The 118,990-nt window shown below is 39.5% G+C and overlaps 2 protein-coding genes across 3 annotated transcripts in view; one reads left to right on the top strand and one right to left on the bottom strand.

Annotated features, from left to right (window-relative positions):
* The window catches only part of LOC138852594 (uncharacterized), an 88,228-nt gene extending 85,187 nt beyond the window's left edge, over positions 1-3,041 (bottom strand). The window contains exon 1 of one of the 2 annotated variants that reach the window (XM_070084210.1): positions 2,612-3,041. The gene's annotated coding sequence lies outside the window, so the exon portion shown is untranslated. The remainder of the gene's footprint in view (positions 1-2,611) is intronic. The other variant, XM_070084205.1, reaches the window with a different exon arrangement.
* Positions 3,042-32,151: 29,110 nt separating this feature from the next.
* Positions 32,152-112,733, top strand: LOC128686536 (ovochymase-like). Its single transcript, XM_070084199.1, has 22 exons — positions 32,152-32,282; positions 32,577-32,797; positions 36,333-36,865; positions 41,358-41,553; positions 46,243-46,294; positions 46,598-46,818; positions 49,139-49,672; positions 61,119-61,170; positions 61,474-61,694; positions 64,738-65,271; positions 69,345-69,843; positions 70,078-70,286; positions 91,201-91,755; positions 98,855-99,067; positions 100,719-100,906; positions 102,033-102,100; positions 103,017-103,240; positions 104,976-105,511; positions 109,591-109,640; positions 110,787-110,879; positions 111,093-111,313; positions 112,197-112,733. The coding sequence occupies exons 1-22, from the start codon at positions 32,201-32,203 to the stop codon at positions 112,731-112,733; spliced, it is 6,039 nt and encodes a 2,012-aa protein (XP_069940300.1). The 5' UTR covers positions 32,152-32,200.
* The last annotated feature ends 6,257 nt before the right edge of the window (positions 112,734-118,990 follow it).

Below are 118,990 nucleotides of genomic sequence, written 5' to 3'. Positions count from 1 at the left end.
TCTGCTGGAAAATCACCGCGATTCAAGAGAGTTCATATAATTACTTTGTTTTTTAAAATTCCCGATTTAAAAGGCTAAAGAGCCTGTCCTTCAGAGAAGTCCATTTTGAATTAGTAAAGTTGACAAATTCTCTTTCGTACTAAAGTCCTTCTCAACCAGGAAGATGTACGCAGTATATTGTTAAATGTCAATCCGTCGTTCGTTCGTTATCTATTTATATTTATATTTCTATCTCTCTATCTCTCTATCTCTCTATCTCTCTATCTCTCTATCTCTCTATCTCTCTATCTCTCTATCTCTCTATCTCTCTATCTCTCTATCTCTCTATCTCTCTATCTCTCTATCTCTCTATCTCTCTATCTCTCTCTCTCAGTAATATAATAACGCCGTACAAAATAACGAGAGGAACTGACAAGGCAGACAGGGACAGATTGATAGGCAGGAAACATGAGCACATTGGCACAGCAGGGATGTTAGGAAGTATTTCTTCAGTCTTATAGCATTCAGGAAAGGAAACTACCTTCATAACGGAGTGGTAGAAGCAGGATCCATATACAGCTTAACTAAGAGGTACGAGAGGGCTCTATAAGCTAGGAGTGTCAGAACACAATTGCAGCCAGCGAAGAAACGGGGCCAAGAGAAGAGATCCAGCCTTTACAACCACACATTGGTGAGTACACGCACGCACGCACACACACACACACACACACACACACACACACACACACACACACACACACACACACACACACACACACACACACACAAAGTTTAAAATGACAAATTGTGCCTGTGATGTTTGGTTGTTAATGGGGGTTTCAAGCTTATCGGCTACAACAAGCAGACATGCACTTCCCGGTGTATAAATATCGTTTCTGATATTCATAAGATTTTAGAGAGGAAATTTTTATTAAAGAGCATTTTTACCCATAATCTTGTTTTTAGTTACAAGTATTTTAGTGAAGAGGACGAAGTTGCTTCTCTAACTTAAGTCTTACAACTGATAATTAAGTAACAAGAAAATTTAGCAAAGAAAACAGAGAATAATTGGCTTATATTCTTAATTAAAAGCTTGGCGAGTCTGCGTCGCATAAATATTTAAATACCTCTCATTTTGGGGCCTCAGTCTCACCAGCTTCAGACAACACAATTTTTGTGGTCAGTTTCGCCAGCTTCAGAAACAATTCAGCGTTCAGTTTCACCAGCTTCAGACAACTCAGTTTCAAAAAAAGTTACCTCAAATATTTTTCTCTAGAGTTTAGTTCGATCAAAAAAAAAAAAAAAAAAGGTGGATCCAATTTTTTTTCTACTCTTTACTATCTCCATTAACAATTACATTTGGTGTAACTATAAGTTCAATCAATGGACTTTGGTAGATGCAGAATCCACACGAAGCTTTAAGAATAGGTATGACAGGGCTTAAGCAGCTAGGAGAGTGAACCCAGTATCAGCTAGCAGAGGCACGCGCGGGGCCCAGGAGCCGAGACTCGACCCCTGCAACCACACTTAAGTGAGTACGAGGAACGTTCAGTAGCTTTTAACGTGATGGTGGGCTTTTGTTCCAAAGAAGTGGAGCTGCATTCACCCTCCTCGGATCAAATCTGATTGCCTACCATTTCCCAGGTGATGCATGACGGGTTTCTCGGTCCCTCGTAAATATATAATTTACATTAAAAATCAAATTAATATAAACAATGTATATTAGTTAAGATAATTATATTTATATTACTTTACGATTGAAGGAAGGAAAGGCAAAGGGGGGGGGACACCATCAATGGGAAACGCCAAACCCGTAGGGGTCCTACAGAGCCTGGGGAGTGGGAGGTAATCACGAATGATCCGAGGAAGGAGAGGATTGCTTCAGATATTTGAATCAAGAGCCCTTAACCCAGAATCAAGGTCCCCCCCAACTTCCTACTTAAAGGTTATTAAGGTGGAAAACAGAGTACATAGATGAAATAGTACAAGAGAGTACACGAGAGTACACGAGAGTATAAAAGTGAAATATCATACAGGAGTAATCTACAGAAATACTCTTAAAATACTAAGAAAAATTTTATAACACATAATTAGATTAATTCTCTTATGTAGGAGAGAAATTATGCAGCATTTTTGTATGGTCATCTACACAAAATTTTCATTACAGAGCATAATAACCACACTTGCACACACAGCTTATGATTTATATATAAGGATTGATAATTAATAGTGATTAATTACGATCCAGTTTGAAAAAGTATAAGTATTTTTATAATTTTACACGGGTCTATCATTATTTGATTAACTATTCAACACTGGTAATTCATTTATCGATTTATTAGTGTATTCGTCTGTATATTAACACAGGAACTGCAGAGGTTGGGATTTCTTGGTGCAAATATGGTACGAAGCTCATGTAAAAGCTTGTTTAAGGGAATAATGTATTCTTAACTGGTTGCGACTAGGTTACATACATCCTTAATGACCCTCGCGTAGTTGATCGACTCTGAGTCCACCATATCTGCATCAATAACTTACTAGATACGGGTATAAATAGTACATGGTTTTTAACATAAGTACAAAATGCTGAGATTTATCTGTAACAGATGTAAATAGTTTAATGTATACTTGCCTGTTCTGGATGTTTGGAGTATGACTGTTAACCTGACTCAGGCTTACTGAAGCGCTTAGTTCAGGTAAACACACAGTTGTAAACACAACTGTAAACAGTGTCTCGCGGAATACTGAATGTTTATATACACTAAATTTTGTTACAGTCTAGCAGGACAGAATTCTATTAGCCAAGTCACTTGTATCAGACTAAGACAACAAATTTATAGTATCACTAACACGAGGAGACAGACCGTAAAGATGCGACTGCAATTTGACTGATCACAGCATTATACATAACACCAATGCTTCTCGCGTGATGGCATGCGCCCTGGGAATTAGCGGTAATAAGCGCGATACCGCAACACTAGTCCTCCGTAATTCGCTGACCCTGGTCCATCCTGCGGAGGACAGACGGTACCACCCCGAGTAATTCCCTGACCTGTTCTCTCCGCTTGGGGTCAGACGTATACCACCTTGTTAGTAGGTTACTGAATAGCCACATTTCTTACCTATTTTTATATCTTTTCAAATATTCTTGAGTAATTTATATTAGATCTAAGTATATAGTAATCAATTTACCATTCAGCAAATACTTTTAACATAAGAATGGATTATCTGAATTTGGATATATACGAAAATACAAGCGACATTTATGACTTTGTAACCACTTGGTGCAACTCTTGGTTTACCAAAAAAAATAGTTTCCTCCGTAACTCTTTACTTCTGAAAGAAATAGTAATTCTGTGGGAAGAGTTTTCACCAGTGTAGTCATTAGCCATTTAGTCGCTGATCTGTATAGGTAAGTAAAACTTAAGCTTTTCCAGAGATTAATGCCGTCAGCTTTGCATAATCATGAATATGTTTCAAGTGCACCATCTCGTGGACGGGACTTACACATGTCTACTTCGTATATCTCTGGCCGTCCTATACGGAAAATTAAACCCATATGTGACCTTAGAATAATTTTGATTACCGGGAAATATGCTATGCGTAACAGCAGTATTAGATACCCGGGAGTTGGTCGACTGTCGCGGGTCGCATCCTGGGAAAGAACCTCGATGGAAATGACGCACAATGGTTATCGTTAGTGGATTATTCTAGCTTAATAACCCCTTTGGGGTTAATAGTTTAAATAAACCCCCGTCTTCATCTACTGATAAATAAATAAATAAACACAAGTGTCTCCTTGTCAGGAGCTTCTCGTTTTCTGTCGCCATCCTGAAGCAGAGAAAACTCACATATTTTCTATTACTTCAGTGAAGAATGGAAAACATTAATTTATATCCCTATTGTAATGTTTATCTTTATTCGCTAATTTCCTTTCAGTTAACGATAACAAGAGGAGCGAATTGCTAGAATGTGCGCAGACACACAACGGAAATAAGTCACATTGTTGGATTTTATTGGGTTATCATAAATTAAATCGACGTAATGTTCATTTTTATGAGCCCATCATATTGGTTTGCCCTGAAAACCATTGTAAACCAATGTCATGTACGCAATACAAGAATATACAATTCCTTACTCGAACGAGTTTGCAGGCATTTCTTCAGCCTTAGAGTTGTCGGGAAGTGGAACGATTTTGAGAGTGAAGTGGTGGAAGCGGAATCCATACATAGCTTTAAGAAGAGGTACGACTAGGCTCAAGTAGACATAAAAAGTGGACTTAGTAACGACAAGGTAAGAGGCGGGACCAGGAGCTGTAAATCGATCCCTGCAGCTATATATAGGCGAGTACATTAAACACACACACACACACCCACACTTAAAATGATTAACTAACTCACATTTAGGACTAAGAATGTTGCTGAGTTTCGGTCAACTCTTGCTGTTGAGAAATGGTTTACCAGCTAAGGTTAAAGATTAAATATAGGGGGAACTTAGCTTGGTAAGACAGCTCATCGCCTGCACAACCGCCCCTGCAGGCGAGGTCTTGAGAAGCTATTGAAGTTACTTCTCAACGGGCTGAAAGAGAGTATATTATGTATGATTATAAATTACCCCTAGGGGGTATTATGTCAGCATATATCAGACACTGATTGCTGACAACACTTACGTGTGTTGACTCAAAGGTTCGCTTCTCACAGGGGTTTTATGATAAGTTACTAATTTGTAACTTGTACTCAACTGCACAGGCAATCGTACTCATTACGAATCAGTACACTGACCTGGGTATATGTATCTGACCCGTAGTTACGCCCGGATATCCGATGTCTTGATTGAAGAAAAGTGTTCTTTGAAGAATGTCGCACTACACTCTGTTGGATCGCAACACTCGTTGTTACACTGTTCATCAGTAATTGTTCACACCATAATGTCACTAAAGAAGCTGATCACACTTCTCTGTTAGTGTTTATTGAGATTCTTTTATGTGAAACGCGCAGAACATTGTTCTTTGTTGGTTATCCTGGCACGTCAATGTCTCTCTCAGTAGAGTCAAAAGTAATCTGACCTCACAGCCTCCTACGCCGCTGCAATGCCCCTAGAACATAAAGGAAAAGCTGACCTAGCACTTTTTGCTTCCTTGCCAAACTTCCTCCATGAAGCAAAGCAGAATGCTTGATTCTTGCTGTCTTGAGCATAGACAACAATGTACACTATCTTTACCATGGTAATAAAGTGGGAGCAGGAGTTTCCTTAATTGTTCTGCTAAGGTAAGAGATGGACTGTCTCTTATTAAACTACACTTTGCAACACTGAACTCTTGCAAGGAGCGGCGGTCGCTTGATCACGTCACATACTTGTACTGCATCTGGGGTCAATTACTTGCTGTAGAAGTAAACAAGATGTTTGCCCCTTCTGAGAGGGCTGGGCCCCTCAGGGCTGAAAGGGGCTGAAAGGGGCTGAAAGGGGCTAAAGGGGGGCTGATACCTCCCTCCTGGAGAAAATTTCTCCACACATGCAGTACTCAGCCTTCCTCCCTAATACTCATCCAATATACAATATTCGACATGGAAACTTTTTTGGGGTGGAATTTTTAATTCCGCTGGTCTTTGATGCCCTCCTCTGCCGATTTTGCCGTCTCTGCCCACGACACGACCAGATGAAGAACCAACACTGCCACAGGTGGGAGGAGGAAGAGGAGGGGGGCATATGTTCCTCCGTTTCTTTTTTCTTTCTTTCTACTCTCTCTCTTTCTTTCTTTCTCTCTCTCTCTCTGTCTCTCTCTCTCTCTCTCTCTCTCTCTCTCTCTCTCTCTCTCTCTCTCTCTCTCTCTCTCTCTCTCTCTCTAATCTCTCAATCTCTCTCTCACTTTTACAGTGTTTGACAAGGTTAGGATCCCTAGCTTTATTGACAAGCTATTTACAGGTTAAGGATTCCTAACTTTATTGGCAAGCTAAGAGCTGTTACCTACATCAGCTCATTTGAAAGCATTTTTATTGTTATGAGACATACAAGTAGGGAACAGGATGAAGTTGGAGCCATCTCTCTCTCTTTTTTTACACAGGGTTTGAGAAGGTTAGGTTAAGGATCCTTAGCTTTATTGACAAGCTATTTACAGGTTAAGGATTCCTAACTTTATTGACAAGCTAAGAGCGCCCTCTCTCTCTCTCTGTCTCTCTCTCTCTCTCTGTCTCTCTCTCAGTCTTTCTCTCATATACACTTGAAGTCAGGTGGTGAACAAGTGGTGTGTACAGATCAGTGTTGTGTGTCATTCTTGCGTTACGAAATTTTCATCAACTCATTGAACATTAGAGGTATACTACTGCAAGAGAGGAAGAGATATGAGAGGCTAACCATTTTTCGGTCAAATGTTCAAGCAATGATGTCCGATTCAGTGGACATTAAGGCTACTTGTAACTCTTCACCACCAGTCAAGGATTGGTATCCACACTGAGAATATACACACTGAGTATATACAAAATTATTTACCTCTTCATGATTATTATAAAAGGACCCCAATGGAAATAAGTCACTTTGACTTTTTTGGGTTATCTGTACATATGCTGCTATGTATGATAATCTATGTAACTGTATTTGTGTGTACCTGAATAAACTTACTATCAGCTTTGATGTAACTGCTCCGACTTCTCCAAATCATGCAGTTCTAAGATTTCAATATAATTACTTAGTATTCATAGTATGGGAATGCCGACAAATTGTATGGGATAAACTTACGAAATCTTAAGAACACGACTGTAAACAATCCACGGAACGGGTGAGCTCTGAACCGAGGGCGAGTGAGTAGTGAAATTCCAGGTCAGCATGTAAGCCACTCGGCCAGCTGGCTACAGTAGTCATCCATCGGTTTAAACCCCACCCGTTCCGTGGTTTGTATTTGATAAGACACACAGACAGCCATTGGAAAACTGGTAAAGTAGGCTGCTCAGCCGTTTTGTTGAGGGGACGTTTCGCTCACCAGGGATTTTATAATAAATTCACAGAACTGATAAAGTCCCTGGTGGGCGAAACATCTTCTCAATAAAGCGCCATAAACACTATATTGTATCTCGTGAAAGGACACATGTCCAACTAATGTGACAATTTATTGTGGAAACGTTTCGCTCTCCGGGAACTCTGTAAAGCCTTACAAATATTACAGTAAGGACACAGAGGGTATACATAGGTAACAAAGTGTCCGTGTATTGTTTGTAACGGCTTGACAAAGCTCCTGGAGAGCGAAACGTTGCCACAATAAAATATCACATTAGTTGCACACGTGTACTTTTACCTAGCATATTGTTGGTAATTCTACCAACATTATTACAATACACAGTACTTTATTCACCTACAAAGTTTCCCGTTGCTGCCGTGCCGTGGCTCGGTTGACAAAGCAGTCGCCTGGTGTGGGTGGCATCCTGGGGAACAAGATTGAATGACCACAGTGGAAAGATAACAGACAGTCCCCTGTGATTCAGTGACTTTCTTGGGTTATCCTGGGTGTGTAACCCTCCTGGTACAAAAAGACATGATAACGTTTCGCTCAGCGTAGAGAGAAGCGCTGTCAACATCTCGCCCTTTTGAATTCTGAAAATATTATGTCAGAAATAAATAGTTATTATGACAGATAGTTATTATGACAGATGGTTATCGTATGCTTTCTAGTTTCACCAACAACAATGTTGATAAAATGGAAGTGAAGGGATCATGATCGACTTTCCTCACTTTCAGGGAACCCTAATTACCTCTTACTACTCAGGCGATGTATAATCCTTACCTATTTAGCGTTTCCGAGTTAAAATGATATTCATACTAACAATAATATTAATGATTATCACAGTAACAACACCAACAACAATAATAATTATAATGTCCACAATAATAATAATAATAATAATAATAATAATAATAATAATAATAATAATAATAATAATAATGAGATGCTCGGTGTGAAAACACTTTTAGCTTATATATTTTTCTAATAATTTAAGAAGCATTGTATAATCCTTACAGATTTAGCGCATTTCACGAATATCATGAAAATTATTAATCATTCAGCCTTTCTGGCTTCTTAGTTTACCTTGATTCCGGGCAAAAGTTACGTAAAAAAAAAAAAAACATACTCAGTGAGGGTCTCACGACACTGGTGGTCATGACGTAAAATACTCCAGCCTCTGACACAGTGGACAATGACACCGTGTTCCTCACGGTTTGAGGCTGCATACTATTACCTCCTCACGGTGTGAGGAAAATAAGGATGACACGGTGAGAGAATCAATGACACGGTGAGAGAAAATAAGATAAACACTGACACAGTGTGAGGACGACATCTAAAATATTTAAGCTGAATTAATAATGCATGATAAAATATTAGGCCTGTCAAAATGTATAATAATGATTATTATTCACATATTTTTAGGCCACAAGAGACGGTGGACGACAGTCAAACACAGACACAGGCAACCCATAATACACATTCGTTACCGTTGTGAGTGAAGATACATAAGCCATGTTTTTGTATTCGCATCGAACAGCCAGACATATGCTAACAGTCTCTAGTAACTTCGAGTGCCATGCACTGGAAAAAAAATGTGCAGGAGCAAAGGAGAATTTGTATTACTTCTTCGAGGACTTCCAATACAAAAGCAAATGAAAACTACCCCAAAATAAAGGCATAAAAACACAGCAAATCGGAGCTTTCAATTTCCAAGAAGACAGATATTGTACTTCCCAAATATTTTAGAGGCAGCGTTGTGGCAGTGTGGTCTAGCAAACATTAGCGTGGGGATGACGGGTGGCCATCAGGTGTAATGGGGAGTACCGCGATCCTGTGTGGCACTCAGAGTGTAGCACCTCTGAGGCTGTGCAGGGAAGAGGAGAGGTGCCTGAAGAGGGGATAGGTGGAAGGGGAGCGGAGGGAGGGGAGGAGATGGCCGACGAAGGGAGGGGAGGGAAGAGAAGGGAATGGATGGGAGGAGAAGGAAGGAAGGAGGAGTAGGGGAAGGGTGAGGGTACAGCAAACGTTCTCCCTGCCTGAGTAATCAAATAGAGTAGGCGAAAGTAGTTAGGTAGCGAGCAAGAGGGGGAGAGAGAGAGAGAGAGAGAGAGAGAGGGAGAGGAAGAGGGAGAGGGAGAAAGAGAGAGAGAGAGAGAGAGAGAGAGAGAGAGAGAGAGAGAGAGAGAGAGAGAGAGAGAGAGAGAGAGAGAGAGAGAGAGAGAGAGAGAGAGAGACTACAGACCAGTGTCACTCCTGTCAATCACTGGCAAGATCCTTAAGACAATAATTTCAAGTTTTTTGACTAACACTCACTACTGTGTGACCGTCAATGCGGCTTCAGGAAAGGTTACTCTGCTGCTGATCTGTTGCTAAACCTCTCCACTAAATGGCCCCAGTCACTGGATGAATCCAAAGTCAGCTGTGTGGTAGCACTGGACATTGCTGGTGCATTCGACCAAGTGTGGCACTAGGGCCTCTTGGCAAAACTGCAAGCACTGGGAATTGCAGGCTCTACGCTACGTTACCTTCATGGTAGATCTCTAAGATAGTGGAACAAATCAGCAAGACATCCTATTGAGGTAAGTATTCCACAAGGAAGTGTGCTGGGACCATTGTTATGGAATGTCTACTTCAATGACCTTTTTCATCTCATTCCAGAATCACATGCATATGCAGACGACTGTACTTTGACATTTACTTATCCAAGAGAAGAAATGCCAGCTGCTCTAAGCTATATCAATCACCAGCTAAGAGCTATAGTAAGTATGAATGGGAGAGTGTTGGTACCTGAGAAAGAAGTTGATATCCCTGGGGTGAAATTTGACTCCAAACTGACCATGAAGAACCACGTTGTAAATCTGCAAACAAGGCAGTCAGGAAGCTTAAGCACTTTGACGTATCTCGCATCTGCGTAACAGTAGGGGTTGCAAGATTCTGTATGAGGCACAAGTACGCTCACACCTTGAGTATGCTTCACTTTCTTGGTTTGCCTCCCCGCCCTCCTCTCATCTGCGACTGCTTGACAGAGTAGAGAACAGAGCAAGAAGTCTCATCTCTCGCCTGGACCCATCCTGGATAGATCTGTCATTTCAGCAGAGCCTTCAACACAGGAGGGATGTGGGTGGCCTTACTGTTATGTACAAAGCCAATACTGTCAAAGTACTACACTTGGATCCACTTCAAGGACAGCGTGAAACAAGCTTTTATGCCACAAGACGGGCAGAAAGCAGCAACTTCACTCTTGCTCTACCTTTCATCTGAGATCATTTATCCCCAGGATGGCTCGAGTCTGGAACGCATTCATACAACATTATGATGTCAACGAGCTAAAGTCAGTTGATCAAATAAAAATGCTGGCCCACAGATGGCTCCAACTTCATCCTGCTCCCTACTTGCTTTCAAATGAGCTGATGTAGGTAACAGCTCTTAGCTTGTCAATAAAGTTAGGAATCCTTAACCTGTAAATAGCTTGTCAATAAACCTAACCTTGTCAAACCCTGTGTAAGAGAGAGAGAGAGAGAGAGAGAGAGAGAGAGAGAGAGAGAGAGAGAGAGAGAGAGAGAGAGAGAGAGAGAGAGAGAGAGAGAGAGAGAGAGAGAGAGAGAGAGAGAATTACAAGGGTACATGGGAAAGTCAGATAACACAAGTCCTTAAGGTCTACATGAAGGTTATATCATGAACATTCGAGTTCTCTATTTACTCCTAGTTTACTAATTCAGTTATTTTCGCATTTTCTTCCACTCACCATCCTGGACAGATTAATATATAGTTTTAACATACACTAGTACCACGTAGTCCACAACACAAAGCAACAAAATAGCATCATCACTGCAAAATTAAAAACACTTTACTATTCAGAATAATTTACAAAAAAAAAGAAGGCAAAGCAATGGAAGCTAATATCAATAAGTTAATCCCTTAACATAAAACGACAACATGGAGTAATGCAATACTTAGTCAAACATAAAGCAAAACTCGAGAAAGCCCGAACTTGTGTATCTAGACTGGTGTTAGAGTTGAGAAGAATGAGCTTCCAAGAGAAAATGTGCAAACTGAAAGGTCAGTAAAATAACAAAGAACGGGAGAGGTATTTGATCGCTTTGCTAGATGATCTAGACCTAGAGACCTTGTACAACAATCGTACAAGTACAAAGAATGTTAATACTGATTGACTGTGAAATAAAGTCGTTGTCCCATAAAGGATTTTGTTAATCTATATAGGATTGGCAAGGCGCCCAGAGGGCAGAAAGTATCTTTAAGGACATATCCCAAGTGTTGGTAGGTAAGACACATGGGAAACAAGTTGGCAACTTTATTCCAAAACGTTTCGCCTACACAGCAGGCTTCTTCAGTCGAGTACAGAAAGTAGGCAGGAGCAGTAGAGATGTGAAGACGATGTAATCAGTCCATCACCTTTAAAGATTTAGAGTAACTCTGGTCAGATCACTGACAGTGATAAGGATATGTGTGAAATTCTAAATGCCTACTTCTTCTCAGTTTTCACCCAGGAAAATACTAGCGATATTCCTGAAATAATAGATTATGTAGAACAGGATGATAATAAACCATGTACGATTGCGGTAACTAGTGACATGGTCCTTAGACAAATAGAGAAACTAAAACCTAACAAATCCCCAGGTCCTGATGAACTGTTTGCAAGGGTGTTAAAGGAATGTAAAGAGGAACTTAGCATACCTTAGGCTAATCTTTTTAATATATCACTACAAACTGGCATAGTGCCTGATAAGTGGAAAATGGCAAATGTAATACCTATTTACAAGGCAGGTGACAGGTCCTTGGCTTCGAACTATCGACCAATATGCCTTACCTCCATAGTGGGAAAATTTATGGAGTCAATAATTGCCGAAACCATTCGTAGCCATCTTGACAAGCACAGATTGATTAATGAATCTCAACACGGTTTTACAAAGGGGCGTACCTGTCTTACGAATTTACTAACTTTTCTCATTAAGGTGTTTGAGGAGGTAGATCATGGTAATGAATATGATATTGTGTATATGGACTTCAGTAAGGCTTTCGATAGAGTTCCACACCAGAGGCTATTGAGGAAACTGAGGGCACACGGAACAGGAGAATTTTTTCCTGGGTAGAGGCATGGCTGACAAATAGACAGCAGAGAGTTGGCATAAATGGGGAGAAATCAGAATGGGGGCACGTCACAAGCGGTGTTCCTCAGGGGTCAGTGTTGGGCCCGTTGTTGTTCACAATTTACATAAACGACATAGATGAGGGAATAAATAGCGACATAAGCAAATTTGCTGATGAAACCAAAATAGGCCGTCCAATTCATTCTAATGAGGACATTAGAGCACTCCAGGATGATTTGAATGGACTGTCGCAATGGTCGGAGAAGTGGCAGATGCAGTTTAATATTGACAAATGCAAAGTTCTAAATGTTGGACAGTTAAATAACCATGCCACATATAAACTAAATAATGTAGATCTTAATACTACTGATTGCGAAAAGGATTTAGGAGTTCTGGTTAGCAGTAACCTAAAACCAAGAGAACAGTGCATTAGTGTTCGCAATAAAGCTATCTAGAAGTATAAATAATAGAAGTCCTCAGGTTGTTCTTCAACTCTATATATCCTTGGTTAGGCCTCATTTAGACTATGCTGCTCAGTTCTGGTCACCGTATTACAGAATGGATATAAATGCTCTGGAAAACATATAAAGGAGGATGACAAAGATGATCCCATGTATCAGAAACCTTCCCTATGAGGATAGACTGAGGGCCCTGAATCTACACTCTCTCGAAAGGCGTAGAATTAGGGGGGATATGATCGAGGTGTATAAATGGAAAACAGGAATAAATAAAGGGGATGTAAATAGCGTGCTGAAAATTTCCAGCCAAGACAGGACTCGCAGCAATGGTTTCCAGTTGGAAAAAATCAGATTCAGGAAGGATATAGGAAAGCACTGGTTTGGTAATAGAGTTGTGGATGAGTGGAACAAGCTCCCGAGTACAGTTATTGAGGCTAAAACGTTGTGTAGTTTTAAAAATAAGTTAGATAAATACATGAGTGGGTGTGGGTGGGTGTGAGTTGGACCTGACTAGCTTGTGCTGCTGGGTCTAGTGCAGTGCTCCATCCTTGAGTGGAGATGACCAGGCTGGGTGGGTCATTGGGATAATCCAGGGGGTGGGTCATTGGTCTAATCCGGGGGGACTTCATGGACCTGCTCCGCATGGGTCAGTAGGCCTGTTGCAGTGTTCCTTCCTTCTTATGTTCTTATGTTCTTATTTAAGGTTGTCAGTCCCTCAGCCTAGAGAAGAGTTTTGTTCCATAGTCTAAATGTAACAGCAAAAACTGACTCCATTCATGAGTTAAAACGTTATATATAATAGAGCTCTCCCGTCTTCCCTAGCAAACTCAAACAAGCAATTACACAGACGGTGGTATCACCCGCCTGTCATGGCCTCCCCTGCGTATGTCATTCACACTATACGCATGACGGAATTATTTTTCCCTAAGATGCACGAAGGAAAACTCATTCTTCAGAGGTCGACACCCGAAAAATGAAAACAAGCAATCAGTCTCTTTGCCAGCCCCTAAAAATGTTAAAACAAAAGCATGATACGCATTTTTCAGCGCTAATTAAAGTGATGGCCGTCGTCTAGTTATGAACTTCACTGGTTTACGAAGATATCACTTCAGTGCAAATTCAGAAACGATACAAATACACAAGAAAATAATCTATAAATAAATTTACGAATTAATTACCTAAAAATTCCTCACCTGAGATGTAAAACCTGAGAAGCGTCACGGAGTTTGCTCCAAAATAATTCTCTTCTTCCAGCTGCCACTAATTTATAAATGTATTAAAACGCAGTGCAGTATGTCCAGGGGCGAGATTTATCCAAAAGAATTTTTTAACCTGCCAATGACAGCGCTGACTGATTCACCGTGTTATTCTGCATTATATAAGCAAATAAATTTGTTTACCCTCAGCTTTTTAGGGGACAATTTTTGTTACAGGAAATAGCGGACATTATTTTTGTATAGTATTTTGAAATCCAATCTGCAAATAGTTATCAACCTTTAGATAAATTAGTTGATGCTCTAGGGCTTATAAGTTAACATTTAAAAAAAAAGTTCAGTTTCATGCATTAATGATGTTCACAACATAACTAAAATCTGCTGACATCCACCAAAATCTGTAATATCCACAAATGGCTTCTGCCGCTAAAACATCCAGTATCTACCAACACATAACATCTATCAATACTTACCATAAAGCATATAAATGAAATGATTGCTGAAAATGACCTACTCGACCATGTTAGGGAAATGCTACTTAATCAAATTCATCAGCACATCCTTTAACAATACTGATGATTAATTACATTAGGTTACTTTGTTCCACTCTTTTACAATTCCAGTGAAATGCTTGAATTTTCCTATACTTCCTTTAAAACCTAAACTTATTCAGTTTGAATTCATTGTCGGGAATTCTGTAGCGCTTATATATATATATATATATATATATATATATATATATATATATATATATATATATATATATATATATATATATATATATATATATATATATATATATATGTATATATATATATATATATATATATATATATATATATATATATATATATATATATATATATATATATATATACTAAAATAAAAATTTTCCAGTAGTTGAAACACTTAAGTAAAAATATCACTTTTAATTCCAGTATTCTTTCCAGTATTGAGGTCAGGCTGAAAAATGTGGCGACTGCAGCCTCAGTACGTGTTTATCATTTTGTAAACAGGTATCCTGGTACTCTGAACTAACACGGTTTTCCCATTTCACATTAATGTACAGATATAAATAGAATATATTTGCTTGCGAACTCTTGTAACTAGTAGCTGAAATATTACGTGATTTACGTCTTTTTACGATTCATACATCTACACATTCGGGAAAACCCCTTGAGATCTGTTAGAGATTTTATATATTTCATTTTACTGCCCCTGATGAGGTGAATGTTGCGAGGGATGACCTCAGACGTCTCTTATCTGGTTGGAGATCTTATCTGGTTACAGATCTCTATTTTGGAAATTTGTAGGAAATATAAAAAAAATTAATTTATCTTTGATAGGGTGTGTACCTGCTTAAAAAAAAAACACTTGTGTGCCTATACTAAAATCACAAAAGTGCTTTCCGCATCATTCAAGAGACAGTGAAATGTTATACGATTATCTGCTCACAAGGCCTTTGAGAAGAAATTGTAGATGTGATAAAAGTTTGGGGAAGGCAGACAGCTGACGGGTAACAACAGATAGTACCACGTTGGGTCCAGTACCAGTCGGGAAACATCTGTAGAAATGAGAGTCGTTCACATGGAGGTGACCTCGAAAAGATGGTAATTCCATCTCAGCGGGGATCTTTAATGATAATAAAAACTTCCTGACGCACATATTTTGTTTTTTATTTGACAATAGAGTAAATTCTTTTCACAAGCGTTACTTTGCAAATTCTTATCTTGTATCTGAAATATAAGTCGATATATTACGAGGCATCACAGGAATTTCTAATAATTGTTATAAAAATGCATTTCAAAAATATAAAATTATCATTTGGAAGAGGAGTATTGAGTTGACATTGTCTTAAGTACTGTCTATACTTCTGAGGCGGATCCCCACGCGTCTATATCCTTGATAAATTTCAAAGAAAACTTATTCGTCTCATCAATACTTCCCGTTCATGTAGACTTACACAATACTTGCAAAAAAACAGGTTTCTGTTGCCAGTCCATGATAAGAGTTTCTTTGAGGAATGAACTAAGGCCATGTTTTTCTCTCGACTTTGTATGTATTTCAGTCTTCAAAGAGGAGCGTGTGCAGATAACAGTTACTTAACAGCTGACTTCACTCAGAATACAACACCTGACTTCACTCAGACTATCATACATAGATATATCTATTTTTATTTATGCATCTGTCTAGTCATTATTAAGTACAGAAATTGCCTATAACATGTTTTGTTCTAAACAACAAAAAAGAACGTAATATCTCTAAGAAAATTAGTCTAACACCTGCCACTGTTTATGCTGATTTTTTACTCGCAATATTCAGTGTAAATTTTCGTCAGTTATAAATTTTGCGAGATGTTATAAAATAAATAGCTCTTTAAATTATTATGATAAATTGTGTCATCAATTTATTTCTTCTTTGATCGAAAATAAAATTGTTATATACTATTGTAAGGTAAGACTCCAAATGTTCAGCCCTATCCAGCATGATAGGCTCAGATTAGGTTAAGTAGCATCGACACCATGCCTAACCCTTCTAGGGTAGGGTAGGTGCCTGAGCCCGAGCCTTTAGCTCATAAGACTGTCATTCCCATTAGCCCCCTTGGGGCGGAGATGGCAGACCAGAGAGGCCTAGCTTGTGGCTAGGCCTGGGGACAGTTGGTCCCAAAGATGAGGAGGTACTTGTGCCTCCTCCCATGGGAGACTTAGGTCTCAGACACTCCCTAAAGAGGGAGCCAAGGCCGGGCCATCACTTGGAAAAGGCCCGGGCCGGGAGAATACCGGCGAATATTTAAGAAGAAGAAGAAGGTTAAGTAAGATTCGCAAGGAAACAGGACAATTGTTTCCTGACGCAGGTCATAGTCATATGATAACCCACCACTGGAGCTCTTGGTCATCTGACCGAGACCTTGATTATTATTATTATAATCAAGGGGGAAGCGCTAAACCCGGAGGATTATACAGCGCCTGGGGGGGGGATGTGGAAGGCATTCAGGCTTAATTCGGGGAACTGGAGCACAGATCAAATTCCCTAAATCAAGAGCCCCTCACCAACATCAAGGAACCTTCCTTGAGGGGGCCGAGACCTTGAGCTGGATTATCGGTCCACCCCTTTAAAACTGTCAGGGTTTTACAGTGCAACAACCAGATACTGCAGGATTAAAAAGGTTCACTATTTACGCTGAGGCTAATATGTAATAAAATCATTGGTAAAGGATTCGAGAGGAATCAAAGTAACCTTTTAACATTTAAAAACAAATCATGTTCATTACGTTGTTAGAAAAAAAATCTTAGAAGATACAGATGCTAAAGAGGAAATTGAAATATGTTACAAAATAAGAGGTATGAGAGAAGGAGTAAGTAATTAATGCAGGGAATGAAGGGAAGCTCCAAAGGTGGAAAAAGGATAGAAAAGAGAGAGAGAATTTGCAGAGGAAGTCTTCATCCTGACGATGCTTCGCTGAGTGCTGAACTTTATCATGTCATGATTTCATAAATCTCAATGCAGAGTGCAAAATAGTCGGAATAAAAACTTGTTTTGCAAACAGCTTTTCCTTTACCATACTGGTAGGCATCATTTGCAAGAGAAGATAAGACAGTGAACAAAGTGATATTTAAAGAATTTGGTACTTTACTGAGAGTACTAATTTATGGTATAGTAAAAATAATGAAATAATCCATGGTGGGCTAATCAGAATAAAGATAATTTCACTAACAAATAAATGATGATAATGAAACCAGAGACAATCATCAAATTATGACTAAGTGAATAGCCAGTTAGATGTGATAACCCACTAATGTTGCACAAGATACGTTATCTTATGGAAGTTCCTGACACCACTCATGTACAGGATAACATTAGTACACATGTACCATACCCTCCCCACGCTACTCTCTCTTCCTCACGTATGTGTAGTCACGCGTTTTCTATTGATTTCTTCCAGTACACACATAATGCATACATACATAATGCATACCTACATATTCATATCCAAATACATTTACAAATTCCGAGTCGTCTAGGCAGTGCCCCAGGAAGCAAGACCACCACCATGGCATGGTGGTGTTGTGGTCCAGGTAGCGAGACACTATCTGGACCACACCACCACCATGCCATGGAGGGTAATCCTACGGCAGTAATTATCCGATCTCCGTAGCGGAATTACTTGTTGCATCCTGTATTTACTGACCGCGAGAAAAAGAGAAGAAAATTAATTTTGGAAATATACGTGGATTCGAATATTCTGCATTTATATGTACAATTTCTATAGTAAATAACTGAATCATTCTCTCAGTGAATTTGTTTATTCTTTTCCCCCTCTTATATTTAAATGAAGTCGATCCTTCAAGCCCATATCTCACCTAACTTGAAAAACTATAATGGCGTTCCACCATTATAGTTTTCAAGTCTTTCTCGTCCTGAACAAAATAGATATTAGCTCAATACTTACAGAGTGTTTTATAAACATTTGCGCTTTCTGTAGCCATTTTTTCTTTAGAATATATAAACTGATTCTTTATTTATCCTGTGCTGGTAAAAGGAGACCATTTTTATTTCCCTCGTTCTAATTATTAAAGTTGCTTTAAAGGCTATATTTATGTTTATTTATGATTAATCTCTTGTTACTGAAGGAGAATTATGTTATGAAAAAATCTGCGGATGTCCTGCCTTGTCCAGTTAGTTATATATACTGTCAGTTGGCAACAAATGTGTAGTGATCTAAAATAACCTAGAAACAGCACTTTTCCTCACATGATGAAAATTACCCTTAAAATAATGAAGGTAATTTCAGTCATTCACTTCTTTCTTCTGTACTTAGTAAAACAGAGTGAGCTAGTGCTCTTATCGGTATATAAAAAATTGGTAGTTTATTGTAAACCTCCCATTCCACCATTCATGTGTCTATCTTATATAAAAATATGAGACACAGATTCCCACTCGTTACTGATGGCCAACAAGCAGTCCAGCTGCGAATGTATAGAAACATGCTGCCGCAACATCCACTGGGAGATTGCTCAACTTTAAGCTGTGATTGCATATCGGTCTGGGAACTTCCTCCTAACAGTTCCTATTTCGGCAATGGGAACACCTCTAGATAAGAAGCCATTCCATAGTAGCTCTTTGCCCTGCTGCCCCAATTCAGACTGAATACGAGTGTATTTGCAGCGATATGCAAACAACCATTATGGTCTACATGTCCATGCAAGACACAGTGAAGTCAAGAACATCATCAAGACGAGCTTCGCCTCGGCTGGTAGCTAGCAATCCTGGTAATCCCGCTATTTTCATGGGATCACTGTCTATTCTTGGTATGTTAGATGTTCACTATTTTTTCACAGTGGTTGTTTTGCATATTGTGATATCACCTGTTTACTGTGATATAGTTATTTCTCTCTCTCTCTCTCTCTCTCTCTCTCTCTATGTATATATATATATATATATATATATATATATATATATATATATATATATATATATATATATATATACATATATATACATATATATATATATATATATGTATATATATATATATATATATATATATATATATATATATATATATATATATATATATATATATATATATATATATATATATATATATATATATATATATATATATGCAATAAGATACAGTAAACAGGTGATTTCAGAATATGAATTGTAAAGGACCTGCCTAGTATGGGCCAACAGGCCTCCTGCAGTGTTCCTCCTTTCTTATGTTCTTATGTTCTTATGAAAGAATAATGAAATTTCAAGCGCTTTCGTGACTACTCACATTATCAAGGAACAATATAAGTAATGCATCAAAGGAAGGCATATAAAGGGTCTAGACCACACCTCACCATTACATCCCACAACAAAGCAACACCTGACTCGCGACTCATAAGAAAGAGAACACTGCAGGAGGACCGCTGGCCCAACTAGACAGGTCCTTCTCGCAACCCACAAACAAACTATTCAATCCAAGAATTAAGAATTTTAAAATTTATTATTTGTCCAATGTATTATTAAATTCATCCCAAATTCTATTAATTATAAATGGATCTAATTTGTATAAACCAAAGGAAATATTCATATTATTGTCAAACTGCTTTTTATGAAACAAGATTCAATTATATTCCTGTCGACCATGGACTTGCTTGATACAACTTTCTCAACTTTTTAAAAATCATTTGGATGGTTAAATCTCTCACATGAATAAATAGAGCACTGGAATCTTGTCCAGTTCTAATGCTATATTTATGTTGTTTTAATCTTAGTTCGAGACTTTTACCAGTTTGACCTTAATAAACTTTATCGCAAATTTTACAAGGAATCTTATAGACACATCCGTCAGCATTTTGGGGGGAATTCTTTATCAAATGTTTTTTTTACTGTATCAAGATTTTTAAGTACAACTTTGATATTAAAAGTCTTAAGAAGAGAAGGCATATCAGCCAAGTTTTCATGGTAAGGGAGAACCAACATATTTTTAGTTAAATAAGGTTGGTTGCCCATTTTTGGATTTTAAAAAGTATTTCTAGCAATTTTAAAAGATTTATCCATTACGTTTCTTGGGTATTTCAAATCATTAGCTATTTCATAAATTTTGGATATTTCTTCATCTATGAACTCCGGACTACAAATATCCTAAATTTAGGAAATAGCTAATGATCTGAAATACCCAAGAAACGTAATTGATAAATCTTTTAAAATTGCTAGAAATACTTTTTACAATCCAAAAAGGGACAACCAACCATATTCAACTAAAAATATGTTGGTTGTCCCTTACAATGAAAACTTGGTTGATATGCCTTCTCTCCTTAAGACTTTTAATATCAAAGTTGTATTTAAAAATCTTGATAAGAGAGAGGTGAAGGTGTATAACCTAAAAGAGGAGGCAGATAGGGTAAGACATATACAAATATTGGAGGATAGATGGGCTAGTGAGAGTATAGGCAATGGGGTCGAAGATGTATGGGGTAGGTTTATAAGTGTAGTGTTAAAGTGTTTGGGAGAAGTTTGTGGTTACAGGAAAGTGGGTGTGGGAGGGAAGAGGAGCGATTGGTGGAATGATGATGTAAAGAGAGTAGTAAGGGAAAAAACTTAGCATATGAAGTAGAAGTGATACAAGGAGGGAAGAGTATATGGAAAGAAAAAGAGAGGTTAAGAGAGTGGTGAAGCAATGTAAAAAGAGAACAAATGAGAGAATAGGTGAGATGTTATCAACAAATTTGGTTGAAAATAAGAAAAAGTTTTGGAGTGAGATTAATAAGTTGAGGAAGCCTAGGGAACAAATAGATTTGACAGTTAAAAATAGGAAAGGAGAGTTACTAAACGAAGAGTTAGAAGTATTGGGAAGATGGAGGAAATATTTTGAGGAATTGTTAAATGTTGATGAAGACAGGGAATCTGATTTCGTGTATAGAGCAAGGAGGAATAACATCTTGTAGGAGTGAGGAAGAGCTAGTTGTGAGGCAGTGGGTAGAATGAAAGGGGTAAGGCAGCTGGGATTGATGGGATAAAGATAGAAATGTTAAAAGCAGGAAGGCATATAGTTTCGGAGTGGTTGGTGCTGTTATTTAATAAATGTATGGAAGAGGGTAAGGTACCCAGGGATTGGCAGAGGGCATGCATAGTTCCTTTGTATAAGGCAAAGGGGATAAAGGAGAGTGCAAAAATTATAGGGGAATAAGTCTGTTGAGTATACCTGGTAAAGTGTATGGTAGAATTATTATTGAAAGATTTAAGAGTATGACAGAGAGTAGGATATCAGATGAACAAGGAGGCTTTAGGAAAGGTAGGGGGTGTGTAGACCAAGTGTTTACAGTGAAACATATAGGTGAACAGTATTTAGTTAAGGGTAAAGAGGTTTTTGTGGCATTTATGGATTTAGAAAAGGCATACGACTGGGTGGATAGGGGGGCAATGTGGCAGATGTTGCAGGTGTATGGTATAGGAGGTAGGCTATTGAAAACAGTGAAGAGATTTTACGAGGATAGTGAGGCTCAGGGTAGAGTATGTAGGAAAGAGGGAGATTATTTCCCAGTAAAAGTGGGCCTTAGACAAGGATGTGTGATGTCACCGTGGTTGTTCAGTATATTTATAGATGAGGTTGTAAGAGAAGTAAATGCGAGGGTCTTGGCAAGAGGTGTGGAGTTAAAAGATAAAGACTCAAACACAAAGTGGGAGTTGTCACAGTTGCTCTTTGCTGATGACACGGTGCTTTTGGGAGATTCTGAAGAGAAGTTGCAGAGGTTGGTGGATGAATTTGGTAGGATATGTAAAAGAAGAACATTAAAAGTAAATATAGGAAAGAGTAAGGTTATGAGGATAACAAAAAGATTAGGTGACGAAAGACTGGACATCAGATTGGAGGGAGAGAGAATGGAGAAGGTGAATGTATACAGATATTTAGGAGTGGACGTGTCAGCGGATGGGTCTATGAAGAATGAGGTGAATCACAGAATTGATGAGGGGAAAAGGGTGAGTGGTGCACTTAGGAGTCTGTGGAGACAAAGAACTTTGTCCTTGGAGGCAAAGAGGGGAATGTATGAGAGTATAGTTTTACCAACGCTCTTATATGGGTGTGAAGCATGGGTGATAAATGTTGCAGCGAGGAGAAAGCTGGAGGCAGTGGAGATGTCATGTCTGAGGGCAATGTGTGGTGTGAATATAATGCAGAGAATTCGTAGTTTGGAAATTAGGAGGAGGTGCGGGATTACCAAAACTGTTGTCCAGAGGGCTGAGGAAGGGTTGTTGAGGTGGTTCGAACATGTAGAGAGAATGGAGCGAAACAGAGTGACTTCAAGAGTGTATATATCTGTAGTGGAGGGAAGGCGGGGGTAGGGGTCGGCCTAGGAAGGGTTGGAGGGAGAGGGTGAAGGAGGTTTTATGTGCGAGGGGCTTGGACTTCCAGCAAGCGTGCATAAGCGTATATGATAGGAGTGAATAGAGACAAATGGTTTTTAATGCTTGGCATGCTGTTGGAGTGTGAACAAAGTAACATTTATGAAGGGGTTCAGGGAAAAGGGCAGGCCGGACTTGAGTCCTGAAGATGGGAAGTACAGTGCCTGCACTCTGAAGGAGGGATGTTAATGTTGCAGTTTTATTACTGTAGTGTAAAGCACCCTTCTGGCAAGACAGTGATGGAGTGAATGATGATGAAAGTTTTTCTTTTTCGGGCCACCCTGCCTTGGTGGGAATCGGCCGATGTGTTAATAAAAAAAGTAATAAATATATACATACATTATTGTACCCACGGAACAAATGGTATTGATCACTAACAACACTGCACTAGCCAAGGAGTCGAACCCATGCTCTTTTGGCCGCCTCATGGTGAGAGCGCCATGCGTTTTCTCTCACCATGAGGCGGGCCAAAACAGCATGGGATCGACTCCTTGGCTAGTGCAGTGTTGTTATTGATATATATATATATATATATATATATATATATATATATATATATATATATATATATATATATATATATATATATATATATATATATATATATATATATATATATATATATATATATATATATATATATATATATATGTCGTGCCGAATATGTAAAACTGGTCAATTAGCAAGAACTCATTTAAAATTAAGTCCTTTCTGAAATTTTCTCTTATACGTTTAAAGATATATTTTTTTCATTAATGTCAATGTAAAAAATTTAAATTTCGCACCAAAAGAATCTTTGAAAACTTACCTAACCTTATTATAACAAGAACAATTTATTTTAGCCTAACCCAACTCTACATATTTTAGATTTGTTTAAAGTAATTTAATACTAAACAAACACAGTGAAATATATTTTTTTCGTTAGGCTCAGAATGATTTTGGCGAAATTATTGCATACACAAATTTTCACTTGTCCTATATGGCAAGATGAGCGTTGCTATTTAAGCCAAGATCGCAAGTTCTGCCTATTCGGCACGATATATATATATATATATATATATATATATATATATATATATATATATATATATATATATATATATATATATATATATATATATATATATATATATATATATATATATATATATATATATATATATATATATATATATATATATATATATATATATATATATATATATATATATATATATATATATATATATATATATATATATATATATATATATATATATATATATATATATATATATATATATATATATATATATATATATATATGTCGTGCCGAATAGGCAGAACTTGCGATCTTGGCTTAAATAGCAACGCTCATCTTGCCATATAGGACAAGTGAAAATTTGTGTATGCAATAATTTCGCCAAAATCATTCTGAGCCTAACGAAAAAAATATATTTCACTGTGTTTGTTTAGTATTAAATTATTGTAAACAAAACTAAAATATATTTAGATGGGTTAGACTAAAATAAATTGTGTGCTTGTTATAATAAGGTTAGGTAAGTTTTCTAAGTTCCTTTTGGTGCAAAATTATAAATTTTTTCATCAACATTAATGAAAAAAAATATATCTTTAAACGTATAAGAGAAAATTTTAGAAAGGACTTAATTTTATATGAGTTCTTGCTAATTGACCAGTTTTACATATTCGGCACGACACACACACACACACACACTCACACACACACACACACACATATATATATATATATATATATATATATATATATATATATATATATATATATATATATATATATATATATAAATATATATATATATATATATATATATATATATATATATATATATATATATATATATATATATATATATATATATATATATATATATATATATATATATATATATATATATATATATATATATATATATATATATATATATATATATATATATATATATATATATATATATATATATATATATATATATATATAAATAAATCTAAAAATATATATATATATATATATGCAAAATTATAAATTTTTACATCAGCATTAATGAAAAAAATATATATTTAAAAGTATAAGAGAAAATTTTAGAAAGGACTTAATTTTAAATGAGTTCTTGCTAATTGACCATATATCGGCACGACACACACACATATATATATATATATATATATATATATATATATATATATATATATATATATATATATATGTCGTGCCGAATAGGCAGAACTTGCGATCTTGGCTTAAATAGCAACGCTCATCTTGCCATATAGGACAAATGAAAATTTGTGTATGCAATAATTTCGCCAAAATCATTCTGAACCTAACGAAAAAAATATATTTCACTGTGTTTGTTTATTACTAAATTATTGTAAACAAAAATAAAATATATTTAGTTGGGTTAGGCTAAAATAAATTATTCTTGTTATAATAAGGTTAGGTAAGTTTTCTAAGTTCCTTTTGATGCAAAATTATAAATTTTTGCATCAACATTAATGAAAAAAATATATCTTTAAACGTATAAGAGAAAATTTTGGAAAGTACTTAATTTTAAATGAGTTCTTGCTAATTGACCAGTTTTACATATTCGGCACGACATATATATATATATATATATATATATATATATATATATATATATATATATATATATATATATATATATATATATATATATATATATATATATATATATGTATGTATATTTATATATATAGGGAGGTACCACCTCTAGAACTGGACTCGGGAATCTTATCCTCAGAGAAGAGAATAAACGTATTTCAGGGAAAACTGAAAGTTCTTCCTGGAGCTGTTTGAATATTTTCTTCTACCACCCACTATATTCTATATTCTATGTGAACTTTATTAATAGACAGAATACATTGACAGAAAATACAAACACGAAAACATTGGTGCAATATTTCAAAGATTATGAATCTCCTCCAGCTCTTCCGAAGCCAGACGCGAGCCCAATATGCAGCATTCATATCCCCTCTGGATGACCACACTGAGGCTCGGGAACATGAAAGTGGCTGCCTTTGGGTCCCTGGTGGTGTCGATGAGTCTTGAACCTAGTTCTTTAAGGAAACGTGTGGCATTTTTCCCTCATGATCCCAAGGTCTCTGATCCCACTGGGAAAAATTGATACTGTTGACTTGTGTCCCTGTACTTGCCGGCCGATCATGTACTCCTTATGATCAGTAGCTCCTCCTTGTCGACCTACTCTGTGATGGACATAGGTGTCAGCCAGTGTCGACACACAGGTATAGTCCCATGTTAAGAGCTTGCCATTTTTCCAAGGATGGATGGTGATCCCGTCTGGGCAGTTTGCTAGGTTATGGGCATTGTTGGTTGCTAGTGATCGGGGCTCTCTCTCGGCTGAGCATCCAGCTGTGCCAAGGCTTCTCTTTATAATGTCTTTGACGTCATTGTGTTTTGCTTGCCAGCCCATGGTTTTGGAACAGTTAAGACTATGTAGACCATATTGGTCAGGTTGCACTTCGCAGGAAATAAACGTATATTCCGTGTGAACTGAGGCAGCAAGGCGGAGAGCCACTGCAATACGGAGGGTCTTAGAGTAGAGGCGTGTTCCCATTGTCGAAATGGGAACTGTTTGGAGGAGGTCCCCGGAGTGATGTGCACTCACAGCTTGGAGACTGGGAGTCTCTCTATTTGATGTTACAGCCCTAAGCATGGGGCCATCCCAACTTGACTGTTTGTAGGCCAGTGCTGCACTAGGTTTTGGTGCTGGAGCCGCAAGTGTCTCCCATTCAGAGATGGCGGTGGAAAATTCCTGTATTTCTGCTGAGTCACTGAGGTTGTCTGGAAGAATTTGTTTTATTAACTCGTTTGATGCTATGCAAGAGGTTAGGAAAGTTCGTAGGGCACTCTGGAAGGATTTGCGTACTCCCAGCCCCTCCAAGCCTGATTGGAAGTGAGGCTAGTAACCACTGTTCATCTTCAAGTGAAAGATTTAATGCACTCACTAGCATGGTCTTAAGGAGTCATATTCCTTGAGTTTCGGACTGCTGGGAAGCATCTCAGGAAGTAGGTAAGTTCTGGGATTGACAGGCACTTGTCAAATAGGTAGAAGGCATCATGTGTACAGATGTCTTTCATCCTGCCTTCCATCGTCCTGAGATCTGAGATTTTTTTTCTAGGATCAGATGAATGGCATTGGGCCGAAGAGGAGCACCAAGGAGAATGCTGTTGGCTGGATCAATGGCTCATACTCCTGGTAAAACTTCACTAATATTCTGGATCATCTGTCGATTGGTAGAAACTGTTTCACATTTAGTGGGGTTTAAAGATATGCCCAGGGTCTCTCCCACGTCTTTGATTTTTCTGATGTCCTCTTGGAGAGATTCTGTAGTGCCAGCTAGGGTACAATTACTGGAGAGCGCTTCTGTGACTTCCTTGCTTACCAGACAGAACAGAAAGGGGCCGAGAGGGTATCCCTGTTGCTCACCCTCACACGAGTCAATTTCATGGTTCCCAAACAATAGTTTAAAAGTCACTCTTTAACACTATTCTATGAAAAGATAGAGGGAAGGGAAGTGTATAGAAACTACTTGGAGAGCAGCATCCTTTCTGACTAAATTGAAAGCATTGGCAAAGTCCAATTTGATCAAGGCATTTTCAACTGATATGTTAATATATACTCGTGCAGCATGGGCAGCTGTTTCATAGCTTTGTTGAACACCAAAACCGAGCTGAGATGGTTTCAACATTGTGGCAGCCTCTTGACTCACCATTCTCACTGCATCTTTGGAGACTAGACGCCGAAGGTTGTTGCCCACTGCAATGAGCCTGATTCCTCCATCCTTTTTCCGGAGGGCACATAGAGAGACACCAAAGAAAATGAGTTTAATTGCCTCCGGGACACTGCCAGCCAGGCACACATTGGAAAATTTGGTGAATTCAGACAGCAACCTCTCTGAAACATCACCAAGTGCTGGACTGAACATTTGTTTAAAGTGTTGTGGCCGGTGAAACCTGCTTAGCCCTGTGGAAATAACAGCAGTTTTATACACATCAGCGTCTTGTAAGGTTAAATGTTCTTCACCTGCTCCAATGTCAGGGAAGTCAATGTTGGTACTGGGAGCCCTGGGTGGATGTTTGTCCTTTAGGGCTTGTGCTGTAATGTAATGATGTCCTTAGGAGCGTCAGTGGTCAGTCGTCACGTGAGGTCAGAGACCCTGAGCTGCTTTGGGGATTAGCGTGGACGGTTACAAAGCATGGCTTGCTTCTGCAGTGTTTTAAAAATTGAGGTTGGAGAGTTGAAGGAGGAGGTCTTGCTTCTCCAGGAGGAGATTAGGAGGCTGAAGGTCCACCTCAATGGGTCTGGGAGAGAGTGTGAGGTGGCTGGAGTTGTGGGGAATGAGGCTTCTAGCAGTGAGGTGCAGTCTGTCTCTCGCTGTGAGGAGGCTGTAGTTGGGGAGGTAGCAACGGCTACCAGCAGTGAGGTGCAGCCCAGCACCTGCTACAAGTGGCGAGTGGTTCACAGTAATGGGAGGCGCATCAGAGTAAGGAAAGTTAAGAGTGAAGATCTGAAGGTAGGAAATCGCTTCTCTGTTCTTCAGGATGAATGTACTTCAGTGGCCAGTGAAGGTAAGGGTACTACTGCCCCTGCTAATGGAGGTAAGTGCATTCTTGTGGTTGGTGACTCTCAGGTAAGATATATTGACCGTGCTTTTTGTAATAGGAATAAGAAGATGAGAGATAGAGTGTGCTTCCCTGGAGCTGGTGTTGGGGACATTGTCAACAGGCTGGATAATATCATGTCAGGTAATGGGAACAAGCCCATTATCTGTCTCAGTGCTGGTGGAAATGATATTGGGAAGGGTAGGAGAGAAGAGCTGCTAGATAAGTACAGGTCAGCTATAGATTTCATTAAGTCTAAGGGAGGGATCCCAATCATATGTAGCATCTTGCCTAGAAGGGGAGTAGGAAATGAATGGTTGTCTAGGGCAATTGGTGTAAATTGCTGGCTAGACAGATACTGCAAGGAACTTGCAATCCCATTCATTGACAACTGGAACAACTTTTATGGCAAACATGATATGTATGCAAGGGATGGGGTACATCTCTCTGGGGCAGGGGTGGTAGCACTTGCAGACTCGATTGAGAAGGCCATTGGTGAAATGCCTATGATTTTAAACTGATGGAAGATAGAGGTATGGGTGTGTGTGGGAAACAAGCAGGTTGCAACACTAGGGTTGGAAACAGTAAATGTATAAAAGGCATTCAGCATGAAGTTATAAATAAAGACAATAGATCAGGTCAGCAAACAAAGGGGGACAGCAGAGGGCAGCAAGGGACTAGCTCCCTTAAGGTTTACTATACTAATAGCAGGAGTGTAAGAAATAAGATAGACGAGCTAAGATTAATTGCAAGTGCAGGAAACATAGATATTATTGCTATAACAGAGACCTGGCTCAATCTGAAAGATAGAGAGATGCCCTCTGAATGTCACATACAAGGCTATAAATTATTCCACACTGACAGGGTCAACAGGAAAGGTGGTGGAGTAGCGATGTATGTCAGAGACAATTTAAATTGTTGTGTTAGACAAGATATTAAATTAGAAGCGTCAGCCACTGAATCTGTTTGGTTACAGCTTCTCGAGGGCCGAGAAAAACTAATTTTGGGTGTGATTTACAGGGCCCCAAATCTTGATAGGGAGTGCAGTAAACTTCTATGGGACGAAATTCGTAAGGCATCTACATACGAAAATGTTGTGCTAATGGGAGATTTCAACTATAGACAGATTGACTGGAGCAATTTGACAGGAAATTTAGAGTCAGGTGACTTTCTTGATACGATCCAGGATTGTTTTTTAAAACAGTTTGTGACAGAGCCAACTAGGGGAAACAACCTCCTTGACTTGGTTCTTGCCAGTAGGGAAACACTAATTAATAATCTTGAGGTTAATGATGAGCTTGGGGAAAGTGATCACAAATCACTCAGTTTTAATATATCATGGAATTCCCCTAATAAAGGCAATCAAGTCTCTGTCCCTGACTTCCGCTTGGCTGATTTCATAGGACTGAAAAATTACTTAGGTGGGTTGAACTGGAATGACCTGACTAAGGGTCAGGTAGGTGGTGATGGTTGCCGATATGATGCTTTCCAGGGCATAGTTCTAGCTGCTCAGTCAAATTATGTTCCAAATAGGGAAATCAGATCAAACAAAAATGATCCTAAATGGATGAACAATAGATTAAAATATCTGATTGGTCAAAAGAGAGGCATATATAGGCAAATCAAAAGAGGAGAGGGGCAATTAAGAAATCGATATATTCAGTTAAAGAGAGAAATAAAAAAGGGAATTAGAAAAGCAAAAAGAGATTATGAGGTTAAAGTTGCAAGAGAATCGAAGACTAACCCAAAAGGATTCTTTCAGGTATACAGAAGTAAGATCAGGGACAAGATAGGCCCACTCAAAAGTTCCTCGGGTCAGCTCACTGACAGTGATAAGGAAATGTGTAGAATTTTTAACACATACTTCCTCTCAGTTTTTACACAGGAGGATACCAGCGATATTCCAGTAATGATAAATTATGTAGAACAGGACGATAATAAACTGTGCACGATTAGGGTCACAAGTGACATGGTCCTTAGGCAAATAGATAAATTAAAACCTAACAAATCCCCAGGCCCTGATGAACTGTATGCAAGGGTTCTAAAGGAATGTAAAGAGGAGCTTAGCACACCTTTGGCTAATCTTTTCAACATATCACTACAAACTGGCATAGTGCCAGATAAGTGGAAAATGGCAAATGTGATACCTATTTTCAAAACAGGTGACAGGTCCTTAGCTTCGAACTATAGACCAATAAGCCTAACCTCCATAGTGGGAAAATTTATGGAATCAATAATTGCCGAGGCAGTTCGTAGCCACCTTGAAAAGCATAAATTAATCAACGAATCTCAGCATGGTTTTACAAAGGGGCGTTCCTGCCTTACGAATTTATTAACTTTTTTCACTAAGGTATTTGAGGAGGTAGATCATGGTAATGAATATGATATTGTGTATATGGACTTCAGTAAGGCTTTTGACAGGGTCCCACATCAGAGACTATTGAGGAAAATTAAAGCACATGGAATAGGAGGAGAAATTTTTTCCTGGATAGAGGCATGGTTGACAAATAGGCAGCAGAGAGTTTGCATAAATGGGGAGAAATCAGAGTGGGGAAGCGTCACGAGCGGTGTTCCACAGGGGTCAGTGTTGGGCCCCCTGCTGTTCACAATCTACATAAACGACATAGATGAGGGCATAAAGAGCGACATCGGCAAGTTTGCCGATGACACCAAAATAGGCCGTCGAATTCATTCTGACGAGGACATTCGAGCACTCCAGGAAGATTTGAATAGACTGATGCAGTGGTCGGAGAAGTGGCAGATGCAGTTTAATATAGACAAATGCAAAGTTCTAAATGTTGGACAGGACAATAACCATGCCACATATAAACTAAATAATGTAGATCTTAATATTACGGATTGCGAAAAAGATTTAGGAGTTCTGGTTAGCAGTAATCTGAAACCAAGACAACAGTGCATAAGTGTTCGCAATAAAGCTAATAGAATCCTTGGCTTCATATCAAGAAGCATAAATAATAGGAGTCCTCAGGTTGTTCTTCAACTCTATACATCCTTGGTTAGGCCTCATTTAGATTATGCTGCACAGTTTTGGTCACCGTATTACAGAATGGATATAAATTCTCTGGAAAATGTACAAAGGAGGATGACAAAGTTGATCCCATGTATCAGAAACCTTCCCTATGAGGATAGACTAAGGGCCCTGAATCTGCACTCTCTGGAAAGACGTAGAATTAGGGGGGATATGATTGAGGTGTATAAATGGAAGACAGGAATAAATAAAGGGGATGTAAATAGTGTGCTGAAAATATCTAGCCTAGACAGGACTCGCAGCAATGGTTTTAAGTTGGAAAAATTCAGATTCAGGAAGGATATAGGAAAGTACTGGTTTGGTAATAGAGTTGTGGATGAGTGGAACAAACTCCCGAGTACAGTTATAGAGGCCAGAACGTTGTGTAGCTTTAAAAATAGGTTGGATAAATACATGAGTGGATGTGGGTGGGTGTGAGTTGGACCTGATAGCTTGTGCTACCAGGTCGGTTGCCGTGTTCCTCCCTTAAGTCAATGTGACCTGACCTGACTAGGTTGGGTGCATTGGCTTAAGCCGGTAGGAGACTTGGACCTGCCTCGCATGGGCCAGTAGGCCTTCTGCAGTGTTCCTTCGTTCTTATGTTCTTATATATATATATATATATATATATATATATATATATATATATATATATATATATATATATATATACAAGATATATATATATATATATATATATATATATATATATATATATATATATATATATATATATATATATATACGAGATATATATATATATATATATATATATATATATATATATATATATATATATATATATATATAGAGAGAGAGAGAGAGAGAGAGAGAATTAATTGATAAGATAAGGTGGTGGTGAGTATAAATGGTGGCGGGGAATATGACTCTTCACCAGAGACCAGCCATGAAGACCTTCGTGTTCTGCCTTCTCCTCGCTGGAGCGCTCGGTGAGTTCCCTCTGTAAACACCGTCAATGATGTTTAAACCTGCACTGCAATATAATCACTATTGAATTTTGATCTTTTTGTATTTTACAACAAAAACACTAATTACGAGGAGTTAATGAGTAAATTTGGCATTATTATACATTTACGAACACGCGCTAAACCCTTATGGAGAAATCAGTTTTGGTCCAGTAAGTGAAAGGGTTGCTCCATTTCCTTACATCAAGTGCTCATCACAGGTGTCAGGTCACTCCATATTGAAGCAAGAATTTAAAATCTAGACTATTTTTCTCACAGCCGCTCCATCGCACAAGCTGAGGTTCCGTTTAGGTAACTACAAGATCGTGGGAGGCACCGATGCTGAGCCTGGTGAGTTTCCTTATCAGCTGAGCTTCCAAGACATCAGTTACGGTGATGCGTGGCACTTCTGTGGCGCCTCCCTCTACAAGGAGAACTGGGCCATCTCTGCTGGTCATTGTGTCTACGGTGAAGACTTTAACAATCCAGATTATCTTCAGGTAAGTCGTGTATTATCATTTACATAAAGTGGGCGTACAGTACACAGAGTTTAAATACTCTAATTATAGTTTATTCTAATTTATATAGATACATTATATTAATATGTTGTGACACTGATTACTCAGTGGAGGAAGCTGGTAAATATACATCATTTGAGTCACAGTTAACCAACAGGTAACTAACACTCAGAGGGATTAATTCTGATGGCTTACATGTTTAGTTTTTCTTGAGGCAACATTTAAAAATTTTATATTTTTCTTTGGCCAGGTTGACTATTTATGTAAAATGCAGATTAAAAAAAACACGCAATTTTGAAAAGCTGCATCCCCAAGCCTTAATAATGTGAATAAATGGTTTAGAAAAACCGAGAAGTTAGTAAATGAGACACTTGGGCATCATTTGTGTACGTAAAATGTATCCTAATTTAATATATTTTGTAGTTCTGAATGCAGATAAATTATTTAACATATCTTTACCCATTAATATGTAAGAATATGTTTCCATTAATCATTCAAATAAAGTTCTTAAACTATTCGTATATATACTGGGTAGTAAGGAAAGAGAAAAATCAGTTATGGGAGATACCAATAGAATTTTCCCTGAAGTACGTATTTTCTTTTGTTTTAGGCTGAGGGTCCCCAATTAACAGAATAAATATGTATAATCTTAGACAGATATGTATAATTTTACGACACTGGAGGACAGGAGAGATAGGGGAGGGAGGATATGATAACTTATAAAACACAGAGAGGAACTGACAACGTGGACAGAGACAGGATGTTCCAGAGATGGAACACACAACAAGGGGTCACAATTAAAAAGTGAAGATTGAGATGAATTACGAGGATGTTAGGAAGTATTTCTTCAGTCAAAGAGTTGTCAAAGTGGAAAAGTCTGGGAGGTGATGTAGTGGGGGGAGGCGGCAGGATCCATACCTTTAAGAAAAGGTATGATAAAGCTCACAGAGCAGTAAGAGTCACCAAGTAGCGACCAGTGAAGAGGCATGGCCTGGAGCTCTGATTCGACCCCTGTAACCACAACTAGGTGAGTACACACACACACACACACACACACACACACACACACACATAAAATTCCCAATTTTTTAAAAAAGGAGACGGACACGAAGAATTAAACTACAGACCAGTGTCACTGACATATATAGTATGCAAAGTCAAGGAGAAGATTATCAGAAGAAGAGTAGTGGAGCTTATGAACGACAGTCAGCACGGTTTCATGGACGGGGTGGGTATACTGCATTTTCGTGGACTGTAAGACGGCGTTTGACACAGATATTGCATTTTCGTAAACTTTGAAAAGACGTTTGATACAGTACCACACAAGAGATTGGAGCAAAAGCTGGAGGATCAGGCAGGGATAACAAGGAAGACACTGCAATGGATCAGAGAATACCTGTCAGTAAGACAGCGGGTAATGGTACGTGGTGAGGTGACAGAGTGGGAGCCTGTAACGAGCGGGGTTCCACAGAGGTCAGTCCTGGGACCGGTGCTGTTTCTGGTATTTGTGAACGAAAAGACTGAAGGAAAAGACTCCGAAATGTCCGTGTTTGCAGATGATGTGAAGTTGATGAGAAGAATACATTCGGATGAGGATCAGGCAGAACTACAAAGGAATCTGGACAAGCTGTAGGCCTGGTCCAACAACTGGCACCTGGAGTTCAACCACACTAAGTGCAAAGTCATGAAGACTTGGGGAGGGTAAAGAAGACCGCAGACGGAGTACCGAATAGGGGGCCAGAGACTACGAACCTCACTCAAGGAAAAGGATCTTGGATTGAGTATAACACCGGGCACATCTACTGAGGCGCACATCAACCAAATAACTGTTTCAACATACGGGCGCCTAGCAAACCTATGAACAGCATTCCGACATCTTAATAAGGAATCGTTCAGGTGGACCCTGTACACCGTGTACGTTAGGCCATTATTGGAGCATGTAGCACAAGTTTGGAACCCACACCTATCCAAGCACGTAAGGAAACTAGAGAAAATGCAAAGGTTTGCAACACAACTAGTCCCAGAGCTAAGGGGTATGTCCTATCCGCAGTGCGGGTCTGTCACTGGCTGCAGCTTCTCTCAGAATCCGAGAGAATTCTGAAAGAAGTTGAGGCCGGTGACTGACCCGCACTGCGCTACACTGAGGAAACTTCCCCTGCTTCAGTTGCTGCCTTGCAACATTGCATAGCTCCTGATGATGCACTGAGAAGTGTGAAAGTACTTGAGCTAAAGATTTCCACCACCCCCCGTGGCTTGTCTTTATATATATATATATATATATATATATATATATATATATATATATATATATATATATATATATATATACATATATACATATATATATCTTTCAACACACCGGCCATATCCCACCAAGGCAGTGTGGCCCAAAAAGAAAAACGAAAGTTTCTTTTTTAAATTTAGTAATTTATACGTGAGAAGGGATTACTAGCCCCTAGCTCACGGCATTTTAGTGGCCTCTTACAACACGCATGGCTTACGGAGGAAGAATTCTGTTTCACTTCCCCATGGAGATAAGAGGAAATAAACAAGAACAAGAACTAGAAAGAAAGTATAAGAATACACAGAGGGGTGTGTATATATATGCTTGTACATGTATGTGTAGTGTGACCTAAGTGCAAGTAGAAGTAACAAGACATACCTGAAATCTTGCATGTTTATGAGACAGACATAAGACACCAGCAATTCTACCATCATGTAAAACAATTACAGGTTTTCGTTGTACACTCACTTGGCAGGACGGTAGTACCTCCCTGGGCGGTTGCTGTTTACCAGCCTACTATATATATACACACACACACATATATATATATATATATATATATATATATATATATATATATATATATATATATATATATATATATATATATAACTGAGATCACGAAGAAAGTGGTTTTGAATCATTTACCAAAATGCGGCAGGCCAGGATTCGACCCCACGACACATTGTCTCGCCTCAACTGGCCACACAATGAACATGTCACCGTACCATCTGAGCCATCGATCCTTCAAACAACATGAGCCGAGCTAACTTGTTTCTTGGTTTCATTGCTATATAGATTGCTTGTGGAGGCGGGTGTTCAAAGAGGAGGAGGCTGAAATCAATCCTTGAGGATACATCTACTACTAGTGTCCTCGCCACGTAAAACAAGCCTAGTTCGCTAGACTCATGTTGTTTGTAGGATCGATGGCTCAGATGGTAAGGTGACATGTACATTGTGTGACCTCTTGAGGCGGGACAGTGTGTCGTGGGGTCGAATCCTGGCCTATCGCAGTTTGGTAAATGATATGACTGAAGGTGAAAGGACAACATTCAGAATGCGTGACCCTTGTCTAGGTAAAAGACTGAATTCTAATTTATTTACCAATGCATCAAGCTTTTAAATAATACATATGTTTAAGTTGCTAGTCTTTTTTTTTTCATGTGACGTGATGAGGATGTTGAATTTTAATATCTCACAAACTAATTATAGTTATTTCATTTTCTTTCTCAGGTTGTGGCTGGTGAACACGACATGTCTGTAAACGACGGCAATGAACAAACATCTGTTCTGTCTAAAATCATTCTTCACGAGGATTTCAATGCGTATTACCTGTATAATGACATATCCCTCCTTCAACTAGCTACGCCTGTTACTTTCAGCGAATACGTCGATGTAATTGCACTTCCCGAACAGGGTCAGCAAGCCTCTGGTGACTGCGTCGTCACAGGCTGGGGTACCTTAGAAGAGGGAGGAGACACTCCCAATATCTTGCAGAAAGTGACTGTCCCTCTCGTGTCAGACAGTGAATGCCGCGATGACTATAGTGTGGATGACGTTTCTGATTCCATGATTTGCGCTGGCGTTGCAGAGGGAGGAAAGGACTCATGTCAGGGTGATTCTGGCGGACCCCTGGCGTGTGATGACACTGGATCCCGCTATTTAGCTGGCATCGTTTCTTGGGGGTACGGCTGTGCTCGTCCTGGCTACCCCGGTGTGTACACTGAGGTGGCTTACTTCTCTGACTGGATACAGGAAAACACCCTGTAAAATTTCTATTTGTGTGAAGCTGTGACCTTTGTAATAATAACAATGCAAGGTTTACTATGTTATTTAAGGTAGGATGGTTATTTTCAAGGTCAGAATCTACAACATGAAGAGTTACAACATTTCTGAAACTCATGTGTCTCACTGTGTCGAATGTGACTTGTAAACTTGATTCGAAACTAGCTTTTCAAAAATTATAATTACATCGTCCTAGAGCCGAATTACTGAACATCATGCGTATTTATCCTCAATGAATAAAAATTGTGGAATTTGAAAAAAAACTTTTATATTAAATAACATTTACCCCACAAATTTGGACGACTCTTAATAGTCATTGGAACTGGAATGTCATGGGATGATGCTTTTGATACATAGTAAAATAAGAAAATTATGGTTACAGTTGGAAAATTAAATAAGTTAATAAAACGTTCATTAAATTTGTCTTACTACTTAGCCTTTCTATGCACATTTAAAGGTTTCAACTATATTTCTTGGCACATTACGCTTGTCTCGATATTTCCAATATTGATTCCGGGCACCGACAGTTGTCAATTAATTTACTGTTTCTACATATATTATATATATATATATATATATATATATATATATATATATATATATATATATATATATATAAATATATATATATATATATATAAATATATATATATATATATATATATATATATATATATATATATATATATAAATATATATGTATATATATATATATATAAATATATATATAAATATATATATATATATATATATATATATATATATATATATATATATATTTATATATACATATATATACATCTATATATGTATATGTATATATATATATATATATATATAAATATATATGTATATATATATATATATAAATATATATGTATATATATATATATATAAATATATATGTATATATATATATATAAATATATATGTATATATATATATATATAAATATATATGTATATATATATATATATATATATGTATATATATATATATATATAAATATATATGTATATATATATATATATGTATATATATATATATATATATATATGTATATATATATATATATATATATATATATGTATATAAATATATATGTATATATATATATATATATATATACATATATATTTATATACATATATACACACATATATATATATATATATATATATATATATATATATATATATATATATATATATATATATATATATATATATATATATATATATGTATATATGTCGTGCCGAATAGGCAGAACTTGCGATCTTGGCTTAAATAGCAACGCTCATCTTGCCGCATAGGACAAGCGAAAATTTGAATGTGCAATAATTTCGCAAAAATCATTCTGAAATTAACGAAAAAATATGTTTTGCTGTGTTTGTTTAGTATTAAATTGTAAACAAATCTAAAATATATTTAGTTGGGTTAGGCTAAAATAAATTGTTCTTGTTATAATAAGGTTAGGTAAGTTTTCTAAGATTCTTTTGGAGCAAAATTAAAAATTTTTACATTAACATTAATGAAAAAATATATCTTTAAACGTATAAGAGAAAATTTTAGAAAGGACTTAATTTTAAATGAGTTCTTGCTAATTGACCAGTTTTACATATTCGGCACGACATATTTTATATATATATATATATATATATATATATATATATATATATATATATATATATATATATATATATATATCCAAGCTGTAAAGAGAGACAGATTACCCACTGCTTAAGAAATCACTCTCCATGCTAAGTACAATACCTAAAAGATGTGGTGATTGTTAAAACATTTAACAGATAAAGACTGAAAGGACTAAGTTAATTATTGGTCAAAAGTAAAGCTTTCAACCAACGAGTCCACTAAAATATGATCAGGCGTGTACTTTCAGAAGTGTTGGGAGCTGTGAGTCGAGTGATTTACTGTTTGACCGGAGCCCCACACTTCACCTTTCGGGGTGGGGGGGAAGAGGGAGGGGAAGGGATAGCGGGAGCTAGACTGACCCTACCTTAACAAGCAGCCGGCAATCAAACTATCACTTTCAGGGAGGGGGAAAAAGGGGGGAAATAGCGGGAGCTGGACTTACCCTACCTTAACAAGTAGCCGGCAATGAAACTATTGTTACTATATACTCCCTTACTACTCCTATCTATTGAACTTTTCCCTCACAAGGGCCAACCAGCCTTATTCAACTAAAAACATGTTGGTTCTCCCTTACCATGAAAACTTGGTTGATATGCCTTCTCTTCTTAAGACTTTTAATATCAAAGTTGTATTTAAAAATCTTGTTACAGTAAAATAACTTTTGATGAAGAATTCCCCACAAAATGCTGACGGATGTGTCTATAAGATTCCATGTCAAATTTGTGATAAAGTTTATTACGGTCAGAATGGTAAAAGTCTCGAACTAAGATTAAAACAACATAAATATAGCATTAGAACTGGACAAGATTCCACTGCTCTATTTATTCATGTGAGAGATTTTAACCATTCAATTGATTTTCAAAAAGCTGAAAAAGTTGTATCAATCAAGTCCATGGTCGACAGGAATATAATTGAATCTTGTTTCATAAAAAGCAGTTTTGACAATAATATGAATATTTCCTTTGGTTTGTATAAATTAGATCCATTTGTAATTAATAGAATTTGGGATGAATTTAGTAATACACTGGACAAATAATAAATTTTAAAATTTTTAATTCTTGGGTAGAATAGTTTGTCGGTGGGTTGTGTTAAGGACCTGTCTAGTTGGGCCAGCAGGCCTGCTGCAGTGTTCCCTTTCTTGTGAGTCGCGCGTCAGGTGTTGCTTTGTTGTGGGATGTGATAGTGAGGTGTGGGCTAGACCCTTTATATGCCTTCCTTTGATGCATTACCCTTATTGTTCCTTGATAATGTGAGTAGTCACGAAAGCGCTTGTAATTTCTCTATTCTTTCACAGTGATTGTTTTGCACACACACACACACATATATATATATATATATATATATATATATATATATATATATATATATATATATATATATATATATATATATATATATATATATATATATATATATGCAATAAGATCACAGTTAACAGGTGAATTTAAATTATGCAAAACAACCACTGTGAAAGAGTAGTGAAATTCCAAGCGCTTTCGTGACTACTCACATTGTCAAGGAACTAGTTCGATACTACAGTTTAAAAGTCAGCCTCCAAACTACCAATATCCCAAACCCTTCTTTTAAAGTGCAGGCACTGTACTTTCCATTTCCAGGACTCAATTCTGGCTAACAAGTTTCCCTGAATCCCTTTACAAAATATTACCGTGCTCACAATCCAACAGCTCGTCAGTTCCCAAAAATCATTCGTCTAAATTCAGTCCTAAAACACTCACACATGCTTTCTGGTAGTCCAAACCCATCGCCCACAAAACCTCCTTTACCCCTCCCTCCAACCTTTTCGAGGACGACCCCTACCCCACCTTCCTTCCCCTTCAGAATTATACGCTCTGCAAGTCATTCTATTTTAACCAATTCTCTCTAAATAACCAAACCAGTTCAACAACCCCCTCTTCAGCCCTCTGGCTAATGCTTTTAGTAATTCCACACCTCTTCGTAATTTCCATACTCCGAATTCTCTGTATAATATTTGCAACACACATTGTCCTTAGACAAGACATCTCCACTGCTTCCAGCCGCCTCCTCGCCGCAGTATTTACAACCCGAGCTTCACACCCATATAAGAGTGTTGGTACGACTATACTTTAATACATTTCCTTCTTTGCCTCCATGGATAACGTTTTTTTTTGTCTCCACAGATACCTCAAAGCACCACTTGCCTTTTTTCCTACATCAATTCTATGGTTAACCTCATCCTTCATAAACTCATCCGCTGACAAGTCAACTCTCAAATATCTGAAAACATTCACTTCTTCCGAGCTCCCTCTCTCCAATGTGACATCCAATTTTTCTTTACCTAAATCGTTTGATATCCTCATCACCTTACTCTTATTTATGTTTACTTTTAACTTTCTACCTTTACATACCCTCCCAAACTCATCTACTAACCTTTGCAACTTTTCTTTAGAATCTCCATTAAGCACAGTATCATCAGCAAAAAGTAACTTTGTCAACTCCCATTTTGCATTTGATTCCCCATAATTTAATCCCAGCTCTCTCCACAGCACCCTAGCATTTAATTATTTTTCAACCCCATGTATAAATATATTAAACAACTATGGCTGTTTAATATATATATATATATATATATATATATATATATATATATATATATATATATATATATATATATATATATATATATATATATATATATATATATATATATATATATACGATGCCTATATACAGTGAGAGAACTTTATACTATTATTACTATTACTGTAATCAAAGCTAAGCGCTAAACCCACCAGGGTCATAGAGCGCTGCTCCTAACTTAGAAAATAAAATATTCGACAGCCCTTTGGAAATAACAGAAGTTTTATCCACATCATCGTCGTGTAAGGATAAATGTTCTTCACCTGCTCCAATGTCAGGGAAGTCAATGTTGGTACTGGGAGCCCTGGGTGGATGTTTGTCCTTCAGGGCTTGTGCTGTAATGATGTCCTTAGGAGTGATGGCATCCTCACTGGAAACAAGCCTCAGTGCTTCAATGGTACTTCCGTCTTCTATTTTTTTGCTAATTTGGGCTCTGATTTTTGAGGCGTCAGGTGTCGAGTTGTTGGTATCTTGCCATATAGGACAAGCGAAAATTTGAGTATGAAATAATTTCGCCAAAATCATTTTGGACCTAACGAAAAAAATATGTTTCACTGTGTTTGTTTAGTATTAAATTATTGTAAACAAATCTAAAATATGTTTAGTTGGGTTAGGCTAAAATAAATTGTTCTTGATGTAATAAGGTTAGGCAAGTTTTCTAAGATGCTTTTGGAGCAAAATTAAAAATTTTAACATTAACATTAATGAGAAAAATATATCTTTAAATGTATAAGTGAAAATTTTAGAAAGGACTTAATTTTAAATGAGTTTTTGCTAATTGACCAGTTTTACATATTCGGCACGACATGTATATATATATATATATATATATATATATATATATATATATATATATATATATATATATATATATATATATAAGTAATTCGCCAGAGCAGACGAAATATACACAAACACTGATCTCTGGCTGAAGGAGACTCGAACCTACGAACCTTGGAACAAGGCACGCATTGCTATACCAAACTCACCACACTGGACCAAATACATTGAAGTCCAGCTTGCGCTAGACTTTGATCCAAGGCAACCAGCTCTCTGGGAGAAGGCTTACAGCTTTTCATCTCATCCCCTGCATGCATCAGCCTTACTAGAGATTTGTGTATATTTCGCCTGCTCTCGCGAATTCCTTGCATTGTTAAAATCTCTAGTTAGGCTGATGCATGCATGGGATTAGATGAAAAGCTATAAGCCTTCTCCCTGAAAGCTGGCTGCCTTGGATCAAAGTCTAGCGCAAGCTGGACTCCAAGGTATTTGGTCCAGTGTGGTGAGTTTGGTATAGCACTCCGTACCTTGTTCCAAGGTTCGTAGGTTCGAGTCTCCTTCAGCCAGAGATCAGTGTTTGTGTATATTTCGTCTGCTCTCGCGAATTCCTTGCATTGTTAAAATCTCTAGTGTGAAGGCTTACTCAGCCCTGTAACAACTTCAGTCAGTATTACCAAGGCTGGCTCCTCCTCAGGAAAATTAATGAATAGAAGAAGAAATAATAACAGACAGTGATAAACACTATTATTTAGAAACGGAAAATGTAAAACAATGAAACATGAATGGGTATCCTAATTGAAAGAAAAATGAAAAATGAAATAAAAAAAATTGCATTTGAACTCAACGCTAATATAGGTATATCGTGGTAATGGGGTGTCAGGTGTTGGTGACACTGCGTGTTGTTGAAATCGTAGCCGTTGCTGATGTGGGGGGAGGGGGTAGCAGGTGTTGGTGACTACCAGTGGCTCGTTCTTCACAGAGTATAGCCGTGTGTAATTACTTCAGATGACAGGAAAACAGGTTCGTTACCACTGCTATGATGAGGGGTTGGGTCCTGTGTTGGTTTATATAACAGGTAAGTAGACTAAACATGGGACGTCTCAGGACGTTAGTCCGTCTTCTTCTGTTCTTCTCGTTGGTTGGCAGGTGACCCTCTCTGTCATTCCAAGCTGTAATGAGAGACAGATTACCCACTGCTTAAGAAATCACTCTCCATGATAAGTACAATACCTAAAAGATGTGGTGATTATTAAAACATTTAACAGATAAAGAATGAAAGGACTAAGTTAATTATTGGTCAAAAGTGAAGCTTTCAACCAATAAGTCCACTAAAATATGATCAGGCGTGTACTTACAGTAGTGTTGGGAGCTGTGAGTCGAGTGATTTACTGTTTGACCGGAGCCCAACACGTCACCTTTCGGCAGGGGGGGGGGGAGGGAGGGGAAGGGATAGCGGGAGGTAGACTGACCCTACCTTAACAAGCAGCCGGCAATCAAACTATCACTTTCGGGGAGGGGGAAAAGGAGGGGAGGGGGAATAGCGGGTGCTGGACTTACCCTACCTTAACAAGTAGCCGGCAATGAAACTATTGTTACTATACACTCCCTCCCTACTCCTATCTATTGAACTTTTTCCTCACACTAGTAAGACTGATGCATGCAGGGGATGAGATGAAAAGCTGTAAGCCTTCTCCCTGAAAGCTGGCTGCCTTGGATCAAAGTCTAGCGCAAGCTGGACTCCAAGGTATTTGGTACAGTGTGGTAAGTTTGGTATAGCACTGCATACCTTGTTCCGAGATTCGCAGGTTCGAGTCTCCTTCAGCCAGAGATAAGTGTTTGTGTATATTTCGCCTGCTCTCGCGAATTCCTAGCATTGTTAAAATCTCTAGTAAGGCTGATGCATGCAGGGGATGAGATGAAAAGCTGTAAGCCTTCTCCCTGAAAGCTGGCTGCCTTGGATCAAACGTGTAGCTCATGCTACACGCCAAGGTATTGGTCCAGTGTGGGTAGATTGGTAAAGCACTGCATACCTTGTCCTAAGGTTCGTAGGTTCGAGTCTCCTTCAGCCAGAGATCAGTGTTTGTGTATATTTCGCATGCTCTCGCGAATTCCTTGCATTGTTCAAATCTCTAGTAAGGCTGATGCATGCAGGGGATGAGATGAAAAGCTGTAAGCCTTCTCCCTGAAAGCTGGCTGCCTTGGATCAAACGTGTAGCTCATGCTACACGCCAAGGTATTGGTCCAGTGTGGGTAGATTGGTAAAGCACTGCATACCTTGTCCTAAGGTTCGTAGGTTCGAGTCTCCTTCAGCCAGAGATCAGTGTTTGTGTATATTTCGCATGCTCTCGCGAATTCCTTGCATTGTTCAAATCTCTAGTAAGGCTGATGCATGCAGGGGATGAGATGAAAAGCTGTAAGCCTTCTCCCTGAAGGCTGGCTGCCTTGGATCAAACGTGTAGCTCATGCTACACGCCAAGGTATTGGTCCAGTGTGTGTAGATTGGTAAAGCACTGCGTACCTTGTCCTAAGGTTCGTAGGTTCGAGTCTCCTTCAGCCAGAGATCAGTGTTTGTGTATATTTCGCATGCTCTCGCGAATTCCTTGCATTGTTCAAATCTCTAGTAAGGCTGATGCATGCAGGGGATGAGATGAAAAGCTGTAAGCCTTCTCCCTGAAGGCTGGCTGCCTTGGATCAAACGTGTAGCTCATGCTACACGCCAAGGTATTGGTCCAGTGTGTGTAGATTGGTAAAGCACTGCGTACCTTGTCCTAAGGTTCGTAGGTTCGAGTCTCCTTCAGCCAGAGATCAGTGTTTGTGTATATTTCGCATGCTCTCGCGAATTCCTTGCATATATATATATATATATATATATATATATATATATATATATATATATATATATATATATATATATATATTTATATTTAAGAGAGAGAGAGAGAGAGACATTGCTGGCGCTTTTGACCTGGTGTGGCACCAGGGCCTCTTAGCAAAACTTCAAGCACTGGGAATTGCAGGCTCTACGCTATGTCTCCTCAGTGATTACCTTCATGGTAGATCTCTAAGTGTAGTTCTCAATGGAACGGAATCAGCAAGACATCCTATTGGGGCAAGTGTTCCACAAGGAAGCGTGCTGGGTCCATTGTTATGGAATGTCTACTTCAACGACCTTCTTCATCTCATCCCAGAATCACATGCATATGCAGACGACTGTACACTGACATTCACTTATCCAAGAGAAGAAATGCCAGCTGCTCTAAGCTACATCAATCACCAGCTGAGAGCTATATCAGCTTGGGGAAATAGATGGCAAGTAACATTTGCACCTGAGAAAACGCAAATGATGATCGTCTCTAGGCACCATGATGGTAGTGCTGCTGCAGTAGTAAGCATGAATGGGAGGATGTTGGCACCTGGAGAAGAAGTTGATATCCTTGGGGTGAAATTTGACACCAAACTAACCATGAAGAACCATGTTGTAAATCTTGCAAACAAGGCAGTCAGGAAGCTTACAGCACTTCGCCATATCTCCCATCTGCTTGACAGTAGGTGTTGCAAGATCCTGTACGAGGCACAAGTACGCTCGCTCCTTGAATATGCTCCACTTTCTCGGTTTGCCTGCCCCCCTCTCATCTGCGACTGCTTGACAGAGTAGAGAACAGAGCAAGACGTCTCATCTCTCGCCTGGACCCATCCTGGATAGATCTGTCATTTCAGCAGAGCCTTCAACATAGGAGGGATGTGGGTGGCCTTACTGTTATGTACAAGGCCAATATTGTCAAAATACCACACTGGATCCACTTCGAGGACAGCGTGAAACAAGCTTTTATGCCACCAGACGGGCAGAAAGCAGCAACTTCACTCTGGCTGTACCCTTCTCCAGAAAATCACTCCATCTGAGATCATACATACCCAGGATGACTCGAGTATGGAACACATTCGTACAGGATAATGATGTCAATGAGATAAAGTCAGTTGATCAAATGGAAATGCTGGCCCACAGATGGCTCCAACTTCATCCTGTTTCCTACTTGTATGTCTCATAACAATAAAAATGCTTTCAAATGAGCTGATGTAGGTAACAGCTCTTAGCTTGCCAATAAAGTTAGGAATCCTTAACCTGTAAATAGCTGTCAATAAAGCTAGGGATCGTTAACCTTGTCAAACCCTGTGTAAAAAAAAAGAGAGAGAGAGAGAGAGAGAGAGAGAGAGACAGAGACAGAGAGAGAGAGAGAGAGAATTGATTTATAAGATAAGGAGGTTGTGGTGAGTATAAATGGTGGCGGGGAATATGACTCTTCACCAGAGACCAGCCATGAAGACCTTCGTGTTCTGCCTTCTCCTCGCTGGAGCGCTCGGTGAGTTCCCTCTGTAAACACCGTCAATGATGTTTAAACCTGCACTGCAATATAATCACTATTGAATTTTGATCTTTTTGTATTTTACAACAAAAACACTAATTACGAGGAGTTAATGAGTAAATTTGGCATTATTATACATTTAGAAACACGCGCTAAACCCCTATGGAGAAATCAGTTTTGATCCAGTAAGACGAGTAAGTGAAAAGGTTGCTCCATTTCCTTACATCAAGTGCTCATCACAGGTGTCAGGTCACTCCATATTGAAGCAAGAATTTAAAATCTCGACTATTTTTCTCACAGCCGCTCCATCGCACAAGCTGAGGTTCAGTTTAGGTAACTACAAGATCGTGGGAGGCACCGATGCTGAGCCTGGTGAGTTTCCTTATCAGCTGAGCTTCCAAGACATCAGTTACGGTGATGCGTGGCACTTCTGTGGCGCCTCCCTATACAAGGAGGACTGGGCCATCTCTGCTGGTCATTGTGTCTACGGTGAAGACTTTAACAATCCAGATTATCTTCAGGTAAGTCGTGTATTATTTCACATATAAAGGGGGCGTACATTATAGAGAGTTTAAATACTCTAATTATAGTTTACTCTAATTTATATAGATACATTATATTAATATGTTGTGACACTGATTACTCAGTGGAGGAAGCTGGTATATATACCTGTCAGTAAGACAACAGCGGGTAATGGTACGTGGTGAGGTGTCAGAGTGGGAGCCCGTAACGAGCTTGGTTCCACAGAGGTCAGTCCTAGGACCGGTGCTGTTTCTGGTATTTGTGAACGAAAAGACGGAAGGAAAAGACTCCGAAGTGTCCGTGTTTGCAGATGATGTGAAGTTGATGAGAAGAATACATTCGGATGAGGATCAGGCAGAACTACAAAGGGATCTGGACAAGCTGTAGGCCTGGTCCAACAACTGGCACCTGGAGTTCAACCACACTAAGTGCAAAGTCATGAAGACTTGGGGAGGGTACTGAAAGCCGCAGACGGAGTACAGTATAGGGGGCCGGAGACTAAGAACCTCACTCAAGGAAAAGGATCTTGGATTGACTATGACACCTGGAATATCTACTGAGGCGCACATCAACCAAATAACTGTTTCAACATACGGGCGCCTAGCAAACCTATGAACAGCATTCCGACATCTTAATAAGGAATCGTTCAGGTGGACCCTGTACACCGTGTACGTTAGGCCCATATTGGAGCATGCAGCACAAGTTTGGAACCCACACTTATCCAAGCACGTAAGGAAACTAGAGAAAATGCAAAGGTCTGCAACACGACTAGTCCCATAGCTAAGGGGTATGTCCTACCCGCAGTGCGGGTCTGTCACTGGCTGCAGCTTCTCTCAGAATCCGAGAGAATTCTGAAAGTTGCGGCCGGTGACTGACCCGCACTGCGCTACACTGAGGAAACTTCCCCTGCTTCAGTTGCTGCCTTGCAACATTGCGTAGCTCCTGATGATGCACTGAGAAGTGTGAAAGTACTTGAGCTAAAGATTTCCACCACCCCCCGTGGCTTGTCTTATATATATATATATATATATATATATATATATATATATATATATATATATATATATATATATATATATATATGTATGTATATGTATATATATATATATCTTTCTTTCTTTCAACACACCGGCCATATCCCACCAAGGCAGTGTGGCCCAAAAAGAAAAACGAAAGTTTCTTTTGTAAATTTAGTAATTTATACGTGAAAAGGGGTTACTAGCCCCTAGCTCCCGGCATTTTAGTGGCCTCTTACAACTTGCATGGCTTACGGAGGAAGAATTCTGTTCCACTTCCCCATGGAGATAAGAGGAAATAAACAAGAACAAGAACTAGAAAGAAAGTATAAGAATACCCAGAGGGGTGTGTATATATATGCTTGTACATGTATGTGTAGTGTGACCTAAGTGCAAGTAGAAGTAACAAGACATACCTGAAATCTTGCATGTTTATGAGACAGACATAAGACACCACCAATTCTACCATCATGTAAAACAATTACAGGTTTTCGTTGTACACTCACTTGGCAGGACGGTAGTGCCTCCCTGGGCGGTTGCTGTTTACCAGCCTACTATATATACACACACACACACACACACACACATATATATATATATATATATATATATATATATATATATATATATATATAAATATATATATATATATATATATATATATATATATATATATATATATAAGTGAGACCACGAAGCAAGTGATTTTGAATCATTTACCAAAATGCGGCAGGCCAGGATTCGACCCCACGACACATTGTCTCGCCTCAACAGGCCACACAATGAACATGTCACCATACCATTTGAGCCATTGATCCTTCAAACAACATGAGCCGAGCGAACTTGTTTCTTGGTTTCATTGCTATATGGATTGCTTGTGGAGGCGGGTGTTCAAAGAGTAGGAGGCTGAAATCAATCCTTGAGGATACATCTACTACTAGTGTCCTCGCAACATAAAACAAGCCTAGTTCGCTAGGCTCATGTTGTTTGTAGGATCGATGGCTCAGATGATAAGGTGACATGTACATTGTGTGACCTCTTGAGGCGGGACAGTGTGTCGTGGGGTCGAATCCTGGCCTATCGCAGTTTGGTAAATGATATGACTGAAGGTGAAAGGACAACATTCAGAATGTGTGACCTTGTCTAGGTAAAAGACTGAATTCTAATTTATTTACCAATGCATCAAGCTTTTAAATAGTACATATGTTTAAGTTGCTAGTCTTTTTTTTTCATGTGACGTGATGAGGATGTTGAATTTTAATATCTCACAAACTAATTATAGTTATTTCATTTTCTTTCTCAGGTTGTGGCTGGTGAACACGACATGTCTGTAAACGACGGCAATGAACAAACATCTGTTCTGTCTAAAATCATTCTTCACGAGGATTTCAATGCATATTACCTGTATAATGACATATCCCTCCTTCAACTAGCTACGCCTGTTACTTTCAGCGAATACGTCGATGTAATTGCACTTCCCGAACAGGGTCAGCAAGCCTCTGGTGACTGCGTCGTCACAGGCTGGGGTACCTTAGAAGAGGGAGGAGACACTCCCAATATCTTGCAGAAAGTGACTGTCCCTCTCGTGTCAGACAGTGAATGCCGCGATGACTATAGTGTGGATGACGTTTCTGATTCCATGATTTGCGCTGGCGTTGCAGAGGGAGGAAAGGACTCATGTCAGGGTGATTCTGGCGGACCCCTGGCGTGTGATGACACTGGATCCCGCTATTTAGCTGGCATCGTTTCTTGGGGGTACGGCTGTGCTCGTCCCGGCTACCCCGGTGTGTACACTGAGGTGGCTTACTTCTCTGACTGGATACAGGAAAACACCGCGTAAAATTTCTATTTGTGTGAAGCTGTGACCTTTGTAATGATAACAATGCAAGGTTTACTATGTTATTTAAGGTAGGATGGTTATTTTCAAGGAAAGAATCTACAACATGAAGAGTTGCAACATTTCTGAAACTCATGTGTCTCATTGTGTCGAATGTGACTTCTAAACTTGATTCGAAACTAGCTTTTCAAAAATTATAATTACATCGTCCTAGAGCCGAATTACTGAACATCATGCGTATTTATCCTCAATGAATAAAAATTGTGGAATTTGAAAAAAAACTTTTATATTAAATAACATTTATCCCACAAATTTGGACGACTCTTAATAGTCAATGGAACTGGAATGTCATGGGATGATGCTTGTGATACATAGTAAAAAAAGAAAATTATGGTTACAGTTGGAAAATTAAATAAGTTAATAAAACGTTCATTAAATTTGTCTTACTACTTAGCCTTTCTATGCACATTTAAAGGTTTCAACTATATTTCTTGGCACATTACGCTTGTCTCGATATTTCCAATATTGATTCCGGGCACCGACAGTTGTCAATTAATTTACTGTTTCTACATATATATATATATATATATATGTATATATATATATATATATATATATATATATATATATATATATATATATATATATGTATATATGTCGTGCCGAATAGGCAGAACTTGCGATCTTGGCTTAAATAGCAACGCTCATCTTGCCGCATAGGACAAGCGAAAATTTGAATGTGCAATAATTTCGCAAAAATCATTCTGAAATTAACGAAAAAATATCTTTTGCTGTGTTTGTTTAGTATTAAATTATTGTAAACAAATCTAAAATATATTTAGTTGGGTTAGGCTAAAATAAATTGTTCTTGTTATAATAAGGTTAGGTAAGTTTTCTAAGATTCTTTTGGAGGAAAATTAAAAATTTTTACATTAACATTAATGAAAAAAATATATCTTTAAACGTATAAGAGAAAATTTTAGAAAGGACTTAATTTTAAATGAGTTCTTGCTAATTGACCAGTTTTACATATTCGGCACGACATTAATATATATATATATATATATATATATATATATATATATATATATATATATATATATATATATATATATATATATATATATATATATCCAAGCTGTAAAGAGAGACAGATTACCCACTGCTTAAGAAATCACTCTCCATGCTAAGCACAATACCTAAAAGATGTGGTGATTATTAAAACATTTAACAGATAAAGACTGAAAGGACTAAGTTAATTATTGGTCAAAAGTAAAGCTTTCAACCAATGAGTCCACTAAAATATGATCAGGCGTGTACTTTCAGAAGTGTTGGGAGCTGTGAGTCGAGTGATTTACTGTTTGACCGGAGCCCCACACGTCACCTTTCGGGGTGGGGGGGAAGAGGGAGGGGAAGGGATAGTGGGAGCTAGACTGACCCTACCTTAACAAGCAGCTGGCAATCAAACCATCACTTTCAGGGAGGGGGAAAAAGGGGGGAAATAGCGGGAGCTGGACTTACCCTACCTTAACAAGTAGCCGGCAATGAAACTATTGTTACTATATACTCCCTTACTACTCCTATCTATTGAACTTTTCCCTCACAAGGGCCAACCAGCCTTATTCAACTAAAAATATGTTGGTTCTCCCTTACCATGAAAACTTGGTTGATATGCCTTCTCTTCTTAAGACTTTTAATATCAAAGTTGTATTTAAAAATCTTGTTACAGTAAAATAACTTTTGATAAAGAATTCCCCACAAAATGCTGACGGATGTGTCTATAAGATTCCTTGTCAAATTTGTGATAAAGTTTATTACGGTCAGAATGGTAAAAGTCTCGAACTAAGATTAAAACAACATAAATATAGCGTTAGAACTGGACAAGATTCCACTGCTCTATTTATTCATATAAGAGCTTTTAACCATTCAATTGATTTTCAAAAAGCTGAAAAAGTTGTATCAATCAAGTCCATGGTCGACAGGAATATAATTGAATCTTGTTTCATAAAAAGCAGTTTTGACAATATTATGAATATTTCCTTTGGTTTGTATAAATTAGATCCATTTGTAATTAATAGAATTTGGGAAGAATTTAGTAGTACACTGGACAAATAATAAATTTTAAAATTTTTAATTCTTGGGTAGAATAGTTTGTCGGTGGGTTGTGTTAAGGACCTGTCTAGTTGGGCCAGCGGGCCTGCCGCAGTGTTCCCTTTCTTGTGAGTCGCGCGTCAGGTGTTGCTTTGTTGTGGGATGTGATAGTGAGGTGTGGGCTAGACCCTTTATATGCCTTCCTTTGATGCATTACCCTTATTGTTCCTTGATAATGTGAGTAGTCACGAAAGCGCTTGGAATTTCTGTATTCTTTCACAGTGATTGTTTTGCATATATATATATATATATATATATATATATATATATATATATATATATATATATATATATATATATATATATATATATATACTGATCTCTGGCTGAAGGAGACTCGAACCTACGAACCTTAGGACAAGGTACGCAGTGCTTTACCAATCTACCCACACTGGACCAATACCTTGGCGTGTAGCATGAGCTACACGTTTGATCCAAGGCAGCCAGCTTTCAGGGAGAAGGCTTACAGCTTTTCATCTCATCCCCTGCATGCATCAGCCTTACTAGAGATTTGAACAATGCAAGGAATTCGCGAGAGCATGCGAAATATACACAAACACTGATCTCTGGCTGAAGGAGACTCGAACCTACGAACCTTAGGACAAGGTACGCAGTGCTTTACCAATCTACCCACACTGGACCAATACCTTGGCGTGTAGAATGAGCTACACGTTTGATCCAAGGCAGCCAGCTTTCAGGGAGAAGGCTTACAGCTTTTCATCTCATCCCCTGCATGCATCAGCCTTACTAGAGATTTGAACAATGCAAGGAATTCGCGAGAGCATGCGAAAAGTAACTTTGTCAACTCCCATTTTGCATTTGATTCCCCATAATTTAATCCCAGCTCTCTCCACAGCACCCTAGCATTTAATTATTTTTCAACCCCATGTATAAATATATTAAACAACCATGGCTGTTTAATATATATATATATATATATATATATATATATATATATATATATATATATATATATATATATATATGCAATAAGATCACAGTGAACAGGTGATTTCTAAATATGCAAAACAACCACTCTGAAAGAATAGAGAAATTCCAAGCGCTTTCGTGACTACTCACATTATCATAGTTCCTTGATAATGTGAGTAGTCACGAAAGCGCTTGGAATTTCTCTATTCTTTCAGAGTGGTTGTTTTGCATATATATATATATATATATATATATATATATATATATATATATATATATATATATATATATTATATATATATATACGATGCCTATATACAGTGAGAGAACTTTATGCTATTATTACTATTACTGTAATCAAAGCTAAGCGCTAAACCCACCAGGGTCATAGAGCGCTGCTCCTAACTTAGAAAATAAAATATTCGACAGCCCTTTGGAAATAACAGAAGTTTTATCCACATCATCGTCGTGTAAGGATAAATGTTCTTCACCTGCTCCAATTTCAGGGAAGTCAATGTTGGTACTGGGAGCCCTGGGTGGATGTTTGTCCTTCAGGGCTTGTGCTGTAATGATGTCCTTAGGAGCGATTTCATCCTCACTGGATACAAGCCTCAGTGCTTCAATGGTACTTCCGTCTTCTATTTTTTTGCTAATTTGGGCTCTGATTTTTGAGGCGTCAGGTGTCGAGTTGTTGGTATCTTGCCATATAGGACAAGCTAAAATTTGAGCTTGAAATAATTTCGCCAAAATCATTTTGGACCTAACGAAAAAAAATATGTTTCACTGTGTTTGTTTAGTATTAAATTATTGTAAACAAATCTAAAATATGTTTAGTTGGGTTAGGCTAAAATAAATTGTTCTTGTTGTAATAAGGTTAGGTAAGTTTTCTAAGATGCTTTTGGAGGAAAATTAAAAATTTTAACATTAACATTAATGAGAAAAATATATCTTTAAATGTATAAGTGAAAATTTTAGAAAGGACTTAATTTTAAATGAGTTTTTGCTAATTGACCAGTTTTACATATTCGGCACGACATATACATATATATATATATATATATATATATATATATATATATATATATATATATATATATATATATATATATATATATATATATATATATATATATATAAGTAATTCGCCAGAGCAGGCGAAATATACACAAACACTGATCTCTGGTTGAAGGAGGCTCGAACCTACGAACCTTGGAACAAGGCACGCATTGCTATACCAAACTCGCCACACTGGACCAAATACCTTGAAGTCCAGCTTGCGCTAGACTTTGATCCAAGGCAACCAGCTTTCAGGGAGAAGGCTTACAGCTTTTCATCTCATCCCCTGCATGCATCAGCCTTACTAGAGATTTGTGTTTATTTCGCCTGCTCTCGCGAATTCCTTGCATTGTTAAAATCTCTAGTTAGGCTGATGCATGCAGGGGATTAGATGAAAAGCTATAAGCCTTCTCCCTGAAAGCTGGCTGCCTTGGATCAAAGTCTAGCGCAAGCTGGACTCCAAGGTATTTGGTCCAGTGTGGTGAGTTTGGTATAGCACTCCGTACCTTGTTCCAAGGTTCGTAGGTTCGAGTCTCCTTCAGCCAGAGATCAGTGTTTGTGTATATTTCGTCTGCTCTCGCGAATTCCTTGCATTGTTAAAATCTCTAGTGTGAAGGCTTACTCAGCCCTGTAACAACTTCAGTCAGTATTACCAAGGCTGGCTCCTCCTCAGGAAAATTAATGAATAGAAAAAGAAATAATAACAGACAGTGATAAACACTATCATTTAGAAACGGAAAATGTAAAACAATGAAACATGAATGGGTATCCTAATTGAAAGAAAAATGAAAAATGAAATAAAAAAAATTGCATTTGAACTCAACGCTAATATAGGTATATCGTGGTAATGGGGTGTCAGGTGTTGGTGACACTGCGTGTTGTTGAAATCGTAGCCGTTGCTGATGTGGGGGGAGGGGGTAGCAGGTGTTGGTGACTACCACTGGCTCGTTCTTCACAGAGTATAGCCGTGTGTAATTACTTCAGATGACAGGAAAACAGGTTCGTTACCACTGCTATGATGAGGGGTTGGGTCCTGTGTTGGTTTATATAACAGGTAAGTAGACTAAACATGGGACGTCTCAGGACGTTAGTCCATCTTCTTCTGTTCTTCTCGTTGGTTGGCAGGTGACCCTCTCTGTCATTCCAAGCTGTAATGAGAGACAGATTACCCACTGCTTAAGAAATCACTCTCCACGATAAGTACAATACCTAAAAGATGTGGTGATTATTAAAACATTTAACAGATAAAGAATGAAAGGACTAAGTTAATTATTGGTCAAAAGTGAAGCTTTCAACCAATAAGTCCACTAAAATATGATCAGGCGTGTACTTACAGTAGTGTTGGGAGCTGCGAGTCGAGTGATTTACTGTTTGACCGGAGCCCAACACGTCACCTTTCGGCAGGGGGGGGAGGGAGGGGAAGGGATAGCGGGAGTTAGACTGACCCTACCTTAACAAGCAGCCGGCAATCAAACTATCACTTTCGGGGAGGGGGAAAAAGGAGGGAGGGGGAATAGAGGGAGCTGGACTTACCCTACCTTAACAAGTAGCCGGCAATGAAACTATTGTTACTATACACTCCCTCGCTACTCCTATCTATTGAACTTTTCCCTCACACTCCCCCATACCAAGACTTATAGTCAAGGAGTATAAGAATAGGCGAGGAAAAAGTTCTAACATGTGGAAGTCGCGTAAGGAAACAAATCTTCTACTGACTGTCACGACTTAACCAGTCAGAGAAATAATTGGATGAACCAATGATATACACAATATGGAACTTAAAAGCCTGGAGTGCAAATGTCCACCTCAAGAGGCGACTGTTGGTTCCCTTAAAAGTTTCTAGGTATATCAAAGGTTTGTGGTCCGTTTCTAAAATGAATTCTTTTCCCAGTAGATAAAATTTAAGCTTGGAGATACCCCATACAAGGGCCAAACATTCCTTTTCTATGGTGGAGTATCTCGTTTCTGCAGGAGGGAAGTTTTAGATTTAATAAATATACAGGATCTAGGAGTGTGTGTATTTTGTGCAGTAAGCACCTGACACCTATTGCAAGAACTATACTTCTTTGTAACCTGAGAATACATGCTTGGCCAAAAATAAGTGTGCTTGAGTTTATGCCACGTCTTACGATGGGCCAAGTGTTCGGTCACTGGCAAATCATGAGCCATTTGAAGAACAGTCTCTCGGCATGGTTTAGGAACAACCAGTAGGGAATAATCTATCACTGAAGAATGAGATTTAAAGACCGACTTATGTGAGATACCATTAATATATTCAAACTTATGAGATACGTATCTCCCATGGATAACTTTGTTGTTAAAAGCTTGATTATGACAATCCCGAAGTGAAGGGCAATTGCGCTGTATGCTGACAAAGTCATCCTTGGACATAAAATCTGGGAAAATAAAAGGACTCACGGTGGGAGAAGAGGAGGTAGGAGAAACCGGTGTTATGGTCTGAGCCCTAGTCAAGACATTGAGAGTGCCGGAGGCAATACCCTTACTTTCACCCGACGAGTGGACAGGTGATCCTGCTACCTCGCTATCGAGAGCAGTATCATCTGTTTCCACCCCCAAATGAACAGTACGAGACAACGCAGCTTCCGGTGCAGAATTGTAAAGGGGATTATTTAACTTGCAAGGAAGAGTAGCTGGAAAACTTAGATCCACGGGTGGTGACGAAAGATCCGCCTCTGAAGGAAGAACGGCACCTTTAATGTTACCCACTATTATAGAACAAGTAATTGGGGCTAGTACCGCATTAGTCCAACCGGTGAACCATTTAGTTTTCAAGTAACAACGTATTGTAGGGAAGGTATTTTCACGACCTAAGTAATCTGAAAGAATAGAGGACACACGAGAGGTTTTAAAGTAAGGGAACAGTTTGTCCGAAATTACGATGCACGTACATCCAGTGTCACGTAATATATCTGAGACTTTTATACCATTAACTGTTCCTGAACAGAAGGGTGCATGGTCATTACCGTCAACAAAACATCTTCCAACTTTTTGGACCTTCTTAGAAGGACAATCTGGACGTTTATGTCCCTTAACACCACACAAATGACAAACAGGAATAAAAGAAGTCACTTTACTTTCCACTAGAGGCTTTGATTTCTTAAGGTCTGATGAACCCTTGCCCTTAGGGTTCGATCCCTTTAGGTCTTTATAGGAATTGTGAGCCTCAGCATACAAGTCAGAGGCCTCAGCAACTTCCTCAGCTTTAATCAGGTTACGTTCTCTAATGAATGTTCTTATCTGGTGGGGAAGAGCTGTCAGGAACTGGTCAGTAACCATGAAGTCTCTAAGAGATTCATAACTGATCAATTCCTGAACTCTCTATCCAAAAGTCGAACAAACGAAAGAGTGCTACCTGTAACTGCTGAAAGTTCTGGCCAGGTTGTAAGGTGGCATACCTGAAATCTTTCCTGTAAGAATTAGTGGTTTTTTGATATGCTTTAAGGATTGCCTTCATCAGTAGGCTATAATTATATATGATGTCCTGCGACAAAGTTGCATAGATATTTAAGGCTGTACCAGAAAATAACATTCCTAACCTGGTAGCCCAGGTGTCAGCAGGCCATTCACAGAGGGTAGCAGTATTTTCAAACCTGATGATGTATGAAGTAATGTCTTCACCCTCTGTGAAGGGAGGTAAATTAAGTGTTGGAATATGTGCACTAGCTGCATGTTGTTAAATTATTCCTTCCTCTAATTGTTCTTGTGTAAGAGTTAACTTTTTATTCTCTAATTCAAGGTGAGCTTTTTCGAGCTCGCGATCCTTTTCTCTCTCTATTAACTCAAGTTCTCTAGCTTTTCCCCCACGTTCTCTAGCTTTTTCCTCACATTCTCTAGCTCTTTCCTCAACTTCTCTATCCTTTGCTCTTTCCTCAAGTTCTCTTAACATAACTTGTTCCTCACGTACTTTAGCTTGTTCCTCACGTACTCTAGCTCTCTCCTCACGATCAAGTCTATCACGCTCCTTTTTGTCTTCTTTCTTTCTAACTGTCTATCTTGGTTTTCTCTTTCAATTCGATCTCTCTCCTTTTTATCCTCTCATTCTCTTTCTAACTGTCTTTTTTGATTCTCTCTCTCTATTCTTTCTCTCTCCTTATTCTCTTCTCTTCCGATTCTCTCTCTCTCTCTTTCAAGTCTTTCCTGGATCTTAACACTAATGAAAGATTCTAAATTTTTCCCTGTTATTCCTAACTTCCAGCGTTCATCCAAAACTGGTATTCCTCCATACTTGCAAGAATAACTTAGACTAATAAGGGAAATGAAACGGGTATTAAAGAAAATGGAGGGTTCAATTAATGCTCCGCTCAAACTGTAAATAAACCATAGGGCTCGATCCCTACTTCAATTAAACAATATGTATTAATTAAAACGAAGGGTTCTATGTAGGCTCCGAGCAAACAGTAAGTAGAATGGGGTCACTTGACCATTAAATCTTCTCACCCACAAATCAAGAGTGTCCTACAACAGTTCCCTTGATATAATAAAGAGCTCAATGAAACAAATTGACACTGGAAAATCTCGGGTCCCTAGAGTCTAATCCTCCAAAGTGTTTCAAGCTCGAAAAGGTGGCAGAGTTAAATATTATATCCTGCTTGACTTGACTTACAATAAATTGAGACTATAACAATCACCAAATCTTTTAAATACCTGTACCGTAGTCCTACCATAGAGGATGATTACTCATGGCTGGTGGTAACCGTCTGTGGTATGCAGCGTTGAAGTTCCAATGGTAGATTCGAGATGGAATTGAATCTTGATTCAGTAGAGTTGATCCTGGCAAGGTCGCCACTTGTGAAGGCTTACTCAGCCCTGTAACAACTTCAGTCAGTATTACCAAGGCTGGCTCCTCCTCAGGAAAATTAATGAATAAAAAAATAAATAATAACAGATAATGATAAACACTTTATTATTTAGAAACGGAAAATGTAAAACAATAAAACTTCAATGGGTATCTAATTGAAAGAAAAATGAAATGAAAAAAAATTGCATTTGAACTCAACGCTAATATAGGTATATCGTGGTAATGGGGTGTCAGGTGTTGGTGACACTGCGTGTTGTTGAAATCGTAGCCGTTGCTGATGTGGGGGGGGGGTAGCAGGGGTTGGTCACCACCACTGGCTCGTTCTTCACAGAGTATAGCCGTGTGTAATTACTTCAGATGACAGGAAAACAGGTTCGTTACCACTGCTATGATGAGGGGTTGGGTCCTGTGTTGGTTTACATAACAGGTAAGTAGACTAAACATGGGACGTCTCAGGACGTTATTCCATCTTCTTCTATTCTTCTCGTTGGTTGGCAGGTGACCCTCTCTGTCATTCCAAGCTGTAATGAGAGACAGATTACCCACTGCTTAAGAAATCACTCTCCATGATAAGTACAATACCTAAAAGATGTGGTGATTATTAAAACATTTAACAGATAAAGAATGAAAGGATTAAGTAAATTATTGGTCAAAAGTGAAGCTTTCAACCAATAATTCCACTAAAATATGATCAGGCGTGTACTTACAGTAGTGTTGGGAGCTGTGAGTCGAGTGATTTACTGTTTGACCGGAGCCCCACACGTCACCTTTCGGGGGGGGGAGAGGGAGGGGAAGGGATAGTGGGAGCTAGACTGACCCTACCTTAACAAGCAGCCGGCAATCAAACTATCACTTTCGGGGAGGGGGAAAAAGGGGGGAGGGGGAATAGCGGGTGCTGGACTTACCCTACCTTAACAAGTAGCCGGCAATGAAACTATTGTTACTATACACTCCCTCCATACTCCTATCTATTGAACTTTTTCCTCACACTAGTAAGACTGATGCATGCAGGGGATGAGATGAAAAGCTGTAAGCCTTCTCCCTGAAAGCTGGCTGCCTTGGATCAAAGTCTAGCGCAAGCTGGACTCCAAGGTATTTGGTACAGTGTGGTAAGTTTGGTATAGCACTGCATACCTTGTTCCGAGATTCGCAGGTTCGAGTCTCCTTCAGCCAGAGATAAGTGTTTGTGTATATTTCGCCTGCTCTCGCGAATTCCTAGCATTGTTAAAATCTCTAGTAAGGCTGATGCATGCAGGGGATGAGATGAAAAGCTCTAAGCCTTCTCCTTGAAAGCTGGCTGCCTTGGATCAAAGTCTAGCGCAAGCTGGACTCCAAGGTATTTGGTCCAGTGTGGTGAGTTTTGTATAGCACTGCGTACCTTGTTCTAAGGTTCGTAGGTTCGAGTCTCCTCCAGCCAGAGATCAGTGTTATATATATATATATATATATATATATATATATATATATATATATAAACACTGATCTCTACCTGGAGGAGACTCGAACCTACGAACCTTATATATATATATATATATATATATATATATATATATATATATATATATATATATATATATATATATATGTGAGAGAGAGAGAGAGAGAGAGAGAGAGAGAGAGAGAGAGAGAGAGAGAGAGAGAGAGACAGAGAGAGAGAGAGAGAGAGAGAGAGAGACATTGCTGGCGCTTTTGACCTGGTGTGGCACCAGGGCCTCTTAGCAAAACTTCAAGCACTGGGAATTGCAGGCTCTACGCTATGTCTCCTCAGTGATTACCTTCATGGTAGATCTCTAAGTGTAGTTATCAATGGAACTGAATCAGCAAGACACCAAATTTGGCAAGTGTTCCACAAGGAAGCGTGCTGGGTCCATTGTTATGGAATGTCTACTTCAACGACCTTCTTCATCTCATCCCAGAATCACATGCATATGCAGACGACTGTACACTGACATTCACTTATCCAAGAGAAGAAATGCCAGCTGCTCTAAGCTACATCAATCACCAGCTGAGAGCTATATCATCTTGGGGAAATAGATGGCAAGTAACATTTGCACCGGAGAAAACGCAAAGGATGATCGTCTCTAGGCACCATGAAATGGTGAAATGAAAATGCTGGCCCACAGATGGCTCCAACTTCATCCTGTTTCCTACTTGTATGTCTCATAACAATAAAAATGCTTTCAAATGAGCTGATGTAGGTAACAGCTCTTAGCTTGCCAATAAAGTTAGGAATCCTTAACCTGTAAATAGCTGTCAATAAAGCTAGGGATCGTTAACCTTGTCAAACCCTGTGTAAAAAAAAAAAGAGAGAGAGAGCGAGAGAGAGAGAGAGAGAGAGAGAGAGAGAGAGAGAGAGAGAGAGAGAGAGAGAGAGAGAGAGAGAGAGAGAGAGAGAGAGAGAGAGACAGAGAGAGAGAGAGAGAATTGATTGATAAGATAAGGAGGTTGTGGTGAGTATAAATGGTGGCGGGGAATATGACTCTTCACCAGAGACCAGCCATGAAGACCTTCGTGTTCTGCCTTCTCCTCGCTGGAGCGCTCGGTGAGTTCCCTCTGTAAACACCGTCAATGATGTTTAAACCTGCACTGCAATATAATCGCTATTGAATTTTGATCTTTTTGTATTTTACAACAAAAACACTAATTACGAGGAGTTAATGAGTAAATTTGGCATTATTATACATTTACGAACACGCGCTAAACCCCTATGGAGAAATCAGTTTTGATCCAGTAAGACGAGTAAGTGAAAAGGTTGCTCCATTTCCTTACATCAAGTGCTCATCACAGGTGTCAGGTCACTCCATGTTGAAGCAAGAATTTAAAATCTCGACTATTTTTCTCACAGCCGCTCCATCGCACAAGCTGAGGTTCAGTTTAGGTAACTACAAGATCGTGGGAGGCACCGATGCTGAGCCTGGTGAGTTTCCTTATCAGCTGAGCTTCCAAGACATCAGTTACGGTGATGCGTGGCACTTCTGTGGCGCCTCCCTCTACAAGGAGAACTGGGCCATCTCTGCTGGTCATTGTGTCTACGGTGAAGACTTTAACAATCCAGATTATCTTCAGGTAAGTCGTGTATTATTTCACATATAAAGGGGGCGTACATTATAGAGAGTTTAAATACTCTAATTATAGTTTACTCTAATTTATATAGATACATTATATTAATATGTTGTGACACTGATTACTCAGTGGAGGAAGCTGGTATATATACATCATTTGAGTCACAGTTAACCAACAGGTAACTAACACTCAGAGGGATTAACTCTGATGGGTTACATGCTTTGTTTTTCTTGAGGCAATATTTAAAAATTTCATATTTTTCTTTGGCCAGGATGACTGTTTATGTAAAATGTATATTAAAACACCACGCAGTTTTGAAAAGCTGCATCTCCACGCCTTAAATATTGTGAATAAATGGTTTAGAAAAACCGAGAAGTTAGTAAATGAGACACTTGGGCATCATTTGTGTACGTAAAATGTATCCTAATTTAATATATTTTGTAGTTCTGAATGCAGATAAATTCTTAAACAAGACGTTTGATACAATTCCACACAAGAGATTAGAGCAAAAGCTGGAGGATCAGGCAGGGATAACAAGGAAGACACTGCAATGGATCAGAGAATACCTGTCAGTAAGACAACAGCGGGTAATGGTACGTGGTGAGGTGTCAGAGTGGGAGCCCGTAACGAGCTTGGTTCCACAGAGGTCAGTCCTAGGACCGGTGCTGTTTCTGGTATTTGTGAACGAAAAGACGGAAGGAAAAGACTCCGAAGTGTCCGTGTTTGCAGATGATGTGAAGTTGATGAGAAGAATACATTCGGATGAGGATCAGGCAGAACTACAAAGGGATCTGGACAAGCTGTAGGCCTGGTCCAACAACTGGCACCTGGAGTTCAACCACACTAAGTGCAAAGTCATGAAGACTTGGGGAGGGTACTGAAGACCGCAGACGGAGACTACGAACCTCACTCAAGGAAAAGGATCTTGGATTGAGTATGACACCTGGAATATCTACTGAGGCGCACATCAACCAAATAACTGTTTCAACATACGGGCGCCTAGCAAACCTATGAACAGCATTCCGACATCTTAATAAGGAATCGTTCAGGTGGACCCTGTACACCGTGTACGTTAGGCCCATATTGGAGCATGCAGCACAAGTTTGGAACCCACACTTATCCAAGCACGTAAGGAAACTAGAGAAAATGCAAAGGTCTGCAACACGACTAGTCCCATAGCTAAGGGGTATGTCCTACCCGCAGTGCGGGTCTGTCACTGGCTGCAGCTTCTCTCAGAATCCGAGAGAATTCTGAAAGTTGCGGCCGGTGACTGACCCGCACTGCGCTACACTGAGGAAACTTCCCCTGCTTCAGTTGCTGCCTTGCAACATTGCGTAGCTCCTGATGATGCACTGAGAAGTGTGAAAGTACTTGAGCTAAAGATTTCCACCACCCCCCGTGGCTTGTCTTATATATATATATATATATATATATATATATATATATATATATATATATATATATATATATATATATATATATATATATATATATATATATATATATATATATATATATATATATATATATATATATATATATATATATATATGGTATAACCTTGGTAATAAATACCGACAAGTTGGTTTAGAAAGACACGTAAGCAAACACTATAACATATTTATTAGAAAACGTTTCGGTCCTGGTTCCAGGACCGAAACGTTTTCTAATAAATATGTTATAGTGTTTGCTTACGTGTCTTTCTAAACCATATATATATATATATATATATGTATGTATATGTATATATATATATATCTTTCTTTCTTTCAACACACCGGCCATATCCCACCAAGGCAGTGTGGCCCAAAAAGAAAAACGAAAGTTTCTTTTTTAAATTTAGTAATTTATACGTGAAAAGGGGTTACTAGCCCCTAGCTCCCGGCATTTTAGTGGCCTCTTACAAGTTGCATGGGTTACGGAGGAAGAATTCTGTTCCACTTCCCCATGGAGATAAGAGGAAATAAACAAGAACAAGAACTAGAAAGAAAGTATAAGAATACCCAGAGGGGTGTGTATATATATGCTTGTACATGTATGTGTAGTATGACCTAAGTGCAAGTAGAAGTAACAAGACATACCTGAAATCTTGCATGTTTATGAGACAGACATAAGACACCAGCAATTCTACCATCATGTAAAACAATTACAGGTTTTCGTTGTACACTCACTTGGCAGTGACGGTAGTGCCTCCCTGGGCGGTTGCTGTTTACCAGCCTACTATATATATACACACACACACACACACACACACACACACACACACACACACACACACACACACACATATATATATATATATATATATATATATATATATATATATATATATATATATATATATATATATATATATATATATATATATATATATATATATATATATATATATATATATATATATATATATATATATATATATATATAAGTGAGACCACGAAGCAAGTGATTTTGAATCATTTACCAAAATGCGGCAGGCCAGGATTCGACCCCACGACACATTGTCTCGCCTCAACAGGCCACACAATGAACATGTCACCATACCATTTGAGCCATTGATCCTTCAAACAACATGAGCCGAGCGAACTTGTTTCTTGGTTTCATTGCTATATGGATTGCTTGTGGAGGCGGGTGTTCAAAGAGGAGGAGGCTGAAATCAATCCTTGAGGATACATCTACTACTAGTGTCCTCGCAACATAAAACAAGCCTAGTTCGCTAGGCTCATGTTGTTTGTAGGATCGATGGCTCAGATGATAAGGTGACATGTACATTGTGTGACCTCTTGAGGCGGGACAGTGTCGTGGGGTCGAATCCTGGCCTATCGCAGTTTGGTAAATGATATGACTGAAGGTGAAAGGACAACATTCAGAATGTGTGACCCTTGTCTAGGTAAAAGACTGAATTCTAATTTATTTACCAATGCATCAAGCTTTTAAATAGTACATATGTTTAAGTTGCTAGTCTTTTTTTTTCATGTGACGTGATGAGGATGTTGAATTTTAATATCTCACAAACTAATTATAGTTATTTCATTTTCTTTCTCAGGTTGTGGCTGGTGAACACGACATGTCTGTAAACGACGGCAATGAACAAACATCTGTTCTGTCTAAAATCATTCTTCACGAGGATTTCAATGCATATTACCTGTATAATGACATATCCCTCCTTCAACTAGCTACGCCTGTTACTTTCAGCGAATACGTCGATGTAATTGCACTTCCCGAACAGGGTCAGCAAGCCTCTGGTGACTGCGTCGTCACAGGCTGGGGTACCTTAGAAGAGGGAGGAGACACTCCCAATATCTTGCAGAAAGTGACTGTCCCTCTCGTGTCAGACAGTGAATGCCGCGATGACTATAGTGTGGATGACGTTTCTGATTCCATGATTTGCGCTGGCGTTGCAGAGGGAGGAAAGGACTCATGTCAGGGTGATTCTGGTGGACCTCTGGCGTGTGATGACACTGGATCTCGCTATTTAGCTGGCATCGTTTCTTGGGGGTACGGCTGTGCTCGTCCCGGCTACCCCGGTGTGTACACTGAGGTGGCTTACTTCTCTGACTGGATACAGGAAAACACCGCGTAAAATATCTATTTGTGTGAAGCTGTGACCTTTGTAATGATAACAATGCAAGGTTTACTATGTTATTTAAGGTAGGATGTGTAGTGATACTGGTCCTGTGGGGAGCAGCAGCAGGATAATACTGCACCACCTCTAGGGGCCCTTAACAACAACAACAGTTTGGCGTGCGTCATGGGCACCAACATATGGTGTGTGATTCTCTACTACTTTATCCATTTATCACCGATGCAGATTACATGGTGAGTTTAAATATGTGGCCTGTAGTTATAACTTTTCTCTTGACATATGCAAGACATCACCATCCCTGTGGAAGCCATTATTAGATGTACTAGTCATTATATTTTGTTGTTGCAGAAGTACTATGAAGATTCTATGTTCAATAAAGCCTAGAGATAAGGCCTGTGTTTCTATCACAACAGGATGGTTATTTTCAAGGAAAGAATCTACAACATGAAGAGTTACAACATTTCTGAAACTCATGTGTCTCACTGTGTCGAATGTGACTTGTAAACTTGATTCGAAACTAGCTTTTCAAAAATTATAATTACATCGTCCTAGAGCCGAATTACTGAACATCATGCGTATTTATCCTCAATGAATAAAAATTGTGGAATTTGAAAAAAACTTTTATATTAAATAACATTTATCCCACAAATTTGGACGACTCTTAATAGTCATTGGAACTGGAATGTCATGGGATGATGCTTTTGATACATAGCAAAAAAAAGAAAATTATGGTTACAGTTGGAAAATTAAATAAGTTAATAAAACGTTCCTTAAATTTGTCTTACTACTTAACCTTTCTATGCACATTTAAAGGTTTCAACTATATTTCTTGGCACATTACACTTGTCTCGATATTTCCAATATTGATTCCGGGCACCGACAGCTGTCAATTAAATTACTGTTACTACATATATATATATATATATATATATATATTATATATATATATATATATATATATATATATATATATATATATATATATATATATATATATATATACATATATATATATATGTATATATACATATATATATATACAGATCATATATATATATATATATATATATATATATATATATATATATATATATATATATATATATATATATATATATATATATATATATATATATACATATATATAAAGGATGCTGATGTGTATAAAGCTGCTATGTCATTTCCACAGGGTTCAGCAGGAGGTTTCACCGGTTTAAGGCCTCAACACTTAATACAAATACTCATTCCAGCACTTGGTGAGGTTTCAGAGAGGCTGCTGTCTGAACTCACGAAATTTTCCAACCTGTGCCTGGCTGGCGGTGTCCCAGAGGCCATCAGACCCTTTTTCTTTGGTGCCTCATTGTGTGCCCTCCGGAAAAAGGATGGCGGGATCAGGCCCATTGCAGTGGGTAACACCCTTCGGCGCCTAGTCGCCAAGGCTGCAGTAAGAAGGGTGAGTCAAGAGGCTGCTGCAATGCTGAAACCAACTCAGCTCGGTTTCGGCGTTCAACAGGGCTGTGAAGCAGCTGCCCATGCAGCACGAGTATATATCAAAAACATGTCCTATGAAAAAGCCTTGGTCAAATTGAACTTTGCCAATGCTTTCAACTCAGTCAGAAGGGATGCTGCTCTCCAAGCAGTTTATAGAAACTTCCCTTCCCTTTATCCCTTCATAGAATCGTGTTATAGTGTGACTTCCAAACTATTGTTTGGGGACCATGAAATTGACTCGTGTGAGGGCGTGCAACAGGGGGACCCTCTCGCCCCCTTTCTATTTTGTTTGGTCATCAAGGAAGTCACGGAGGCACTCTCCAGCGAGCTCAATATCTGGTTCCTGGACGACGGTACCCTGGCTGGCACAAGAGAATCTCTCCTGGAGGACATCAGTAAAATTAAAGACATGGGAGAAAGCCTGGGCCTTTCTTTAAACCCTACCAAATGTGAAATAGTTTCTACCAACCAACAGATGATCCAGAATATTAGTGCCGTTTTACCAGGAGCACGAGCCATTGATCCAGCCAATAGCACTCTCCTCGGTGCTCCTCTTGGGTCCAATGCCATCGATCTGATCCTAGGAAAAAAAGTCTCAGACCTTCGGACGATGGAAAGCAGGATGAAAGACATTGACACACACGATGCCTTCTACCTACTCACCAGGTGCCTAGAGATTTGAACAATGTGTATATTTCGCATGCTCTCGCGAATTCCTTGCATTGTTCAAATCTCTAGAAAGGCTGATGCATGCAGGGGATGAGATGAAAAGCTGTAAGCCTTCTCCCTGAAAGCTGGCTGCCTTGGATCAAACGTGTAGCGCATGCTACACGCCAAGGTATTGGTCCAGTGTGGGTAGATTGGTAAAGCAATGCGTACCTTGTCCTTAGGTTCGTAGGTTTGAGTCTCCTTCAGCCAGAGATCAGTGTTTGTGTATATTTCGCATGCTCTCGCGAATTCCTTGCATTGTTCAAATCTCTAGTAAGGCTGATGCATGCAGGGGATGAGATGAAAAGCTGTAAGCCTTCTCCCTGAAAGCTGGCTGCCTTGGATCAAACGTGTAGCGCATGCTACACGCCAAGGTATTGGTCCAGTGTGGGTAGATTGGTAAAGCACTGCGTACCTTGTCCTAAGGTTCGTAGGTTCGAGTCTCCTTCAGCCAGAGATCAGTGTTTGTGTATATATATATATATATATATATATATATATATATATATATATATATATATATATATGTAAATATATATATGCAATAAGATCACAGTTAACAGGTGATTTTAAATTATGCAAAACAACCACTGTGAAAGAGTAGTGAAATTCCAAGCGCTATCGTGACTACTCACATTGTCAAGGAACTAGTTTGATACTACAGTTTAAAAGTCAGCCTCCAAACTACCAATATCCCAAACCCTTCTTTGAAAGTGCAGGCACTGTACTTTCCATTTCCAGGACTCAATTCCGGCTAACAAGTTTCCCTGAATCCCTTTACAAAATATTACCCTGCTCTCAATCCAACAGCTCGTCAGTTCCCAAAAACCATTCGTCTAAATTCAATCCTAAAACACTCACACATGCTTGCTGGTAGTCGAAGCCCTTCGCCCACAAAACCTCCTTTACCCCTCCCTCCAACCTTTTCGAGGACGACCCCTACCCCACCTTCCTTCCCCTTCAGAATTATACGCTCTGCAAGTCATTCTATTTTAACCAATTCTCTCTAAATAACCAAACCAGTTCAACAACCCCTCTTCAGCCCTCTGGCTAATGCTTTTAGTAACTCCACACCTCTTCGTAATTTCCACACTCCGAATTCTCTTTATAATATTTGCACCACACATTGCTCTTAGACAAGACATCTCCACTGCTTCCAGCCGCCTCCTCGCCGCAGTATTTACAACCCGAGCTTCACATCCACATAAGAGTGTTGGTACGACTATACTTTAATACATTTCCTTCTTTGCCTCCATGGATAACGTTTTTTTGTCTTCACAGATACCTCAACGCACCACTTGCCTTTTTTCCTTCATCAATTCTATGGTTAACCTCATCCTTCATAAACCCATCCACTGACAAGTCAACTCTCAGATATCTGAAAACATTCAATTCTTCCGAGCTCCCTCTCTCCAATGTGACATCCAATTTTTCTTTACCTAAATCGTTTGATATCCTCATCACCTTACTCTTATTTATGTTTACTTTCAACTTTCTACCTTTACATACCCTCCCAAACTCATCCACTAACCTTTGCAACTTTTCTTTAGAATCTCCCATAAGCACAGTATAATCAGCAAAAAGTAACTGTGTCAACTCCCATTTTGCATTTGATTCCCCATAATTTAATCCCAGCTCTCTCCACAGCACCCTAGCATTTAATTATTTTTAAACCCCATGTATAAATGTATTAAACAACCATGGTTGTTTAATATATATATATATATATATATATATATATATATATATATATATATATATATATATATATATATATATATACGCTGTCTATATACAGTGAGAGAACTTTATACTATTATTACTATTACTGTAATCAAAGCTAAGCGCTAAACCCACCAGGGTCATAGAGCGCTGCTCCTAACTTAGAAAATAAAATATTCGACATCCCTGTGGAAAATACGACAATCTCCACGATGTCTCATCGTGTGAGAATTAAGCCCAAGTCTGCTGTCGTCGATGACGCCACGAAGCTTGAGCTTGCAGCTTCTCTCAACACTTGTATTCACGCAAAGTTCTCCAAGATCACGTCACTGAAAGAAGCTTTCATCGTCACTTTTCTCGATGATACTGAAGCTGACAAGGTGCTTACACCTACTGCCTTGAAGACCTTAGAAGACCGAGGCTTTACCATCTCTACGTCACTATACATGCTTGCAAAACGTACAGTGTTTATGAAACGTCTTGACAAGCTAATCACGAACATGACCATCCAGGAAATTACTACATCACTTGAAGACCTCAACACCTGGGCCAAGATTGACAATGTAGTGAAGATCCCCAACGCTTCCTCAATGCTCAAGGTCACATTCCTGGACGTTACCATGGCGACCAGAGCACTGTCTGATGGCCTGGCCATCTTTTACTACTACATCAACCCTCGACAGATTGAACCTGAACGCTTCACGTACATAACACCTTGCTGGACATGCTACTCGTACAGTCACTCTACTGCCGACTGCCACGTGAAGAATAAGAAGATATGTTCCACCTGTGGGTCTGCAGGACACGATTTTCGTTCTTGCACTTCCACTGTTGCTCCCACTTGCATCAACTGTAAGAGTGATCACCATACTCTTGCAGCCAAGTGTCCAGTGCGAAAGGATATCCTTTCTAAGAAACTAAAGGAAGAAACAAAGAAGTCATCTGGAACCTCTCCTACATACGCTGCAATTGCCAAGATTCAATCTACAACATCCAAGATTCTACAAGCTACTCAACAATCGTCTCCAAGAATACTTCAAGCATCTACTCAGCCCGCGTCCACCGTCATCACTCCTCCAACATGTGACGTAACCAAGATCCACTACTGTTTATTATACGCTCACATGCAGAACATGGCTGTACCTGGATCATTTAACTCTACCATCAACGAGTTATTTGCATTAAATAACATGCCTTCATTTACATTTCCCGCATCTCCACCTTCTGAAGAAATTCTCAAATTCACCAAAAACTTAATCGCCAACTCTTCTGCAGAAGTTCCATCAACACCACCAACTAGTGACGTCAATCCAACAACGACCAATGAGAAGCCTCCACCGCCACCACCTCTCACTGAATCCAACCAATCAGAAGCCTTACCACCAGAAACATCTTCTAATTCGTCTACTGAAGTTGAAAACGAAGCAACACCACCTTCCTCTACTCCACCACCGCCTTCTCTACTTAGCTCACGTCGATTACCTGGAACACCATGGGTTAAACACAAAGGACTCATATTCTACACCACGAGGCTGTACCCTGCAAGCATGACTCGCCTAGAACTCATCCAACATCTCCAAGACAACACTGTATCATACCAAAGCGAAGAAAGACCACTCCCTACCTACAACCAGATACTCCACCACCTCCAAACCAACGAAGACTACTACAGCTCTCCCATAAGTGTGATACAACTCTCTCGAAAACAATGTACCGCACTGATAAACGGTTTAAGACCATAACCAACTCATCCTGCTTGCTGCCTTCTGACACTCCCAGCTCCTACCGCTGCCTTCGCCATCCTCTCCTAGTGAGCCAAGCAATGACATCAGTCAAGCCTCTCTATCTACGTCTCCAGTACTTTTGTACCACATGTCCCAAAGTGGTTGGGCCACTTGCTTTGATTCCTCCTCTTCCCCTCCTCCCCATCCTTTTCCAGTTATTTCCATCCTTCCTTATCCTTCTTCCTTCCCATCTTACGACAGCTCTCGTCGTCCTCGATCCGATCCGATCCGATCCTGTGGAAATAACAGCAGTTTTATTCACATAATCGTCCTGTAAGGTTAAATGTTCTTCACCTGCTCCAATGTCAGGGAAGTCAATGTTGGTACTGGGAGCCCTGGGTGGATGTTTGTCCTTCAGGGCTTGTGCTGTAATGATGTCCTAAGGAGCGATGGCATCCTCACTGGATACAAGCCTCAGTGCTTTAATGGTACTACCGTCTTCTATTTTTTTGCTAATTTGGGCTCTGATTTTTGAGGCGTCAGGTGTCGAGTTGTTGGTATTTGCCCGGCTGATGCTTGTCTCTCTAGAGGAGAAACGGACGAGGTTGTCAGCCCTATGGAATACATTTATTGCCCTAATAACAAATGTTGCTAGTGACCTGTCCCTCCTTGGTGGGACAACCAGACAAAATTGTATTGTATATATATATATATATATATATATATATATATATATATATATATATATATATATATATATATATATATATATATATATATATATATATATATATATATATATATATATATATATATATATATATATATATATATGCATATAAATATATATATAAGTATATATATATATATGTATATATATATATATATATATATATATATATATATTTATATATATATATATATATATATATATATATATATATATATATATATATGTATATATGATGGGGTCCACCTCTGGTGTAAATTGTGGGACCCATTGCCTCGGAGAAGTGCATAAAAAGACTTCAAGGAAGAATATTTGGATTTCTTCCTGAAGCCGTTTGAATATTCCACTTCCCCTACCACCCCATCTTTTAGTATATTTTATATATATATATATATATATATATGTATATATATATATATATATATATATATATATATATATATATATATATATATATATATATATATATATATACATATTTTTTTTTCAACAAACCAGCCATATCCCACCAAGGCAGGGTGGCCCAAAAAGAAAAACGAAAGTTTCTCTTTTTAAATTTAGTAATTTATACAGGAGAAGGGATTACTAGCCCCTTGCTCCTGGCATTTTAGTCGCCTCTTACAGCACGCATAGCTTACGGAGGAAGAATTCTCTTCCACTTCCCCATGGAGATAAGAGGAAATAAACAAGAGCAAGAACTAGAAAGAAAATAGCAGAAAACCCAGATGGGTGTGTATATATATGCTTGTACATGTATGTGTAGTGTGACCTAAGTGTAAGTAGAAGTAGCAAGACGTACCTGAAATCCTGCAAGTTTATGAGACAGAAAAAAGGACACCAGCAATCCTACCATCATGTAAAACAATTACAGGCTTTCATTTTACACTCACTTGGCAGGACGGTAGTACCTCCCTGGGCGGTTGCTGTCTACCAACCTACTACCGAGGATGTATATATATATATATATATATATATATATATATATATATATATATATATATATATATATATATATATATAGAGAGAGAGAGAGAGAGAGAGAGAGAGAAGAATAAACTTGCTTCAGGGAAAACTCAAGGTTCTCCCTGAAGCTGTTTGATAATTTTCTCCTACCACCCCCTATATTTCAAGTATGTTTTATTTAAAGACAGAATACATTGGCCAAACATTCACAAAAATACAACAGAAAGTAAAACAACATAGGTAACTCAGAACTACATCTCGAATACTTCGTCCAGCTTCCCTGCGGTGGGCCGCGTGCCCAGAATGCTGCAGGCATTTCCTCTCTGGATCGCAACACTGAGTCTCTGAAAGAGGAAGCTGGTCGCCCTGTGGTCCTTGGTTTCTATGATGAGCTTTTCACCTAGCTCTTTGAGGAACTTTAGAGCACACTTGCCCCATGCTCCAAGGGTCTCCGACCCAATAGGAATGAAGCTATAGCAAGGGGGAATGTCTTCATATTTTCGGATCTTCTGGGTCTCCCTGTGGCTGGCAGCTCCACTCCCTTCCACTACGGAGTATGGCAAGTAGGTGTCTGCCAATGTAGCAGCACAGGTGTAGTCCCAGGCAATCTGCTTTCCATCCTTCCAGGGTAGCATAGTGGCTCCATCAGGACGCGTTTGACTTCCATCAGACCTCTGTACTTGGGGTTCCCGTTGAGCTGGGCAACGGGCTGTGGCGAGGCTTCTCTTTATTATGTCATTGACCTCCTCATGTCTGGCATACTTCCCTTCTGCTGTGTGACACACGAGACCATGCAGTCCGAATTGATCAGCTGTCGCCCTGCCGCAAATACACCTATGTTCGGTGAGGATGGGGGCGGCTAGGCGAAGAGAAACACCAATCCGAATGGCCTGTAGGTCGAGACGGGTGCCCAGGGAGGAATTGGGAACAGTTAACAGGAAATCTCCTGAGTGTGGTGCCTTCACTGCCAGGAGACGAGCTTTCTCTTTCCTGAAGCATTCGAGAGCATTGTGTTGGCGATTTTTTCCATGATCGGTTTGTCCCAGTGGGACTGTTTGTGCTGTTTGGGAGGAGCTGGTCTACTGTAGGAGTCTGTAAGGGTGTCCCACCAAATCGCTGCTTCAGTAAACCTGGGGTCTTGAGCTCTTACCACTTCTCTCAAGCGTTCGGACACTATCTTCTTGACTAATGCACTGGAAGCCAAACACGAAGACAGAAAAGCAGGTAAAGCAACATGCGTTGCTTTACGCACCCCTATACCTCCCAGTCGCACTGGGAGGGTTGCCTGATCCCATTGCTCATCCTCTAGTGACAGGTTCAGTGCCTTCTTAAAAGTTGATCTCAGGTGTGCATCATATTTATCGAGTGTTGAGTTGTCAAAAGAGGGTGCACACCTCATGAAGTAAGTGAGTCTTGGCATAGTAAGACACCTTGTGAGGAGATACAGAGCATCATGGGCATCAAGATTGCTTATTCTCTCCTCCATTCTCATCAGGTCATTTAATTTTTCCTTGAGGACAGTATCGATGGCCTGGTGACCCAGCGGTGCCCCCAAGAGGGTACTGTTAGACGGAGTTGTAGTTGAGACTTCTGGGAGGATTCTTCGCACAGCATTGATTATTTCCTGGTTTGCTCTGATGATTTCACACTTGTAGGGATTGAGGACGAGTCCCAAGTATTCTCCCTGTGTTTTCACCAGTTGTAGGTCCCCTAGCAGGGACTCTTCAGTACCTGCCAGAGTGCCGTCATCCAGGTACCAGATATTGAGCTCACTGCGTAGGCTGGAAGTTAGTTCTCTTACTGCCAAGCAGAAGAGAAGTGGAGCGAGTGGGTCACCCTTCTGAACACCCTCTGATGATTGAATTTCATGTTCTCCAAACAAAAGAATTGAGGGTTTGCTGTAGCCGGCTGAAATGAAGGGAAAGAGACTGGGGAACCGAACCCGAACAGCTGGCAAAACGGCATTAAAGGCATTTCTAAAATCAAGTTTGACTATGGCCTTGTCTTCTGGTAGGTCCCTGATGTAGGCCCTTGCCGCATGAGCTGCAGCTTCACTGCCTTGAGAGACCCTAAAGCCCAGTTGGTGTGGCTGGAGTAAAGTGGCAGCTTCTAGGCGAATGTTTCTCACTGCTGCTTTGGCAACGAGACGGCGAAGAGTGTTTCCAACTGCAATGGGTCTGATTCCCCCATCCCTCTTCTTCAAAGCACATAGTGAGGCTCCAAAAAAGAAAGGTTTAATTTCTTCTAGGATTCGCCCAGCCAGGCAATTGTTGACGAAAGTTGTTAACTCGGTGAGAAGAATTGATGCAGATTCACCGAGTACTGGATTTACCATCTCTTTGAAGTGCTGAGGTCGAATTCCAGTGTAACTTCCTGCAGATCCTGCTGGAAATGACACGATCGCCTTATAGACTTCCGATTCTGGCAAAATTAATTGTTCAATGATGGGGTCTTCCTCAGGGTTGTCGTTGATGGCTATGGTGTCCCTGATTGGATGCTTGTCTCTTAGTGCTTGGGCCGTGGTCTCATCCTTGGGGGCTACAGTGTCATCATTTGTAATTATTCTTATTGCTCCCACTGTGTTACCTTCTTCGATTTTTTTGCTAACCTGTGCGCAAATTTTCTCGTTTTCAGTTGGGTCTACCTCTTTGATTCCTGCGATGATGGGGCAGAGGGACACAGTTATCCGTTCTTGGGTAGTTGCGCACTGCCTTGATAACTGACGTGGTTAGCAGTTTGCCTCGTCTTTCAGGAACTGCAAGACAGACATTGCCGAACAAGAGTAGGTTGCGCTTTGCTTGGATGGTGCCTCGGGCTTCTAAGTAGGTGGAACCTCCATTCACCCGCTTAAGAAGGTCTGTGAGTTTCCCTGCTGCATATGGGCGAGCCGCTTTAGGGATGTGGGATAGTGTACTGCTAGCAGTGGATTTGAATGCCAACAGGTTATCGCAAGTGACGAGGTTGCCATTGGAGTTGTCATCTGCCTGTGGAGGCTGTGGGCTGCTCTCTGCTGGGGACATATGTGATCCTGCACACCCATTGTGTGCACGAATGCGGCCATCATTGTTGCGTGCTCGAAACTCTCCACACACCTGACATGTGCCTCTTCTTTCATTGTTGGGTGCATTGTTTCCCTGGCTTTGTGGCTGGCTGGCTTCATCATATGCCATACCTCAAACTGTGTGGTAAGCCCAAGCTGAAGGGAAAATGGCGCATGGCACATACCGCATGTGGTTCATAGTGGTGGTGGAGGGGAGGAGAGGGGTCTCCCGTCCTTGTGGTGGGCGGTGGAAGAAAGGGAGTGGAAGATGTGTGATGAGGCGGAGTAGGGCACTCATTCCCTCCCAGGACAAGTCACAATACACCACAATGCTCTGTGCACATGTTACTATACACCACTATGCTCTGTGCACAGCCCCCACTATCAACGACACACCGCTATACACTTCACATGCTATGTGCATACCATGCACATACTATGCACTGTACACTATAGACTATATACACTATACACTATACACTGAACTCCTCCTATGGGGGGGGGCATGGTGCTCTCTGTTACTACATGTCTAAACAAGTGTGACGTCAGTATTCCTCTCATTAAGTTAAATGAAGTGTTTACTCGGAGGTCAGTGACGTCACGTGATGACCTCACATATACAAGCTGAATCTTGTCGACTTCCCCCTATGTCAGTGACGTCACGTGATGACCGTACACACAGGCTGAATCTTGTCGACTTACCCCTACACATTTCATATACAACATAGGGAAAACATTTTCACTCTTAACCCAGGATAACACAAATAATTTCACATTTTTTTTTCGTTAATACACACAACAATCCACAATTTCTTTACAACACAAGTCAAGACATTTTTCTCGTTTTAACTATTTCATCTCAGGTCACTCCCCACGAAGTAACCTCCCTTCTCTCCACCCTCCCAAACCCTCACACTCCCACCAACACCTCACAATTTTCACTCATAACCAACAATTTTTCTCGTTTTAAGTATTTCATCAGAAAAAGTCACCACAACACTTATAACCACTTTTCGATAAATTCACTAGTCACAATTTTACATATTACGAAGTTAATACGCACACACACCTCACTTTGAACACCTTTAAAAACACTCTCACAAATCATTTGAATACTCACAAAAATACCTTTGAACATTTCCAAACAACACTGAAACACTTCCAAAATATCATTTTGAATACTCCCAAATAAGATTTGACAGCTCTAATTTATCTGCACTTACACATTTCATTAAATTACAACTCATTCCCACAAACTCCTCCCTCAGTCTCGAGACTTCACAACATTATCACAAAAACTAACTCAAACACTTTACTTTGAACATCACCAAAAAACACCGTCAATTACCTTTAAATACTCCAAAAACATCATTCGAACACCCCCAAATCACCTCTGAATACTTCCAGAACACCTTCATAAGTACTCTTGCACATCATTTGAACACCTTCAAAAACACCTTTGAACATTTCCAAACAACACTGAAACACTTCCAAAACTCCATTTGAGTACTCCCAAGTACACCACTGAATACTACTAAAACACCACTGAATACACTCAAAACACCACCAAAATCACCATAAACTAAGATCAACACCCACATGCCACAACCCTCATCACCCACATCACCCACACCTCACAATTTTTTTCTCGTTTTAACTAATTTCATCAGAAAAAGTCACAACAACAACACACTTATAACGTCTTTTCGGTATCTCTAGTTCGACAACAACACCCACATATCCACAACACCCACACCCCACAATATTTTTCTCGTTTTAACTAATTTCATCAGAAAGTCACAACAACAACATCCCACAACTTATAAACACACCTTTGAATACTCTCAAAACACCACCAAAATCACCATAAACTAAGATCAACACCCACATCCCACAACACCTACAACCCACATCACCCACATCCCACATTATTTTTCTCGTTTTAACTAATTTCATCAGAAAAAGTCACAACAACAACCTACAACTTATAACCACTTTTCAGCATCTCTAGTTCGACAAACAATACCCACAACCCTCATCAATTACCAATTTATTCACATTTTTTTTTCCTCTTCTTTTTACTGAATCTTAAATGTAATACACATTCCTCTTTACATTACTAAAATTCTAATAAAATCCTCTCCATACCCATGTCCTTGTATCCACATAAATTGATATTATACTCGTATCAACTAATCTCACTATCCAACTATTGCGACATGTTTCAACACCCTCCATTCTTTTCCAATATATCATAACTTTTCAATTCTATAATTTCTTTTTAAAATATTCACACATTACCTTTTATTTTCAGTAAAATCTCCCCATATTTCATTAAATTTCTAATACAACCCTCCCCATACCCTCTCCATCTCACCCGCATTTCTTCACATCCACTGGAGTTTACCTGGAGAGAGTTCCGGGGGTCAACGCCCCCGCGGCCCGGTCTGAGACCAGGCCTCCTGGTGGATCAGAGCCTGATCAACCAGGCTGTTGCTGCTGGCTGCACGCAAACCAACATACGAGTCACAGCCCGGCTGATCCGGAACTGAGGTCTGTTTCCCATCACACCTCTTCTGAACAAACACAAAATCACATTTCACATCCACAAATGCATCTCATCACCCATCTCAAATCCACTAAAAATCAATGTAACCAAGATATTCACAAAATTCTATAACCACCTAACACACACACACACACACACACACACACACACACACACACACACACACACACACACACACCTAACCTAACCTAACCTTACCGAACCTACCCTAACCTAACTTAACCTAACCTAACCTAACCTAACCTAACCTAACCTAACCTAACCTAACCTAACCTAACCTAACCTAACCTAACCTAACCTAACCTAACCTAACCTAACCTAACCTATCCTATCCTATCCTATCCTAGCCTAACCTAACCTAACCTAACCTAACCTAACCTAACTTAACCTAACCTAACCTAACCTATCTTAACCTAACCTAACCTATCCTAACCTAACCTAACCTAACCTAACCTAACTTAACCTAACTTAACCTAACCTAACTTAACCTAACCTAACCTAGCCTATCTTTACCTAACCTAACCTAACCTAACCGAACCTAACCGAACCTAACCTAACCTAACCTAGCCTAGCCTAACCTAACCTAACCTAACCTAACCTAACCTAACCGAACCTAACCTAACCTAACCTAACCTAACCTAACCTAACCTAACCTAACCTAACCTAACCTAACCTAACCTAACCTAACCTAACCTAACCTAACCTAACCTAACCTAACCTAACTTTAACCTAACCTATCCTAACCTATCCTAACCTAGCCTAACCTATCCTAACCTATCCTAACCTAACCTAACCTAACATAACCTAACCTATCCTAACCTAACCTAACTTATCCTATCCTAACCTATCCTATCCTAACCTAACCTAACCTTACCTAACCTAACCTAACCTAACTTAACCTAACTTAACCTAACCTATCCTAACCTTTCCTAACCTAGCCTAACGTATCCTACCTACCTAACCTATCCTAACCTAACCTAACCTAGCCTAACCTAACCGAACCTAACCTAACCTAACCTAACTAACCTAATCCTAACCTAACCTAACCTAACCTAACCTAACTAACCTACCTCCTAACCTAACCTAACCTAACTTAACCTAACCTAACCTAACCTAACCTAACCTAACCTAACCTAACCTAACTCAAATCCACTAAAATCACTGTAACCAAGATATTCACAAAACTGTATGACCACCTAACACACACACATACACACACACACACACACACATGGAACAATTCCAAAGTACATTAGAGTACTCCAGATTTACTTTGAATGACTCCATTTTTGGATATTTCTAAATTAGTTTTGAAAACTTTATCTTAAAATCGAACATTATTTTCTTGTTGGTAAACACACTCAATGGTAGAAATATTTACTCGATTTCCGAACAGAAACACATTCCTCGCTTTGAGAGACTCCTTGAGCTTATATGCCCTACCCCAAAAGTATTGCGTCATGATTTTTTTTTGTACACCCCTTCCCCCTCCGACGACACCATGTAATGCGGTTCACACCCAAGGTAGATTTAAGATAATCATCAACACACACACACACACACACACACACACACACACATCACTTTACTTTGAACACCCTCTGCACATCATTTGAACACCTTCAAAAAAACACCATCAAACACCTCCGAATACTCCCAAATCACTACTGATTACTACCAAATCACCGTCAAAATCACCAGAAACTAAGTTTAACATCACTATCCAACATCCTTTTTATAGAAATCCCCTCAAATCACTATAACCAAGAACTCCCTCCCCATTTGACGCATAAAAAAAAAGCATGAACACAAACCTAATACGCAAACACTTAGTACATGATCACCATCAACTGAAAACATATCTTGTACACACACATAATCTAAGACAACCACCAACTACAATCACCCATGTTCACTTACCTCAAAAATCACTAATATCACAGAAAACACTCATTTTTATAAACATTTCACACACACAAAAAAATCATATTTGACAATATCTAAGCGCACTCACCTCACTACCACCAACACACGATGTCACACCTCACAGGACCGACGAGCTCACCTCCAGTGACGTCACACTCCCATTGTGTTACTTGGTGGTTGGTAACATCACACCCAACCCACCTTGTTTCAACCTGTTGTACCCTACCTAACTTAACCTAACCTATCCTAACCTAACCTAGCCTAACCTTACCTAACCTAACCTAACCGAACCTATCCTAACCTAGCCTAACCTAACCTAACCTAACCTAACCGAACCTATCCTAACCCAACCTAACCTAACCTAACCTAACCGAACCTAACCTAACCTAACCTAACCTAACCTAACCTAACTCAAATACACTAAAATCACTGTAACCATGATATTCACAAAACTCTATGACCACCTAACACACACACACACACACACACACACACACACACACACACACACCTCACTTTACTTTGAACACCTTCAAAACACTCTCATACATCATTTGAGACCACCTTTTCTCAATATCTCTCATCCACATCCTTTATCATCTCACTACAGAACAACCCCAAGATTACTTCGAACACTCTCATAAATCATTTGAATACTCACATAAACACCTTCGAACATTTACTGAAGCACTTCCTATCGAATACTCCCAAATAAGATTTATCATCTCTTTTATCAACTTACACACACTGAACTTTACAACATTCACAAAAACTAACTCATATATCATGAGCACATCTAACTTTGAACACTGATCTTCTTCAAAAAATACTCTGCACATCATTTGAACAAAAACACCATCAAACACCTCCGAATACTCCCAAAACACTACTGATTACTACCAAATCACCGTCAAAATCACCAGAAACTAAGTTTAACATCACCATCCAACATCCTTTTTATAGAAATCCCCTCAAATCACTATAACCAAGAACTCTCTCCTCATTTGGCGCATAAAAAAAAAGCATGAACACAAACCTAATACGCAAACACTTAGTACATGATCACCATCAACTGAAAACATATCTTGTACACACACACATAATCTAAGACAACCACCAACTACAATCACCCATGTTCACTTACCTCAAAAATCACTAATATCACAGAAAACACTCATTTTTATAAACATTTCACACACAAAAAAATCATATTTGACAATATCTAAGCGCACTCACCTCACTACCACCAACACACGATGTCACACCTCACAGGACCGACGAGCTCACCTCCAGTGACGTCACACTCCCATTGTGTTACTTGCTGGTTGGTAACATCACACCCAACCCACCTTGTTTCAACCTGTTGTACCCTACATTATCTAAGAACACTATATCCAAGACGATTACCAGATTTTATGACCCCACCACCAAGATCACAGAAAACACACATTTTTTATAATTATTCACACAAAAATCACGATCACCATTTCCATATCACCCACATCTTATACATTTCAATCACAAATTTAAGACATGAGACATACACACCAAATCTAAGACATTCATACCGCATTTATGTTGCATATCACATTTCCTCATCCACATCATCCCTAAAACATCCTTCCTTATTCATTCCGTATATCTCCTAGAGTTGTTTTAACCCCGACGGGCCCATCATGACATTAGGAGCCAGAGTGTAGTAGGTGGTGTTGGAGTGGTGATGGTTGCTCTGGCTCCTACGTCGTGATGGGCCCGTCGGGGTTAAAACAACTCTAGGAGATATACGGAATGAATAAGGAAGGATGTTTTAGGGATGATGTGGATGAGGAAATGTGATATGCAACATAAATGCGGTATGAATGTCTTAGATTTGGTGTGTATGTCTCATGTCTTAAATTTGTGATTGAAATGTATAAGATGTGGGTGATATGGAAATGGTGATCGTGATTTTTGTGTGAATAATTATAAAAAATGTGTGTTTTCTGTGATCTTGGTGGTGGGGTCATAAAATCTGGTAATCGTCTTGGATATAGTGTTCTTAGATAATGTAGGGTACAACAGGTTGAAACAAGGTGGGTTGGGTGTGATGTTACCAACCAGCAAGTAACACAATGGGAGTGTGACGTCACTGGAGGTGAGCTCGTCGGTCCTGTGAGGTGTGACATCGTGTGTTGGTGGTAGTGAGGTGAGTGCGCTTAGATATTGTCAAATATGATTTTTTTTGTGTGTGAAATGTTTATAAAAATGAGTGTTTTCTGTGATATTAGTGATTTTTGAGGTAAGTGAACATGGGTGATTGTAGTTGGTGGTTGTCTTAGATTATGTGTGTGTGTACAAGATATGTTTTCAGTTGATGGTGATCATGTACTAAGTGTTTGCGTATTAGGTTTGTGTTCATGCTTTTTTTTTATGCGCCAAATGAGGAGAGAGTTCTTGGTTATAGTGATTTGAGGGGATTTCTATAAAAAGGATGTTGGATGGTGATGTTAAACTTAGTTTCTGGTGATTTTGACGGTGATTTGGTAGTAATCAGTAGTGTTTTGGGAGTATTCGGAGGTGTTTGATGGTGTTTTTTGAAGGTGTTCAAATGATGTGCAGAATATTTTGGAAGTGCTTCAGTGTTGTTTGGAAATGTTCGAAGGTTAGGTTAGGTTTATGAGAGTGTTCGAAGTAATCTTGGGGTTGTTCTGTAGTGAGATGATAAAGGATGTGGATGAGAGATATTGAGAAAAGGTGGTCTCAAATGATGTATGAGAGTGTTTTGAAGGTGTTCAAAGAAAAGTGAGGTGTGTGTGTGTGTGTGTGTGTGTGTGTGTGTGTGTGTGTGTGTGTGTGTGTGTGTTAGGTGGTCATAGAGTTTTGTGAATATCATGGTTACAGTGATTTTAGTGTATTTGAGTTAGGTTAGGTTAGGTTAGGTTAGGTTAGGTTAGGATAGGTTCGGTTAGGTTAGGTTAGGTTAGGTTGGGTTAGGATAGGTTCGGTTAGGTTAGGTTAGGTTAGGTTAGGCTAGGTTAGGATAGGTTCGGTTAGGTTAGGTTAGGTAAGGTTAGGCAAGGTTAGGTTAGGATAGGTTAGGTTAAGTTAGGTAGGGTACAACAGGTTGAAACAAGGTGGGTTGGGTGTGATGTTACCAACCACCAAGTAACACAATGGGAGTGTGACGTCACTGGAGGTGAGCTCGTCGGTCCTGTGAGGTGTGACATCGTGTGTTGGTGGTAGTGAGGTGAGTGCGCTTAGATATTGTCAAATATGATTTTTTTTTGTGTGTGAAATGTTTATAAAAATGAGTGTTTTCTGTGATATTAGTGATTTTTGAGGTAAGTGAACATGGGTGATTGTAGTTGGTGGTTGTCTTAGATTATGTGTGTGTACAAGATATGTTTTCAGTTGATGGTGATCATGTACTAAGTGTTTGCGTATTAGGTTTGTGTTCATGCTTTTTTTTTATGCGTCAAATGGGGAGGGAGTTCTTGGTTATAGTGATTTGAGGGGATTTCTATAAAAAGGATGTTGGATAGTGATGTTAAACTTAGTTTCTGGTGATTTTGACGGTGATTTGGTAGTAATCAGTAGTGATTTGGGAGTATTCGGAGGTGTTTGATGGTGTTTTTTTGAAGGTGTTCAAATGATGTGCAGAGGGTGTTCAAAGTAAAGTGATGTGTGTGTGTGTGTGTGTGTGTGTGTGTGTGTGTGTGTGTGTGTGTGTGTGTGTTGTGTGTGTGTGTGTGTGCATGTGTGTGTCTGTGTGTGTGTGTGTGTGTGTGTGTGTGTAGATGATTATCTTAAATCTACCTTGGGTGTGAACCGCATTACATGGTGTCGTCGGAGGGGGAAGGGGTGTACAAAAAAAATCATGACGCAATACTTTGGGGTAAGGCATATAAGCTCAAGGAGTCTCTCAGAGCGAGGAATGTGTTTCTGTTCGGAAATCGAGTAAATATTTCTACCATTGAGTGTGTTTACCAACAAGAAAATAATGTTCGATTTTAAGATAAAGTTTTCAAAACTAATTTGGAAATATCCAAAAATGGAGTCGTTCAAAGTAAATCTGGAGTACTCTAATGTATTTTGGAAGTGTTCCGTGTGTGTGTGTGTGTGTGTGTGTGTGTGTGTGTGTGTGTGTGTGTGTTAGGTGGTCATACAGTTTTGTGAATATCTTGGTTACAGTGATTTTAGTGGATTTGAGTTAGGTTAGGTTAGGTTAGGTTAGGTTAGGTTAGGTTAGGTTAGGTTAAGTTAGGTTAGGTTAGGTTAGGATAAGTTAGGTTAGGTTAGGTTAGGTTAGGTTAAGTTAGGATAAGTTAGGTTAGGTTAGGTTCGGTTAGGTTAGGCTAGGTTAGGTTAGGTTAGGATAGGTTAGGCTAGGTTAGGATAGGTTAGGTTAGGTTAGGTTAGGTTAAGTTAGGTTAGGTTAAGTAAGGTTAAGTTAGGTTTGGTTAGGTTAGGTTAGGATAGGTTAGGTTAGGTTAGGTTAAGATAGGTTAGGTTAGGTTAGGTTAAGTTAGGTTAGGTTAGGTTAGGTTAGGTTAGGTTAGGTTAGGTTAGGATAGGTTAGGTTAGGTTAGGTTAGGTTAGGTTAAGATAGGTTAGGTTAGGTTAGGTTAAGTTAGGTTAGGTTAGGTTAGGTTAGGTAAGGTTAGGATAGGATAGGTTAGGTTAGGTTAGGTAAAGATAGGCTAGGTTAGGTTAAGTTAGGTTAAGTTAGGTTAGGTTAGGTTAGGTTAGGTTAGGATAGGTTAGGTTAGGTTAGGTTAGGTTAGGTTAAGATAGGTTAGGTTAGGAGTTAGCTTAGGTTAGGTTAGGATAGGTTAGGGTTGGGTTAGGTTAGGTTAGGATTAGGTTAGGATAGGTTAGGCTAGGTTAGGATAGGTTAGGATAGGTTAGGTTAGGTTAGGTTAGGTTAGGTTAGGTTAGGTTAGGTTAGGTTAGGTTAGGTTAGGATAGGTTAGGTTAGGTTAGGTTAGGTTAGGTTATGTTCGGTTCGGTTTGGTTAGGTTAGGTTAGGTTAGGTTAGGCTAGGCTAGGTTAGGTTAGGTTAGGTTCGGTTAGGTTAGGTTAGGTTAGGTAAAGATAGGCTAGGTTAGGTTAGGTTAAGTTAGGTTAGGTTAAGTTAGGTTAAGTTAGGTTAGGTTAGGTTAGGTTAGGTTAGGATAGGTTAGGTTAGGTTAGGTTAGGTTAAGATAGGTTAGGTTAGGTTAGGTTAGGTTAGGTTAGGTTAGGTAAGGTTAGGTTAGGTTAGGTTAGGATAGGATAGGTTAGGTTAGGTTAGGTTAGGTTAGGTTCGGTTAGGTTAGGTTAGGTTAGGTTAGGTTAGGTTAGGTTAGGTTAGGTTAGGTTAGGTTAGGTTAGGTTATAGGTGAATAGTTACATTGTTAGGATTTGAGATGGGTTAGATGCATTTGTGGATGTGAAATGTGATTTTGTGTTTGTTCAGAAGAGGTGTGATGGGAAACGGGTGAGTGGATGTGAAGAAATGCGGGTGAGATGGAGAGGGGTATGGGGAGGGTTGTATTAGAAATTTAATGAAATATGGGGGGATTTTACTGAAAATAAAAGGTAATGTGTGAATATTTTAAAAAGAAATTATAGAATTGAAAAGTTATGATATATTGGAAAAGAATGGAGGGTGTTGAAACATGTCGCAATAGTTGGATAGTGAGATTAGTTGATACGAGTATAATATCAATTTATGTGGATACATGGACATGGGTATGGAGAGGATTTTATTAGAATTTTAGTAATGTAAAGAGGAATGTGTATTACGTTTAAGATTCAGTAAAAAGAAGAGGAAAAAAAAATGTGAATAAATTGGTAATTGATGAGGGTTGTGGGTGTTGTTTGTCGAACTAGAGATGCTGAAAAGTGGTTATAAGTTGTGGGTTGTTGTTGTGACTTTTTCTGATGAAATTAGTTAAAACGAGAAAAATAATGTGGGATGTGGGTGATGTGGGTTGTGGGTGTTGTGGGATGTGGGTGTTGATCTTAGTTTATGTTGATTTTGGTGGTGTTTTGAGTGTATTCAAAGGTGTGTTTATAAGTTGTGGGTTGTTGTTGTTGTGACTTTCTGATGAAATTAGTTAAAACGAGAAAAATATTGTGGGGTGTGGGTGTTGTGGGTATGTGGGTGTTTTTGTCGAACTAGAGATACCGAAAAGACGTTATAAGTGTGTTGTTGTTGTGACTTTTTCTGATGAAATTAGTTAAAACGAGAAAAAAATTGTGAGGTGTGGGTGATGTGGGTGATGAGGGTTGTGGCATGTGGGTGTTGATCTTAGTTTATGGTGATTTTGGTGGTGTTTTGAGTGTATTCAGTGGTGTTTTAGTAGTATTCAGTGGTGTACTTGGGAGTACTCAAATGGAGTTTTGGAAGTGTTTCAGTGTTGTTTGGAAATGTTCAAAGGTGTTTTTGAAGGTGTTCAAATGATGTGCAAGAGTACTTATGAAGGTGTTCTGGGAGTATTCAGAGGTGATTTGGGGGTGTTCGAATGATGTTTTTGGAGTATTTAAAGGTAATTGACGGTGTTTTTTGGTGATGTTCAAAGTAAAGTGTTTGAGTTAGTTTTTGTGATAATGTTGTGAAGTCTGGAGACTGAGGGAGGAGTTTGTGGGAATGAGTTGTAATTTAATGAAATGTGTAAGTGCAGATAAATTAGAGCTGTCAAATCTTATTTGGGAGTATTCAAAATGATATTTTGGAAGTGTTTCAGTGTTGTTTGGAAATGTTCAAAGGTATTTTTGTGAGTATTCAAATGATTTGTGAGAGTGTTTTTAAAGGTGTTCAAAGTGAGGTGTGTGTGCGTATTAACTTCGTAATATGTAAAATTGTGACTAGTGAATTTATCGAAAAGTGGTTATAAGTGTTGTGGTGACTTTTTCTGATGAAATACTTAAAACGAGAAAAATTGTTGGTTATGAGTGAAAATTGTGAGGTGTTGGTGGGAGTGTGAGGGTTTGGGAGGGTGGAGAGAAGGTAGGTTACTTCGTGGGGAGTGACCTGAGATGAAATAGTTAAAACGAGAAAAATGTCTAGACTTGTGTTGTAGAGAAATTGTGGATTGTTGTTTGTATTAACGAAAAAAAAATGTGAAATTATTTGGGTTATCCTGGGTTAAGAGTGAAAATGTTTTCCCTATGTTGTATATGAAATGTGTAGGGGTAAGTCGACAAGATTCAGCCTGTGTGCGCGGTCATCACGTGACGTCACTGACATAGGGGGAAGTCGACAAGATTCAGCTTGTATATGTGAGGTCATCACGTGACGTCACTGACCGCCGAGTAAACACCCTTTTTACTTCATTTAACTTAATGAGAGGAATACTGACGTCACACTTGTTTAGACATGTAGTAAGAGAGAGCACCATCCCCCCCCATAGGAGGAGTTCATTTGAATGCTTACCCCCAGAGGGGGAAATCCAAAAACTTGATCCGAGGAGATGGAGACTTTGATTTCGAGAAAAACTTGATCCGAGGAATTGGAGTCTTTGTATTATCGAGAAAACTTGATCCAAGGAGATCATAAGAATTTCGATACCCCATAGGGGGGGAATCCAAAAACTTGATCCAAGGAATTGGAGTCTTTGTATTATCGAGAAAACTTGATGCAAGTGGGAGTCCATTTTGAATGCTTATACCCAGAGGGGGAATCCAAAAAAACTCGATCCAAGGAGATGGAGGAGAAAAACTTGATCCAAGGAGATGGAGTCTTGGTATTATCGAGAAAATTTGATCCGAGGAGTTGGAGTCTTTGTATTATCGAGAAAACTTGATTTGAGGAGTTCATAAGAAAATGAAATTCGAAAAAAATTGGGATGGGGGTGAAAGTGGGAGGGGGAAACTCAAAAATTTGATCCGAGGAGAGCACAAGAAAATTAAAAAAAAAATTTGAAAAAAAATCGGAAAAAATTCGGGGCGCGGGGGGCGATCCGGACGACGCTGCAGAAGGCGCAGCAGAAGGCGCGGGCGGGGCGCGAGGGGCGCGGGCGGGGCGCGAGGGCGCGACGGGCGGGCGCGTAGGGCGTGGGCGGGCTGCTGGGTCGGCGCGGCGGGCGGGTGGGGGGTGCGGGGGGGCGCGGGTGGGGGTCGTGGGCGGGGGGTCGTGGGCGGGGTCGTGGGCGGGGGTCGTGGGTGGGGATCGTGGGCAGGGGTAGTGGGCGGGCGCGGGTGGGGGGTGCGGGGTGGGGGCCATGGGTGAGGTGGTCTCGAGGGCGAAGTGGTCTCGAGGGCGAGGTGGTCTCGAGGGCGAGGTGGTCTCGAGGGGGAGGTGGTCTCGAGGGCGAGGTCAAGGTCATTAGCACATAGGTGTGAAAAGGAGACCGCTCATAGGAGGGACCGCTCTGTAGAAGGGACCGCTCAGAAGAAATCAGTACTACTTATATATACATATATATATATATATATATATATATATATATATATATATATATATATATATATATATATATATATATATATACATATATATATATATTTTTATTTTATTATCACACTGGCCGATTCCCACCAAGGCAGGGTGGCCCGAAAAAGAAAAACTTTCACCATCATTCACTCCATCACTGTCTTGCCAGAAGGGTGCTTTACACTACAGTTTTAAACTGCAACATTAACACCCCTCCTTCAGAGTGCAGGCACTGTACTTCCCATCTCCAGGACTCAAGTCCGGCCTGCCGGTTTCCTTGAACCCCTTCATAAATGTTACTTTGCTCACACTCCAACAGCACGTCAAGTATTAAAAACCATTTGTCTCCATTCACTCCTATCAAACACGCTCACGCATGCCTGCTGGAAGTCCAAGCCCCTCGCACACAAAACCTCCTTTACCCCCTCCCTCCAACCTTTCCTAGGCCGACCCTACCCCGCCTTCCTTCCACTACAGACTGATACACTCTTGAAGTTATTCTGTTTCGCTCCATTCTCTGCACATGTCCGAACCACCTAAACAACCCTTCCTCAGCCCTCTGGACAACAGTTTTGGTAATCCCGCACCTCCTCCTAACTTCCAAACTACGAATTCTCTGCATTATATTCACACCACACATTGCTCTCAGACATGACATTTCCACTGCCTCCAGCCTTCTCCTCGCTGCAACATTCATCACCCATGCTTCACACCCATATAAAAGCGTTGGTAAAACTATACTCTCATACATTCCCCTCTTTGCCTCTAAGGACAAAGTTCTTTGTCTCCACAGACTCCTAAGTGCACCACTCACCCTTTTCCCCTCATCAATATATATATATATATATATATATATATATATATATATATATATATATATATATATATATATATATATATATATACACACACACACACACACACACACACATATATATATATATATATATATATATATATATATATATATATATATATATATATATATATATATATATATATATATATATATATATATATATATATATATATATATATATATATATATATATGCAAAACAACCACTCTGAAAGAATAGAGAAATTCCAAGCGCTTTCGTGACATTGATAGTTCCTTGATAATGTGAGTAGTCACGGAAGCGCTTGGAATTTCTCTATTCTTTAAGAGTGGTTGTTTTGCATATTCTGAAATCACCTGTTTACTGTGATCTTATTGCATATATATATATATATATATATATATATATATATATATATATATATATATATATATATATATATATATATATATATATATATATATATATATATATATATATATATATCTTTCTTTCTTTCAACACTCCGGCCATATCCCACCAAGGCAGGGTGGCCCAGAAAGAAACACGAATTTTTTTTTTTTAAATTTAATAATTTATTCGTGAGAAGGGGTTACTAGCCCCTAGCTCCCGGCATTTTAGTGGCCTCTTACAACACGCATGGCTTACGGAGGAAGAATTCTGAATTCTTGCATGTTTATGAGACAGACATAAGACACCAGCAATCCTACCATCATGTAAAACAATTACAGGTTTTCGTTGTACACTCACTTGGCAGGACGGTAGGGCCTCCCTGGGCGGTTGCTTTTTACCAGCCTAATATATATATATATATATATATATATATATATATATATATATATATATATATATATATATATATATATGTATATATATATATATATATATATATATATATATATATATATATATATATATATATATATATATATATATATATATATATATATAAATACATGCAAAACAACCACTCTGAAAGAATAGAGAAATTCCAAGCGCTTTCGTGACTACTCACATTATCAAGAAACTATATATATATATATATATATATATATATATATATATATATATATATATATATATATATATATATATATATATATATATATATATATATATATATATATATATATATATATATATATATATATATATATATATATATATATATATATATATATATATATATATATATATATATATATATATATATATATATATATATATATATATATATATATGAAAATGAGACCACGATGCTGCAGGCCAGTATTCGACCCCACGACACATTGTCTCGCCTCAACAGGCCACACAATGAACATGTCACCATGCAATCTGAGCCATCGATCCTTCACACAACATGAGCCGAGCGAACTTGTTTCTTGGTTTCATTGCTATATAGTTTGCTTGTGGAGGCGGGTGTTCAAAGAGGAGGAGGCTGAAATCAATCCTTTTGGATACATCTACTACTAGTGTCCCCGCAACATAAAACAAGCCTAGTTCGCAAGGCTCATGTTGTTTATAGGATCGATGGCTCAGATTGTAAGGTGACATGTACATTGTGTGACCTCTTGAGGCGGGACAGTGTGTCGTGGGGTCGAATCCTGGCCTATCGCAGTTTGGTAAATGATATGACTGAAGGTGAAAGGACAACATGCAGAATGCGTGACCCTTGTCTAGGTAAAAGACTGAATTCTAATTTATTTACGAATGCATCAAGCTTTTAAATAATACATATGTTTAAGTTGCTAGTCTTTTTTTTCATGTGACGTTATGAGGATGTTGAATTTTAATATCTCACAAACTAATTATAGTTATTTCATTTTCTTTCTCAGGTTGTGGCTGGTGAACACGTCATGTCTGTAAACGACGGCAATGAACAAACATCTGTTCTGTCTAAAATCATTCTTCACGAGGATTTCAATGCATATTACCTGTATAATGACATATCCCTCCTTCAACTAGCTACGCCTGTTACTTTCAGCGAATACGTCGATGTAATTGCACTTCCCGAACAGGGTCAGCAAGCCTCTGGTGACTGCGTCGTCACAGGCTGGGGTACTTTAGAAGAGGGAGGAGACACTCCCAATATCTTGCAGAAAGTGACTGTCCCTCTCGTGTCAGACAGTGAATGCCGCGATGACTATAGTGTGGATGACGTTTCTGATTCCATGATTTGCGCTGGCGTTGCAGAGGGAGGAAAGGACTCATGTCAGGGTGATTCTGACGGACCCCTGGCGTGTGATGACACTGGATCTCGCTATTTAGCTGGCATCGTTTCTTGGGGGTACGGCTGTGCTCGTCCCGGCTACCCCGGTGTGTACACTGAGGTGGCTTACTTCTCTGACTGGATACAGGAAAACACCGCGTAAAATTTCTGTTTGTGTGAAGCTGTGACCTTTGTAATAATAACAATGCAAGGTTTACTATGTTATTTAAGGTAGGATGGTTATTTTCAAGGAAAGAATCTACAACATGAAGAGTTACAACATTTCTGAAACTCATGTGTCTCATTGTGTCGAATGTGACTTGTAAACTTGATTCGAAACTAGCTTTTCAAAAAATATAATTACATCGTCCTAGAGCCGAATTACTGAACATCATGCGTATGTATCCTTAATGAATAAAAATTGTGGAATTTGAAAAAAAAAACTTATATTAAATAATATTTGTCCCACAAATTTGGACGACTCTTAATAGTCATTGGAACTGGAATGTCATGGGATGACGCTTGTGATGCATAGTAAAAAAAAAAAGAATTATGGTTACAGTTGGAAAAATTAAATAAGTTAATAAAACTTTCCTTAAATTTTTTTTACTACCTAGCCTTTCTATGCACATTTAAAGCTTTTAACTATATTTCTTGGCATATTACACTTGTCTCGAAATTTCCAATATTGATTCTTCGCACCGACAGTTGTTAATTAATTTACTGTTATTCCATATATGTTTACTAACGGCAACCTGTGCAACAACCGAGGATAGGTACAGCAGGAGAGCCAAAGAAAAAATCTAATTCCATAAAATAATATATTTTTTTTATTATTATCACACTGGCCGATTCCCACCAAGGCAGGGTGGCCCGAAAAAGAAAAACTTTCACCATCATTCACTCCATCACTGTCTTGCCAGAAGGGTGCTTTACACTACAGTTTTTAAACTGCAACATTAACACCCCTCCTTCAGAGTGCAGGCACTGTACTTCCCATCTCCAGGACTCAAGTCCGGCCTGCCGGTTTCCCTGAATCCCTTCATAAATGTTACTTTGCTCACACTCCAACAGCACGTCAAGTATTAAAAACCATTTGTCTCCATTCACTCCTATCAAACACGCTCACACATGCCTGCTGGAAGTCCAAGCCCCTCGCACACAAAACCTCCTTTACCCCCTCCCTCCAACCCTTCCTAGGCCGACCCCTACCCCGCCTTCCTTCCACTACAGACTGATACACTCTTGAAGTCATTCTGTTTCGCTCCATTCTCTCTACATGTCCGAACCACCTCAACAACCCTTCCTCAGCCCTCTGGACAACAGTTTTGGTAATCCCACACCTCCTCCTAACTTCCAAACTACGAATTCTCTGCATTATATTCACACCACACATTGCCCTCAGACACGACATCTCCACTGCCTCCAGCCTTCTCCTCGCTGCAACATTCATCACCCACGCTTCACACCCATATAAGAGCGTTGGTAAAACTATACTCTCATACATTCCCCTCTTTGCCTCCAAGGACAAAGTTCTTTGTCTCCACAGACTCCTAAGTGCACCACTCACCCTTTTCCCCTCATCAATTCTATGATTCACCTCATCTTTCATAGACCCATCCGCTGACACGTCCACTCCCAAATATCTGAATACATTCACCTCCTCCATACTCTCTCCCTCCAATCTGATATCCAATCTTTCATCACCTAATCTTTTTGTTATCCTCATAACCTTACTCTTTCCTGTATTCACTTTCAATTTTCTTCTTTTGCACACCCTACCAAATTCATCCACCAATCTCCGCAACTTCTCTTCAGAATCTCCCAAGAGCACAGTGTCATCAGAAAAGAGCAACTGTGACAACTCCCACTTTATGTGTGATTCTTTATCTTTTAACTCCACGCCTCTTGCCAAGACCCTCGCATTTACTTCTCTTACAACCCCATCTATAAATATATTAAACAACCACGGAGACATCACACATCCTTGTCTAAGGCCTACTTTTACTGGGAAATAATTTCCCTCTTTCCTACATACTCTAACTTGAGCCTCACTATCCTCGTAAAAACTCTTCACTGCTTTCAGTAACCTACCTCCTACACCATACACCTGCAACATCTGCCACATTGCCCCTCTATCCACCCTGTCATACGCCTTTTCCAAATCCATAAATGCCACACACACATATATATATATATATATATATATATATATATATATATATATATATATATATATATATATATATATATATATGTATATATATATATATATATATATATATATATATATATGTATATATATGTATATATATATATATATATATATATTTATATGTATATATATATATATATATGTATATGTATATATATATATGTATATATATGTATATATATATATGTATATATGTATATATGCAATAAGATCACAGTAAACAGGTGATTTCAGAATATGCAGAACAACCACTCTGAAAGAATAGAGAAATTCCAAGCGCTTTCGTGAGTACTCACATTATCAAGGAACTATGAAAGTAAAGCATCCAAGGAAGCTATATAAGGGGTCTGGCCAGCACCTCACTATCAGATCCCACAACGGTTAAACACCTAACGCGCGCCGACCCAACTTGGATAGGTCCTTTGCACAACTCACCCACAAACTATTCTACCCAAGAAAATTTAAAAATTATTATTTGTCCAGTGTATTATTAAATTCTTCCCAAATTCTATTAATTATAAATGGATCTAATTTATATAAACCAAAGGAAATATTCATATTATTGTCAAAACTGCTTTTTATGAAACAAGATTGAATTATATTCCTGTCGACCATGGACTTGCTTGATACTACTTTCTCAACTTTTTGAAAATCAATTGGATGGTTAAAATCTCTTACATGAATAAATAGAGCATTGGAATCTTGTCCAGTTCTAATGCTATATTTATGTTGTTTTAATCTTAGTTCGAGATTTTTACCAGTTTGACCGTAATAAACTTTATCGCAAGGAATCTCATAGACACATCCATCAGCATTTTGGGGGGAATTCTTTATCAAAAGTTTTTTTTACTGTATCAAGATTTTTGAATACAACTTTAATATTAAAAGTCTTAAGAAGAGAAGGCATATCAATCCAGTTTTCATGGTAAGGTAGAACCAACATATTTTTAGTTGAATAAGGCTGGTTGTCCCTTTTTGGATTGTAAAAAGTATTTCTAGCAACTTTAAAAGATTTATCAGTTACATTTCTTGGGTATTTTAAATCATTACCTATTTCATAAATTTTGGATATTTCCTCATCTATGAACTCAGGACTACAAATTCGTAAAGCTCTCAAAAACATTGATGAGAAAACAGACATATATATTTATATATATATATATATATATATATATATATATATATATATATATATATATATATATATATATATATATATATATATATATATATATATATATATATATATATATATATATATATATATATATATATATATATATATATATATATATATATAGTGGGACCCATAGCCTCGGAGAAGTGGATAAAAAGGCTTCAAGGAAGAATATTTGGATTTCTTCCTGAAGCCGTTTGAATATTCCGCTTCCCCTACCACCCCATCTTTTAGTATATATTTTTTTTACCAATAGGAATATTTTATTACATAATATGGTACAGAAGATTTAAGAGATACATTGTTGATATAAAGTTGGCATATAAGGTACATGTTGTTACGTGTGTATCACCGATTTTAAGGCGAAAATCTCATCCAGCTCCTCAGAGCTGGGGCATGTGCCCAAAATACAGCAGGCATTACCCCTTTGAGCAGCCGCACTTAGCCGCTGGAACAGAAAACTAGCTGCCCTGGGATCCCTAGTTACCCTGATGAGTCTTTTTCCCAGCTCCTTAAGGAACTTAGATGCACTCTTTCCCCATGAGCCAAGGGTCTCTGAGCCTATGGGAACAAACATATAATGATGGGCAAGTTCTCCATATTTTCTAGACTTTTGGGACTCCCTGAAGCTGGCAGCTGCCCCTCCTTCCTCCCTGGTGTATTGGAGATAGGTATCAGCCAAGGTAGATGCACATGTATAGTCCCACACCACCTGCTTCCCATCTGTCCAGGCTTGAAGGGTGATACCATCTGGACGCTTCTGGCTGCCATCAGATCTGCATAATTGGGGTGGCTCCCTTACTGCTGGGCATCCAGCTGTTGTGAGGCTCCTCTTGATAATGTTATTAACCTCTTCATGTCTTGCAATCTTTCCCTCGGATTTACGGCACACAAGACCATGGTACCCGAATCGGTCTGCTGCTTCACTGCCACAAATACACCTGTGTTCGGTGAGAATAGGGGCGGCAAGTCGAAGGGCAACACCGATGCGGATGGTCTGTGGGTCGAGGCGTGTGCCAAGGCTGGAGTTGGGAACAGCCAACAGAAAGTCCCCAGCATGAGGGGCTCTCACTGCCAGGAGGCGGGCTCTATCCTTCCCTGACACACTCTGAAGCATTGTTGAGGCTATATTTTCCACTATTGGACCATCCCAGTGCGATTGTTTGTAGTTTTTGGGGGGAGCAGGTCTGGTTTCTGAGCCCATTAGATTATCCCAGATCATTGCTCCGTCAATGATTTTTTGGTCCTGGACTCCAATCTTGTCCCTAAGATGTTCAAGGAGAATCGCTGCTACAAGCTCTCTGGATGCAATACACGAGGACAGAAAAGCAGGTAACGCAATCTGTGATGACTTGCGGACACCAATGCCTCCTAGTCTGACTGGAAGTGTAGCTTGGTTCCACTGCCCGTCTTCTAGAGTAAGGTTAAGTACTTTCGTAAAAATCTGCCTCAGAATACTGTCATATTCGTGCAGTATAGGGTTATCATATGAAGGTGCACATCTTAGGAAATATGTCAACCTGGGCAGACTCAACCACTTTGTGAGAAGGTACAAGGCATCGTGGGTGTCCAGATTTCCTATTCGTTGTTCCATTCTCCTTAACTCTTCCAATTTCTTCCTGAGAATTGTGTCAATGGCATTGCTTCCCAGAGGTGCTCCTAGCAAGACACAATTGTGGGGGCAATTACTGCTGCTCCTGGTAGTTTTGATCTCACTGCATTTATCACATGTTGACTGACTGAGATGATTTCACATTTGGATGGATTCAGGACGAGACCCATTTCCTGTCCCCGTGTCATTACCTGTGTAAGGTCATGTATGAGGGACTCCTTTGTACCTGCTAGTGTGCCATCATCTAGGAACCAGAAGTTTAGCTCGCTGGTCAGTCTGACTGTGATTTCCCTAACTGCTATACAGAAGAGAAATTGTGCAAGAGGATCTCCTTGTTGGACACCCTCCGATGATGTGATTTCATGCTTTCCAAAGAGAAGCATTGATTCCTTGCTATACCCAGCTGAAACAAAAGGGAAGAGACCAGGGAAATGTTCTTGTACTGCTGCTAATACTACGTCTCTTTTCAGGAGATTGAACGCATTCTTGAAATCTAATTTTACCACTGCATTGTCCTCAGGCAGGTTGTTGATATACGCCCTTGTTGCATGAACCGCTGCTTCACTTCCTTGAGAGACCCCAAAGGCAAGCTGGTTTGGTTGAAGCATCATGGCTGCCTGTGCACGAATACTTCGGACAGCAGCTTTGGATACGAGGCGGCGTAACGTGTTGCCTACTGCAATTGGCCGAATTCCTCCATCCTTCTTTTTAAGTGCACAAAGTATTGCACCAAAAAAGAAAGGTCTAATTTCATCAGGAATCAGACCAGCCAAGGAATTGTTGACGAACCTTGTGATCTCTGAAAGCAGTGTCTCTGCAGTTTCCCCAATAACTGGATTAACCATTTCCTTTAAATGCTGTGGCCTTATTCCAGTGTAACCCCCAGCAGAGCCAGATGGGAACGACATTATTGCTTTGTAAATGTCTGAGTCTTCCACAATCAATGGTTCCATAGTGGGGACAGAGGTGTTGGAACTGTTGGTGCCACTGGTTTCCCTGGCAGGGTGCTTTCCTCTAAGTGCTTCAGCCGTGTCAGCATCCCTGGGAGCAACTGTATCTTCACTGGTAATAATTCTGATTGCCCCCACTGTGTTGCCCTCTTCAATTTTCTTGCTCACTTGGACTCTGACTTTTTCACTGTCAGTAGAGTGAGTGGGGGTTCTGCCTCTCCCTTTTTTGTGTTGACGGGGAAGGCGAATGAGGTTATCAACTCTAGGAAAATCTCTTAAGGATTTAATTATCATTGAGGCTAGCCTCTTTCCCCTTCTTTCCGGCACAGCTAAGCAGACATTGCCAAAAAGTAGCAAGTTGTGCCAGGCCTTGATGGTTGGTGGAGCATTTAAGATAGTGGAACCATCGTTTACTTTTTTCAGGAGGTCTGTAAGTTTCCCAGCTGCGTGTGGACGGGCTGCTTTGGGAATATGTGAGAGTGTCCTCGTACCTGTTGCTTTAATTGCTTCCAAGAGATTGTCTGATGAGATGAAATCTGTTGGAGTGGGTTCAGGTGCCTGAGGTGGCTCTGGATCATCACTTTCCACAGGAGGACATCCTGAACCAGGGCAACTACCGTGTTTGCGGAGGAAACCATTAGAGTTGAGACAACGAAGCTGTAAGCATGACCGACACTTCCCTCTCCTAGTATTGCCAGCCGTGCCATTTATATATATATAAAATTTTCCTGACAGATATGCAAAGGTTACTGGAAGCTATATTGACACTCATGTAATCGATAAATTTAAACTCAGCCAACAAACCAATTATCTTTTGAAAAGATCCACACACCCACACACACACACACACACACACACACACACACACACACACACACACACACACACACACACACACACACACACACACACACACACACACACACACACCCACACACACACACACACACACACACACACACACACACACATATATATATATATATATATATATATATATATATATATATATATATATATGTATATATATATATTTATATATATAATTTACTAGAGAATTTTTTTTTTATCTTACTTGGTATGGATGCTGAAAAATCGTTTTAAAAGTTTTCCACTTAATACATCGCGAACAAATTCTATTAATTTCATTATTTTTTCAGGACGTGGTTGATGAGCTCGGCATGTCCATAAACGAGGATAATGAACCATCATATATTCTGTCTACAATTATTCTTTACGACAATTACAATTTTAATTCCTCTTGTTTTCAACGAATACATTGAAGGAATTACACTTCGCGAACAGGATCATGCAGCCTCTGATGACTGCTTTGTCACAGGCTGGGGCAGAAGGAGGAGACACTCCCAGTATCCTGCAGAAAGTACCTGTCCCTACTGTGACACGAAAGATGACTGCCCCCCTGACTATTCCCTGGATGATTTTACTGATGCCATGATCTGTGTTGGCGTTCCAGAGGGAGGGAAGAACTTGTGGCAGGGTGATTCTGGTGGATCTCTGGTATGTGATGATATAGAATCTCACTACATGGTTGGCATCGTGTCTTAGGGGTACGGTTGTTCGTGTCCCAACTACCCCAGTGTGTAGTTTAAGATCAAATGATGTTCACAATGTTCACAGTTGATTTGGTTGTAGAAATATTTGAAGTATTACAAAAGCCCTCTAACTCATCAGCCAGGCTTTGTAAAATGTGACATAAGCTTGATTTTACACTGACTATGGGGTCGACGCTTATAAAGAAATATAAACCATACCACGTGTGGTGTTTGAACCCGCGATCAGAGAATCTCAAAAATCCAGACCGTCGCGTTAGCCACTGGGCCAGATAGCTTCGATGAGACTCCTCCAACTAAATATTTTTCATGAATCTTGTTGAAGCTAGCTGGCCCAGTGGCAAACGCGACGGTCTGGAATTTTGAGACTCTGATCGCGGGTTCAAACCACACCCATGGTATGGTTTGTTTGCAATCGTATCGTTACGATTTCGTGAGTCAAAAAAATATAATTTGATTGTCCAGAAGTTGTATTATTTAACATCTCGCTTTTTTATTCATAATGAGTGAAAATTTTAGAATTTCTGATGAAGATTAAAGTCTAATAATGAGGGTGGGAAAATTGTGTAGAGGATATACGGGAAGATTGCTTAGTGGTCTTTATGGAAGAAAACACATATTGCGTGACAGCAAGTAAAAAAAATGCAACAGTGAAAAAATGAACAGGAAGACTTAATGCCTCCATGTGCTTGAACACATCTCTTCAGAGGAATAGCAAGAAGAGGCAAGAGAAGCACATTTTATGTGACTAAGTGAGGTTATACTTCAGTGAGCGGATAGACTGTAGAACTGCAGATGGTGGACAGTGACGGGGAAGTGCCGCAGAAGTGCCACAGAAGTACTGTCTCTGAAATCTTCCCACTAAAGTCTCGTAACTACATGTCATGACCTTGGTTTGAGTCTCCGTCCATTCTTTTCTTTTTTCAATGACAGTCGTTCTCTACGACTTAGCGTGAGTAATTTACGGACTATAAGGCTTTGAGGAATATGAAAATACATGCTCTATGAAACTTTCTGGGGCTGTGAGAAGAGACAGGAGGATCAAAGATGGTCACCACTAACACATCATTGAAGGGCTGTGTCTGAAATTTAATATTAAAGCCTTGTAGCTCAGTGGTACAGCACTGGACTTGCTGCAAGTCAGAACCACAGGTCGAGTTTCCTTCCATTCATCTGTTTATTCATTAACGCTTGTTTATTATAACTTATTTATTACATACATGAATAAACTGAAGAATGAACAGGATCTTGAACCGTGGACCTCGCACGTAGCGGGTCCAGTGCTGTTCATTAAGCTACTAGGCATAATAGGAAGATTTCGGAGACAACACTTCTTTGACGTGTTTGGATAAGCAGCCACCAGCCGTGACCCGACTCTTCCCATAACCACAGACACTTTCGTGGTACATCTATTCTTATACCACTCAAATCCACATAGTCCAACTCAAGATAATTCGAAAGGAACGAATTGTCTTGAATTTATGGACTCTATGTACTGTTTATGGGTAAGTTGCAGATCGTCTACTCTTCCTGCATCTTTCTCGCTGATGAAGTTCCTGAGACTATTAATCTTATCATCTCCATGCGTACTTAATAAGAAAGATGGAGGAATCATGCTGACAGTCGTTGGCAAGTCCAAACGCCGCCTTGTTGCCGATGCAGCCGTGGGAACAGTGGGCCTTGATGCAGCCATCGTACGGAGACTAATTCAGCTGGAGTCTGGGTTTCTACAAGGCTGTGAAGCAGCAGCCAATGCATCACGTGCATACAACACTAACCTCACATGGTAGAAATTTCTTATCAAACTGAACTTCGCAGTTAAAAGCGACATTGTACTCTGAACTATACAAGACCATTGCTTTGCACTTTATCTTTTTATTCACTCACACAACAACATTTGACTCGGAATTTCTCGTTGGAAAGCATGGAATTGACTCTCGTGAAGGTGTCCAGCAAGGACGCTCATTCGCTCCTTTCCTTTTCTGTTTAACTATGAAAATGGTCTCGGAGCTGAAAATGTGGCTTTAGGTTGACACTAAACTAGCAGGCACCGCAGAAGTTCTGCTAGAAGGTATCAGCATTGTCAATGAATGAACAAGGAAGGAATCAAGGCCAGTCCTTAAACCCCTCGAAATGTGAGCTAACACTATGACGCATTATGCTAAAGGTCTATTTATGATGATTTCAAACACGTAAATAGCTTTCCAAAAAAAAAATAATTATGGAGAGTAGGACAGCAGCTCAATTTTTATGTTTAGAGGAAAGCAATAAAACCACAGGGATTATACAGTGGCTGGGGAATGAGGAAGAGGAGGATAAGTCGCATTCATTAGATCAAGAGCACCTCACCAGCATCAAGGATGAGTAGTACGTCACATTAAAGCTCTTTTTAATTGATTTCAGAAGCACATACGGCTTCCAGAATGTTTATTTGTGCATCAGCGCCTTTCGTAGGCATTAATTTAATAACATAATATTTACTGGAAACTGAAATTAAGATAGATATATCTCCTGATAGGATGGGTTTGGAGGTGAGTTTTCCATACCTGTCTCCTGACAGAGAGGGTGTGGAAGCTTGAGCCCCCGACACTTAACTTCTGTCATGGGAGGTATAAGTTCCCACACCTAAATCCTATCAGGGGGGCAAGCGTCCCCCCAACCCACGTGGAACATGAGTCTGAGGGCGTGAGTTCTCTATACCTACCTTCTGACAATCTGTGTGCAAGCTCCTGGAATTTCACTACTTTTTCACAGTGGTTGTTTTACATATTTGTATGTATATGTAAGAGAGAGAGGGAGATGGTGTGTGTGTGTGTGTGTGTGAGAGAGAGAGAGAGAGAGAGAGAGAGAGAGAAAGAAAAAATAACTGATAAGTTAAGGATCTGGTTGTGAGTATAAATGGTGGCGGGGAATATGACTCTTCTCCAGAGACCAGCCATGAAGACCTTCGTGTTCTGCCTTCTCCTCGCTGGAGCGCTCGGTGAGTTCCCTCTGTAAACACCGTCAATGATGTCTAAACCTGCACTGCAATATGATCTCTATTTGTGGAAAAACCCGAGTTTTCCATGTAAGAATGTGTCTGAACGGGTGAGAGAGAGAGAGGTATATGAGCCTATATAGAGGGGCTAGCGATTATTGCTAGCAACAAAAATGTTCGTTATCCTTTTAAATTCTAGACCAAAAATAACTACTCATGGGAGAAGGAAAGTGAATAAAATTGGTACTTATTTAACATTTTTTTGAGAGAGTTGCAAATCCCATTCGAGGTCACACAGCTCCTGAGGACTGGGGGCGTGAGATCTTAGGGCGTGAATTCTCTATACTTACCTTCTGACAATCTGTGTGCAAGGTCATCGGTTTTCCCCTGTGTCCCCAACAAACGCTTCCGGTCAAGGCAGGTTCGATCCCCGGCTGGTCACATTCTCCTGTGAGCAGCCGGGGATCGAACCAGAGTTATTGAACCAGCCTCCCGGGAAGCTAGCTAAATTCTCGACGCCTTACTCACTACGCCACCATGCTTCAAACGTTAGACGTCCAGACACACTGGACATGTCACTCCTAATGCGAGCACATTCATGGCCGTGGATTGCTACGGGACTTCTAATAGGGATGCAATAGAAACAATATTTGTGAACCTGTTTCCGTCAGAGGCACCAGGTAAACACCTTCCCTACAGACAAGCAGCTTCAGCACTAAATCTGTTCTTACCTCCCTCAAAGCAAATCCCATTCGAGGTCGCACAGCTCCTGAGGACTGGGAAACTGGTGTGATCCAAGGATGGAGTGAGTTGCTCTATTTCGGTGATTTATGAGCTCATCGTCCGTCATCAAGACGCATCCAAACCCTCCCATAAAGGGTGTGTAAATCTAACATCCTGCATTCTTTTTTGTCCACAGCCGCTCCCTCACGTAAGCTGAGGTTTCGTTTAGGTAACAACTACAAGATCGTGGGAGGCACCGATGCTGAGCCTGGTGAGTTTCCTTACCAGCTGAGCTTGCAGGACATTAGTTGGGGTCTTGCATTTGATTTCTGTGGTGCCGCCCTCTACAAGGAGAACTGGGCCATTTCTTCTGGTCACTGTATCGAACACGATGACTTTGACAACCCAGATTATCTCCAAGTAAGTCATCTATATATGGGCATATTTTATAAAGCATTTATACATACTAATTAAAGTTTACAATAATTTATATGGACACATTATGTAAATAGGTTGCGACACATCGATCAGAGTTATCGCCTCTAGCATATACTGCAGACATTGGATGAAATTGGCATGTATTGAATCAGAATAACAACCATTCACCATTTGGCTAGTCTTCACAAAATCATCTTTCATGTGGTCAGTTTTTAAAGCCTTTTCTGAAGCAACTTGCGAAATCTGAATATTTTTCTTTGTTTATCGAGAATGTTTTATAATAAGTTATAAATTCCGTTCAACGGATTTTTTGTGTTAAATAATTGATTAAGAGACTACTCGGGGAAAAAAAAACGTAAATGGTATTTAAGCTTGTAATTAACTCTTCTGCTGGAGAAAGGTAATATTGTAATATGAAGCTTTCCACTGTGTGTCTCTGGCGCTTCCGCCTCCTGTTGAACATTGTGTTTCACTCGTCCACAGGCTAACTGGTCAGGGTTCAGGCCGCCGACACAGGTCAGAAGATAGATATTTAGTCAAGAAATACAGCTTTGTTCAACTTGCCTATGTTCACACACGCCTGATGGACGTCCAAGCCCCTCGCATACAAAATCTTCTTTACCCTGTCCCTACAAACTTTCTTCAGGTGACCCCCTACCTCGATTTCTCTCCGCTACCGATTTATTCACCCTTTAATTTATCCTAATTTTCTCCATCCTCTCTAAATGCCAACAACCCCTCCTCAGCCCTCTGGATAATATTTTTAGTAACCCCATCACCTCCTAAACTCCAAGCAACTAATTCTCTGCATAATATTTACACACATACTGCCCTCACACACGACATCTCTACTGCCTCCAGCCTCCTCCCTGTTGTAATATTTACATCCCATGCTTCACACTCATATAAGAGTGACGGTACCACTATACTGTCATTCATTTCATATTTTGCCTCCATGGATAACGTTCTTTATCACCAGAGACGTCTGAATGCACCACCTACCTTTTTTCTCTCATCATCTCTATGGTTCATCTCGTCTTTCACAGACCCATCCGCTGACAAGGCCACTCCCAAATGTCTAAACACATTCACTTCCTCCATACTTCCTTCAAAATATGTGTTCCAACCATTGCAACATAGCTCCTGAAAATGCTCAGGCAACAGACTGAAACACCTAGAGCTACAGTTTTCCATACCCTATTGGCTTGTTATGCATAGTTTGCATCGTTTGTTTACGATTATTGTGTATAAATAATTTTACAGCCAATATTTTAAAACTTTCATTAAAAGACTCAAATATATTTAAGTGACTAGCCATTTACTTGATTCATTGCGATATATGTCGTGAATTTCTATATTTAAGTTTTTCAAATTAATATGACTCATTTCTTTCCTAAAATTCTAATTTCATGGGAAGGAGAAATTTTGCTATTGGCGGCTTTCTCTTGGCATCGAGCCCAGATTGCATCTGATCGCTACCTTATAACAGGGAAAATGACCCTCGTTCGGGAGCAAGTTCTGATTCTGTCCTGAAATAAGTCATCATTCTGATTATGACCCTTGACAGGACAGTGTTCATAACGAATATAAGAACAACAGCAACAAAAGTCTCCTCAAAAACAGTGTCTTAACTGAGTAAACAAGTCTTATTCTCACAATTTGTTGCTACACTGTATTTGTACATTATATTTATTACATTATTGTTAACTCTTTTCAGGCAGTGGCTGGTGAGCACGACAAGTCTGTAAATGAAGGCAATGAACAATCGTCAATTCTGTCTAAAATCATTCTTCACGAAGACTTCGATGGATATTACCTGTATAATGACATATCCCTTCTTCAGCTGTCTACGCCTCTTACTCTCAACGAATACGTGGATGTAATTTCGCTTCCCGAACAGGGTCATGAAGCCTCTGGTGACTGCGTCGTCACAGGCTGGGGCGACTTAGAAGAGGGAGGACACACTCCCAATATCCTGCAGAAAGTGACTGTCCCTATTGTGTCAGACAGTGAATGCCGCGATGACTATTCTGTGAAAGAGATTTCTGATTCCATGATCTGCGCTGGCTATCCACAAGGAGGGAAGGACTCGTGCCAGGGTGATTCTGGCGGACCTCTAGCGTGTGATGACGGCGGATATCGTTATCTAGCTGGCATCGTGTCTTGGGGGTATGGCTGTGCTCGTCCCAACTACCCCGGTGTTTACACTGAGGTGGCTTACTTCTCTGACTGGATACAGCTAAGCACTTTGTAAAATCTCATTTAGTATAAAGTTGTAACTGTGTAATACCGATAATGCAAGATTTACAATACTGTGTATCTTCCGGTAGGATGACATTTTCATTGTTAATATCGATAACTAATTTGATTGTACGAGTACTTGTGGTATTACAACAGCCTTGTAATTTACGAGACACTGCAAAAAAAAAAAAAAAAAAAAAACCTGGAAAACTTGGCTTTATATTAACTATGTGGTCGACTTTTCTGAAAGTATAATTTTATTGTCCAGATGCATTATTTAATTAACATTTCGTATATTTTTCCGAGTGAAAATGTTGGAATTTCTAAGAATTAAAGTTTGATCGCATGTATATACAATGATATTTATCCTACAACCTTGGAATGCTGTCAGTAATCCTTGGAAAAGTGAAGGGATGATGCTTGTGATGTATATTACAAAAAATCATGGCTCCTATAAGAAAAAACTAATAATTTCGAAAATCATTTCCTAAGTTAACTTGTTACTTAGCCTTACTATACATATGTAGAACCGAGACAAGCAGAGAGAGGAACTTCCCTCCGTGCCCTTTTCCAGAGCATCACTTCATTTGAGATTATTCACTCCTAGGATGACTGGAGTCTGGAACATATTGTACAACCTAATGACATCAACGAAATAAAGTCAGTTGATCAAATTGATCAGATGTCTTCAGCTTCATTCTGTTTCCTCTTTGTGTGTTTCATAACAATAAAAATGCTTTCAAATGAGCTGATGTAGGTAACAGATCTTAGCTTGTAAACAGAGTTAGGAACCTTAACCTAGAGAGAGACGCAGTTGACAAAAGAAGTAGAGACCTGACGAAAGTTGAAATAAATCTGTCAATAATAAGCACAATACAATACTTGAAACTCTCATGGCCTCGCACTGCCGGAGTTGCCACAGTTGTGAGCCTCTGGAAAACGTACAGTTTGGCGGAGGATCTAATTTACTGTGTTCGTTGGTGTTATGTACTCTTGTAAAATGTACCGCTTTCTGTTGTTTTCACCTGAGGAAAGAATAATTTAGAAAGTGGTCGTTTATTCCTGTGTCGTTTTACATACATGTCTGTTATGTTCGTTTATAAAGAAATACTCGGGAATTTGAGTACAAATGAGTCTTATGTTAGTTTGCAAAGAAATAATCGGGAATTTGAGTACAATCGAATCTGTTATGTTAGTTTGCAAAGAAATAATCGGGAATTTAAGTACAAACGAGTCTGTTATGTTAGTTTGCAAAGAAATAATCGGGAATTTGAGTACAAATGAGTCTGTCATGTTTGTTTGCAAAGAAATAATCGGGAATTTGAGTACAAACGAGTCTCTTATGTTCATTTAAAAGGAAATACTCGGGAATTTGAGATACATTGCAGCTACTTGTGAATCTATAAGGACTGGTTATATTCCATTTTTATCCTTGAAATTTAAAAAATTAAGGCTAATTGGTATTAAACTTTCACAGTGAGGAAAAAAATGTTTCTTACAACTTACTTGAGCCCAAGTGAAGTGAACCGCCATAAGACGAGGCAACGAGAAATGATGAAATAATTGATCTTGTTCATATGCAGAGTTTTCCTTTAAGATATGAATTAGAGCTTCCTAGGAGTTTGATCATCTAGAGAACTGGAGCTACTTTCCCTTTCCTTGGATCAAACTTGATCATCCCCCTATTCCCCAGGTGCTGTATGATAGCTACGAGTTTAGCGCTACCCATCTGTATAATAATAATAATAATAATAATAATAATAATAATAATAATAATAATAATAATAATAATAATAATAATGAAAATAATAATAAAAATAATAGTTGATAATGTTTCTGATAGGTGGAAGATGGCTAACGTAATTCCTATTTTAAAGCAGGGGACAAGTCGTTACCATTAAATTACCGTCCATTAAGCCTGACCTCAACTGTAAGCAAATTACTAGAGTCAATTATAGCTGAATTTATAAGAAGCCGTCTTGATAAGCATGCGTATGAGAACCGTATATTGATATCAATAGCATACAGATTAATATACATACGCAGTGTTGATAACAATCATTCACCCCAGTTAGTTATTAAACCAGAATAACCCAATAAAGGTAAATAGTAAACCCAATTGTGTCTGAGTTCTTCCGACCCAGCGACAGTTGGGCAATAGGATCCGACACTCGGAAACGACTAAGGCCTAGGTACCAAATGTGTAAAGGGATTTTATACGTAAGTTCCCCAGTCTTCTAATAACATGTTAATTTTTCCACTATAATCTACCTTGTCCGCAATTACTATCGCATTTGCTTTGTCTGTTTCGTAAGGTGAAGTCCAGGATCTTTCCTTAATTCATGGTATAACTTAACAAATCTTTGAGGACAATTGTTATTGCAGAAATCCTCTTGAAGTGCTCACATGGTTATATGTGAGAGAGGAAAAAACGCGTAAAATAAAGGGTATGAGGAATATTTAGGATTACTGATTACGGACCTACAAGGTCCGTTTCTAATACAAAATACCCAACATTTTCCACCTGACTCTCCACCCTATATATACTCATGTACTCTTTGGCCAGGTAGATCTGTTAATGATTTGGGCGAAACGTAGTCCATAAAGGGTCGCATTATGCTGTATTTGTGTCTCTTTTTCTATGCTGGGAACAGATTAAACAACTTTTATTATAGAGCAGGTGTGCATGCCAGTTCTTCCAAGAATCTGGTCCTAGTTACCATACATAAGCGAGGAAACTTTGAAGCCGATCGAAGGAGACCTTCTCGAGTTATAAGCGAAACAAAAACGAAGAGTTGGATGATGGAAAAAATATCACTTACAGGTCCCTAGTAGGGGATACCTAAAAAATCTTGTAGTCACTTCGGTCTGAGTCAACAACGCGCCAGAAATCTCCTGACCATCTAATGCAATATAATGTAAACACACATCTGTCTTCTAGTGAGTGGGAAAAATGATAAGGGGAAAATAGTGATAGCATGTGTTTAAAGTTTTAATAAAACTACTGTTTATAGAAGCATCAATACCATGTAACTAAATGCATTTCAATCACCCCAAGTTACAACATTTGCATCAGTAGAGTGCTCTAAATACTGATACTTCACTTAACATGTATTTAAACAAAATCTATTGCTCCACGAGTTGATTTTGCTGAGGTAGTGTCGCGAGTCCCATTCTAACTTGCCTACCTTTCTTGCTGTCCAATATATTTATAAATATTTAAGCCCATCAAAACCGTAGCTTGGATGAACGCAGTTAATTCTGACGTTCGAAACTTTCCATCATTATCAGATCAATAATTTGAGAGATGTTGTAATTTGAAAATATGAAGTTGTTTATAGTATACAGGTACATAGCTGTTTGAAATGATATTAATTCAGAAATATTTTCGGAATAAGGAAAAAAAAACTTTGGTCTTCATAAAAACTCACTGCTTGGCCACTAGTGTGAGTTTTATATAAGAAAATACATAATTATTTATTTTAATTAAACGTATGATGTTCCTAGATTTTTACACATTTGTGTTCTCTGATGCAAAATTTATTCTCGAATTTCTTTACGATATCTGGCTTGGTTTCACGGCTCTTTTTGGTAATTCACCGCTTGAAGCACAGAGCAGAAGTATAATAATAATAATAATAATAATAATAATAATAATAATAATAATAATAATAATAATAATAATAATAATAATAATCAGTTAAAGGTTATAGATACATTATACCTACACTGTTGAAAAGTAAAACAGTAATATTCCAATGTTTTCTGTGTTACAACTCATCCTGGCTTTTATATAAGTTAGCGTGTAATTCAGCGTATAACTAAGAAAGGACGGGGATTCGAACCTTGGTCCTTTCATGTCTTTACAGTCCTTCCATGAAAGAAGGCAAATGAGCATTGGGTATGCTACAAAATATAGCCTATAAATAAATTACATTTCATATTTAACATCAGTGAAACGTGAGAAACACTTAAGCGACACGTGTAAAGATAAGAAATGTTCACAAGAAAGTGACCTTGTGAAGACGGGAAAACCAAGCAATGGAAGGGGGTAGAAATAATGGATTTTCTGTAGTATTGGTCTATATTAGCAACCAGTGTTATTCTGGGTTGTGTATCTTGATAACAGAAATGAGTGAAGGTGACATTGCCTCCAGTAGAGTTATTATCTCAGAGTTGGCTAACTAGAATTAGATTTTATTTTATTAACCTATTACAATTAGACATTTTATTAACCTATTACAATTAGACATAAATCGACCGTGCGGTTACACTCTGTAATCTGCATAAGATTTGGTAATTAAAGTGAGAGTTAATGATGTTTATCTAACACACACATTATTACACACGATGATACTTTTATCATGCTTCCTCACATAGGATGTTGTTTCTGTCATACTCCCTCACACAGGATATTTCTGTTATGCTCCTCCACACAGGATGATAGTCATGTCTTACTTCATCCCATTAGATTGCATTCCTGTCATACCCCATCACACAGGATTGCATTCCTATTATACTCCATCACATAGTGTGATATTTCTGTCATACTCCACCAGACATGATGGCCTTACCACATGAAGCATTGAAATCTGTCAGCTTGAGGTTAGGTTAGGTTAGGTAAGGTTCATCAGGAAACAGGACATGTGTTTCCTGACGCGGGTCTTAGATGATGACCCGCCGTTGGAGCTTTTGGTCATCTGACCGAGGCCTTCCGCTGGCTTATCGTTCCTCCCCTTTAAAAATTATGGTCATAGTTATAACCATTTACTATTACTGTGTCAGCTTGTGTTGGGAGACTTCAATATGGCAATGCGGATATCGTCAAGTACTCCAAAATACTGTAAATTTCATAGCTACGGCATCTTTTTCAGGGATCGTTCCAGCAGAACTGGAGTAACTTTTACACAGGGATTATTACTATCTGTACAGCCTATTGCACACATAATGGAAATAACGAGGCAATCATTTTGCTATGAATTCATAGCGTATGTCAAAGACTAATTATAGTAACTAGTGCATTTGTGAATTAAAGTCATAATTAAAAGACAGTTGTTGTAAAAAAAAAAAGAAACATATCGCAGTGGTAAAAGAATAATCACTCCTGTTTTATAAATAATATTTCAGATATTTTTTTAACCACATCGACCGTTTCATCCTATTATATTATTATTATTCTCCTTATTATTGTTATTATTATTATTATTTACAGGCAATACATAATTACATTATATAAGTTAAAGGTACTACGATAAGGAGCGATAGTGAGTGTGGTATTTCCCTGTAGGCAGTATAAATAGTAGCGAGGAGCTGTACTGTGCACCAGACACCACAGCCATGAAGACCCTTGTACTGTGCCTATTCCTCGCCGGGGCGCTAGGTAAGTTCCAGCAACACTCACGAACCACCTCAGTTGCTGTCAACAATTTAACGTCTTGGATTGCGGAAAATCCACTTATGAACAGATATATAATTAATAACTCATTCAGAACATTTTTGAAGATGGTATTATAATTGATTCGTGATGATTTATGTGGAAAGTGGCAATATAATTTCACTAAATTTAACTGATATCTTTCCCATGTGGTCACAGCCGCTCCTTCGCGTCATCTGAGATATCGACTCAGTAACTATAAGATTGTTGGTGGCACTGATGCTGAGCCAGGCGAGTTTCCTTACCAGCTGAGCTTCCAGGAAACTTTCTTGGGTTTCAGCTTCCATTTTTGTGGAGCTTCCATTTACAGTGAGAAATGGGCCATAACGGCTGGCCACTGTGTTTACGGGGACAACTACAACAATCCCAGCGGCCTCCAAGTAAGTCAAAGTTATGTTTGATGATATAATTCTTAGTCGTTGTGAGAGTTGTCAACTTGAAAATATTCGAAAAACAATGTTTTTTTTTTTATGTATGGTGAAATTATTGCTTTTCAATAATTAATGCTAATAATGATTCTAAAGTAAATTCTATGTGTGTCCGAGACACAGCAAATGTTTGTAAAGTTTTTAGAAAAGAAATCTTACACTTTGTAATGAACATATGTAATTTATTGTTCATACTATAAAAAAAAAACATTTTCCAGGAGCTATAGAACGCCTGGAAAATGGAAATGAATTAGATTTTATCCGAGTAAAAGAGGGTTGCTCTAGTTACTTAGACAAAGAGACTTTAATGTCATGCAACACAGTGACAAGGGTTCATAGCCCAATATTTGTGATATAAAATATGTGTTGTGGCTGCCGAATCAGTCACAGGTACTCTACCCTAGAGGACCAAAACCGTGTACACTGTAGAGTGGAGCCCAGAGCGGTGAAAATACCTAACAATATTGCTTCCTGGTGTGGTAGTGTAGACAGGATATTATTATATTTATAGGAGAGAGGTAAAACCGTGCGGGTTATACAGCGCCTGGGAAATAGTGGGGCATTTAGGCTGGAGCCGAGGAAGGGGATCACAAGCCCAGTTCCTTACTGAGAGCCATTCACCTATATCAAGGATGTAGACTGAGCCATCTTGATGTCATGCCAGACACAAGTCCATCTTCTGGCACGATAACATAGGCTGTGTGGAAAAATGATAATTATTAAAAATGCATTTTCGAAACAATTTTTTTTTTTTTGTAAATTTGATGTTATTGCGCTGGCAATTAACATTGAATGGTATGCGAATGTTAATATCATATTATTTCATTAATTTCAGGTTGTGGCTGGAGAGCTAGACTTAAGCAGGAATGATGGTACGGAACAATATTCCAGCGTGTCAAGAATAATCCTACATGATGGCTTCGATTATGATTTATTGACAAACGACATAGCTCTTCTTGAGTTGGCTCAGCCCTTAGAGTTCAACGAGAATGTAGGTCCGGTTACTCTTCCTGAACAAGGACATCAGGCAACTGGTGATTCTGTTATCACAGGCTGGGGCACTCTCACTGAGGGAGGAAGTACCCCTGATGTACTGCAAAAGGTGACTATCCCTATCGTATCAGATGAGGAGTGCCGTAATGACTACAGTGCGGACGATGTCTACGACTATATGATCTGCGCTGGAGTTCCTGAGGGAGGAAAGGACTCTTGCCAGGGTGACTCTGGAGGACCAATGGTTGCAAGCGACACTGGATCACCATATCTGGCTGGCATCGTGTCTTGGGGTTACGGCTGTGCACGTCCCAACCGGCCAGGTGTCTACACTGAGGTGGCTTACTTCGTTGACTGGGTTGTGGAAAATGCTGTGTAAGCAGTGCAACTGAAAATATTGAGAGATTGTAGCTCTCTCAGCAAATAAACTTTATCGAATGTAACAATGTTCTAAAAATCCTAAAACTAGTATTAAAACAGTTACATCGTATCTCTCTCTCTCTCTCTCACACACACACACACACACACACATACACATACGGCACCAGTCTGGAACCCAAACCTAGCCAAGCACGTAAAGAAACTAGAGAAAGTGCTAAGGTTTGCAACAAGACTAGTCCCAGAGCTAAGAGTTATGTCCTACGAGGAGAGGTTAAGGGAAATCAACCTGACGACACTGGAGGACAGGAGAGATAGGGAGGACATGATAACGACATACAAAATACTGAGAGGAATTGACAAGGTGGACGAAGACAGGATGTTCCAGAGATTGGACACAGCAACAAGGGGACACAGTTGGAAGTTGAAGACACAGATGAATCACCGGGATGTTAGGAAGTATTTCTTCAGCCACAGAGTGGTCAGAAAGTGGAATAGTTTGGGAAGCGATGTAGTGGAGGCAGAATCCATACATAGCTTTAAGCAGTGGTATGATAAAGCTCAAGGTTCAGGGAGAGTGACCTAGTAGCGACCAGTGAAGAGGCGGGGCCAGGGGCTTGGACTCAACCCCTGCAACCTCAACTAGGTGAGTACACACACACACACACACACACGGACACACACACACACACACATACACACACACACACACACACACACACACACCCAACACCGAGCTATAGAATCCCACAGTATGCCACCAGGTCTCCCACCCTCACAGGCCCCCCAAACCACAGTGTTGGAAAGGAAACTGAAGGTATGGTACACAAACGCTGATGGAATAACAAATAATTGGGAGGAGTGGCATGAAAGAGTCAAAGAAGCATCACCGGGCATCATAGCTCTCACAGAAACCAAGCTTACAGGTATGATAACAGATGCCATCTTTCCAACGGGATACCAAATCCTGAGGAAAGACAGAGGGAACAGGGGGAGTGGAGGAGTGGCGCTGCTGATCAAAAATCGCTGGAATTTTGATGAGCTGGAGAGAGGAGACAGCGGAGAAGAAAGTGATTACATAGTGGGAACACTTCACTCTGGAGGTCCCAAGGTGGTAATAGCAGTGATGTATAACCCACCACAGAACAGCAGGAGGCCAAGGCAAGAGTACGACGAGAGCAATAGAGCGATGGTTGACACACTGGCTAGAGTGGCCAGAAGAGCTCATGCATGCAGGGCAAAGCTCCTGATCATGGGTGACTTTAACCACAAGGAGATCGATTGGGAGAACTTGGACCCACATGGGGGCCAAGATACATGGAGGGCTAAGATGATGGAGGTGGTACTGGAAAACTTCATGTGCCAACACGTAAGGGACACTACAAGAGAGAGAGGAGAGGATGAACCAGCAAGGCTGGACTTAGTATTCACCTTGAGTAGTGCAGATATCGAGGACATCACATATGAAAGACCCCTTGGGGCCAGTGACCATGTGGTTTTAAGCTTCGAATACACAGTAGAGCTACAAGTGGAGGGAGAAGCAGGAAGGCCAGGACGAATGAAGCCAAACTACAAGAAAGGGGACTACACAGGAATGAGGAACTACCTGAACGGGGTTCAGTGGGACAGAGAACTGGCAGGGAAGCCAGTTAATGAGATGATGGAATATGTAGCAACAAAATGCAAGGAGGCTGAGGAGAGGTTTGTACCCAAGGGTAACAGGATTAATGAAAAAGCCAGGACGAGCCCATGGTTTACCCAAAGGTGCAGGGAGGCAAAAACCAAGTGTGCTAGGGAATGGAAGAAATATAGAAGGCAAAGGACCCAGGAGAATAAGGAGAACAGTCGTAGAGCCAGAAACGAATATGCACAGATAAGAAGGGAGGCCCAAAGACAATATGAAAATGACATAGCAGCGAAAGCCAAATCTGACCCGAAACTGTTGTACAGCCACATCAGGAGGAAAACAACAGTCAAGGACCAGGTAATCAGGCTAAGGAAGGAAGGAGGAGAGACAACAAGAAATGACCGTGAAGTATGTGAAGAACTCAACAAGAGATTCAAAGAAGTGTTCACAGAGGAGACAGAAGGGACTCCAGAAAGACGGAGAGGTGGGGCACACCACAAAGTGCTGGACACAGTGCACACAACCGAGGAAGAAGTGAAGAGGCTTCTGAGTGAGCTAGATACCTCAAAGGCAATGGGGCCAGATAACATCTCCCCATGGGTATTGCGAGAGGGAGCAGAGGCGCTATGTGTACCCCTAACAAAATATTCAATACATCTATCGAAACAGGGAGATTGCCTGAGGCATGGAAGACAGCAAATGTAGTCCCAATCTTTAAAAAAAGAGACAGACATGAAGCATTAAACTACAGACCAGTGTCACTGACATGTATAGTATGCAAAATCATGGAGAAGATTATCAGGAGAAGAGTGGTGGAACACCTGGAAAGGAATGATCTCATCAACAGCAGCCAACATGGTTTCAGGGACGGGAAATCCTGTGTCACAAACCTACTGGAGTTCTATGACATGGTGACAGCAGTAAGACAAGAGAGAGAGGGGTGGGTGGATTGCATTTTCTTGGACTGCAAGAAGGCGTTTGACACAGTTCCACACAAGAGATTGGTGCAAAAACTGGAGGACCAAGCAGGGATAACAGGGAAGGCACTACAATGGATCAGGGAATACTTGTCAGGAAGACAGCAGCGAGTCATGGTACGTGGCGAGGTGTCAGAGTGGGCACCTGTGACCAGCGGGGTCCCGCAGGGGTCAGTCCTAGGACCAGTGCTGTTTCTGGTATTTGTGAACGACATGACGGAAGGAATAGACTCTGAGGTGTCCCTGTTTGCAGATGACGTGAAGTTGATGAGAAGAATTCACTCGATCGAAGACCAGGCAGAACTACAAAGGGATCTGGACAGGCTGCAGACCTGGTCCAGCAATTGGCTCCTGGAGTTCAATCCCACCAAGTGCAAAGTCATGAAGATTGGGGAAGGGCAAAGAAGGCCGCAGACGGAGTACAGTCTAGGGGGTCAGAGACTACAAACCTCACTCAAGGAAAAAGATCTTGGGGTGAGTATAACACCAGGCACATCTCCTGAAGCGCACATCAACCAAATAACTGCTGCAGCATATGGGCGCCTAGCAAACCTCAGAACAGCATTCCGACATCTTAATAAGGAATCATTCAGGACCCTGTACACCGTGTATGTTAGGCCCATATTGGAGTATGCGGCACCAGTTTGGAACCCACACCTAGCCAAGCACGTGAAGAAACTAGAGAAAGTGCAGAGGTTTGCAACAAGACTAGTCCCAGAGCTAAGAGGTATGTCCTACGAGGAGAGGTTAAGGGAAATCAACCTGACGACACTGGAGGACAGGAGAGATAGGGGGGACATGATAACGACATACAAAATACTGAGAGGAATTGACAAGGTGGACAAAGACAGGATGTTCCAGAGATTGGACACAGTAACAAGGGGACACAGTTGGAAGCTGAAGACACAGATGAATCACAGGGATGTTAGGAAGTATTTCTTCAGCCACAGAGTAGTCAGTAAGTGGAATAGTTTGGGAAGCGATGTAGTGGAGGCAGGATCCATACATAGCTTTAAGCAGAGGTATGATAAAGCTCACGGCTCAGGGAGAGTGACCTAGTAGCGATCAGTGAAGAGGCGGGGCCAGGAGCTCGGACTCGACCCCCGCAACCTCAACTAGGTGAGTACAACTAGGTGAGTACACACACACACACACATACACACACACACACACACACACACACACACACACACACACACACACACACACACACACACACACACACACACACACACACATACACACACACACACACATCAAACACAGACAACAGGTCTGAAGGAAGCATGGAAACTAAACTGTATGCAGAGGCCCTGTCAAACCCACAAGGAGCCAAAACAGAGACAGGGAGCACACTAGGACAGAATGAGAGGTTGGAAGACATTGAAGGAACTAGGACATGTGCAAGGACCTTACCAGATACCTGTGGGGGCCAGGAACAGGTGAGCAGGAAGGACAAACCAAGAAGCATAGGGGCCATAACTAGGGAAGGGACTGAAGGAAGGAACACTCCACGGGAAGGAACTAAAACACATCAGAGGATGCAATGGGAGTCACAGTGGGAGGTGGAAAGGGAGAGATCCGTGTTTGTCTATGGGCTAGACGAAGCTAAAGGGGAAACTTATGATGAAAGAAAGCAGGAGGAGAAAAAAGCGATTGAAGATATCATGAAGGTGATAGGCAAGGGGGACATGACCCAGGTAGCAAATTTTCGGAGAATTGGGTGGTTCACAAAGAAAAGGAATCGGCCTCTCAAAGTAATTTTCAAGGCAGAATCAACCCGAACCATGATCCTGCAGGAGAAAGCATGGCTGAGAGGCAAGCAGGAGTTCCGGAGTGTGTACCTCGATCGAGACAGAACACAGGACGAAAGGAAGACAATGAAAGAGAGAGTTCAAAAACGAAAGGAGAAATGGGAGGAAGTGAAAAAGGAGAGCAGAATAAGTCAGGATCAAATGGAAGGACAAGCGCACCCCCCAGAAACACCTGCAGAAGGACTCCAGCCACGACACCCCCAAGGCAACTGAACAATCCAAACCAACCATCACACACCGATCCCTCTGTTTCCACCCCCTGCACCACAGTTACAGTATTAGAACAGAAGTTGAAGGTTTGGTACACAAATGCAGATGGATTAACGAATAAACATGAGGAATGGCAAGAAAGAATCAATGAGAAGTCCCTAGACATCATAGCAGTTACAGAAACAAAACTCACGGAGACAAAAACAGATGCAATCTTCCCACCAGGATACCAGATCATGAGGAAAGATAGAAGGGGCAGGGAAGGAGGTGGGGTTGCTCTGCTCGTAAAAAAACAGATGGAAATTCGAGAAAATGGAAGGCATAGATGAGACGGGAGAAAGAGACTACATAGCAGGTACACTTCAGTCTGGGGAACACAAAGTGGTCATTGCAGTGATGTATAATCCACCACAGAACTGCAGGAGGCCAAGAGAGGAATATGAAGAGAGCAACAGAGCAATGGTGGACACACTTGCTGAGGTGGCAAGAAGAGCTCACTCCAGCAGAGCAAAGTTGCTGGTTATGGGGGATTTCAACCACAGGGAGATTGACTGGGAAAACCTGGAGCCACATGGGGGTCCCGAAACATGGAGAGCCAGGATGTTGGATGTGGTGCTGGAAAACCTCATGCACCAACATGTTAAGGACACTACCAGAGTGAGAGGGGAGGATGAACCAGCAAGATTGGACCTTGTATTCACCCTGGGCAGCTCAGACAATGAGGACATCAAGTATGAGAGTCCCCTAGGAGCTAGCGACCACGTGGTTCTGTGCTTTGAATACATAGTAGAGCTGCAAGTGGAGAGAATAACAGGAGTTGAATGGGAAAAGCCTGACTATAAAAGAGGGGACTACATAGGGTTGAAGAACTTCCTGCGGGAGGTCCTGTGGGACAGAGAACTGGCAGGAAAGCCAGTAAATGAAATGATGGAATATGTAACAACAAAATGCAAGGAGGCAGTGGAAAGGTTTATTCCCAAGGGCAACAGTAACAACGGGAAGACCAGAACGAGCCCCTGGTTTACCCGACGGTGTAAGGAGGCAAAAACAAAGTGCAATAGAGAATGGAAAAAGTACAGAAGGCAGAGAACACACGAAAATAGGGAGATCAGTCGCAGAGCCAGGAATGTGTACGCACAGGTAAGGAGGGAGGCCCAGCGACAGTATGAAAATGACATAGCATCGAGAATCAAGACTGACCCGAAACTGTTGTATAGCCACATCAGGAGGAAGACAACAGTCAAAGACCAGGTGATCAGATTAAGGACAGAAGGTGGAGAACTCACAAGAAATGATCAGGAGGTATGTGAGGAGCTGAAGAGGAGATTTAAGGAAGTTTTTACAGTAGAGACAGGAAGGGCTGTGGGAAGACAGCACAGAAGGGAACATCAAGAGGGAATATACCAAAAAGTGTTGGATGACATAAGAACAACTGAGGAGGAGGTGAAGAAGCTCTTAAGTGACCTTGACACCTCAAAGGCGATGGGACAGGACTACATCTCCCCATGGGTCCTTAGAGAAGGAGCAGAGATGCTGTGCGTGCCTCTAACCACAATCTTCAGCATCCCCAGAGCTGGGCGCTACACGCAAGAAATGAAGACTGACTGCTGTAGTCCTATGTTTAAGAGGA

This window comes from Cherax quadricarinatus, chromosome 12 (genome assembly GCF_038502225.1).
Source record: "Cherax quadricarinatus isolate ZL_2023a chromosome 12, ASM3850222v1, whole genome shotgun sequence".
In the NCBI taxonomy this organism is placed as follows: Eukaryota; Metazoa; Arthropoda; class Malacostraca; order Decapoda; family Parastacidae; genus Cherax; species Cherax quadricarinatus.
This window is presented reverse-complemented; position numbering and strand designations above follow the sequence as displayed.

What these genes read in the sequence shown, in the direction of transcription:
- LOC128686536 (XM_070084199.1), top strand. Translation starts at nt 32,201, where the DNA reads ATGGTGGCGGGGAATATGACTCTTCACCAGAGACCAGCCATGAAGACC. An exon ending in CAAGCCTCAGTGCTTCAATG is followed by an intron (nt 41,554 to 46,242) that starts GTACTTCCGTCT and finishes ACTCTTCACCAG; the next exon opens with AGACCAGCCATGAAGACCTT. An exon ending in ACAACCCAGATTATCTCCAA is followed by an intron (nt 103,241 to 104,975) that starts GTAAGTCATCTA and finishes AACTCTTTTCAG; the next exon opens with GCAGTGGCTGGTGAGCACGA.